The following is a 139,116-nucleotide window of genomic DNA, read 5'->3' as shown; positions in this document are numbered from 1 at the left end:
AGGTCTTATTTGGTGGCCGAGCCATACCAAACAGTTATTGAAGTGCACAGATTAGAACTGGAACAGTAGCTCCTGTGGTAGGTTGAACTTCCTTAATTGATGGAGGAAGTATAACTTCTGCTGGACCTTCATGACAATGGAGTCTATGTGGGACTCCCACTACAGACCCTGAGATATGGTGGAGCCCAGGAACCTGAATGACCCCACAGTATCCACAGTGCTGTCCAGGAAGGTGAGGGAAAGAAGTGATGGAGGGTTCCTTCTGAAATCCACCATCATCTTCACTGTCTTGAATGCATTCAGCTCTAGGTTATTTTGACTGCACCAGGCAGCTAGCTAAGCAACATCCTTTCTGTAAGCAGATTCATCACCGTCTTTAATTAAGCCAATGACTGTGGTGTCATCTGCAAACTTCAGGAGTTTGACAAAAGGGTCTGGAGAGGTGCATTCGTTTGTGTAGAATGACAATAGCAGTGGGGAAAGAACACATCCTTGAGGAGCTTCGGTGCTGATGGTACAGGTGCTGGATGTAAATTTTCCCAACCTCACAACATGCTGCCTGTTCGACAGTAAGTTAATAAACCATTGACAGGTAGAGGTTGGCACAGAGAGCTGGGTAAACTTGGGTAGAAGTAGGTCCGGGATTATGGTGTTGATGGCCGAGCTGAAGTCTACAAACATGATCCTGACATAAGTCCCTGGTCTGTCTAGGTGTTGTAGGATGTAATGTAGTCCCGTGTTAACTGCATCATCCGCAGACCTGTTTGCTCGGTAAGCAAATTTGAGAGGATCAAGAAGGGGTCTGGTGAAGTCCTTCAGGTGGACCAGTACGAGTCTCTCAAATGACTTCATGACCACAGATGTTAAAGCAACAGGACTATAGTCATTAAATCCAGAGATTTGGGGTTCTTCTGTACAGGAATGGAACGGTGGAGTGCTTGAAGCATGAAGGGACTTCACACTGCTCCAAAGATCTGTTAAGTATATGTGTAAAGCTAGGCGACAGCTGCTCTGCACAGTTTTTCAGGCACGAGGATGAGACATTGTCTGGGCCTGGTGCTTTTCTAATCTTTTTTTTCGCAGGAAAAGCTGGCACACATCTTCTTCGACGATTCTAAGTGCAGGTAGAGTTTCAAGGGGAGGTGTTAATGGTATAGCAGAGGTAGGGTCAGGGTGGGTGTGGAGGATGAGAATCTGCTTTCAAAATGACAACAGAAGTCGTTCAGATCGTCAGCCAGTCATGATTACCTACAGACTGAGGGAATGATGGCTTGTAGTTGGTAATGTCTCTTTGCTTTCTTTGCTACAGGCTTGGCAGATTTCAGCTTCTGTCTGTAAGTCGTAAGAAGATGACTACACGCATGTGGAGGAATGTAAACATTCAAGAGAATAAACGAAGAAAAGTTGCGTGGCGAATACATAGGTTTGCAGTTGATAAAGAACGCTTCTAAGTTACAAAAGCACATCCTCTTCAGTGTTGTTAGCCTTCATCTCTGCACCAACCTTTTTTTTCTATAAAAACATAATCAACCACCATGCATCTTCCATGTTTACTCGACAATACCATCCGCTCTGAAGAGCTGGAAACTTGACAGATGTAAAACCCTGTCTGATATGGTGTCATTGAGCCATGTTTCCGTGAAACACAGCACAGCGGAGTTGGAAAAATCTTTGTCTGTCCGGGTGAGTAAGAGTGTTTCTTCCGATTTGTTGGCAAGGGTGTGGACATTCACAAGGTGTATACTCGGCAGCGGAGTCCTATATCCGCATGGTCGTTGTGTGACGCTTTCCCGCTAGATTTCCCTGCTTGCCTCTTTTAGAACGTTTTTTTATAGAGCTGCTGCTCCGCCGAGTAAAATGTCCAGTAAAACATCTGAATTTTCAAAATTAGGAAAAAGATTGACAGAGTTGAATTGCTAAATATTATGCAATTCGTCCTACATAAAAGTGAATAACTCTTTCCCCGCCATTGACAAGGTATTTTGTCATTTAAAAAAAAAAGGTTCCCCGCCAAAGACCAGTTATTACAGCAATCGGTTTTTGTAATGTTGCACAGCAGGTGGTGCTGTTACACACATTTGGAAAAAGTACAGAATCTCTGAACCTAGAACATATATATTTTTTCATTTTTTAATATTTGTTCTGAGTGTAATCTGGGCGGAGTCTTTGACCAAACATTTTTAATCATTTCAGCTGTTAAATCAAAGTGATGCATTTTTGAAGAAACCTATTCACATCTAAGGGGTGATAGAAAAAGTACAAACGAAGATAGAAGAATACAGTTTATTTAGTTTGAAAGCAGAGACTCTGTTCTTTCATTTGATATATTGTTTTCCATAAATTAATTACAGAAAATGTACTGTGAGGCATCAAAATGTATTTTTTTTAAATGCTGTCAGGGAATGAGTTAAAGAAGAGTAGCTCAAGAAACAAACCATCCATGGCGCCAACTTCGATGAAGATATAACCAATGGCTTTACTAATAGTTTTCAATTATCATTTAAGATTTTGTCCAGGGTGAGCTTCTGTTACTTATTCAAATAACTTGCAGTTATTTAGAAGAATTTTTTTTAAACATTTAATATTCAAGTAGTAAGTTTAAATGATTTGTAAAGCCAATTTAATTCAAATCAGAGGCAGAACTGAAATTACAATTTAAAGCAGAGCTATCATGCTGTTTCATGCATTCTAACTTCTTTACACTGATAGACGTGCTGGTTGCCCGAGCTTTACATGGTTAACTTTGATGTAGTATTTCTGTGCTCAATTCACTCCGCCAGGGTTCGTGCAGGTTTCGGACTTTCAGTTATTTCGAACATGGATTCCCGTTTCGTAAGAAGGGTTCAGTGCCACCATCCCCGCATGCCTTTAGAGTTGATCTTTTTCAGAAAATAATCGTACAGCTGTATCTGTATTTTATTAATTTTATCAAACTAAATACTCTGGAATGTGAAGTATACAATACTACTATATAGGTACTCAAACTAATATGAGATTGGTAAAAACTGCATGTGTTACCTTTAAGTTTAGCCATGTTTTCTTATACTACACTTTTAGTGAATAGATATTTTTCAACATAATAAACCATGATTTTTTTTCATGAGGACCAATGAATATTGGCACTCAAATAAATAATTAAAAGTGTATTTTACAATGAAAAATATCATGAATGCAGTTTTTACAAACCCACATTTCTCAATTACGTGTTGTCTGTCATTGTCAACACTTCTTTTCAAAGCATAGTTATATCTTACCCTTACGTGTTATGACTGTGATGGCCATGACACGGAAAGGTGAAAAGAAAGACTTTATGATAATAAGGTGAATTTTGATAGTTGCTTTAATTTTTTCTCAGAAATTGTCCTGACTAGAGCTTGACTAGCCTAACCTCAGTAACTACTAAATTTAACAACTTGAAACAAGCATAGAAGAATTCAGACTAGAAAGTGCTAGAATCTTTAACTTTTGCTTTACACTATTATATAAATACGTAACTGTTTTTTAATATAAAATATTTGCAGACCCCCCCCAAGTAGGTGTTGACGTTCTATCTGAGTGGTGACACCTGAATCCTATAATTGTCTTTTGATGGTTTCTATGACAACAAAGTGCTCAGAACAATTAGTGATTGGTAATTGCAGGTATTTTAAAAACATCAGTTTAGTCACTCTGAAACAAGTTGGGGCACATGTATCTTGTGGGATAGTAGAAGGAGTGCTGAGTGGGTGTTGTTGCACTATTGGTTCAGTATGAGTGAATTAACTACGAGAATATTAAGGTGATTCTTATTTTTTGTTCTTTTTAGCATTTGTTAGATTTTCCACCAGCTAGTTCAACTCAATATGTTTGTTTTGCAGGTTCACTTTGGTGATTTTCCTTTCTGTTGTTCATGATTTTATGTGGAGTGGTAAGTGTAGCCATCCAAATTATGCTGTTAAGAATACAGACCCTTTAACATACTTTTTTTTTTTTTAGTTTCGTGTGACAACTCTGCTAGCAATGTAGGTTCTTCTGAAAAGGCTTTGAATGATGGTCCTCTAATGCAGGATGATGACACACTACAGAGTTTATACAGCTGGTATGGTGCTAAGACTGGTCATGGCATTGGAAGCAGCAGACACATTCAAACTGGTTCTTCTGGAACACCGATGACAAGTGTATCAAATCCAAGCAGTGAGTATGTTCTTGAACCAGTGCAGCTTGTTATGGGGAGTCCTGTTGTGCAGCCAATAGCGCTGGCAAGTGGCCAGTTCATGACCCAGTCTAGCAGCCAAATAGTTCAGCCCGTTGTGCAACAGTTCTCACAGGTTGCCTCAAACCCCAACAGCAAACAACACGCGCAGGCTAGCTTTGAAGCCATGACCCAGACCAACAGCCAGCAGCTAACACATGCTACTGACCTTTCCTTGATCCAGTCTGAAAGCCAGCAGTCTCACTCCCAGCCAAGTAACCAACAACCTGTACATGTGGTCTCTGGAACTTTTGTTCAGCCCAGTAGTCAAAAGTCAGTGCTGGCTAGTTCTCAGCCCAACAGCCCATTTCTTGCACGGGTGAGTTCTCAGTCTGTGGCCCAACCCTTCGACCAGCAACCTGCACAAACCAGGTATCAGTCTGTCCAGGCAAGTGCCCAGCAACTGCCACAGGCTGGATACCAATCTGTTGCTCAAGCTGGTGGTTTGTCACTCATTAAACCCCATATGTTTGAAGGTTCCCAAATTGTTTCAAGGCTTTTCCCTTGTACCAGACCTGTCCAGAATAGAAGTGTAGGGTTTTTCAAACCGGGAATGCCTGGCAGTGAGTCTGTAGTTAAACCTGTAACACTCAATCTCCAAGCCTTTGCTCAAGCTCCTACAGAACAACATGGCCAGTCCAGTTACCAGTATGTTGCTGAAGATGGCAGCCAACAATTGTCACAAGCTAGTGGTGCACCAGCAGTACAAGCCAGCTACCAGTCTGTCCGTGAGTTCAGCGGCCAGCAACCGTCGCAGGCTAGTTACCAGTCAGTTTTCGAAACCAGTGGCCTGTCTGAAGGCCACCACTTTGGCCACCACTCTGCTGCCCAATCCAGTAGCCAGCAGTTACCATTTGAAAGCTACAAATCCGTTTCTCAGGTTAGCGGGCAGCAACCACTACAGGGCCTTTTCCAGTTAGTGGCTCCGTCTAGTAGTCATCTAACGGCACAAGGCACTGATGTGTCTGCTGAACAATCCACTAGCCAGAAGCTACCACAAACAAGCTACCAGTCAGTGAACCATTCCAGGAGCCAGCAGTTAACACAAGCTAGCTCTTTATCAGTGGCCCAGTCCAGCAGCCAACAACCAGCCCTTGCCAGTTATTCTTCAGTTGTCCATTCCAGCAGCCCGCAACCTGCACAAGCTGCTTTCGAGTCTGTATCCCAAACAACTGGTCAGAAACCAGCACTAGGCAGGTATCCATCAGTAGCCAAGCCTGTTGCCCAGCAACCTGCCGAAGAAAATTTGCAGCTTCAGGGTCAAGAACTTTTTCAGATTGGCACCAAACTGTATTCATGCTACGAGGTTGTTTCACAGCCTATATTGGACCAGCATGGATCCCATTCAGGACAATCAAGATATCATCATCAATCCACGCCAAGCTCTCCACCTAGTTCACAACCTGCAGTCATGTCCAGCTACCAGACTCTAGTCAAACCTGTGCCATCCAGTTATGGCTCTGCATTGTCACCCAGCCACCAGGTCTCTGCAAGGCCTTTGCAATCTAGTTTCATGCCCAAGCCGGCACAATCTGGCTATGAGCCTCCAGCCCAGCAAGAACAACCAAGCTCTCTGCCATTTGTTGGGCCTGGACCGCCAAGTTATGCTTCTACATTACTGGGCACGGACAAGGCCGCAACAGAGACCTCTAACCACCAAGCTCTAGTAAAACCAGACCAAGATGCAGACCAGCTTTGGTGGGTTAAACCAGGGCAACCAAACTACAGGCCCCAAATTCGAATTGAGCCTCCTAGCTACCCGCCTCAAACGTTCCCCAGCCACCAACCTGAAGCAAAACCGGGTTTCTTTTACGCAGTGAAGCCAGTGCAGTCGAGGCACCAGACACAGTCAAGTTCGGAGTCTGCATCTCTGTCGGGGCTGACTGGATACAGTGTCGCTTCAATGCCAGATCAGTCAAGTTCCCATTCTCAATCTGGTTTTGGTTTGCAATCTATGGCAAAACCCAGTGATCTTGCTTCTGCATCCACTTTATTGCAGTCTGGGTATGCATATCCAGCACAGGTGCATCAGACTGATTCTCCCAACACTGAAAACTTCCCTATCCCTGCTGAAAGACAACATTCATCTCTGAACAAATTCAGGGTTGTGCAAGAAGTGAAGTCATGATTGTTTACTTGACGTTTTAATATTTTTGGAACTGTAAATAAAAACTTTTTGGCAAATGGAAATGTTGACTTGTGTGGCTTTAAATTTTTCTGTAGATTTTTAACCTGTTAAAGTGCTTTTTTTCTGGTTTAACTTTGGCATGTTATTCATACAAATTGGCTTTGATTGGTCATGGCATTTTATATTAGTGGTGGTTCAAGAATTGAGACTCCCAGTGGCGTTATTGAGCTTACTTTCTAGTTGAGCAGTATGTTTGTATAGTTTTATCGGAGTAAAACAAGTTTCTTTTCAAGGGTGAAACATTTTTGTTAAGCATTGTTTGTTTCTTGGGGCTGCATAATTCCAGATGCTTTTGTAAACCGCTAAATGTTAAGCTTAAACTTTGCTGAACTCAAATAGGGTATCCATATCTAGTGCATTTTTAGCGAAACTCTGTTTGAAGGCAATGTGATATGACTGCAAAGAATAAAGAAAGATTTAAGATGTGAAGACATCACAGATGAAAAGTGGGTATAAAATGTGAATACAAGATGTATAAAAAATATTGTCTTATGCCATAGCTCTGTTTATACCTATAAACTTTGGTGGCTTTCACACTTCAAGTTTAGTTTGGAACGGGGCAATGTTTCCATGAAAAATTGCTAATATGAAACCTGTTAAGCGAAATTTTGCATGCAATGAGGTACCGAATCCAAGGCTTCCTGAGGGAGGTTGTCTAAGTGCGGCTGCACTCGAATGGTGGCACTTTTTGCTTGAATATGAATGGAACACGGACCCAGGTGTGCACTTGTTCAGGAAGTAAAGTAACCTGCGCATGCATTCTAGCAGAGTATGAGGTTTTTCTTCAATAATGCACATGTAAGAGATGATATTGTTAATGGATTCAAGTGAGCGTGAGCCTGCATTACATTCGTGTGATGCGATTGCAGTCAGAGTGGAAAAATGAATGGTATGGAAATACCTGTTTCCTTTAAATAGTCTCTCTGCATCAGCAGAAAGCCGTCTGCACCCAACGTACATACATTCAACCCAAGTGCTGTTTACTGTGTAGTGCATAATAGCACCAAATTATAACAAAAACCTGTTCTGTTTTCTATCATGCGCCATGCACGTTTGTGATGACGTAATATAAATGAAAATGTACCAGGGTTCGATAGAATGAAGTTGAGTGTGAAAACAAACCAATGTTGCAGGAGGCGCCTGGAACAATCGCACTAGGGTTCGGAACCTTAACCTGAAAACGCCCTAAATAAGGGCTGTAATTGGCTAACAGTTTAACGCCCTGTTCAGATTGGCAGCGACAGCCAGCAACAATGCGACATGATTCCAATCTTTTCAATGAAGAGCTGCCAACTATTGCCGACACAACCGACAGTGACCGCATGTCTAGCGATGCAAGAAAGTTGAGAATTGTTCAACTTCATGCAAATGATGTGCTCCTTTCAGAAGTGACAACCAGTAAGAGTAAAGCAGCGGAGCTCACGTCATCCATCGACCGTCAGTTACTGCAGGGTTTGTTTATAAATGTTACTAGAGCAACCAAAGCTAGGAATGCCTTCTAAGGACCTCGTAGCAAGAGACTAGTGACACACAGCGACAGAGTCGCTGGCGGTCTGAACAAGCCGTAAGACTTTTTTTTAACATTGCTGAAAAGAACATTTCACAAAAAAATAAAAATTCAGAGTAAACTTCATTAATCCCACTCAAGATGTTCCAAATCTTTAGAAATGTATTTGTTCTGATGAACACAGAGAAAGATATTTGGAAGAATGCTCGCAACTAAACAGTCCTTGCCCACCATTGACTACCAAAGTGAAAAAAATTGCGTTGTAAAATGTTTTTCTGTTTTTTCTGTTTTCTGAAGATATTTTGAAAAAAGTAGGAAAGCAAACAATTCTGGGTCACTTGTACCATTGTATTTTTCCTACGGTGCTACAATGTCCAGTAAAACGTCTAATTTTTCAAAATTAGGAAAAAGATTGACAGAGGTGCATTGCTTGATGTTAAGCAATTTGTCATTTGTAAAAGTGAATAAAGAAGAGTGGCTCACGACAGGAAAAAAAAAATGACATAAGTAACAGAGAGCTCCAAACAGAGGCAGCCATCCACAGCGCCATCTTGGATGAAGATCTTTCCTAATGGCCTTACTAATAGTTTAAAAATATAATTTAAAATTTTGTCCAGGAAGAGCTGATATAACTTATTCAAATAAGTTGCTGTTATTTTGAAGAGTTTTTAACACATTTCAAATATTCAAGTAGTTAGATTAAATGGTTTGTAAAGCCAATTTAATTTAAATCTGAGGCAGAAATATACCTCTAGCGCAAGTTTTGCCGAGAATTCTCAATCTTGCATCATTCACTACCAATCAACTCCTAACCAATCACCTTCCAACACGGAACATAAAAGATAGCCACTCACCCCTTATTTGCGTTCGCAGTGGAAGTATGACTAAATGGGTACACAAGACTAATATGGGATGGGCAGAAACTGTATGTTACCTCGCCTTTATTTTCTTTCTTTAATTTTTTATTTATGCATTTGGCAGACGCTTTAATCTAAAGCAACTTGCATTGCAATGTCCTATACATTCAAACATAGATATGTGCAATCCTCTGGGATTGAACCCACAACCTTGCGTTGTTGACGCAATGCTCTTACCATTGAGCTACAGGAAAGCTTAGCTATGATTTAGCTATGCCTTTAATTTTAGCTATGTTTTCTTATACTACACTTTTAGTGAATTGATTAATATAATAAACCATGGTTATTTTTCATGAGGACCAATGAATATTGGTACTTGTAGAATATATATAAAAGTGTATTTTACAATGAAAAATATATTGAATGCAGTTTTAAAAATCGCAAATTACTGTTGTGACGTGTTGTCAGTGTCAACACTGCTTATCAAAGCATAGTTATTTTTCACCCAGACGTTTTTTATGACTCTGATGGCTGTGATGTAGAAAGTCATAAAGAAAGACATTATTGATAATAAGAATTTTGATAGTTGTTTTAATTTTTTCCCCAAAATTCTCCTGACTAGAGCTTGACTAGTCTAACCTCACTAACTACTAAATTCAACAACATGAATCAAGCATAGAAATATTCAGACTAGAAAGTGCTAGAAACTTTCCCATTACACTATTAAATAAATTCGTAACTGTTTTTATATAAAACATTTGAAGACCCACCCAAATAGGGGTTGACGTTCTATCTGAGTGGTGACACCTGAATCCTATTATTGTCTTTGTTGGTTTCTATAACATCTGATTGTTCAGAACAATTGGTGATTGGTGATTGCAGGTATTTTAAAAACATTAGTTTAGTCATTCTGATACAAGTTGGGGCACACGTGTCTTATGGGTTTGTAGAAGGAGTGCTGAGTGGGTGTTGTTGTACTATTGGTTCAGTATGGGTGAATTAACTATGAGAATATTAAGGTGATTCTTATTTTGTCCTTTTTAGCACTTTTTAGATCTTTCCACCAGCTAGTGCAACTGAATGTGTTTGTTTTGCAGGTTCTCTTTGGTCATCCTCCTTTCTGGTGTTAATGATTTTATGTGGAGTGGTAAGTGTAGTCCGCCAAATTATGCAGTTAAGTTTATAGACTATTTAGCTGACACACTTTAAATTTGTTTTTAGTATCGTGTTACAACTCTGATAATGTAGATTCTTCTGGAATGGCTTTGCATGATGGTCCTCTAATACAGGATGATGACAAACTACAGAGTTTATACAGCTGGTATGGTGCTAAGAATGGCAATGGCATTGGAAGCAGCAGACTCATTCAAACTGGTTCTTCAGGAACACCGATGACAAGTGGATCAAATCCCAGCACTGAGTCTGTTCTTAAACCAGTGCAGCTTTTTATGGAGAGTCCTGTTGTGCAGCAAGTAGCACTGGTAAGTGGCCAGTCCATGACCCAGTCCACCAGTAAAATAGTTCTGCCCATTGTGCAGCAGCTCTCACTGGTTGACACCCAACCCAACAGCAGACAGATTGCTCCAGCTAGCTCTGAATCCATGACCCATGCCAGCCATCTGCAGCTAACACAGGGTAGTTACCAGCCCTTGACCAAGACTGACAACCAGCAGACCCTCTCCCAGCCCAGTAGCCAACAACCTGTCCATGTGGTCTCTGGAACCATTGCTCAGCTCAGTAATCAGCAGTCAGTGTTGACGAGTTCTCAGCCTAACAGCCCAGGTCTTGCAAAGGCCAGTTTTCAATCTGTGGCCCAACCCATCGGCCAGCAACCTGCACAAGCCAGCTTCCAGTCTGTCCAGGCAAGTGCTCAGCAACTGCCACAGGCTGGATTCCAATCTGCTGCTCAAACTGGTGGTCAGTCACTTGTTAAACCCCATGAGGTTAGACTATCCCAAATTGGTTCAAGGGTTTTTTCAAGTACCAGGACTGTCGAGAATATAAGTGAAGGGTTTTTCAAACTGGGACTGCCTAGCAGTGAATACGTAGTTAAACCTGTACCACTGACTCTCCAACCTGTTGCTCAAGCTCCTAGTGAACATCTTGGCCAGTTTGTTGCTCGGGTTACCAGCAAACCATCCTCACAAGCTAGTGGTGCACAACCAGTACAAGCCAGCTACCAGTCTGTGAGTGAGGTCAGCAGCCAGCAACTGTTGCAGGCTAGTTACCAGCCAGTTGTCCAAACCAGCGGCTTGTCTGAAGCCCAGCACAGTGGCAACCACACTGCTGCCCAATCCAGTAGCCAGCAACTACCACATATAAGATACCAATCTGTTTCTCAGGGTAGTGGGCGTCAACCAGTGCAGTGCCTTCAACAGAGAGTGTCTCAGTCTAGCAGCCATCATTCAACACAAGGCACTGATGTTCAGCCAGTACAGGCCAGCCTTGTGTCTGTTGCCCAATCCAGTAGCCAACAGCGACCACAGACAAGTTACCAGTCAGTGGACCATTCAAGCAGCCAACAACCGGCCCAAACCAGCTATCAATCAAGGCATCAGTCCAGCAGACAGCAGTTGGAAGAAGCAAGCGCGATGTCAGAAGCTCATTCCAGCAATCAACAACCAGCCCAAGTCGGCTATCTTTCAGTTCCCCAGTCGAGCAGCAAGCAACCAGGTCAAGACCACTTTCTTTTAGTTGCCCAGTCTAACAGCCAGCAACCACCCCAAACCAACTATCCCTCAGTGGATCAGTCCACAAGCCCAAAGTTGGTAGATGCTAGTTTGTTGTCAGTGGCCCAGTCCAGCATCCAACAACCAGTCCAAGCTGGGTATCTTTCAGTTGCTCAGTCCAGCAGCCAGCAGCCAGCCCAAGCCAATATGTCAGTGGTTCTTTCCAGCAGCCAGCAACCAGACCAAGCTGGCTATCTTTCTGTGGCACAGTCCAGCAGCCAACGACCAGCACAAGCTGTCTATCTTTCAGTTGCCCAGTCCAGCAGCCAGCAACCAGCCCATGCCAACTATCCATCAGTGGATCAGTTTACAAGCCCACCGTTGGCAGAAGTTAGTTCGCTGTCAATGGCCCAGTCCAGCAGCCAACAATCAGCCAAAGCTGGCTATCTTTCAGTTACCCAGTCCGGTAGCCAGCAACCTGCCCAAACCAGCAATATGTCAGTGGTTCATTCCAGCAGCCAAGAACCAGCCCAAGCTGGCTCTCTTTTTGTGGCACAGTCCATTAGACAAAGACCAGCACAAGCCAGCTATCCAGCAGTAGTTCCATCCAGCAGCTTTCAAGTGTCACAAGCAAGCTCCCTGGCAATCGACCAGCCAGGCAGGCAACAATCAGCCCCTTCCAGCTATTCTTCAGTTGCCCAGTCCAGCAGCCACGAATCTGCACAAGCTGCTTTTGAATCATTGGCCTGGTCCAGTGGCCAGAAAGCAGCAATAGGCAGGTATCCATCAGGAGCCAAGCCTGTTGCCCAGCAACCTGCCCACGCAAACGTGCAGCTTCGGGGTAAAGAACTCTTTCAGATTGGCACAAAGCTGTATTCATGCTATGAGGTTGTTTCACAGCCTGGTTTTGACCAGCATCTATCCCACTTGGGTCAGTCCAGATATTCACATCCATCCTGGCTTGGCTCTCTGCAAAGTTCACAGCCTGCAATGCAATCCAGCTACCAGGATCTTGTCAAACCTAGGCCATCCAGTTATAGGTCTACATTGTCACCCAGCCACCAGGTCTCTGCCAGGCCATTGCAATCTGGTTTCATGCCCAAGCCTGCACAATCTAATTATGAGCCTTTAGCCCAGCAGGAACAACCAAGCTATATGCCATTTGTTAGGCCTGGACAGCAAAGTTACGCTTATAGATTACTGGGCACTGACCAAGCCGCAATGGTGGCATTGAACCACCAAGCTTTCGCAAAACCAGACCAAGATTTGTACAAGCCTTCACCTATGTTGGTTAAGCCAGTGCAACCAAACTACAGGCCCCCAATTAGAATTGTGCCTCCTAGTTACCAGCATCAAAAGCTCCCCAGCCGCCAGTATGAGGCACAGTCTGGTTTCTTTTTGGCATTGAAGCCAGTACAGTCAAGGTACCAAGCACCGTCAAGTTCTGAGTCTGCATCTCTGTCAGTGCTTGCAGGACACCGTGTTGCCTCAATGCTAGAGCAGTCACATTCCCGTTCTCAATCAGGATTTGGATCTATGGCAAAACCCAGTGATCTGCCTGTGTCTGCATCTACTTTATTGCAGTCTGGGTATGCATATCCAGCACAGGTGCATCATCCGACTGATTCTCTTGACACTGAAAACTTCCCTATGCCTGCTGAAAGACAACATTCATCTAGAAGCAAATTCAGGCATGTGCAAGAAGTGAAGTCATGATCGTTAACTTGATGTTTTAAAGTTTTGTAACCATAATTAAAATCGTTTTGACAAACGGAAATGTTGACTTTGTGCCTTTCTATTTTAGATTAGATGATTAGATTAGATTCAACTTTATTGTCATTACACATATACAGGTACAGTGTAACGAAATGTAGTTTAGGTCTAACCAGAAGTGCAATTTATGGCTTCTTGATGTGATCTCTTGACTGTTTGTTGCAAAGAATGATAAAATGGGAAACATGAGTAAATTGGATATCTGGAAGACATTAAATCAATATGTAAAGTGGGTTTAAAATGAGTAAATATGTATAATACATTATATGCTGTTTCTTAGATTTTCCCCTTTACACTTATGTGGCATTCACACTTGACGTTTAGTTTGGAAAGGGGCACAGTTTGCATGAGAAATTGCTAATCTAGAAGCTGTTCAGCAAACTCCGTGCACACCAATGCGCCGATCCCACCTGAAGGAGGTGGTCTGCGTGCATTTGCACTTGAACTCTGGCATGGTTCGCGTGAATATAAAAACAAGGACCCTGGTGGGCACCTTTTCAGGGAGTAAGGTAACCTACGCATGCCTTCTGGCCAATTAATTACATTTACAATTATGCATTTTTCAGACGCTTTTATCCAAAGCGACATGCATTGCAATGTCCTATACGTTTATACCTAGGTTTGTGCAATCCCCTGGGATCAAACCCACGACCTTGCATTGTTGACGCAATGCTCCTACCACTGAGCTACAGGAAGGCATTATTGTGTATTTACTGCAATAAACCACATGTAAGGGTTGATATACCTTTGATTCGAGTGAGTGAGCCTGCATTACATTTGTGCGAAGGGTGCAGTCAGTGGCAAATTAACGTTAATAAGCTGTTTCTTTAAAGATTGTGTATCAGGTTGTGTCTGCCAATATCATATTAATCTTGAGTGCCTGTACATTAGTATTGCACATGTTGTATCTTGGAAGAGTATAAATTTTAATCAATTTAATCAAATTTATAAATGAGAGATGCAGCTGTATGATTATTCCTGGAAGAACACGAGCTGCCAGAGGTGGGACTATTGTGGAGATTGGGATCGGACTACAGCACAAGCAAGCAACACATGATACCTTGGTGTTTTGTGCACCTACACACTGAATGCCTACAAAACATAGACGTTTGCTGTACTGCGTGCAGTTCATGTCCGGCATCTTTTAGTGACAAAGTGCCTAGATTCCATTAGCTTCTATGAAGAGATGGCGACTACGGGCAACAATGACCGCTTGCGACAGGAAGTTTCTAGCGACGTGACAAAGTTGAGAATTGCACAACTTTATGGAAATGATGAGTGCTTTCGGAAGTGACAACCAATACGAGTAAAGCAGCAGAGCTCATGTCATCCTTCTCTGGTCAGTTACTCCAGGGTTTGTTTATAAATGTTACTAGAGCAACCAAAGCTAGGAACACCTTCTAACAACTTCATAGCAAGAGACTTGGGCAACTCACAGCGACACAGTCTCTGGCAGTCTGAACAAGCCATTAGACTTGTTTCAACTTTGTTTAAAAGAACATTTTACTCAAAAATTAACATTACTCCCTCTCAAGTTGTTCCAAATCTCTAGAATGGTCTTTGTTCTGAAGAACAAAGAGAAAGATATTTGGAAGAATGCTTGCAACTAAACAGTACTTGTTCAACATTGACTACCATACTAGGAAAAATTGCTTTGTAAATTTTTGGTCTGTTGAAAACTAAAGAAGATATTTTGAAGAAAGTAGGAAAGCAAACAGTTTTGGGGCACTTTTGACTTTCATTGTATTTTTCCAGCTGTGGTAGTCATTGGTTGCAAGCATTCTTCCAACTATCTTTCTCTGTGTTCATCAGAACAAAGAAATTTACACAGATTTGGAAAAACTCAAGGTTGAGTCAATGAAAGAATTTACATTTTTGGGTGAGCGGTCCCTTAACTGGCGCCGTCTAGTACACGCGCACCTACTTTTACTTCAATAATATGCATGTAAATTCTTATCTTATCATGACAGACTTTATATCGTTGGAAAGGTCTAGGACACTAGAATTCACATTTGATCAGTGTTTATGAGAATAATTTATCTAGGAAGAGAAATTGATACATAAAATAATTTATTCATAAATGAGTGTGTATCAAAAGTATAGTTTCATACAAATGTATTGTTTTTATATTGTTTCTGTGCTTTTGTATTTTTTCATTGTGTCTGTTGATTGGAAAAGTAAAAAAAGAAAGAAAACCAATCTCAATGTCTGTTGTGGTCAAATTTCAGATCAGTTGTTTAAACCACCTCGGGTCACAGGGAGCCTGCGCCTATCTCAGGAGTCATCGGGCATCAAGGCAGGATACACCCTGGATGGAGTGCCAACCCATCGCAGGGCACACACACTCACTCATTCACACACACACGCACACCCTACGGACAATTTTTCCAGAGATGCCAATCAACCTACCATGCATGTCTTTGGACCACGGGAGGAAACCGGAGTACCCGGAGGAAACCCCCGAGGCACGGGGAGAACATGCAAACTCCACACACACAAGTCGGAAGCGGGAATCGAACCCCCAACCCTGGAGGTGTGAGGCAAACATGCTAACCACTAAGCCACCGTGCCCCGGTGTTTAAACTAATGGAGGCAAATGTGCCCCCTAGTGGAATTTTGTAATAATGTAGCTATTAAAACTCACTTTTCAAAATCACTTTTTTGCAAAAATCTGCTAATTTTCTTCATTCAAACGAGACCAAAAGGTCTGTATTCCAAATAATTCATGAGTTGCAGCCAGTTTAGTGGCAAGACAAATTTTTATGTGTAGGCTCAAAATGGGCTGCGCCAGGTAGGTGGGGAATTAAATGTTAGAATCGAAACTCCAATGAACAAATAACAGTGCTATTTATTGATAAACTTTTTATAAAGCAGGACAAGAGCCGCTCTATTCTTACATACAGTAATCAAATTTTTTTTGATTTTTCATGCACTAAACATGTCTCCATTAAACGTTATGCAAACTGATAATTGTTATGTCTGTAATGAATAAATCAAAATAAAAAATGTATCACTGCCGTCATCTGGACTGCATAGAAATTTTAAAAGAATAATTTAAAAAATAAAAAATATTCTCAATAGTAATTAACATTAGCAGTGAAGAAAATTAGTTCTTGGCCGTATAGGAACGAAAATACTATATTAAAATACATAACAAAGGTTTCACAGCCAGGAAACTCGTTGCACTTTCATGCTAAAGGTCCCATGACTGATTATGACCTAGCACACTTTAATCGAGACACTAGTTGCCTCAATGATTGTACTCTATGGTTTGTTCCAGTGAAAAACTGTTCTATTTGTTGTATAGGCTTACTTGTTTATTTTCTGGTGCGTTGAGTAGTTGCATATAGCTCACTAAAAATATTTTAGCATGCAAAACAATTCTAATAACTCCGATGTAAGAAAGCTCGTACTGTATAAGATGCGGATTTGTTGATACAGTTAGACGGTCGTTGTGTGTCATGATGATGATGGTCTAGTAACTGATCATTGCTATACAAATAATTTCAATTATTTTGTCAACATATATCTTTGCAAATGTTATGTTAAAACTGTTCACCATAGGATATTGCTGTACACTGTATAATGTTTTGCTGCCCTATATTATATTGCCCCTTAAAAATAGTTTTCACTTATCATTGAGCAGTGGTGAGCTGCTGTAACTCATTCTAATAAGTTGAATTAATGGCCAACAAACACAATGAATATTTGTAGAAATATATAAAAGTGTATTTTACAATGAAAACATTAACTGCTATCATGGATGCAGTTTTAACAAACCCCAATAACTCAATGACGTGTGGTCTGTCAGTATCAACACTCTTTCCCAAAGCATATTTAATTTTCACCCTTACGTTTTTTTATGACCGCGATGGCAATGTGGAAAGGCACAAAGAAAGACATTATTGATAAGGTGAATATTGATAGTTGTTTTAAGCTTTTCTCAAAAAGACTATAGCTCGACTGACCTACACTACACTAAATTAAAAAACTTGAATCAAGCATAGAAAAATTCAGACTAGAAATTGCTAGAAACTTGAACTTCTGCATTACAGTTTTTTTACAAAAGTATTTGCAAGCCACCCAAATAAGGGTTGAAGCTCTACCTGAGTAGTGACACCTGAATCCTGTAAATGTAATTTGTTTGTTTCTATGACAACTGATTGTTCAGAACCATTAGTGAGTGGTAATCACAGGTGTTTAAAAACAAGTTTAGTCTTCCCGAAACATGTTCGGGCACACGTATCTTATGGGATTGTAGTAGGATTGCTGAGTGGGGGTTGTTGCGCTTTTGGTTTAGTATGGATCAATTTACTTCAAGAATATTAAGGTGATTTTTCTTTGTCCTTTTTAGCATTTGTTAGATATTTCCACTTGCGAGTTCAATTGAATGTGTTTGTTTTGCAGGTTCTCTTTGGTGATCCTCCTTTTTGATGTTCATGATTTTATGTTTAGCGGTAAGTGTAGCCAGCCAAATTATGCAGTTAAGTTTACAGACCCTTTAACTGACACTTTTTGTTTTTATAGTATCATGTTACAACTCTGATGGCAATGAAGGTTCTACTGGAACGGCTTTGGATGCTGGTCCTCTAATGCAGGATGATGTCAAAGGACAGAGTTTCAACAGCTGGTATGGTGCTAAGAATGTTTATGGCATTGAAAGCAACAGACACACTCAAACTGGCAGTGAGTCCGTTCTTAAACCAGTGCAGCTTGTTATGGGGAGTCCTGTTGTGCAGCAAGTAGCACCGGTACGAGGCCAGTCCATAAACCAGTCCAGAAGCGAAATAGTTCTGCCCATTGTGCAGCAGCTCTCACTGGTTGACCCCCAACCCAACAGCCAACAAATAGCTCTGGCTATCTCTGAAGCCATGACCCATGGCAGCAGCCAGCAGCTTACACAGCCTAGTTACCAGTCCTTGGCCCTGTCCGATAACCAGCAGTCTCACTCCCAGCCCAGTAGCCAACAACCTGTTCATGTGGACTCTCGAACCATTGTACAGCCCAGTAATCAGAAGTCTGTGCTGAATACTTCTCAGCCCAACAGCCTAGTACTTGCACAGGTCAGTTTTCAATCTGTGGTCCAACCCATTGCCCAGCAACCTGCACAAGACAGCTACCAGACTGTCCAGGCAAGTGCCCAGCAACTGCGACAGGCTGGATTCCAATCTGCTGCTCAAACTGGTGGTCAGTCACTTGTTAAACCCCATGAGGTTAGACTATCCCAAATTAGTTCAAGGCATTTATCAGGTACTAGGACTGTCGAGAATATAAGTGAAGGGTTTTTCAAACCGGGAATGCCTGGCAGTATATCTGTAGTTAAACCTGTATCACTGACTCTCCAATCCCTTGCTCAAGCTCCTAGTGAACAACTTGGACAGTCTGTTGCTCAGGTTAGCAACCAACAATCCTCAAAAGCTAGTGGTGCACAACCAGTAAAAGATGGCTACCAGTCTGCGAGTGGGGTCAGCAGCCAGCAACCGTTGCAGGGTAGTTACCAGTCAGTTGTCCAAACCAGTGGCCTGTCTGAAGCCCAACACCATGGCAACCACTCTGCTGCCCAATCCAGTAGCCAACAGATACCACATATAAGCTACCAATCTGTTTCTCAGGGTAGTGGGCAACAACCAGTGCCGTGCCTTCATCAGAGAGTGGCTCAGTCTAGTAGCCATCATTCAACACAAGCCACTGATGTTCATCCAGTACAGGCTAGCCTTGTGTCTGCTGCCCAATCCAGTGGCCAACAGCGACCACAAACAAGCTACCAGGCAGTGGACCATTCCAGCAGCCAGCAACCAGCCCAAGCCAGCTATCTGTCAGGGGATCAGTCCAGCAGACAGCAGTTGGAAGAAGCAAGCGTGACATCAGAAGCTCATTCCACCAATCAACATGCCCAAGTCGGCTATCTTTCAGTTGCCCAGTCAAGCAGACAGCAACCAGCTCAGGCTAGCTATCTGACAGCATCTCAGTCAAGCAGCCAACAACCAGCCCAAACCAACAATGTTTCAGTGGTCCATTCCAGCAGCCAACAACCAGCCCAAGCGGGCTATCTTTCAGTTCCTCAGTCCAGCAGTCAACAACCAGCCCAAGCTGCATATTTTTCTGTGGCACAGACCAGCAGACAACGACCAGCTCAAGCTGGCTATCTTTCAGTTGCCCAGTCCAGCAGCCAGCAACCAGCCCAAACCAGCTATCCATCAGTGGATCAGTCCAGCAGCCTAGAGTTTGCAGAAGCTAGCTCGTTGTCAGTGGTTCATTCCAGCAGCCAACAACTAGCCCAAGCAGGCTATCTTTCAGTTCCCCAGTCCAGCAGCCAGCAACCAGCCCAAACCAACAACGTTTCAGTGGTCCATTCCAGCAGCCAACAACCAGCCCAAGCGGGCTATCTTTCAGTTCCCCAGTCCAGCAGTCAACAACCAGCCCAAGCTGGCTATTTTTCTGTGGCACAGACCAGCAGACAACGACCAGCTCAAGCTGGCTATCTTTCAGTTGCCCAGACCAGCAGCCAACAACCAGTCCAAGTGGGCTATCTTTCAGTTGCCCAATTCAGCAGCCAGCAACCAGCCCAAACCAGCTATCCATCAGTGGATCAGTCCAGCAGCCTAGAGTTTGCAGAAGCTAGCTCATTGTCAGTGGTTCATTCCAGCAGCCAACAACCAGCCCAAACCAGCTATCCATCGGTGGATCAGTCTACCAGTCCACAGTTTGCAGAAATTAGCTCGTTGGCAGTGGCCCAAAAACCAGCCCAACTGGATTATCTTTCAGTTGCCCAAACCAGCAGCCAACAACCAGCCCAAGTCGGCTATCTTTCAGTTGCCCATCCAAGCAGCCAGCAACCAGCTCAAGCCATCAATGTGTCATTGGTTCAATCCAGCAGCCAAAAACCAGCCCAAGTGGATTATCTTTCAGTTGCCCAGTCCAGCAGCCAGCAACCAGCTCAAGACATCAGTATGTCATTGGTTCAATCCAGCAGCCAAAAACCAGTTCAAGCCAGCTATACTTCAGTTGCGCAGTCCAGCAGCCAACAACCAGCTCAAGCCATCAATATGTCATTGGTTCAATCCAGCAGCCAAAAACCAGCTCAAGCCAGCTATCTGACAGTGGCCCAGTCCAGCAGCCCGCAACCAGCCCAAACCAGCTATCCATCAGTGGATCAGCTCACCAGCCCAGAGTTTGCAGAAGCTAGCTCATTGTCAGTGGCCCAGTCCATTAGCAAACAACCAGCCCAACCTGGCTATCTTTCAATGGTTCATTTCAGCAGCCAGCAACCTGCCCAAGCCAGCAATGTGTCAGTGGTTCATTCCAGCAGCCAAGAACCAGCCCAAGCTGGCTCTCTTTCTATGATACAGTCCAGTAGGCAAAGACCCGCACAAGCCAGATATCCATCAGTAGTTCCATCCAGCAGTTATCAAGTGTCACAAGCAAGCTCCATGGCAATGGTCCAGCCAGGCAGTCAACAATCAGCCCCTTCCAGCTATTCTTCATTGGGCAGATATCCATCAGTTGCCAAGCCTGTTGCCCAGCAACCTGGCCAAGCAAACGCGCAGCTTCATGGTGAAGAACTCTTTCAGATTGGCACCAAGCTATATTCATGCTTTGAGGTTGTTTCACAGCCTGGTTTTGACCAGCATCTATCCCATTCTGGACAGTCGAGATATTTGCATCCATCCGTGCTCAGCTTTCCACATAGTTCACAACCTGCAGTGCAATCCAGCTACCAGGCTCTAGTCAAACCCGGGCCGTCTAGTTATGGGTCTGCATTGTCACCCAGCCACCAGGTCTCTGCCAGGCCATTGCAATCTGGTTTCATGCCCAAGCCTGCACAATCTAATTATGAGCCTTCAGCCCAGCAGGAACAACCAAGCTATATGCCATTTGTTAGGCCTGGACAGCAAAGTTACGCTTATAGATTACTGCGCACTGACCAGGCCGCAACGGTGGCATCGAACCACCAAGCTCTAGCAAAGCCAAACCAAGATTTGTACAAGCCTTCACCTATGTTGGTTAAGCCAGTGCAACCAAACTACAGGCCCCCAATTAGAATTGAGCCTCCTAGCTACCTGGCTCAAAAGCTCCCCAGCCGCCAGTCTGAAGCACAGCCTGGTTTCATTTCGGTATTGAAGCCAGTCCAGTCAAGGTACCAAGCACCGTCACGTTATGAGTCTGCATCTCTGACTGGACACAGTGTTGCCTCAATGCTAGAGCAGTCACGTTCCCGTTCTCAATCAGGATTTGGATCTATGGCAAAACCCAGTGATCTGCTTGTGTCTGCATCTACTTTATTGCAGTCTGGGTATGCATATCCAGCACAGGTGCATCATCGGACTGATTCTCTTGACACTGAAAACTTCCCTATGCCTGCTGAAAGAAGACAACACTCATCTAGGAGCAAATTCAGGCATGTGCAAGAAGTGAAGTCGTGATTGTTTACTTGATGTTTTAAACTTCAGATTTTTCTAACTGTAAATTAAAACCATTTTGGCAAATGGAAATGTTGACTTTGTGCCTTTATCAAACTATTTCTCTGCAGATTTTTAAACTGGTTTTAAGTCTCTCTCCTATTGATTAAGCTTTGAACTTAAATGTGGTATCTCTATCCATTGAATTTTTAGCCAACTATTTTATGGCTTCTTGCTGTGATCTCTTGACAGTTTGTTGCAAAGAATGATGAAATGGAAAACATGAGTAAATTGGATATGTGAAAGACATCTAACCAACATGTAAAGTGTGTTTATGAGTACAATGTATAATACATTGTATGCTGATTCCTACATTTTCCCCTTTAAACTAAGGTGGCTTTCACACTTGAGGTTTAATTTGGAACAGTTTGCATGAAAAATTACATTTCTAAAAGCTGTCTAGCAAACTCTGGGCACACCAAGGTGCCGATTTTACCTGAAGGAGGTGGTGTGCGTGCATTTGCACTCAATGCGCACCTGTTCAGGGAGTAATGTAACCTGCGCATGCCTTCTGGCCGATTATGGTGTATTTACTTCAATAAACCAAATGTAAGAGAAGTTGGTGTGATGATTTACCTTGGATTTGAGCGAGAGTGAGCCTGCATTACATTTGCGCGATGAGTGCAGTCGCACTGACGAATGAGTGGTCACACGCGGTTTCCTCAAATCTCATGTATCACAGAGTTTCTGCCCATATCATATTAGTCTTGAGTGCCTATACATTAATATTATATGCGTCATATCTTCGAATAGTATTAAGTTTAATCAAATTTACAAAAGAGACAAAGCTGTACTATAATTTCCAGAAAAACACGAGCTGCTAGTGGGACCATTGGGGAGAGTGGGATGGGACTACAGCACAAGCAAGCAATGCTTTGTGTTTTGTACATTATGCAGGTACACGCCGATTGCCTACAAAACACAGACGTATGAATTAGTTTGATGATTCCATTCATTACAATGAAAAGCTGCCGATTACCATGTCAATTGGTGACAGGAAATGTCTAGCAACGCGACAAAGTTGAGGATTGCTCAACTTTATACAAATGATGAGCACCTTTTGGAAGCGACTACCAATAAGTAAAGCAGTGGAGCTCACGTCATCCTCCTCTCATCAGTTACAGCAGGATTTGTTTATAAATGTTACCAGAGCAACCAAAGGTGGAACGCCTTCTAACAACTTCATAGCAAGAGACTTGGGCAACACACAAGACTTGTTTCAACTTTGTTTAAAAAAACATTTAACTCAAAAATGAACATTACTCCCTCTCAAGTTATTCCACATCTGTAGATTTTTTTTGTTCTGATGAACAAAGAGAAAGATATTTTGAAGAAAGTAGGAAAGCAATCATTTATGGGGTACTTTTGACTTCCATTGTATTTTTCCTGCTGGTAGTCATTGGTTACAAGCATTCTTCCAAATATCTTTCTCTGTGTTCATCAGAAAGAGGAAATTTACACAGATTTGGAACAACTCGAGGTTGAGTCAATAAAATTATTTAAATATTTGGGTGAAAGGTCCCTTAACTGGGTTCAGTCCAATATACAGGACACCTGATTTACTTCGAGATTTTGCATGTGATTTCTTATCTTATTGTGACAAACCTTATATTGTTGGAAAGGTCTCAGTCTCAAGAAAACATATTTCATCACCGTTTTATAGAATAATGTATGTAGGGAGAGTAATTGTTTCTTTTTTTAAAAGAGCATTCTTAAAAAATGTTTTTGTCATTTCACTTCTCACAGTCTTGTTTACGGTACACCTACATTTGCTTCCATATTTTTGGGGAATTCTGGTCTAATCATGACAAACTATGTATCGTTAGAAAGGTCTGAGACTCAAGAATGCATATTTTATCCGTTTTGTATACAATAAAGTATGTAGGAAGTATAATTGATTTATAAATGAAAAGAGTGTGTATCAAAAATAAATACCTCCCGCGGAACACCTACAATGACTTCAATACTTTGCATATAAATTCTTATCTTATCACGACAACCATTAAATCGTTGGAAAGATCTAAGAATCCAGAAAACATATTTGATCGGTGTTTATGATAATAATTTATTAAGGGAAAGAAATTGATACATAAATGATTTTTTATTTATAAATTAGTGTGTATAAAAAGCATAGTTTCATACAAATGTATTGTTTTATATTTTTTCATTTCATACGTAACAGTTTCTTTACAAAAACAATTGCACAGACACCAAATAGGGGTTAATGCTCTACCTGAGTGGTGACACCTGAATCCTGGAATAGTCATTTGTTGGTTTCTATGACAACTGATTGTTCAGAACCATTATTGAGTGGTAATCACAGGTGCTTTAAAAACTTCAGTTTGGTCATTCTGAAACAAGTTGGGGTACACGTATCTCATGGGATTGTAGTAGGATTGCTCAGTGGGGTTGTTGCACTTTTGGTTCAGTATGGGTCAATTTACTTTAGGAATATTAAGGTGATTTTTTTTTTTCTTTATTTGGTCCATTTTAGCATTTGTTAGATTTTGCAAGGTTAACTGAATATGTTTGTTTTGCAGGTTCTCTTTGGTGATCCTCCTTTCTGGTGTTCATGATTTTATGTGGAGGGGTAAGTGTAGTCAGCCAAATTAGGCAGTTAATCTTACTGATCCTTTAACTGACACCCTTTGTTTTATAGTTTTGTGTTACAACTCCGATAGCAATGGAGGTTCTTCTGGAATGGTTTTGGATGTTGGTCCGCTAAAACAGGATGATGTGAAACGAAAGAGTATCAACAGGTGGTATGGTGCGAAGACTGTTTATGGCATTGGAAGCAGCAGACACACTCCAACTGGTTCTTCAGGAACACTGATGACAAGTGGATCTAATCGGAGCAGTGAATCTGTTCTTAAACCAGTGCAGCTTGTTATGGGCAGTCCTGTTGTGCAGCAAGTAGCACCGGTTAGTGGCCAGTCCATGACCCAGTCCAGCAACCAAATAGTTCTGCCCATTATGCAGCAGTTCTCACTGGTTGCCCCCCTGCCCACCAGCCAACAAATTGCTCCGGCTAGCTCTGAACCCATGACCCATGCCAGCAGCCATCAGCTAACACAGGCCTTGACCTTGTCTGAAAACCAGCAGTCTCAATCCCAGCCCAGTAGCCAACAACCTGTCCATGTGGTCTCTGGAACCATTGTACAGCCCAGTAATCCCCAGTCAGTGCTGACTAGTTCTCAGCCCAACAGCCCAGTTCTTGCACAGGTCAGTTTTCAATCAGTGGCCCAACCCATCGGCCAGCAACCTGCACAGGCAAGCTACCAATCTGTTCAGGTAAGTGCTCCGCAAATGCCACAGTCTGGATTCCAATCTGCTGCTCAAGCTGGTGGTCTGTCACTTGTTAAACCCCACGAGGTTAGACTATCCCAAATTGGTTCAAGGCTTTTTTCAGGTACTAGGAATATCGAGAATATAAGTGAAGGGTTTTTCAAACAGGGACTGCCTAGCAGTGAATCCAATCCTGTTGCTCAGATTATCAGCCAACCATCCTCACAAGTTAGTGTTGCACAACCAGAACACGCCAGCTACCAGTCTGTGAATGAGCTCCGCAGCCAGCAACCGTTGCAGGCTAGTTACCAATCTGTTGTCCAAATCAGTGGCCTGTCTGAAGCCCAAAACAGTGGCCCCCATTCTGCTTTCCACTCCAGTAGCCAGCAGATACCACATATAAACTACCAATCTGTTTCTCAGGTTAGCGGGCAAGAACAAGTGCCGTGCCATGCTCAGTCTAGTAGCCATCATAAAACACAAGACTCAATTTATCCAGTACAGGCCAGCCTTGAGGCTGTTGGCCAATCCAGTAGCCAACAGCGACCACTGACAAGCTACCATTCGGACAACCAGCAGTTGGCTCTGTCTAGCAGCCAGCAATCAACCCAAGCCAGCCATCCATCAGTTGCCCAGTCCAGCAGCCAGCAACCAGCCCAAGCCAGCTATCCATCAGTGGTCCAGTCCAGCAGCCAACAACCAGCTCGAGCCAGCTATCTGACAGTGGCTCAGTCAGGCAGCCAGCAACCAGCCCAAGCCAGCTATCTGACAGTGGCTCAGTCCAGCAGCCAAGAACCAGCCCAAGCCAGCTATCTTTCATTTGCCCAGTCCAGCAGCCAACAAGTAGCCAAAGCTGGCTATCTTACAGTTGCCCAGTCCAGCAGCCAGCAACCAGCCCAGGCCAGCTATCCATCAGTGGACCAGTCCAGCAGCCAACAACAAGCCCAAGCCAGCTATCCATCAATGGCTCAGGCCAGCAACCAGCAATCAGCCCAAGCCGGCTATCCATCAGTGGCCCAGTCCAGCAGCCAGCAACCAGCTCGAGCCAGCTATCTGACAGTGGCTCAGTCAGGCAGCCAGCAACCAGCCCAAGCCAGCTATCTGACAGTGGCTCAGTCCAGCAGCCAAGAACCAGCCCAAGCCGGCTATCTTTCATTTGCCCAGTCCAACAGACAGCAACCAGCTCAGGCCAGCTATCTGACAGTGGCTAAGTCAGGCAGCCAGCAACCAGGCCAAACCAACTATCCATCAGTGGATCAGTCCACCAGCCCACACTTGGCAGAAGTTGGCTCGTTGTCAGTGGCCCAGTCCAGCAGCCAACAAGCCCAAGCCGGCTATCCATCAGTGGCCCAGTCCAGCAGCCAACAAGTAGCCAAAGCTGGCTATCTTTCAGTTGCCGAGTCCAGCAGCCAGCAACCAGCCCAAGCCAGCTATCCATCAGTGGTCCAGTCCAGCAGCCAACAACAAGCCCAAGCCAGCTATCCATCAATGGCTCAGGCCAGCAACCAGCAATCAGCCCAAGCCGGATATCCATCAGTGGCCCAGTCCAGCAGCCAACAAGTAGCTGAAGCTGGCTATCTTTCAGTTCCCCAGTCCAGCAGCCAGCAACCAGCTCGAGCCAGCTATCTGACAGTGGCTCAGTCAGGCAGCCAAGAACCAGCCCAAGCCGGCTATCTTTCATTTGCCCAGTCCAACAGACAGCAACCAGCTCAGGCCAGCTATCTGTCAGTGGCTCAGTCAGGCAGCCAGCAACCAGGCCAAACCAACTATCCATCAGTGGATCAGTCCACCAGCCCACACTTGGCAGAAGTTGGCTCGTTGTCAGTGGCCCAGTCCATAAACCAACAACAAGCCCAAGCCAGCTATCCATCAATGGCTCAGGCCAGCAGCCAGCAATCAGCCCAAGCCGGCTATCCATCAGTGGCCCAGTCCAGCAGCCAACAAGTAGCCGAAGCTGGCTATCTTTCAGTTCCCCAGTCCAGCAGCCAGCAACCAGCTCGAGCCAGCTATCTAACAGTGGCTCAGTCAGGCAGCCAGCAACCAGCCCAAGCCAGCTATCCATCAGTGGATCAGTCCACCAACCCACAATTGGCAGAAGTTAGCTCGTTATCAGTGGCCCAGTCCAGGAGCCAACAACAAGCCCAAGCCAGCTATCCATCAGGGGCACTGTCCAGCAGCCAGCAGCCAGCTCAAGCCAGCTATCTGACAGTGGCTCAGTCCAGCAGCCAGCAATCAGCCCAAGCCAGCTATCCATCAGTAGCCCAGTCCAGCAGCCTGCAACCAGCTCAAGCCAGCTATCTGACAGTGGCCCAGTCAGCCAGCCAGCAACCGTACCAAGCTAGTTATCCTTCAGTTGCCCAGTCCAGCAGCCAACAACCAGCCAAAGCCGGCTATTTTTCATTTGCCCAGTCCAGCAACCAACAACCAGCCCAAGCTGGCTATTTTTCAGTCGCTCAGTCCAGCAGCCAACAACCAGCCCAAGCTGTCAATCTTTCAGTCGCTCAGTCCAGCAGCCAGCAATCACCCCATGCAAGGTATCCATCAGTAGTACAGTCCAGCAGCCAGCAACCAGCTCGAGCCAGCTATCTGACTGTGGCTCAGTCCAGCAGCCAACAACCAGCCACTGCTGAATATATTTCAGTTGCTCAGTCCAGCAGCCAGCAACCAGATCAACCCAGCTATCTGACAGTGGCTCAGTCCAGCAGCCAACAACCAGCCAAAGCTGGATATCTTTCAGTCGCTCCGTCCAGCAGCCAGCAATCACCCCACGCAAGCTATCCATCAGTGGCCCAGTCCAGCAGCCAACAACCAGCTCGAGCCAGCTATCTGACTGTGGCTCAGTCCAGCAGCCAACAACCAGCCACTTCTGGAGATCTTTCAGTTGCTCAGTCCAGCAGCCAGCAACCAGATCAACCCAGCTATCTTTCAGTTGCCCAGTCCAGCAGCCAGCAACCAGCCCGAGGCAGCTATCTGACAGTGGATCAGTCCACCAGCCCACAATTGGCAGAAGTTGGCTCATTATTAGTGGCCCAGTCCAGCAGCCAACAACTAGCCCAAGCCAGCTATCCATCAGTGGCCCAGTCAGTCAGCCAGCAAACAGTCCAAGCCAGCTATTCATCAGTGGATCAGTCCACCAGCCCACAATTGACAAATGGTAGCTCGTTGTCAGTGGCCCAGTCCAGCAGCCAACAACCATCCCAAGCCGGCTATCTTTCAGTTGCGCAGTCAGGCAGCCAGCAACCAGCCCAAGCCAGCTATCCATCAGTGGCCCAGTCCAGCATCCAGCAGCCAGCACAAAGTAGCTATCCACCAGTGGTCTCATCCAGCAGCTATCAAGTTGCACAAGCAAGCTACCTTTCAATGGCCCAGCCTGGCAGCCAACAATCAGCCCCTTCCAGCTCTTCTGTAGTGGCCCATTCCAGCAGCCAGCAATCTGCCCAAACAAACCAATTGTCAGTATCCCAACCAACTGGTCAAATACCAGCACTAGCCAGGTATCCATCAGAAGCTGTGCCTGTTGCTCAGCAACCTGCCCAAGCAAATGTGCAGACTCTGGGTGGAGAGATTGTTCAGATTGGCAACAAGCTGTGCTCATGCTATGAAGTTGTTTCACAGCCTGGTTTTGACCAGCATGTATCCCATTCAGGACAGCCCAGATATCAGCATCCATCCAGGCTCAGCTCTCCTCCTAGTTCACAACCTGCAGGGAAATCCAGCTACCAGGATCTAGTCAAACCTAGGCCATCCAGTTATGGGTCTACCTTGTCACCCAGCCACCAGGCCTCTGCCAGGCCATTGCAATCTGGTTTAATACCCAAGCCAGTACAATCTAACTATGAGACTTCAGCCCAGCAACAACCAAGCACTCTGTCATTTGTTAGGCCTGGACAGCCAAATTATGCTTCTAGATTACTGCACACGGACCATGCAGCATCGAACCGCCAAGCTCTAGCAAAACCAGACCAAAAAGCGTACCAGCCTTCACCTATGTTGGTTAAGCCAGTGCAACCAAACTACAGGACCCCAATAGGAATTGTGCCTCAAAAGCTCCCCAGCCGCCAGTCTAAAGCACAGCCCAGTTTTTTTTCTGCAGGGAAACCAGTGCAGTCGAGTTACCAAGCACAGTCAAGTTATGAGTCTGCATCCCTGTCAGCACTGACTGGACACAGTGTTGCCTCAATGCCAGAGCGATCAAGTTCCCATTCTCAATCTGGATTTAGTTCCCAATCTATGGCAAAACCCAGTGATTTGTTTGCTTCTGCATCCACTTTATTGCAGTCTGGGTATGCATATCCAGCACAGGTGCAACATCAGACTGATTCTCACAACACTGAAAACTTCCCTATGCCTGCTGAAAGACGACCATTATCTCGCAGCAACGTTAGGGTTGTGCAAGAAGTGAAGTCAAGATTGTTTAGTTGATGTTTTAAACTTCTGATTTTTGAAACCGTAAATAAAAAATGTGTGCCAAATGGAAATGTTGACTTGTGGCTTTAGTAAACCCTTTCTCTGCAGCTATTAAAACTGGATTTAAGTAGAATTCTTCATAAATTAAAGACCATCAGAAGTATCTGGTTTAACTTGTTATTCATACACATTGACTTGGTTTGGTCACAGCTAGAGGTGGTTTTAAAGAATTGAGACTCCCAGTGGCCTTATTTAGCTGACTTCCTAGTGGAACCGTATGTTGGTTTAGTATTATCTTGAGTTAAATAAACTTCAAGGGCGATTTTTATTTATAGCAGTGTTACTTGCTTACAGCTGCACAATGCCAGATGCTTTGTAAACTCTGCAAAATGTTTGCCAATGAATTGCTGCCTTTGAACAAGCTTTGCTGAATTTCAATATTCAACCAGGTTTTATTTGATATTTCACAATGTTTCAATGAAGCAAAGCAGCTTTGCAGGAAGACAAACAAAAACAAGTTAGTATCACAATAACAAGGGTCCAACTTTGCCCTTGATTGTTCGATTTTGCAGGAAGATGGCACACATGAAGTCCACAGGTTTTTGCCCGAGGGCATACGAAGTCCAAACATTTTGGCATGAGGATGGCATGTGATGATCACCTGGTGCTGGTGTAATGTGTGATTTCCTCTGGATGGTTATCCCGATGGTCAGTCAGTCTGCAACCTCGCCTCTAACATGAGGATGATATCAGGTGGTCCTACAATACTTGAACTGGCATAATCTGCGGTTACCTCAGGATGGGTGTCCTGAGGTAGGGGAGCAGGGCAGAGAGATAATAATTAGCGTAGGTGCTATTCATCTACTGTTACTAGAAATATGAGAAAGCTCTACCCCCTTTGGTGGATTTAGAAGTCCGGTGTTTTTGTGATCGCAGAGAGCATGATGGGTTTTAGCGTGATAGAAGCTCTGTTAGATTAGCGGGAGATAAAGTGTTTAATGCTTTATAAGTGATTAGAAGTACTGTATAGTCTATTCGGTAATTAATGGGTAGCAAGTGTAGGGATGAGAAAATTCCACAGTTTGAAAATGTTTCAAAGATGGAGGAAGGTTGTTTTTGTGACGTTGATGTCGTTTTCAAAAGACAGATTGCTGTCCAATGTAACGGCAATGTCTTTAACTATATTTGCAAAGGTAACAGTGCATCCTTCTATTTGCAAGTTGTAATTGTAATATTCTGCTAACAAGTATTTGGTCTGATAAGTAATATCGGTGTCTTATCTGAATTTAGCAGAAGGAAAATGACTAGTCATCCAATGTTTTATGTCCTGAACGCACTCTTCCAGTTTTGTTATTTTTGAGGTTTTGTCCGGTCTAGATGATATGTATAACTGAGTATCATCTGCATAGCTATGAAAACAAATTCCATGTTTTCTAATAATGTTTCCTAGGGGCAGCATGTATACAGAGCATAGCAATTGTCCTAAAACCGAACCTTGAGGTAATCCATAGTTTACTGGCATTTGATTTGATGATTCCCATTTAAATGAACAAACTGATATCAGTCGGTGTAACGAGGAGGGCGGGGCGAGAGCCGTGGGCCAACGAGGTGGGGCATGTGGCGTGAGTGATAGTGGGAATCAGCTGTGCGCACACCAGTCCCGCATGTCTCACGAAGGATATCGGGAGCATAAGAGGATCAGCGACAGGATAACGGACGAGAGAGGACTGGGCCCGGACATGTTTAAGTTTGAATTTATTTTCTTATGCCTGGCAGTCGACCGTGAGGTGGCTGGTGGCCTTTTACTTCCGTGTTACTGTAAGTTTATTTTCATTGAAGTTTGCTTAAATGTTCGCCGGTTCCAGCCTCCTTCCTTCCCTACTTTGAACTGTATTATAGTCAGATAAAATAGATCTGAACCATTGTAAGGCTTGTCACTAAATACCAATATAATTCTGCAAGCGATCTAGCAGTATGCTATGATCTATGGTATGGTCAAGCAAAACTAGGAGTGAAAAAGAGCCTTGGCCTGATTCTAGGAGTAGGTCATTTGTAATTTCAACTGTATTTAAGAATATGTTGTTCCTAGTACTAATGATTGCAAGAAAAAGGTAGGATATCTGTCGCTAAGATCGATTCCATATGATACAACTAGGTCTAGGGTATGATTTGTTATGGGTGGGTTTGTTAATATTTTATGTGACCCCAAATTAGTTAAATAAATCTATGTATGCAACTCCAAAAGCATAATTTGCGTTACCTACATTAATGTTGAAATCTCCATCTCCATATTTCTATAGATTGTTGCAACACCGCCTCCATGACAAACCAAATGTGGTTCATCCTTATAACATTAGCTTGCGGGGTGAGACTCGTTTAGACCAGTGTAATCATTATGTTTAAAGAGGCCATTCCCTGTGATGCCAATTTTCAAACTTTATTTAGTGTGTAATGTTGTAGTGTGTAAAATTATACAGTTCAAAATTGAATCCAAGCAAGATATTGTCTTTAACAGAATTTGCTTTTCAAGAACTATAGAGAACGGGTGGAATCGGACTACAGCCCTTTACTTCCCGGGTACATGACACTCTTCCGAGTTTTTAAAAAACCTCCGCCCACAGGAATATGCAGAATAAAGGGTTGAGGGAATCATATTCCTACAGCTGGTAATAACAATTCAACTACACACATAATAAGATAACCAACGTTCAAAAAATGCTTGCGTACGTGCGTATACCTATAAAACACTTATATGAAACGTCCTTTGAAGTTCTGCTTGCAAATGTCTCATGGTCAACCTACTTGTTTTATTATCCAACTCGGGTCGGATATAAAAAGACAAAACTAACGCTTCTATTGTTAGTGCTTATATAACCGATCTGACGGCATTCGGTCCAGTGTCATTTCCCTCGCCATTGTAGTAAAAAATCCTGATCTCTATAAAGATTGACGGCTTTGTCTAAAGAAGCTTTATTCGGAAATCGGACACCCGCCTTTAAGTAAAAGTACAGATACCTTGCAGCGAAAATTATTCCATTACAAGTTGGAAATCACCAATTCCAAAAGGACTTCAGTAAAAATCTTAGGCCCGGTTTCAAAGACAAGGCTTAAGACTAGTTCCAGACTAAAATTTATTTTGAGCTAACTGAAAATAACTTATTTTATAATATTTTATATTAAATATATTAGTGCCATTGTTTTGTTTTAAAGGAGAGGTTTTTCGAATGGTTTCACTTGATGTTAAATAAGTCTCTGATGTCCCCAGAGTGTGTTTGTGAAGTTTTAGCTGAAAAAACACCACAGATCTTTTAATATACCATGCGCTACATGCCCACTTTTGCATGTGATTAGAAACGTGCTGTTTTGGTGTGTGTGTCTCTTTAAATGCAAGCGAGCTGCTAGTCTCCGCCCCCTTTTCAGCAGAAAACGTGCTGTGTGAGCCTCTGCTTCCATCGACAAAACAATAAAGTATGGTCACATAAAGCGAACGAGAAACAAGTTCTCGTCTTTGAAAACCAAACACATTGTTTTCGATAAGCACACCTGTTTCCCCCAGGGCCATTCTCGAAGCCCCTCCGATCCCTGTTGGGAGAGAGAACCGCATCGCATATTTACAAACAAATCACACAGTTTTCTGAAGTCAAGATACTTAAGAGAAACGCATCGTTATTTCTCAAAATCAAATTTATGTTACACAGAACAATCCTGTCGCATGTTTACAAGCCACAAACATCGCTTTCTAATAGTGAACGGACAAACGTGTCACAGTGACATTTAATCTACTTTTAATTTACCTCAGGTCCCTGGGGTTTTACTTAAAAATTACCTGTACTTACAATGTCTTTATTTGTAGCTTTGCCTCGCTCAGTGTGGATGATTTACATTGAAAACGAAATAAATCCATCGCTCTCTGTCTCCCGTGAGTCTGGGAACATTGTTCTGTTCAGCCAACAACACAACAGTTTGTAAGCTTTGCTACTTTTGCCATCGTGTTGGAACTTCACACATGAGAAAACAACAATGGCGTCGGCGCAATGGGTGGACAAGTTCAGAACAAGGGGCGGAAATATTATAATAAGAACGGCTACTTACGTCAGTAAGAGCGCGGTTTTTGAAGCGCTCATTTTCTCAAAGGCTTGCAGAGATAGGCTCACATAAAAAAAGTTAATGATTTGTCTTTTTTCACGTTTTCCGAGTTGGCAGGTGCACTAGAGACTCGATTTTAGCATTTAAACATGGAAAAAGTCAGTTTTTCATGAAATGTCCCCTTTAAGATTTATATCAGGAATGTTTTTTTCTATTGCATTTTAACAAAAAGCTAATTAAATAGCTAAGAGTTTGATATACACCAAGATATCTGAAAAAAATAGACATCAAACAGACTTTTTAAACGTTTGCATAGAAAACAATACATGATAAAATCTGCAGACTGGCGCAGACTTTCTGCAACAACTCCTCACTGAAAATCTGGCAAAAATCTGTAGTGTTGTACAATCAGTGTGTAGTGTATTCCATCCATAAAGCATAATCCTGGTTTAGGCTAAGCCTTGACTTTGAAAACATGCCTTAGAGTATCTGATTTTAACAGTACTTGAGGATTTTACTCATACTGAATGTTGGCTCGAAGAAGCACTAGACCTCAACACATAAAAGACATGTCAGTGAAAAACAAGAAATAGATGATACGTGAGGAGAGCAATCGCATTTATTTTCTTAAATAATAATACGACTGAACACATCAAAATGGAAACAAATCATGGCTGACACGAAAAACCTATGTCTATCAAAAACACTCAAGTCTCATTTGAGCTCAAGTGCTCGTAAGCAAACCAAACTCCTTCAAAAATCTTTCTTCAATATAAAAGATAAATAAAATAATGTTTAGTCAAATTAAAAAACCTTTTTGGCACCGGACATGGTGGTTTTTAGCCTCAACGCCACCTGCAGTCACGTCCTCATTTCACATATAAACCGCCATTGACAACTACCTGATCTGTACTAGCATTCACATAAAGAAGCCATGTTGGCCAGTTTTAGTAAATTAGGCCAAAATCCACAAGAATATAATACCTTCAATGCCTGTAAATGGCTATATTACTTATATTGCTGCACAAATAAACTGCTGCTCAAAACATAGGAAAAATGTAATGTGTAATTGCATTTGTCATTACAAATGTAGTGGAGTGAAGAGTACATATACTTGTTCAAAAATGTAGTCAAGTAGAGAGTAAAAGTTGCTGATATCTTTAATACTCAGAACAACTACAAAGTAGCCAAAAAGATACTTAAGTAGAGTAACTAATTACATTTGCTCCAATACTTTAGTTACTGCAGGGTTTGTTTATAAATGTTACTAGAGCAACCAAAGCTGGAACGCCTTCTTACAACCTCATAGTAAGAGACTAGAAACACACGACACAGTCGCTGGCAGTCTTAACAAGCCGTAAGACTTGTTTCAACTTTAAAAATTTTGGGTGAACTGTTCTTTAAACAGAGTAAGCATCATTACTCCCACAAAAGTTGTTCCAAATCTGACGAAATGTCTTTGTTCTGATGATAACAGAAAGATATTTGGAAGAATGGTTGTAATCCAAATATCTTTCTCTGTGTTCATCAGAACAAAGACATTTACACAGATTCGGTGGGAGTGAGTCAATGACAGAATTCACAGTTTTGAATGAACTGTCCCTTTAAATGTTTGGCAAGCTAAGACTTATAAAAAGCAAGAAATGAAACATCATTCATTTTATTGGACAGAATTTATTAAAACACATTAAACAAATACACTAAGTACAAAGTGAAATGATGACAGTTCACTTAGATCTTTTCCATATCTTATCTCATATAGCAATACTGTTAACTGTTTCGCTGCTAGCTGTTTATAAACCAGGACAAAGATCTCTCAGGTCCATAGTAATCTGAAGTAATCTTACAAGCATACATGTTGACTGCAATAACAAAAGATGCCTTGACCAGGGTTTTCTGGTAGCTTTTGAAGCCTGCTATGTACTTGAATGAAAAGACTTTTAGTATTAGACTGAAGCGGCTTTAAATACTAAATACATTCATTTTGGCTTCAGTTTGATTGCATTTAAATGGAGCTTGATTTATCAATACTGTGAGAAAATGTACAACTGAAACGGTGTAAACTCATCACACAAGATCAAAACAAAACTGCATTTCACAACATATGCTGCTGGCACTCTCTTCATACCCTTGGGTTTAACGTCCCTTAATTCTTGAGGCTGTCTTTGTCTTTGAAGTCTTCTGAGGTTTTTCTAGCATGTGTGTGAACATTTAACTGCATTATTTTCCACATTCGTTGTCCACCCAAAAATGAAATTGATCTCGAACCCTTAAGTTAAAACTACTATGCAGAAAACAAACAGAAATACTTTATCTACATTTGAGGAATTAACATGACTAATATCACAGACTTAAATAAACTGAGTCTAAGAGTTATTATTGAAAGAGGTTATACTGCGTTTGAAATTGCCCATAAGAGATTCCGTCTCTACAGACGTGTCCAGCCTCCATGTAAAGTGCGCTGCTTAAAAACACAGTTACACAAGGCATATCATTTCAGAGTGAAACAAAAACAACGCAAACCAACACGACTGATGGCTTCAGAACAATTGTGGCATTATAATCCATTTGCTTGCCTCGGAATTTGAGCGTTTCACAAAACGTTTTGCAAAAAAGGATAAGACAACAACGACAATATGGATTATTCAGTTAACAGAGTATATTTTAAATGTATAATACCCCCACATAGCATTGTTCCATTACTGAAAAACTGAGGAACATTTGATAGTCATCGGTCACTGGCATCACCAAATTTGTGAAGATCCAGATCCATATTGACCAAATTGGTTAAGCAAATGCTGCCAGAATGTTCACAGTTATCTGCATATTAAGATGGAACAGAAGAAAGTATATTAACAATAAAAATGTACATCACTTTTATCCTTTCTTTTCTATGGTCCACAAACGCTTCTCATTAAAGAGTCCCAAAAAAACAATCCAGTATAATTAATAAAGTAAACAGAAATTGTCCAGAGCCAATAACAATCAGTCTCTGTTTTTGGATGCAATACATAGCAACAACCTGCAGGGGCAGCAACAACACAGAATCCGTGAAGGAGCAAAGCAGAGGCTGTAACTGTACCCAGAGGTGGGTGGTCTAGTCCTTGACTGATCAAGAACTAGTAAAACCTCCAGATGGCTCCACAATAGCAAAGATGAAAATGTTCTTTAACGCAAGAAAACAAGGACGTAACACAAAATATCCCACATCTCAGAGGACAGTCAAAATATTGGTGGCCTCCTTGATTCCAGTCTCTCCTTAATCGATCAAGACTGCAGAAGTTAAAAAAGACAAAGGAAAAACAAAATTGAACTCTACGAAATGAAGCTTACAGGCGCGTACAGGTGCAGATTCTTAAAGACAAAAGTGCAATTGATAAGATCTGCTGTTTAATATTGATTATCAGTTCTTCACGGTTCTGCCTGCAGGTATTTTACAGAGAGAGGGCAATATGTGTGTGTGGTTTAGTCCTCAATGCATATGACATCACTGGGTTTCACTGATTTTAGGTCAGGGGTGGGCACATCTCTCAGAACATCACTAGACCTCTTCTCCAGGTGGCTTGTTGGGACCGAGGGTCCATTGGAGGAGACTAAGAACCAGGGAGACACAAAAGCATTTTCATTATCTCAAGAAGGTCATAAAGTTAAAGTAAAAAATCTTAACTCAAAATCTGTACATTTCATTTAATTTCTGTGTTTTCTCTACTGTATATTCAGATACACTAACGGCACAAACTCTGTTATTATTTCCATGCGACTCTTATTGTGTATAAAAAGGACTAGTTCACCCAAAAATAAAGATTCTGTCAGTAGTTGCTTACCTTCATCTCATTCCAAACCCACTGAATTCCAATCTTTCTTCTGTGGAACACAAAAGGAGAAATTTTGAAGCATATTGAGGCTCTTTTTTAATACAATCAAAGGGAATTGGGACTGTGGCTAACATTCTGCCACCTTTTGTGTTCCACACAGGAAAAGCAACAGAATTTTCATTTTTATGTGAACAATCCCTTTAACTTGACCAATGAGTGTTTAATAAACCTATTCCCTTGACATTAAGGTTAATGTATGGCACTAACCACTGACGTATGGCCCCAGGGGCATCTGGCTGTAGTTCACCATCGCGGTGCCTCCAGGTCCTCGGAACCCTCCGGCAAAACTGCTATTATACATCTGAGAACATCCAAACGAGCCCTGAGGGAACGGCTGAGGGAAGATGAAGCAGAGCATTCTTAAAAGAAGGTTAATCCGCATTAGATCTATCAATTATTCATCTTTCATTGAGTTGTACAAGGTATGGAGGTGATGTAATGTGAGACGGTCCTGCTCTGACCTGCTGAGGTGGCGGCTCGTTTCCCCGGCTGGTGAGCCTGCTGAGTATACCGCGCTCGGACATCTGCAGCCGGGCGGACACAGGCGGCACCCGAGAGAGCATGGAGGGCAACCGCGTCACGTCGGCCTTCATATCGCTTAACAGCTCCTCCAGCTGGTTCAGAACTGAAACAGCAACAGTCTCAATAGCAGGTTTTGGAAAAATCTTTTTTATTTCTCATGCCAATGAAGCCAATGTGACCAACAACAAGCTAAGTATCAGTGCTGCTAATTCTATTCTTGCAATATTACCTTTGTGCAGCACGGCGTTGGCTGGCTTGTTTCCAGCTAGTGACTCTTTTGAGAGGTGTTGATGGGACTCAGCCAGACATTCTACCTCAGCGAAGCGTGTGTTGAGGGCCATGGCGGGGTGACTGGGGTCCTGAGTCATGTTCAGGTAGGCTGCACGTCGTAGCTGTTCCTCAATTACCAAAGCTTGTTCCAAGAGCTGAAATCGAGACGATTTAAGAATGTGTGAACGTAAGGTTCTTTCTCGCATTTCTTCAAATCAAACGGGTGACATGTACCTTAAATCGCCTTGCCAGAAATTTGTTCTTCATCTCCAAGTAGTTTCCTTTGTTTATTTCAGTCTTAAAAGGCTCGTTGAGGATGGCATACCGTGGGTCATTCTGAATGTCCTGCCATCGGGCATAGCCGTGTCTGATAAAACAGCTGTTAAGGATTCGCTGCTATAATAAAACAGGATTTTTGGGGGGTATATTTAATTGTTAAAGCTGAAGATGTCAACAAAAGAATAAGAATACACAATTATAGTGCAAGGGGAAATTAAGACAGTTCTTTGAAAAGAACTGGGAGGATACGTTACGATGCCAGCCAGCAGCCAGTAGTCATGGCGACGGTGCCAGATGTCATAAATTTTGCCAGACGACACAGCTGCGCGTTCCTCGTTCTGCCACAGTGTGTGTAACTCTAAACACACAAAATGTGCACATAAACACACAGGCGCACATATCCGTGCGTTCACTGCTATCTTTTGAGCAAAATCTTCTGTCTGTGGTACAAAGACTGTACAGGAACGGCTGCCAGATGAAGACAGCAAATCAAGACTACATCAATAAGAATGTAGCCCACCTGTGAATCCTCCATCTGCGATGTTGAACATGAAGCGTGTCTTGACGCTGTTTTTGTCATCTTTGTGGCTCTCGTCTGTGTCGTCCCTCACGTCTTTCTCTCCGTTCAGCTGGTTCTCAGAAGGTTCTTCGGATTTCACGTCATCTGGATTAGCTATGGAAACAGCACAATTTAACAGGAACCACAACAGAAGCGCTTTTAAATACCAATTTGACAAAAGAATCTGGAATTAAATAAATACAAAATACTGCTGACCTCTTTTTGGCTCCTTTTCTTCGGATTTTGCTGGACTGTGTTTATTTTCACCTCTCTCATGAGAAGTTTCTTTCCCTTTACCAGAGTCTAAAACACACAAAAAAATTTCTATGTTTTATTAGTTTAGAGAAAATTTCAGAATTATTGCATGCATGGTACAAAGTTCTCACCTAAAGCTGTCTGATTGGCTGACTGCTCACTAGATTTAGTGGACAGCTGTGTTTGATTGGACGATGGCTCTGAATTGACAGGTGGGGTGTCACTTTTCACACTCTCTTCCTGTCGTTTCTCCCCTACGTTGCTGCTTTTCGTCTCTTCACTCTCATTGATCTTCTCTGGCGCAGGGGAGGGTTCTGGCATAGTTGGCTGCTTGGTGAAAAAAACATATTTTAATAAAGACTGGAGAAAGGGGGGAGGAGAGGGATTTATGTATCTCATAATATATTACAGTCTGACCTCAGGGTCTGATGATTTGGCGCTCTCTGGTTCTGTAATCTCCTTGTCTTCTTGAGAACCGGATACTAACTCAGTCTTGTCTGTAATTATGGGTAATGTTAGGGAGACCAGTTAACCTATAACATGAACATCCAGAATACAGTATTTTCATGTAGTAGACACACACACCTGAGGAGACAGGAGTGCTGGGTTGAGTTGGAACCGGACTTGCCGGGACGGGTGTGTTGGGGTCCGATGAGATGCTTTCGTTGAGTTTTTTAAACTCTAATCCAACAGGAATTAAATCTGGTGTGCTGAACTTCCCATTCACATGCTCAAACTCCTGAACCTATTTCAATAGACATTATTTAGAAGAGATGGCATATCTATTAAAAAATAATCATTTTAACATTTATTTTAATATCTAAGTGGATGATAATTAAGGTGTGATAGATGAAAGTCTGTTCAAACGGTTGTACTGCTACGTACCAGAAAACCAATAAAACATTCCACAAATTTGTATTTTTTTTCTGTTCTTTTTTTGTGCCTCATTACCTTCTTGCGGACTAAAGACATGACACCGATCCGGGTGAGAACATGTTGGCGGGACAGCCCCTCTCTTGGGACCCCATCAGCGAACGTCTCAGCTCCATCTGCCCCAGGCTCACACAGGTGCCTCATGAACAGAGACACATAAGCCCTGTAAAATACATGAGAATGACCAGCCAATGAACATTTCATCACTGCTGCGTTCTATTAGTGCTCTAAAATGTGACATGTATAACACACAGTACCTGAATTCCTTCTCACTTTTCCCTCTCAGGTCACGGACGAGCCAGTGAGAGTTGAAGGCATCTTGTGGGGGCATCCCCCAGCGCATGATGGCGTTTAGGAAGGCTTTCCTTTGCCGGGCGTTAAATCCCAGCACCTGAAAAACCAAAGATAAACATTATGTGTGAGAAAGAAGAGAAGAAAATCTCTTTCAATCTCTTCTTGTAAAGGAGCTTTACTTCTATATTTCCTCCAACTCTCGCCAGCAGCGGTGGCAACGGTTTGTCTCGATCGCTCTTTAACTGTCTGCGAGAATGTCTGCGTCCTCCTGGAGAAAGACGAAAAAAAATGAAAAGATGGTGAATGTAAATGGGGGGATGAGTATTTAGACAACAAAAACTGAAATAAACTGAATCTAATTGCAGAAATGCAACATTTTCTACTTTCAGGTATGTAGTCTATCGAAAATTAGCTATTAAAAACTTATCGTATGCATAAAGTCACACGATTCCACTTAATGTGTTCAGAAGGGGTTTTGTTTACCTTCAGGACGCTCCTCAAAATCTTCATCCTCATCCTCAGACCCAACTGAATATTCAGACTGGTTGTCTGAGAGATCATCCTGCCACTCTGAGAACAGTAACACGTGCACACTCATGTCAACTTTCTTGCTGTTTTAGCTGTGTTATTGTACTGTCAGCATCCATATGTAGGTACCTTGGTCCTCCTGGGAGGCGTCATTGTAGTTGACCTGTTTGCGGATGCGTTTTCCTTTGCCCAGGTTTCTAGCCAAATCTTCCTGCTGCTGCTCGTAATGGTGCCTCAAGAGCTTCTCCCAGTAGTCTGGATCAACATTCTCTTCTTGCTTAATAATCTCTCTCTGGACCTCCTCCTGTTTGTCCACACACACAGATTAACATTTATCATTTTGAGGACTTTCCACTGAGTCTAATTACTATGGGCTGACATTTAATCCTGAACCTGGATTTAAAATAAGATCTATGTCGTATGATCTGTTATTTTAAAATCCTTTTTATTGCATACGCTTCACATCCAAAATAACAATGAAAAATATGACTGGGTGGATGTTGTTCCAAATCACATTTGTGTTAAATAACTTTTAAATGTCCTTTGCTAAACCAAAGAACAAAATAATAAATGAGCTAACAATAAAGAAACCTTTGTATAAAAGTTACAATGAACTTTTAAACACAGAGGAGTGAAATAAATGTAGTGTTTCTCACTTCAAAAGAACTTGCTTGTTCTCATCTCCGATCTCTTATTTAATAGAAACATGTATAAAGAACAAATCTATCGCCATCTCACCTCTTCGTCTTCCTCTCTTACTACATACTGAGCCACTTTAAAGGAGCTGAGGTACTCATTCATGTTCTGGATCTCTGTGTCTTCTGTGGCATCCTGACTGCGGTCCAGCAGTTTAGAGATGGCATCATTATCATAGTGGATCACACTGCCCTCCTCTCCGTCTTTATTATCTCCTTCAGGAGAGACACATCATGTGAGGACAGACGTATTAGTAGAAACACTATATGTATAACAGGATGCTTAAGACATGAATTACTTTCTCACCCATAGTCCTTGCAGCCTCAACATCATCTTTAAAAAGCTCCTCTGTTCCAAACTTCAGGATATCATCCAGTTCCTGTTTGGACATAGAGCCCGTTTTGGAGCCCAGGCCTGGTCGCACCACAAGGTGTGTCAGCATCATTTTTCGCTTGGCCACCTGGGTGATACGCTCCTCTACGGATGCCCGTGTTACGAAACGATAGATCATTACTTTCTTATTTTGCCCGATACGGTGTGCCCTGCTGAATGCCTGCAGGAAAACAGAATAACAGATATACAGTTAGAAATATATGACCTGAATAATTGAGCAATAATTGGATTTTTCTTAAAACTGTGAATGCATATTTATATTAAAAAAATCTTCAGTGACAATGATGTGTCCTTGGTATCCAGATACACTAACCTTTTACTATTAGGGGTAACATGATTTAATGATTAAAATACCTGTGGAATATAATTTGTTTAGAGCACAAATTTTTTCTCTTTGTTTTATATTATGACTGTTTTTTATAAAAAAGAAAAATGAACAAAAACATCCCTTGGAACATAAAAAGCCATGATTTTCCCTGTTTCCATGTGCACATTTGTATTACCTGAATATCATTGTGTGGGTTCCAGTCAGAATCATATATGACCACTGTGTCTGCGGTTGCCAGATTGATACCCAATCCACCAGCACGTGTAGAAAGTAAAAAACAGAACTGCTGCGCCCCGGGTGCTACACGCAGAGTGACAGTTAGTTAGCTTGATTGTCTCAGTGTTGCTCAACACACGCAAACATCCCTGCTGGCGTTCTTACCATTAAAACGATCAATGGCCTCTTGACGCAATCCCCCAGTGATGCCCCCGTCAATACGCTCGTATTTATACCCCTCAAACTCCAGGAAGTCCTCAAGCAGGTCCAACATCTTTGTCATCTGAAAGATCAACAATGCTGGATGAGACACAAATAAATGACAGTGTGATGCAAATATAGCAATGGTGGCCAGCTCATTCTAAATCCCTTTTGTAGCAAGGTCAAAAATGAGCCCTCTCCTTTAATAGACAGAAAAGAGCATGTCATATACTCAGACATGGAAATGTATGTTTATTGTCAAGCATTTGAGAAAAGAAACGTTTGGCACAATGAAAAGTATCATCAAGACTAAGCTCTCTTTACCTGCGGCATTCATCAAACTAATGGATGCGGTGATTCCACAGGCAATTTAAAAGGGACGGGAAGAGCGTCTAAGGACTAAACAATGAAGCGGGGATAAATATAGGCCACGCCTTTTCATTTGTCAACTCCATTTAAAAGATGAATGAGCTCTGCTCTTATTTTCTATTCACAGTTTACCATCTAATTAATCTTTCGCTGAAATAGAGGCGAGACTCGTGCATATTTATGGTTGTATTGTTATTCACAGAGCGTTCGGAGTGTTAAGTGAGGTAATAAAAAATACACAACACCTGAGAGAAGATAAGAACTCGGTGGCCTTCATCCTTGAGATTTTTGAGCATCTTTTGAAGCAGAGTGAGTTTGCCTGAGGATTTCACCAGGTGGTTACCATCATACGAACCGTTTGGTAAGACAGGAGCTTCCTGCATACACAAGAAATAGATTACTGTATAAGACTTTTGGCTAAGCCTTAAACATTATCACTTAAAGGTCCAGTGTATAAAATGTAGCGGCACATAGCGGTGTGGTTGCGGATTACAACCAATGGTTCAGTCCGCCGCTCCTCCCTCCCTTAAAAAGCACTACAGTGGCTAACATCACGTTCACGTTTTCGCTTCTTTGCCAAAGGAGATAACATATTTACGAAATGCGCTCTGTAGAGCTGTTTGTCTGTGTAGTGCTACTGTAGAAACAACATGGCGAATTCCATGCAAGGGGACCCACAATGTTTGTAGGTAGAAATAGCACATTCTAAGGTAATAAAACATTAAGCTTCATTGTGTATGGTCTTATATATGTAAGAAAACATTTTTATGTGTATTAAACTGCATTTCTGTCAATAGATCCTCCAAAAAATAACACATTGGACCTTTAATAGAGTATTAGTATCAGAATTATAGTCCTCTTGTATCCTTGAACATGAGAATGTAAGATAAGGAGAGTATTATGCACTACGTTAGTTGCAGACACTAAGAAACAATACACTCTTGAACAAAAGATTGTGTCTTTAAATAGCTCTTATACAGCAGAAAATGTATTGCCATTACGCATGCTAAAAATAAATCACAGACTCTCTACAGAAGGTACAATATGCCTCCATTTGTTGTTCTCCCCCTTCTCACCACTGCAGCCACTGGAAACAGGTAGGGGTGGTTGCAACATTTCTTCAAGTCCATCATGATGTTCAAAAGCGACACTTGATTGCCACCTCCCTTGGAATTTAACGCTTCAAAGTTCCGTGTTAAAATGAACTTGTAGTATTTCCTGGAAAAAAAGAGCACCAGAACGTGATGTGAAATTATAACAAACATATTTAGAAATTCTAAACTGATGTTTTTCATTTGAGGATCATAGAGAAAATAAACTAGACTGACTTCTGCATCGGGCTTAGCTCTACTCGCACTATGAGCTCGGTTTTCGATGGCATGTTCTTGAACACGTCTGCCTTCAGCCTCCTGAGCATGTGTGGTCCCAGTAAGTCATGTAGTTTTTTAATCTGGTCCTCTTTTGAGATATCCGCAAACTCTTCCAGAAAACCTTCCAGGTTACTGCACAAAAAATCATTTGGATTTTGGAATGAGGAAATCACTTTCATCCAATCCTATGGAAAACGTGTTCAAATATAAGCCCTGCAATGGCTCTGCGGGAGATCATTATTTTACTAGGGGATCTTTGAATCACCAGGTGAATCATGCCGAATGCAATCTTACTTGAAGCGCTCAGGTGTGAGAAAGTTGAGCAGGTGAAAAAGCTCTTCTAGATTGTTCTGCAAAGGGGTTCCAGTCAGGAGCAGCTTATAGTAGATTTTGTAGCCATTCAGAATCCTGAAAAACTAAGTGTTGAGGTTTCGTTTATTAGGATTAGAATTTCTAAAAAATTCAAATATTGCAGTATAAAATTGTAACAAAATTGTACCTTTGATTGGTTATTCTTCAGCCTGTGGGCCTCGTCTACAACCAGACAGGCCCAGGTAATAGAGCCAAGAACAGCCTGATCAATGGTGATCAATTCATATGATGTCAGCAGCACATGAAACTTTATTGGAGTGTCCTTCTGTGACAAAAAAACAAAAACAGAAGATGTTAGTTTTATTTATTGTATTTTGATTAACATTTTGCAGAAAAATAAAATGTGGTGTTGCTTTTATTTTAAACCATGGTTTATAGAGCATTTACCGTTTAAAATTAAACGCAACATCAGTTTGACAGAATTCTCTAACCTTCATGCGGAAAACCTTGCGTCCTGTTTTGACTGCACTGTCCTCGAAGGTAAATTCATTCTCACGTATGACGGCCCTGCTCTCTTTGTCCCCAGTGTAAGTCACCACATAGAATTCCGGAGCCCACATCTCAAACTCTCTTTCCCAGTTAATGATGGTGGACAGTGGTGCGCTGACCAGAAAGGGCCCTTTGGAGTGACCCTAAAACAAATCAACCGACTCTTGTTACACACTGCTCTCTTACTCTATTAAACACATTAGAGAAAAAGTTCAACTAGTGTTCAAACCTCTTTGTAGAGGGAGTACAGGAACACTATAGTCTGCACAGTCTTGCCAAGCCCCATTTCATCGGCCAAGATCGTATCAGTTCCTTGAGCCCATGAGAAGCGCAACCAGTTCAGGCCTTCTAGCTGGTACGGGTGCAAAGTGCCCCCTGTGTCATCGATATACCAGGTTTGCTGTTCCAATTTGATGGTGGGCTGTGACCAATAATGAGAAAATTAAATGTTTTCGTTCAATCTATTAAAACATTAAACTGAAATATGGCATAAATTCTAGTGATGAAGTTTTAAAGAACTAAAACAAAAAGATCACACCCACATCCACAACCGGAGTGTCTGGAGGGGGTTCTCTCCTCTTTCCTTCATCTTTTAGACGCTTTCCTTTTCTGAACAGCAGTGGGTGTTGGCTCTCACCAAGCACCTGCTCCCTGGTAAAGTCACAGTCGATTTGGAGGGAGAGCGCACGTGAGTCACAACCCACCAACTAAAATAACATCAAATTTAGTAACGCAGCTCACCTGTGGTCCCAGTAGGCCTGCTTAAAACTGTCGTATTCTGGTACATCGAAGTCATCAGTCTCCCAGGTGCACTGATCATATGGCATGTCTCTCCACTTTATCAGGTAGTGTACATCTCCGTCCTTATCAAAACTTTAACATGCACAAGACAACCTTAAACCTATTCATACTCCGTACATATTTTGGCATGAAACATTGTGTAAATTTGCATGGCAGCTGTTATTAAATTTAAAATATACAACTGAGATGACCATCACCCGTCTGCTTAAAACACAGCTGCTCACCTGTGGTTAACAATTCTGTGAATAATCATCCACTCTGGCTTGATGCCGTAACGGTAGAATCGTTCCTCCATGGCTGCATAATGAGGATCTTTGCTCCTCCTCTTTTCATTGTTAAGCTCCTCCTCCCCAGAGCCATAGTCGTATGGAGGTGGTTCGTCCATGTCGTTCTTGCGCTGATAGTTACGGTACATTACTGTGTGATATAGTTCCAACTGCATCAAAAAAAGAGGACGACTTTCTTGAAAAAGTCGCTGAAAACATTCATCCTCAAGAGCATTCAATGATTGCGGTAATGTTGGTTCTGGTGTGGTAATGTGGAAACCCCACCTGTAGTTCGTTGACCCACGAGCAGTGCCAGTAAGACAGCCCAGCCCATTTCACAAACAGCTGCCTCTCTGGACGGCCCTTCAGTGGGGGTTTGGCTAAACTATCCACCTTCTCTCCATCTTGCCCAAGAGTAACTTCGGGAGGTAGAGGAGGATCCCCCCATGCCCAGTGTAGGATCTTTTGGACTTTCCCTTTTAGTGGTGGACACTAGGGTAGAATACGAGAAAAAGTTCATTACAGGTGGCAATTACTCCCAATGACATGCACACAAGATTATCTCCATAAAAAAGGAGGTTTAAAGGGATAGTTCACCCCAAAATGAAAATACTGTCATCATTTACTCGTCCTCTTGTCATATTAAAACCTGTAAAACTGTCTTTCTTCAGCAGAACACAGAAAGAAAATATTTTGACAGGCACCCATTCACTTCTATATGGACACAAAACCAATGAAAGTCAATGGGTGCCGTCGCTGTTCGGTGACCAACTTCCTTTGTGTTGTGTGGAGGAAAGAAAGTCATAAAGGTTTGAAATGACAAGAGGGTGAGTAAATGATGACAGATTTTTTTCTTTTCGGCTGAACAATCACTTTAACAAAAATAGTAGGAATAAAAAAAAACTCAAAACGTTTGAATTACAAATAGCTTGTATATTATTGTGAATAACGACAGACCTATACAGTAGTATTTCAAGCAACTTTTAGATGATATAATAGAAATTGTGCATTTAATATTTTCACTCCTGCCTTGCTGGTTTGTTTTCGTGCCTGTATGGCCTCGAACATTTTACATTGGCAAAAGATTCAGAAATGTTGACGTAAGATATTGGAGAACAGTGTTTATTTCACTTTGATTTGTTTATTTTGTCTTACTATCAAAATACTGGCAAACAACGCAAATATGTAATCAACAGCAGTTCACATCTGGATAAGATTCACATAAACGATGAAATGTAGTGCGGTTCATATGAACCCCTACTAAAAGTGTAATTCTCTGTGACACCCAATTAAATTAACCAAACCTTATTGTCAATTAAACCCAGTGTGGATTAAGTTGTGCTGGAGTCTCTTACCATGCACCGTGGACAAAGCCACTCTCCATTGGGGATCTCCGGCAGTGGTGGGTTGAGGCAGTGGATGTGATACGAGGAAGGGCAGGTGTCACAGCACAACAGCTCTCCCCCGTCCTTACAAACTCTGCAGAACTCCATATGGTCATCTTCCTCCTCACCTGCAGCCTCATCTTCCTCCTCCTCATCATCTTTGGCTTCCCACTGGATGCCTTCTTTTTCCTAAGAGATGAGGTACTTGGTATTATAATAGTCCTAGAAAAACTGTGGTTTGTCGTCAAATTGAACTGCCATTGTGAAGAGCTGAGATTTTGGAGAAAAACATCAGAGATACTACAATCCGTATGTCTGTTGCTTTGCAAGTGTGTGTGATGCAGGATGGGATTTCCTCACACAATGGGGGCAGCTCCATTTTCCCTCAGGGGCTTTTTCCAGTTCTGGATCCAGACACACCAGGTGATATGCTCTGGGACAGGTGTCACATAGAATGATCTCTCCTCCTTGTTGACAAACTTCACAGTAGTCTTGATGGTCTGTCTCGTAACCGTCTCCATCCTCTCCTGCATTACCAATACATATAGAAAAAAAGTACATTGTGCGTCAGTGGAAATTCCAATAAACAGCACACATATGCATATGCATACAACAATGCTGGTCATGTGATTTTGGTCATTGATTGATTTTATTAAGACAAAAACAAAAATGAAATGCAAATGTAAAAAGATGGTAGTTCTCAAACTGGGGGCTGCTGAGATGGATCTAACGATGGCCACAGATTTTGTGGCATTTTATAAAATATAGAAATTGATCACATACTTTATGCAATCAAAAGTTTGAGAACCACTAGTAAAGGCAACTCATTATTTTCACATCTTAAATTTTTCATAACCTATACCTTTCCTTTCATAAGAATGTGATGAGTTCCTTTTAGAATGTTCTGTGGTAAGTTTGGATGAAAAATCTAACCACAAAAAACTGGAAGATATACAGATATATTATTTTTGGAAGTTGAAGGCATAATAAAATTAGCGAATTTGCCATCAGACTTGATTGTAGTTTCTCTAAGTAAACCAAATAAACAATATGATGAAAAAATACTTAGATATGAACATACTTTTTCTTTTTTTCCGTCCACGCCGGTTTGTTTTCTTTTTCGGTGGTGCTGACGTGTCTGAGCGTACAGAGGCACTGTGAATGCTGATGTCATCGAAGTCAGAAAAGTCATCCAGGAAGTCCTCCTCACTCTGAAAACAATCAAAGCAATACATTCACATGGTTATAACATGGGAACATAAAAACCTAATAAAACTAAGTGAAACCGAAATGAAACACTAGAAGAGTATTTGTAAATAACAATCCATAAATTGTTCTGGTTAGTAGACCCAATTGGTAAAGTAAAACATTTTTCAACATCAAAAGCTAATAGCAATCTTTTCCATGTGACGCCGGTTAGGCTCTAGAAAGATTTCAGTGAAAACGCATTCTCACCGAAGAGCCTTTTTTCCTTTTTCCACCCTGGCCTGCTTTCGATTTGGACTTCTTCGGTTTCCCTTTCTTTTTTGTTTCTTTCCCTGGCTTGCTTTTTTTCTTAGCACCAGGCCCTGCAATGCAGTCCAGATGAGATAAACAAACACATATTTGTGAGCCATGAGAACAGTACCCTAAACTTAGACGTACATACTGCAATATAAAACATTTTTCTTTCTACATTTTTTATAAAGATGAGTATATGAACATTTAAGACCAAATTTGCAACTGGGAGTTGCAAAATCTCAGACACACAAGCAAAATCTGAACAAAGGCTTGGCCATGAGCCAACTGATTATCATGTTGCATGTGTAACCAATGTAAATCTCCTATAAAACATCCTAAACAAAGGAAATAAGTACCCTTTCCCTCTTTGGTTTTGGCTTTTTTGATTGGTCCAGATGGTGAGATCTGTTGGATACTTCTAATACAGATGGGCGGGGCCACATTGACCGTTTCCACAGCAGCCGCCACAGCCGCGGCCACAGCAGTTGCAGAGGTGCCTTTGAAAGGGTTGTTTGCGCTGAACTCTCTCCATTTTGCTCCAAGCACCGTCATCATTTTCGACATGGGGATCTTGGGGTTCTTCTTGGCAATAAGGGGCCTGACCACCAACGGCAAAGAGAAAATTGCTCTTGAGAAACACTAAAGGGTTGAAATTTTGGATGTGTGAATAAAGCACAAAGCTACAATAATCTTTGCGTTTCAATGATTTTGCCATGCCAGAGGATGTTCTTGGGCACAACACAAAGAATTGCAAGAGCAACAGCACTTTGATGAAAGCGAAAAAAATTCAATTTCTCAGCCGAATATTATAGTTCATTAGCTGTAGGATGTGAACGGTTGCCAAGCAACATGGCGCATTATTCTAGAATGAGCAGTCTATATTTTACAATGGGTTTGAACACGCCCTATCCAATTTGAAATTAGAGTCTGAATTATGCATTTTAGAACAAATCCTATGAAGATTGTCTATCAAACATGATGTGATACTAGACCCCACATTGGCTGCATGGACCTGCATAGCGTGTATAAGAAAACAATCATCTTCATGTCATTAGCATTTGCAAAATGGAGTGTTTTAAAATAAAACAAGACAACCTGACAGCAGGGCATTAGAATGTCTGTCAAAAAGGAAATCCTACCTAAGAAACTGGCTAAAGGCTTTGTAGTTAGTGATCGTTTTATAGTCGTCCTCTGAAAAAGCATACTGCACGTCTTCAAGTCCCCATTCTTGCATCAGCTGACTGGATGACTTTGGTTCCTGTAGAAAAAGCATTTCTGTAATTCTCATTTTTTAAGCAGTATCAATATTACAGCTCTGACCCCACCTTCATGCTTCCATCATCGTCATCATCGTCATCATCGTCTTCATCTTTCTTCCGCTGTTTGGTTTTCTTCTCTTTCTTCTCTTTGGGTTTCTTTTTCTTCTTCTTCAGGGTACCGTAGGTGCTGCTCTCGCTCCCGGATCTGTGACCGCGGTCTTCTCTGTCAGACATGTCGTCCAGCTCGCAAGGAAGGCCCTGTGTGAACAGTTATTTTGAAAACTTTATCATAGACAACACTGATACTGTACATTGATTAAATAGTAGTATGTTCAGATCTGCATTATTTCATCCATCTGGCTCAATATTGGTTGACTAATGAACAACTCTCTTGATCTAGAGCACAGATGTTTAAATGCCAGAAAAACATGATGAAGTACTCATAGCAGTATTAACACTGACATCCTACAATTTGGTAAAGTCCATGCATCTACAGATTTAAATAAAAAACAGATACTGGCGTGACAACTGATAAATATAAAATTGACTGCACGTTTTCAATAAAGTAAAGCCTGGAAAAAAGAAAACCAATTGAAATGATCACGCTTCTGCGGAGCACATGTATGAGTGGGTGAATATATTGTGTGTGTGTGTATGTTCAATTGGAGAACGCCTGTTGCTGTGCTGCAGCTGTACACTGGCTGGCAGACGTCTCCTCGGCACAGGCCGGCATTGCCGCAGAGCACACGGGCTCCACCAGCAGCCGTTCTGTGTTGCCATGGTAACGAAACTGTGCAGGGTTCGGGGGGGGGGTGCAGGGGAAGCTCTCTCTCTGCTGCAGCAGCCAATGGAATGGCGCCATCCAATCAGATGCGTTTGCATAACGAGCTTGTTATGCAGAGTCCCCATGGTTGCAGTGCCTGTGTTCTAGGGCCCGTCTAGACAAATCTCAATCACGTATATGGGGGAGGGAGAAAGAGAGACAGCTGAGAGAGAGAGAGAGAGAGAGAGAGGGTGAGAGAGAGAGAGAGAGAGATAGAGAGAGAGAGAGAGAGAGAGAGAGAGAAAGGGTGAGAGAGAGAGTTGGAGAGAGAGTTGGAGAGAGAGAAGCAAAGAGGGGGGGCTCATACAAGAAGAAAAAGAAGAACCACTAAAGAGCTTCACAGCTGGAACTGAAAGGTCTCCCAAAATTCAAACCACATCTATCTGTCAACGTACCTCACAAATGAAAGGTCTAAAATAAATAAATGCTACAAATATGTTTGTTAGTTGACACCATTCTGCAGCTTTCTCCAATCCAAAATGCAAGTTCACCCAAAATTCTCATGATTTACCTTGTAATTCTTATCTGTATGACTGCATTATCTTCATTGAGAACAACAGGAAATGTTAGACAGGCTGTATATTTTTCATGTGTCGAACCTCACTGATTATGCCTTTAATTTGATTGCCGCTATTAATTGAAAGCACAAGTGTGATTTGAGATTTTGGGGATCACTTTTGTGAATACATTAAGCGAGGCTACTCCCGAAAGAAAGAAAAAACACAAATGATTTAATGAATTAATATCAAAAAATTATCCAAGACATCAGTGAAATTGATTGATCAATTTTCTCTTACATCTCAGATATTTATCCTGAGAAATAAAAAGAGCAATATCACAAATGTAAGATATTTAAACAATGTCACAGACTGAGCTCAGATTAACCAACTCTGCAATCAAAAGTCAATACTTTTGAAAAATTTTATTTGAACTCAAAACATTTCTGATAAAATGCCCCCAAATCAAGATGATCAAAACCTTACAATATTAACTGCACACCTTCATTTTAATTTCTCCTCTGCAATTTTAGAAGGGACAACGGGACATCCAAGACATCTGAAGTTAATACTTAAATGAAACACTATTGAGAAATCTCCTGAGCTATGAAAGAGCAATCTCTGAGCAATAGCATTTTCTTTCGGGATTGGATTGCTTCAATCATATTCATAGTTATATTCACAGCCAAACATTTATTGTATAGCTTCTTATCAAGAACAATACACACTACTATTAGTGAAATAATATTGACAGCCATCTACATTTGACATGAGGGTGAATGGGATATGTTTTTACTATTCCTTAGAGATTCCAACCATTCCCACAACACCAGACCAGAAAAAGAACCAGAAAAAACTGTAAAGTCAACTACTGAAATGTCACTTGTTTACATGTGAAAAAGAATCAATTCTCACTCTCCTGTTCCTATCTGAAGACTTTCCACAAACAATCAGGTTTTGGTACAGGTGGTGGGCCAGCTTTGGCGAGCTGAGCCGTTAGACTTTCAGAAAGCATAAGGGCAGGCGGTGGTTTTGACCCATATTGATTTGAGCCCGTGTCTGACACGGCACTATGGGGAGAGCATGACTGACGCCAGGCAGGGTGCTTAGCTGCTGAGGGGAGACCCCTGTGCCCTCTCCACGGCACATTTACCACCGCTGAGAGGGAGAGACGGAGCCCTGATAGAGAGGCTGAATCTCAATGAGGAGGCTGGGAAAGCAACAGACAAAAAGAGAGAGAAAGAAGAAAAAAGGAAATCCTTCTCATTATCTCAATGGTGACTACAGTCAGCTGGGGGGCCTGTGACCGACTGACCTGTCAAACATTTTATCTCACTCCACAGAGCAGACGACATAGCAGGCGCAGAGGGACGCTGGACAAGAAAGCGAGGGCTGATGGGTAAACAATGTGATACAATACACTTGGGTCAGGAAGGTTGTTTTATATGGATCATTCTGTTCTTTGGAAAAGTGCTTAAGCCGTGGCATAGCCGACAACGGCGCACCTGCTCTTTCTTAGGATGTAATGTGGGCTAAGGATGGATTAGGATGCCATTTGCTGTGTGTATGATTTATTGTCAGCTTGATCCAGGTGAGAGAATGCCAGGAGCCTTGGTCCTGTGCTAATAAATATAATCGATCACAATACCCAAAGCCACAAAACAAAGGCTATAAATAACTGATTGCAGATTTAGGCTGATAAATCACAGAAATCAAATACAAGTTGACAAGTTGCACGCTTGAAACAGTCATAAGGCTGCCGCTTACCTCCTTTTTCTTCTTTTTCTTCAGTTTGGGCTTTTCTTCTTTGCCCTCTGTTATCTTGCTTGGTTTCTTTTTCTTATGCTGATTAACAGAGTCCTCGTGGAAGAACCTCTCTAGCGGTGACAGGGGGACGCTCCTTACGCTCGACCTCTCACGCTCACCTTCTTCATCCTCATCTACAGAAAAACAAATTAATTCACAGCTATTAGATTTAGTCACACACCATACTCCTATAAACATGGACGGCTGTTTGCAATGCATACGTTTCTTATTATACTTCTTGATATGTGCTTGAATTATATAGATTTAGAATTTATGCAAATCATTTAAAGGTCCAGTTTGTGAAATTTAGTGGCTCTAGCTGTGCAATTGCAACCACCGACTAACCCCTTCCTTTCCAGGCACTAGGGTGGCTGACACAAGAAAAAATGCTGTCACGTTTTTGCTTCTTTGCCGAAATAAATAGCTCTGTAGAGCAGTTTGTCCATTTAGGGCCACTGTAGAAACAACACTGTAAAAATCTGTCAATCTCTTCATCTATCTAGTTCTTCAGGGGGCTTTCATGTGTGGGTGTGGAGACTCTTATGGTCCGTGTGAGGAAAAGCAAAGACTCTTGTTGACACACTGATAAGGCGGCGAAAGGAAGTAAGGTGAGTCCTCTCCTACCTGCTGAACTGTGAATATCACACTGTAAACAAAAACCACTGTCTGAAGAAGCATATGCACTCTAACACTGCGCTGACATCAGGGAGGCATCCGGTGCATTGGAAGCTTCACGGTAAGACTCCCGCGGTCTGTCTATCTTCAGCTCAAACCGTGGCCCGTGAGACATGCAGCGTGTGCGGTGGAGTCAATCAGCTAAAGCCCTGCCCCACAGCCACCACGCCCCGTGGGAGCTGCTGGAGATGGGGTTTTCCCAGCCTCTTGGACGCTATCCTGCAAATCCACTTAACCTTCACTTAGCTCCACTGTTTGAGGACTTTAGCTCTGGTGAGAGCAGTTGCGGCACGGCTAAAAACCCCCGGCTTGCAGCCCTGATGGTCGTTTTGAGTATTTACTCTTGTAAATACGGAGCTCCCCTCTCTTTCTGTCAACCACAAGATTTTTTTTATTTTAATCTTCTGCTGCACATAAACACATCCGTCGCTTGAGAGATGATGGATATTTAGGCCAGCGCGTCTGCGGTACATCTCACGGGGAGGCTCTTTCATGTCTGCAGAATATGTCTGCTGCCTGCCAGGCGCATCAAGCTCACATTTCCTCTTCATTCATGTCTCACTTACAGTCACAGTGATGCAATACAGCACACTTAAAGCAAGAAGACCTGGCATACATTGTCAAATAGTGTTTTAGTGGGTTGGATCGCGCTCGCTTGTGTGAATACCGTCTAAAATGTGTTTAAACAAAGACATATTAAAATAAAGAAATATTAGTTAATTTATCAACATCGCGATTATTTGATTCAATTCTTCACATAGAATACAGGTACAGTCCCATAAAATACATTGAGCAAACAGTAATATGCACTTCATAGTACAGTACAGAATATGAGTATCATTTGGAAAAAAGAAAGAGAGATGGAAAGAAAAGATGTGCTCATCCATCCATTTCTGAACCCTTTCATCCTCTGCAGCATTGAATGGGTAAAGATTATCCACATAAACAGCATTTAATAACTGATATACGTGTACTGCACTGTCATTTGCATAGTCGCAATAATTCACAGAGATGCAAAACCTAATAAAATCGGCACAGATTGCTGTTCCTCATGAGGGCGGAGTCACCAAAACAGTCGCATTCTGTATCATGCTCCTGAGTAAACAGAGGCTCTGCCAGGTGTTTTAAAGCTATGCCATAGCCATTGGCTCCTGGTAGCGGGCCTTAAAATGTCACACCTGCAGCCACACGTTTCTGTGTCAGCTAAGCAAAGACATTGGGGTAGCTGTGACCTTCCAGCAAGGGCTGGGTCATTGCCGCACTCCATTAGAGGAGGGATTCATGGCCGTGCTCGCTGTTACGAATAGAGGAACGTTTACAGGAAAGCGCATTAGCTGTCTGACAGACTGCGTATGTTAATAGTGCCCCCACCATTAAAGTGATGAGGCAGCATGTTTAGAATACCCCTCTCATTGAGACCTTCAACTTTTACAGAATGTGTCTCTGCTTTTCGTATTCTGTACAGAAATATCCTTTCTTTCTTAAGTCTTAGGATGTTGTTCTGCTTGCAAACATATACCGTGGCAAAAATTGCAAGTACACAACCAGTGCAGCAAAGCAGTCTAAAATTAATGTCCTGATAACCCACAAAACAGGAACGAAGCCTCTGTTATTGAGTTTAGTCCTAATAATTCTCTCGTTCGTATATATGTAAATTCTACGCTCGAGAATAAGCAATTTTTTCGGGAGAATTCTTGGCTTGTTTTAAAATTTGACACTCGGAGTGTGATGCTGAAATTGACGACACACAAATGAGTGTGTGATGCAACAGTGATTTACACACAATTAGACACAAACTCTGGAGAAGAGGAAGGGGTGTCAGCTTTCACAGTGAGGCTTCCAAAAATAGCCCCCACCAATCGGAGTTGACTTCTCTGAGCAAGAAACGCATGATAATCTTTCGATTTCAGAGAGATGAGAGTATGTAAAACAAAACCAGGCTGAGGTGGCTAATAAAGATGTTAACACTGGTCCGTAATAAGTACCAAGGATATGTCACAGGCAATCCCTTAATTACTAAAAACAAAAACCCCTAACAGCAGGAACACAGTCTTAGGAATAGGGAGAGAAATTTAATAAAAATACATTTTCTACTACGTTGTAATTCTTTACACCATTTGTTCTAAATCTTGCTGAGATCCCAACCTTTTTTAGGAAGTGTGGGAAAATCACTTTCTTTGGAGCCTCTCTATTCTTTGTTCCTGATGCGGCACAGAAGGAATGTGGACTCAAGTTGCAACAATTTAAAACCATCTGATTTAAATGTACATATCTAAAAAGAGCCGACTGGCGTCTATTAAGTAAATCTAATGAAGGTGAATTAACATGAAAAACATGCAAATTCTAAACTTTCATGTAAATAACATTCCAAAGGTTTTCTTCTCCTTACATTTTATTAATCATCTGTTTGGCTCTTATTCCCCCTTTAAGTGCACGCACCAGTAATCTCTTCATTTTCCCTGGCTGGGGGCAGCAGTCATGTGTTCTGCAGTGTTTGGAGCACTCTGCAATAGCTCTGTTTGCAAATCTCACGTTTCTGACTTTCTGTGCCATTCTGTATTTTAATTACAACAATAATGCATTCCTTATGCATCCTATTTTAATAGTAATTAAACTTAGAATATGCTTGTGCATTATGAAATAAATTGTCAATTTGATTTCTAAAAAGAATATACTGTAGGTTATTTCCCTGGAAGCTGGAGGTAAATTGTGGAATTGCTGAATGATTTTATGAAAATTATTCAGAGGTGGTTTACAAAGAAATAATTGAATTAGTGTCTCGAAAATAACCTAAAATCCAAGAACATTTACCTATCCAGCACCAGAAAAAAAAAAACGTCAGTAACGTGGCAGACCCAAAGAAGCTTTTCCGGCCTACACAACCGATGCAGTGAAAACCAATCACAAAAACACTGATCGGCACTAAACAGCATACCCCAAAATCCACGTCATTCCACAGCTGCCTATGTTTCGCTCATTTTTTTCCATTCGCAGCACATGCGGGGGCTAACCGTGTACATGGAGTGAGCCCACTGGCTCATAAATTATTTCTCAATTATTAATTCCTGCGCATATCAGACATTTCTTCCGTCTGCAGTCTTCATCGCAGGCATGCTTCTGCCTCTTCAAAAAAGAAGGTAAATACGAGATTGGGTTTTAAATGAGATACTCTCACTCACGGCTGGTCTTGTGACTAATTCAGAACTAATTCACAGGCAGCCCAGACCCGGCTGTGGGCGAAAACTATTTGATTTTATTGAACTGCGTTCCATGCATGTATAAAAGGCAGACAGCCACAGCCGAATCATAACTACATCACACAACTGGCACTGCATTCTGCTTTCCCAACCCTATTTATTTAATGCCAAACTATACAAACACAAAATGTATGAGGTTTAGTAAGACACAAACTGATGTCTTTAATAAGCATGAAGACATTTACATATAGAGATAAAGACAGAGGTAAAACAAACAAAGGTTGGTGTTGGGCTTGACCTTGGATTCCATATGCAGAATAAAGTCCTTACGGAGTATTACATTTTCACAATAAACATAGTATCACTTTTCAAAAAAGTCTCTGCCACTGTTGCATAAAATATCACTTTTTCTACATGAATTTTTAATCTTGCATAGGCCCCCTCATTCAATCCAAAAGGAGGTCTATCAAACAAGAACTCCATGGAGACTGATAGGGCTTGGGCCCATCAAATAGACCATAGAGGCAGAGAAACATTGTAGGTGATGTTTTCCTGTCACACGTGGCTCTATCAGGCACATGCACTACTTCTTCACCAAGACACTGTGACCATAGAGACACATTGTAACCAATTGCTCTTTACTATTACCCCTAAAATCAGACGGAAATGATAAGTGAAAACAATGGTATAGAAGCACCAAATCCTGGTTGGAAGAAAAAAAGAGGAATGCATTATTTTATTGAAAATGTCATATTTTCTGATAATGATACGTGTTTGTTTCGATCACGTCTGAACAATCCATGAACCTCATACGTAGCCTATATTATATTGATACAGAATATGAGTGCTGCATATGCACGCAACAGACTTTTTTATAAAAGAGCTTTTATAAATTGGCGTGCCCACACAATGCACTATCAAAGCAGCACAGCTGAAAAGATAAAAACACGTTGCATGCAATGTCTCATTTAAATGCAAAGGAAAATGCGCACAAGAACAAACTGGGTGAGGAAAACACGATCACCTACACAGATGATTAAAGAATGGGTTTGTCGCAGACAGACTGGTCTGCTTGGCAGACAGTCGCGCTTTAGTGACTCAAATACAGTTGGACAGTGCGCCGTTATTTTTGGAAGACCAGTGTCCGGTGTGAGAACAGAACCCACGGAGATTACCGGTTACGGGCTTTAATAAATTGGACGCGCGTTTACGAACGCTAAGCGCAAGCCCCGTTTCCCGCATTCAACTAGGCGTAGCAGCGCAGTTGTGAAGGGCAGAACTCTCCCTCCCCTGTGACTCTTTACCCCCTCACCTGGCACGTCGTCTTCAAAATCCATATCGTCTTGCCCCTCTTCTTCATTGCTCAGCGATCCGGGCATCACTAGTGCATAACAAGGAAATCACATACAAGATACGGGAATAAAGTCTTGAAACTTAACCCTCTGAATCCCCGGCCGCTAGATAGAAGAGGAGACCGTCAAACTGAAGGTGAGGCGTTTTATTATTTCAATATGCTCAAAATAAAACAAAAGATGGCTGCCCTAATTTTTCCAGCAGTCCCCCAAAAATCTCTTCCCCGTTCACTCTCCAAATCCTCGAGTCTGAAAATAAGAAAGACAAAAATGGAACACACATGCCCAGATTGTGACGTGTGGTCGGTTGCCATAGCAATCCATCCCATAGTTTCCCGACACAACTAGTTAGTGGTGTTCTGCTAGTCACCGGCTTTACTAGTAGTATGCAGTGCTTGCGAGTGCTGGCGGTCACGCGCGCGCTCGTTTCTCTGTCATTGCCCTTATCCCGCTCAAGTTCGCAGAATGTCAAGTTACGTAGAGACACGCGAGAAAGTTCACTCACCATTTCTTTGTCACGACTGTCTTTTTTTTTTTCTAGCCGAGAAAAATTATTTATACAAGCCAAAAACATGTTTTTTTTTTCTAGAAATTTGGGTCATATACATTATTTCCAAGGTCACCGGTGAGTGTTTATCTTTCAGACGACTTTACGGGTTTTTCTTTGAAACACTGGACTCTTTAAACGAGTCTAGGATTAAAACTAAATGTTTTTTGTTCTAAAATATACTCCGTATCTAGCAATCATATATTATTTAAAACGGTTCTTAAATCTGTTAAAATACATCATCTCATTCTCTTGAACTTCTTCAGGACAACCTGAGAGCCGTTGTCAAGGATACTGCAGCGAGATGCTTTAAGATGTCACTTGAGAGAAGACAATTTTCTTTTAGAGTTACCACCATCAGGAGCACAAATGGACATTAAAAACCATGGGGATTACATTAAGATTTTTTCTCTCCTATAAGCAAACTATGTGAACCCTGGAACTAAACTAAAGTTGTTATGGCAATTACTGCTCATATCTGACTGATAAGAGAGTAGGACCTTACAGCACTTCTGCAGTAAAACGAATAAACGCATGCTATTGGTCTTTTATATGACAAGTACAAAATTATTCTATTTTTCTCCTAAGCAAGTCTGAATGTCAAAATCATTTAAATAAACCAGAAATAAGTGCAAATTGAGTTCTTTTGGGAATTTATTGGATCTACAAAACAGTGGATTTAATCTTCATCTTCCTCCTCCTCATCCTGGTTGATCTGGAAGTAGCGCAGTTCATAACTTTCCTTGGTGTTCGCTACAACACGCAGCCAGTCACGCAGGTTGTTCTTCTTGAGGTACTTCTTAGTAAGATACTTTAGATACCTGAGGATGACAAACACGTTTGTTTACTATTCCATTTTATTGCAATAGGTCACAAAATTTGGTGTTGCCTTTTATATTGTCTAAAACAAGGACTTGCACTACTTAAATATAACTTGAAAGGGTACCAGAAATTCAATTACAGGTTCCTACAGTCACAACAAAGTAAAATGTTATTTTAAATGTTGAAACTTCGTTACTAACATAAATTACCAGTTGGCTTCAACTTAAATATTTTAACCTAAACATTTTTTTTTCTTTAAATTGCAATTTGTTTAATGGTAATTTATATTAGTGCTATCCTATGTACTTCCATGATACAGACATAGGCCCGGTTTCACAGACACGGCTTAGGCCAGGACTATGTTAAATTAAGATATTTATATAGTTTTTTATAAAAATGCCTAAGAAGAATATATTACTGGTGAGCATCTTGAGACAGAACAATGGCACAGATATGTTTTAAGTTATTTCTGGGCAAGTTACATTCAGTTAAGACAGATCACACATGTATTTAGTCTGGGACTAGCTTTAATCCTTATCTGTGAAACCGGGCCAAAATTTAATCAAATTAAATAGTTACCATAAAAATTTTAATTGGAGCTCTAAGGCTTACAGACTGTGTAACTTCCAATATGCAAACTGGATTTAAACTGCATGCTACAGTAGGGTGGCCATACGTGACATCTTTCCAGGACATTTCCTGCACAGGATTTCATCTGCATTCTCCAGAGGTCAGTTTATTATTTTAGGTTTTATTTTGGAAAACAACAGTTACATTTCAAGGTAAGAATGACACAACAATGTTACATCTTAACCAAAATACAGGTTAATGTTTTTACTGAAATTAGACATCAATGCGACTTATGGAGGATGCAACCAAAATCCTGGGCAGGACCAGAGGTTGCGCTTGACTTTTATGGACAGACTCGTAAAAACGATCATCATCTATTATTACCCGTGACTATGTTGCAAAGTGGGGTTACGTGGCAATTAGCGTGTTCGTGACATCATCACATCAAACTTGCGTTTACTCCGTCTCGGACCTTGATACAACTGAATGCCCAATAAAGCCGTTTTAAATAATCCTGTTTTTGCCAAGTGGTTGATATCCTTAGGACAACTTGTTGACCTTGGGACAACATTTAAATCAACTAATCAAATTTCAGAAATAAGTTTACAGTTTATTTGAAATTTTATCTTCCAACCAGGATTTGGTGCTTCTATACCATTGTTTTCACTTATCATTTTAGTCTGATTTTAGGGGTAAGTTAATGTTAGGGTTGGGGTTTGGTGTAGGTTTTATTTATGAAAATGTTGTCCTTAGGTCAACAAAATATGTTGTCCTGAGGACATCAACCACTTGCAAAATCATGTTGAGCGTTTATATTTATTTATATAGCCTATTTTATGTTTCTGTTGTCAGACATAAAATAATAATTACAGACAAATGTTTGTTCATATGCCTAGTCATCAACATGAAAGGTGCTTGTAAACGGAGTTTTGAACTCACTCACACGTAAGCTGTGGTTTGGTAATGAATGTGCTGCATCTGCCACTAACTAAACAATAGGGATGGGTGATATTAAATCGTTTGCGATATACGGGTAGAAATTCCCAACACAATAAGAATTTGTCTTCCCACGGTATAAACGATAAATTCTAGTTGGTGACGTATTTCTTTGTGAGACCCATTCACAGCTCATATGTCAAGCGAAAACAGGTATAGCGGAGGGCGAACGTAAAGCTGAGAAAGAGTTTGCACTAGAAGACGAGCTCTCAATCTCGTTTAGGTTGGCACTGTATGTGCATCTGAGTTGATGTTTAGTTTCACTTTCGTTATATTTAATTTGTTTGTAAAGTATTTGTTGATAGTCAATTTGTACACCACAACATTTAGTTTGGCTAAAAATATTTAAACATTCTTTAGATGTTATGTGCGTGTGCAAAAATTGTTTAATATGACTTCTTGCCTGTTACATACAGAATGAAATGAGCGTCCCCTGCTCAGCTGCACCCAGGTGTGCTTTCATAGCACACAGCACTGCTGCCGCTTTACATACAGTACAAAATACGAGTTTGTATTACGTTATTTGAAATACGTTTATGAGCATTTTAAAGCATGGATTATTGAATTCGATTTCTTTAACCGCATTTTTCTGTTCTCTTTATGTAGCGCGAGTAATAGACCGATGCAGTATATGTTGCTGTGAAAAGAAGGTTCACTAAGTTAAAGAGAGGGTGATAGACAGATTTCCACCCAACAATAGGCTTTATACAGTTTAGGTATGACATGTTTATTGAGCTTTAGTTAAATAAATGTCTCTTTAATACAAACTTTTAAAGTCGAATGTCACTGTTATATATAATATTTACAAAAATACTGTTGGTATATTTTAAGAGCTGTTTGATTGGGGTAAGTTTTACTTTTAGATTAATATTTTTTTTCTGAGGGTCTAGACTACATGCAGCTACTATCACTTGTAGCTAAAAACTGCGATGGCGTATATCATTATCACAATATATACCAGAAATTATCGTAATTGAGTCTTCGGGCCATATCACCCATTCCTACTGAACAAAGACGCGGAGTGAGACATTTTTCCACTCACTGAAAGTTAAGGTTTATCCAAAATGACGCTAGTCGCGTTTCTGTGCGCCTTTGTGCGTATGCGTGTTCGCGACGCAAGGGTCTGTTACAGATTCATCAGCACCGTTAGCCTCCGCTGACCGTGCGCCTTTTCCCAAATGGACCAGGAATTTGTAGGTAAGCTAATGAGTGCTAAAAATTACCAACAGCCTTGAGATTTTTCCGTCAATGGCAAAAAAAATCTGTCAGATGACAGAGAATTTCGATTTCCTCTGGGCAGGACGTGTACCTTAAAAATGGAACGAATCTCCATCCTAATTTAGAATGCAATTTCAATCTAGTTTGCATATTGGAAGTTAAATGCAGTACTATGCTACAGCGCAAACTAAGTATATAATGTGTCTGCATACTTGTGATTCTATTTGTGAAAATGACAGGATATATGAGCAACTTCTTATCTACAAAACTTTTGTTATAACCTGCTACTATTAGTTTTATAATGAAACTCCTAATTTTCCAACATCTCTGCATCAGATTCAAATAAAGCTTTATTCCCAAATACGTTTACACACACAAGGAATTAGTTGTGGCTTCAGGAGCTTGCAACACAGTGTTACAGACAACAAAAGCATAGACCTAGAAAGTACCAATTATACCACTAGACTAATGTAAAACTTAGGAGTTTTAGGGTGTAAATAAGATCTTCATCTGAAAGTTAAAGCACACAAGAAACTAAATCATGTGTATTCAAAACGTACAGGTAGTATGTGCTAAAATATCACTTTATTCAACACAAATGATTCAATACCTAGCCGCATGGCAGCAAATAAACAAGATTTATCTGAATTTCTAAATAAATAAAAACCCTAAACTAAGTGTAAGAAAAACTTGATCTCAAATGGAGTTCTTCAGACCTCAAACAGAATGGCATTTAAAAAAACAACGGCAACAGCAGTAGGCCAGATGAGATGGACTACAGTTTTAGCACTGAAGAACCCTGAAATTCTCAGTGTTCCACTAGTCCAGTATTATAATTACATCTTTTATATTAAGTAATCTGTTATTTTTCAATGGTCCAAGTCTAATATGCTTGTAACCCAAGAGAAAAGCGCAGTTTCTGTCTGGACCTTCAACCTCAAACCTACCTCTTGGAGAAGGGGACCTCTGATGACACTGTGATTTTGCTCTTGTTCCTTTCAATGGAGACCACGCCACCACCCAAGTTACCAGCTTTCCCATTTACTTTGATTCGCTCCTGAAGGAACTGCTCCTGTTAAGATACAAGCATATTTCTCCATCAGATCATACTAAAACAACAGTAACAAGTTGTGAAATGTCATGCCACCTGTGCGGCAGCAGGACTGACTACACCAGAATATTATTTCATTTGAATAAATGATAAAAGCAAACAATTACATGCCTGCATGCACTTTTGAATATAACTTACAAAGTTAGCAGCATCCATGATGCCATCCTCCACAGGATGGGTGCAGTCCAGGGTAAATTTCAGGACCTGCTTTTTCTTTTTCCCACCCTTGGTCACCTGCTTTTTCTGTAAATCAATACATTTACGTTCAGATACATTGTATAGTCCATGTTCTGGGAAGAGGTACAGTATAGGAATAGACACAAATCTACGATACATTTTATTAAATGTATTGATGTCCTATGAATTAAACAAATACATATATATATATATATATCTTTTAAAAGAGAACACAGCATTGAAGGCATCTATAAATTCATTTTGAAAACTGTAACAAATGTTAAACCTTTAACGTAAGCCAAGCTAACGCTAGCTTACGTTCTTTTTGGATGAACAACCAACAAACAATGAAAAAAAATAAAGCGAGCACAATACAATCAAACTTATCCACATACATCTACATTGTTTAAGAACAAACGCGTGTGTGTGTGTGTGTATATATATATATATATATACGTGTATTTTATCGCAAAAGATGTTCGGCTAACATCACTGATTGCTACAACGTGGTTGCGAGATGAAGGCCTAGCTCGACACCTCTCATAAACAAACGCTTTTAAAAACTAGAATAATCGGAACAATCCTTCAGTAACCATTACACTCGAACTCTCACTGGTTCGAGTTTAAAACTCATGAGTTTCGACGAACCATAGAGGCCGTCAAACGATGTTTTTGTCGTTTTATTAAAGACTTCTCGTACTCACAATCGGAGCCATGGCCGACAGTTCGTCAGAAAGGAAGGGGAAGGGGGACGCATGCGCACTGAAAACTTCCCGTCTTAATCTATTCCAGATGTAATCGATGCGATCCGTTATTCTGAGGTCGATTCTTAAAATGTAATGTCTATTTTCGCAAATTATAATATATACATATATATGTATGTATTGTGCGAATTTAACAAAACATACACTTGTTTGTGGCTGAATTTATCTGGGATAATATGTAGATGACAATATTTATGGAAAGTTAGAAACAAACCATAAATCGGAGTGCCGTCCCTCGCATCAGCTCTACCTTTGGCAATGGCAAACCCTTTAGTACCAGTTTATACTCAACCCTCCCTTTATTCTCCTTTTTTGTCAAAAAGCCCAAGCATTACTGTCAGTCCGTCTGTATATTGTATTTGAGACCACAATGGTAAGGTAAACCACAAGCCCCTCCGAAAATGACAGCCATTACAATGTGTTAACTAATACTGGGGATGGACTCGACCGAAGTGGATCAGGTAAGATTCTTTACATGCATAGGAAATTTGCATAGTGTGTCAAAGTTTGAAATACAATAAATACAATACAATATAATCTTACATGCATTTTTATTAAAAGTTTACTGAAAAATAAAACATTCTGTCATTATTTTCCACCCCCACGTTGTTCAAAACCTGTATTCTGTGGACCACAAAATACGATTTTTTAAATGTTTACAGTGTCATAAAGGTTTTGAGTATCATGGGGGTCAGTAAATAATGAAATACATTTTTTATTTTTGCTAAACTATTCCTGTAAATGGAGGATCATCTTTATTTCAAAATAACTTGTTAAAATAACGGGTTCACATAAAATGGTCTGTTTTTACATAGTTTTTTACAAAAAGTGATTTCTTACTAACAGGAAAAAATGAGAAATAAATAATAATGGAATCAATTATGCTGAACTACTTTTGTCATGATGTTTTACAGATGGCCTTGTTCTCTTAAAACAACCTGTGAGATGCAGACTATGCCAGTCTCCATCCTCTAATCTGCCTCCTGTTTCATGAGCAATACCATCAGTCTTTTTAGACCGACTGCTACCACGTCTTCTGTGCCAGTTGCCTGGATGTCGGTGCCAATAATTATCGCCTCTATTGCCCCCTCTATGGGTAAGTAAAAAAATCACATATTTGTATGTAAAACATTTTCAACATTTAAACATACATAGTTTTGTGGGGTAAAAACAGGGAAGTGAGGTCCCTGATATCGCATTTAAAAGCAACATAGGATAGTTGCAATCGGGACAGCTGCAAAACAACCCCGATGTTCTGATTTTAGCTCCACAAAAAGCTCCTCACATGGTGGTCTCTGATCACTTCCCTGCATTGTGATGTGCATTTTGGCATGGGTTTCTAGGTTGCATTGATCCCACAGTTTACAGTAATTACAAGCAATCTGGTGCTGACCTAGTTTGTCTTGTGAAGAGGTGACTCAGAGATATGCTACTTTTTTATTTATTTACATTGTGTAAAGCATGCCAACCTGAAATGACCTTTTTTAATACATGGAGCCTGATGTTTTCCAAAACCACAGACTGTGGATTTCATAGCCATAGATGGTTTAGATTAACAATGGATATGACAAGTAGTAGGTCCATAATAAGTAGCTGGTGGTTGATTATTGTCAGTCACTTGCTGTATCCATGTGTCATTTCTACTATTGTCAGTCTATTACTGTAGATGAGCACTTTTATTGAAACATTTTTTTCATCGAAATAATAAATCATGTGCATTTTGTGATTTGTTTTGCATTTCGAAAACTGTATTTATATGTTATGATTTTAAGTAAGCCACATCAAATTTCTGACAATGAAGCTTGTATGATCCACCCCTTCAAGCAGTATAATCTAGGAACTGAATACTTTGGTGCTAACACTGGCACATAAAAGCTGTTTTATAATGAAAACCAGATCAATGTGAGCATTGCGTGAGGGGTGGCATATTTGAGTCATTGTGTCACACACAGTGCGGTCCAGAGTTTTGGACTACATTCAGAAATCTGTGATTTTTCATTTGGACCATTAAAGGTGCAGTCGCTCTTGCTGTCACTCGGGGGCTGATAAGACACAGCGTCAGTCGATGTAGGAACCAGGACCCAGAGTGCTGGGAGCACGTGGCTTTTGTGCCCGGCAGCTAATCGATGTCGGCTGATGTCAACAGCGTTATCTGCCAGGCCATTTCCCAGGTGACGTTGATCCTGGATCGGTACCTCGTCACAATGTTCATTGAAAAAAGAAAATTGGGTCCAGTCTAATTACAGCAGTTTTTTCCTCTTTGATCAGCTAATACAAATAATTAAAAAAAGATAACAAAGACAAAATAAATTAAACCTCAAAAGTTCAAAATTTGTAAAGAGAGAACCACATTTAGATTATAGAATATAATTAAAATTGAAAATATATATATATATATATATATATATATATATATATATATATATATATATGTATATATGTATACTGTACAATGTGATATATTGCCATCATAATGGAAGGTTATTAAATAATTATGCAAACCAGCATTAAAGAAGCATGAATGGAAATGTTTCCTGCATGCCCTTTGGTGGTAAAGAGGACTAATGTACTTCCTCCGGAAGAACACTTGCTTAATTCGAGTGTGCAGGATGCTGGGACAATGCACTATAGTGTAATACCTGCAGCCAGCCACTGTATGGAATGTACAGAGAGCTCAAACAAATCCAACATGTTTGCCTGGATTATATTGTGTCTCTTGCTAAATGCACCAAACAGAGTCACTGCAAATACTGTAAGTTTTGCTTATATATCTCTCCAAATATAATTAAACACATGCCATGAAAAGCTATCCATCAAATTTTCAACAGAAAAAAATCCATGCTGTGCATCAAGTGTTTTCAAACCATGCAACTGTATGACTTCTTAAACATTTACGTATACTGAGAAACGAATCTTGGCAATGACATGCATGTTTACTGAAACAGCGAGAGCCGCACCCATTTGATTGAAATGGATGTTAAATATTGGAACAAGATGTTCTGGCAAGCAACAGAACCTGATCTGTAAAGCGTGAACTTAATTGATTTACAGTCTGCTTTATATCGGCTTATATTTCTCATTTTACAAAATGTGAGCTTAAAATACATTTATTAATAATATTTATTATTGTTATTGTTTATAATGAAAGCTTCCGTTGAAGAAAGTGTGTACTATTTAAAACAGAACTGGATGTAAAGTTCTTATTAAAGCTAATAGACTGTCTGGTCTATACTTGGCACAATGCTTGAAAATAAGCAAACCTTAACCTGTGCTAACTTATGTTGTCCTGTAGGTAGTAAAAGAGTCACAGACATCCGCTTGCCTTCTGCTAAAGGCCATGATGGGTGAAGTGATTAATAACATTAATAACAAGTGCTACTTGTGATCTCTTCAAGCCACCAGTTGGGGGCACACTGAGACCACATTAGAGATTAATGGACCTCATAAACTCCAAGGCTGAACTCTTTACAATCATGCACTGTCCTGAAGACACAATTTGTGTTCTTCACTCAAAAACAGGCTTAATATGTGCTCGAGACGTGTCCTTCGAGACTCACATTTAGAAATCACTGTCGTCTTTGCTGTAATATTTGAATGTTCAAGTTATTATATTGAAAATTTTATGCAATGTCCTATTTGTTTTTGCTCCAAGACTTGCATAGAATAAATAGGATGACTTTTCTGAAGATGTGAGATTAGCTACGTGAATATGATTTTTTTTGACAGTTTCTATGCATGACCTTTAGCAGAGCCTAGATCTGTGACGAGTCCTGTAAGCGGTCCAGTTATTTGTTTAGCATTGTTCTGCTGTTCTCTTTCCCATTATTGCCTGGAAGCTAGCTATGTCTTCAAGGAATTAAGCTATTTATGTCAGGCTGCAATCTAGGACTCGTACTGTATGCGTGTGTTGTCAGGGACACCCAAGCAGACAAAGGACGAAATATACAAATCTGAATGCGATTTCAAAACACTGCAAGAAACAATCCATATGCACTGTGTATATGTTCACATTGCAATTTAGCAATATCTTGCTGGGATCTTATCTGCATACTCAGCATGAAGAGACTTAGGCTCTTAGGGCACAGCTGGCACATTTGTCTATATGCCCATGCCACAGGTATAGAATAGTTTACAATAAAAATGATTATTGACTCAATTTCTTCAATTTCTCCAAACAGTATGACTTTCTTTCCTCTATGGAATACAAAAGATGGTTTGCTGACAGTTTTGGGTTCTATTTTTTTCATAAAGTGACGGGTACAATTAAGCTTCAAAGGTGAACAAAAGAGATCTGTTATCTTTTCGGAATGGCTACTTGAAATTGCAATGTTGGAAAGCAGCTTTGCAAAAAATACTCTTCAGAACAGACAGCAGAGACATAATAAAAACAGATGTATACAAATAAGGATAAACATATCTTATAAAAATTATGAAATTATTATATAATGCTGAAATATAATGCATCACAATGTTGTGATATTTCTACATACACAACTACATAGATTATATCTGGGTCCTCTGTAAAAAATTGACAAAACATTCTCCCAACTAATGTAAACAAAGTATTAATGTAATAATTTATTTAAATTCAACATGTTTAGTTTTGTTGACCTCACTCAGATTTCCTTCCAACAAATCATTCTTTGTAAATGAGAATAATTTACGTGCAATATATAGCACAATAGTTCACGCTACAAGAGTATACAGTACATTTGTATAGACTAATATAAAGGTGATATTCCAATGATATTCAACCAAATGTCCCAAACAGAGACACTGTTGTTGTTTTGTGAGTTTCTGTATTGCAGCACAGCATGTATTGAACTTTGCAACTGTAGGGTTATTAAGGGGCTCTATGACCAGGTCTCGACACCAGACAGCAGGAAGGAGACTGTGGTTTTACTCAGCCACTTGTTAAGCTCCTAACCAGAGAAACATTTATGTAACCCATCCAAACCATTCACCAGGTGGCAACTGTCCGATTATAGTCGGAGTAAGTCCTGTGCCAGGTGCCGAGGTGACATCAGCATGCAGAGGGAGATGGGACGCAGACTTCCTGGAAAACTCTTATTTCAGGAGATGGGCTCATAGAGTTATGCCACTGACTGCACAGCTTTAGAGCCTTATTCATGATATAGCGTCATGCGTTCATGTCAGTCTTGTCTTTTAGCCTGTAGTGAGACGGAATAGTGCAGCTTGATGGGAACCTGATCCCAGATCAACACCCAGTACCTTTTAGGGCTTTGGGGAGATATTCACAAAGCACTCTGGTGGTCTACTGTCAGTTTGTATGATCTAAATGTATATGGAGAGTGCATGTGAAAGGAATCTGATGCTAGACAGGCTTTATATAATCCACACATTTTTCAGTGTCGTGGAAAGCTAGCTTGTGTTAGAGCTCCTGTTACTGGGTTTTAGAATGAACGAATATAAGGCTTTTAAAAGCACTTTTCCAAGAAACTGAAGGAGCAATTGAAGTGAAGGAATATTGGTGCAGTGTGGATCAAGAACAGCTGTACAGTTCAGTTGTGAACATGTCATGTGCATTAGCATTGGTACACCATTGTAGTCTATAGTGGCCAATAACTATTTGGTTGCAAGCATTCTTTCAAATATCTTTCTCTGTGTTTATCAGAGCAAATACATGTATTAAAATTTACCCACCCTCAAATGTAACAATTTGAGGGTGAGTAAATGAATATTGAATTTTCTTTTTTGATGAACTGTTCCTTTAAGTGACCATATATTGCAGAACATCAGTATGTTGCGTCCTAATCCTTCTGGCCTGTTACCACGATTAAAAGTTTCCACACAGGCACCGCAGAACCCGTCCTCACCTCTTCTGTAAAGTTACCATGATGCCATCGAATTATTGCATTAATTTTACTTGTCATGGAACGACAAACCACCTGCTCTTCACATTTTCATATGAGACTCCTCAGTATGGCCTCTACGCAGCATGTTCAAGGCGATAAGAGATCAAGATGGATTTAACCATTTCCCCATGGCGACCTCTATATGGGCTTCACAAACCTACCGAAAGGTAGGTTTGACAACTTTCAACATCAATTATCCTTTCGGTAGGTTTGTGAAGCCCTCCACCAAACGCACTGGACCCCCGTGGGCCACCTGCACAACCCCGTCCCCGTGCAAACAGACTTGGAGGATTGGAGGTCCAGACATCTCTCACAATTTTTCACAGAACTTCAGGGAAGCTCCTGGAATTCAGCTCACAACAACAAGGTCACACAAATGCAGGAGAGCAGGATGTTCCATGAAACTGATGTCAGCCCTGGTGCCAGTATCTTAAATTGGTCAAAAGTTAGGGGGCGGGGTCACTTGTCGCTTGGCTCTTAGAACATGCAGTGTTTGAGGAGCACAGTGTCCCGACTCACTTGAGAGACAGTCCATGTGTTTGAGCCCTGGAAGAGATATCAAAGGATCTTCGAAACTAAGGTAACTCTTTGTTATCTTGACGTTTAGTAACAAGATAGGAATAAAAGCTTTTGGTTAAGATCAAATGATCCAAATGTTGCATTTCAGTGCCCTTTTAATTCTAGTATATTATGACGGTCAAGGTTATGGAGCTAGAAAATGTATCAGTGTATTATGTATCAATGTCAGGGTTCATTTTTGTTTAGAATAGGACTTTTTAAATGTCAGTGCACCTCAGATATGTGTTTTCAGATTTTCAGATTTAAACGTTTTTTTGCATTCTTCTCTATCCCCTTCAAAGGTTGCAGTCTCTGTTCTCTATTGTGCCCGTTCCCTCCTCTCAGTGACATGCCATTAGGCCGCAGGTCCACATCTCTCAGACACATTTGCACCAAGGTGCTGCTGGCTGAGGGTAGAGAGTCACCGTTCACCGAACACTGTCGAGACTTTGAGAAAATTTACGGGGTGTGAATCGATCCTCATTTAATAATAACTGCAGCAACTAAGACTTTTAAATGTGTGTGTGTGTTTTAAGAAAACCCATGAAAAATAGAGGGCTGCTGTGAAAGCTGATCATTGTTGTGCTCTATAAGAGAAGTCAATCTTTCAAATAATCCTGTTTGTACTTCATTACTCATCCACTGTTTCCAGATACTGCTGTATATTTTGTGACCTTTGCAAGCAAGATAATCAATTGTTTTCTCATTCCACACACACACGTGCACCTAACAAATCTTGTATTTGGAATCTCATCATGAAATAACAACGCATAATGCATTCATTTATTAATTCCATGCTTTTTTCATGAGCCAGGTTCTGCAGACAGAGGTCCAAAAGCTGAAGGATGAGGTTCAGGAGATGCACAGAGACCTCACGATGCATCATTCGCTCATTACCACAGACACCATGGATAGCATCCTCCAAATGTCTCTGCTCATTGACCAACAGATTGCATCTCTGTATTCTACCGCGCAGACCCAGAGGGCTGTATTTGAGGAGGTAAGGATCTGATCATTTACAATTCCACGAATTAACTTACCCCATTATTCTTCAAAACAGAGCAGCACCTTAAAATGTTCTGGTTGTGTTTTTAGCTATGGGATATGACATTTCAAAGAGTCAACAGTGAGCAGGAGATCTATGAAGGTGAGAAAAATCCCAAGTCTGTTCTGCCTCGGGGCTTATTTTTGCTCATACATTTATGCAATGTCTGTTAAGCTTTCTCCTTCCACTCATTAGTGCACTAATTAGGTTAATGATTACAGCACAGCTTCATGACCTTCTGCAGTTAAGGCAGGAAAACGCATACTTGACAGCCATCGCACGACAGATTGGACCCTACATCTTATCAATAACAAAAGTTAAAGAGCGCCTGGAACACAGGTTGTTTTAAAATTGTGAAATTGTATAAATTTGAACAGGCATGCAATCTGAGATTTTTTTGTTGCTGTATGCACACAGATTACAAAAGCCCCACAGTCCTGATGATGATTGCATGGACACTATAAAGATAAAAAATGTGGTACAGTATATATCAAACATTGTGACTCTGAACAAAGCTTTTGCTTTATGTTTACATAAAGGTTATGAAATGTCCTGTGTTTTTCTACCAGTATCAATAAGAAGAGGTGCTCAGCAGTCAGGTACAGATGGATCTGTTATTCTACAGCCTGGAGAGACGTTAAAAAAAGAGCATTGACTACTGCTGGCATAGAGAGACGCAAAATAATTTAGAGACCTCCTGCTGCAAAGAGCTGCATGTTTGGACAATTATGAACATTGACAGCAAACACGGCATGCGCCAGCACATGAACTTGGAGCAACAAGTTGCTAAAAGATAATAAGGACGTGGATCGTGTTAAAGGGATAGTGCACCCCTATGTCATTTCAAACCTGTATGACTTTCTTTTTCTGCGTAACACAAATAATATCTTGAAGAATGTTGTAAACCAAACACCATTGACTTCCATTTTATGGACACAAAACCACTGAGACATTTCTCAAAATATCTTTTCTGTTTCAAAGTAAGACGAGTTATAAACAGGTTTTGTACAAGATGATGGTGGATAAAGGTGAATGATCCCTTTAAAAGCATTTTAAGTGTGTGATACCAAATGGACCTTAGCACAGACAGATCAAGTGGATCAAATGGCTCATAAACTTGGTTATTTTAGATAGAACTGCTATTGTTTTGATTTGGATTATGAACTGTAATGAGAGTAAATTGTAAATATAATATAAAAAGTCATGATAAAATAAAAACCTATGAAAAAATTATTTTATATTGCGTGTGTTTAACTAAAACACTGGTTTACTGGCTATGGGTGTTCAATATGAACATCCTCAGTGAGAACAAATAATCATAACTAAATAAGAGCTGAAACCATTTCATTTCAAAGGTAACAGATTTTTTAACCCTCATTTTAGCACATTTTGTTGATGCTTACTTTAGAACGTTACTCCAAATAAACTTATATTCTTCTGTCAGCTAACCGATTAAATTGTACATATCCCAAGTGGGATGGGCTTGTCATGATACTACTCCATGCACTGATTATGCTATTAACAACTACCTTATGTGTAAAAAAATGAAAACAGGGACGTGAGTTTACAGTACTAGAATTTGTAAAGATTTTTTAAAAGTTGGCCCATTTGTACGAGTTTGAGTATGAGTACGATGTGAGCCATACAAAAGTAACAATTAATAAATAAAAAACAGTAACAAAGCCCACCTCTTAACTTAATGATCACGGTGAGAAAGCAGATCATTCTGCAACGTACGACTGACATCGTACAAATTCATACGAATTAGAAATCTTGCAAAATTAGATTTCCTGTGCTTGAATATCTGTGGTACAGATGATGAGAAATGGTGTCACTTTGACCCTCATGAATCAGAAATGCATTAACAATAATACATTTGATGAAAGTATACATGGGATTGGGGGATTCAGGCCTATGTCTCAACAGTCATATATCATCTCGCCTCACTGTTTTTAAAAGGACTTTGTAAATACACACAAAGTGCTTAGTTATTGTAACTTATTGCCACTACCATACTGAGGTGAAAGAGGTTAAAGTTCTCCACGTCTCTCTCCATGTCAGAAATATTGTCACCATTAGAGTGTTACTTATTATTTACTTTTATTTTCATTATTGTGTCTCTTTGTGCTTTGATCTGTAATCACACTGACATTTTGTTTATCGAAATACATGTTATTATGATGCAAAAAATACATAACTGTCTATAACGTCGTGGAAAATCATTAAGGAGTGTCCCCACTGTTCCATAATATCATTGCATAAGGTGACAAAAATGTACAATGATTTGTAATATAGGCCTAGGTAACACTTTATAGTAACTTTCAGTAACTACCCTAACATCCATTATGACATGGTTAACAGATAAGTTCATATCCATTGTGTTAGAAATGTAAAGAAACGTGATAATATATTACGATTTTATATTTACATTAAATATACATTGCATTGTAAACATTATACTCAACACATTCATTTCGGTTACAGACTGTTATTGTAAAGTGTCACCCATGAAAACATTCATCGAGGGCTGCACGATGTCACAAAGAAAAGCAAATAAACAAGCAAGCCACAAGTAAACAAACAAACTTAAGTAAACAAAGTTCTTTCCCCAAAATGGAAAAACGTCATCATCAACTTTGGATTCAGCGATGAGTTCAACTCAGAGGCAAAGAGAGAGAGAGAGATCTTATAGAACGTACAAAAATAGCATGTGTAAAATATCAGTCATTTTCAAAGTCTGTCCACTGTGACCGTTTTATTTTCCATAAAACATCTCAAGAAGAAGTTCCTCCATGTTTACTGCTCCGATGACCGGTTTGAAGAACAGACCGGCCACCACGTTGGCGTTGATGGATCTGAGCATGGAGAGCGCGAGGAAGAGTTTAGCGAATCTTGCGCTGTCTCCGCGGTGAATCATCTTCACGTATTCATTGAGCGCCTGGTTCGCCTCGCTCTGCAGAGCCTGGATGTAATGTTGACACTGTAGCCCTGCAACATCTGGAAGAGAAAGAGAGACAGAAAAAACTTAGCCTTCAGTATAGTAGATGATCTGCTCATATCTTAAAGAAAGATAGGAAAACACCATTAAAGAAACACACTTTTATCATGTCATCATACAGTTTTAAATATTTCAAAACACTTTTTGTCACATGTGTTATACAGAGATCTCAGCATAAATAAAATGATGTCTTTGTTGTTCAAATATCCTATTAGGCTATACATTTGTTTACAAATGGACATTATTTATATACTTGTTCGACGAAGAAGCTAGCCTATTTTAAAGTTACGACTTGATCTGTTTATTATGAAAATCACAATGCTTCCCGTTAACATTAACAAAACACCATTATTATGTATAAATACTAATATGATTATAGGCTATTAATGTTTTAAAGAAACTACTTGTTTACCGACGAGCATATGTTAACCTTTAATATTAACAAATACATAATATGGGTATTATTAAAAAGTTCGATATTGTAACTATTTTCAAGTTAATATAATATAAAAAGTTAATATTAAATGTGTTAAATGTGCTTTGGATAAAAGTGTCTGCCAAATGACTAAATTAATATAATATCGTGTCGTCATTCATTTATGACTAAAAGCATGACTTACCTGGGTTGAACAGTATCGCTCCTTTCAGATACGCGTACTCCTTCGTACTTATATCAAGTCCCCAGCATTTCCTCAGAAACATTTTAATACCCTGCACATCTGTCAACGCCACCCCGCCATTACTCTGGTTCTCCAGCTTGTCCTGTCCGCTTGTTAAAATCCGCTGTAACATACTCGGTTCTGGCGTCTCCGAAGTCTCAAAGTCTACCCTGTCCTGCGCCATCCCGAGCACCAGCAGTGGCGCCCAGCCGCTGCGCACCAGCGTGTGCTGGTCATCCACGGGCAGCTCCCGAAAACACGGTACGTTCTTCACGAACTTCAGGGTCTTCACCAAAACAGCGGAGGCTGCTTTGCATGTGGTTTGAGGGGAGCGCAAGGAGACCTTCCTCTTGGATCCGCACGCGCAAGCGCGCATGGAGACGGCGAGCCTCGGGGTCCTCGGCTGGTTCCCAAGTTGCGCAGACTGACTGTCGTTCTTTAAAATGCTGTACAAAATACTGTTTTGTCTTCTTTCGCTGCTGCAGTGACAGCTGCTGTCAAAGTAAGCCATGCTGTTGGTGCTGTGGAGAGTTATGTTTCGTTGATGAAACCGGGATGAGCTTTACGCGTAGAGATGTCCATGCAAGGCTGAGATCCGCGTGTTGTCATCCACCCAAATGGCCAATAGTTTAGAGTTTTTTAAGAGCACTGGACGCCTCCCACTGTTAGTTTTTTGCTGATGCGCACATAGGGGGCGCTACAGCCCATTTACGTACAGTTTATTTATTTAGCAAATGCTTTTATCCGAATCGACTTGAAATGAAGGAGCAATTAACATTGATATATTTATTGTCAAACAGTACATTCTAATACCAGTAAGTATTTTATAGTCATACATTACATAATACTATTGAAATATATATTGAGTGTTATTCCAGTGATGAATGTTTTGAATGTTGCTTTGGATAAATGTGTCTTTTCTTTAGACATTTAAATGTGTTTAGATCATTGAGTAACATTTATATATTTATACATGGTAGTAATCTTGGTCGTAATGAAATAAGATTAGATTCTGAGAACTGTAACTGATGACACACTGAGCTACTATGTTGTGTCTAGACTTGTATAATTTGACAGTTTTACAGTGACGTGATGTGCGTGTGTGTGTGTGTGTGCCACTTTCCTCTAAAGACCCTGTGATAATTTATTCTTTTAGTTTTGTTATTAAAGTCCAGGGTCATCCGTATTGTGCACTGTGTACTGAGTTTGTCTGAGGCATACGGGGGTGTACTGATGTCATTGCTTTCCTGAAGAAGAATATAAAAGCATATTGATTTGCTGCCTGTATGGAAAGTCATATCCAGGCACCACTCCTGAAGCTGAATAGCCGAAGGACAAGTCCATGGTGGAAGTGATGAAAGCATTAGAATATTGTGCCGCAAAAGACAACTCCCACAATTGATCTTTTTGAAAAAGAAATGTTTTTACCATTTACATCAAGGCCAATGTCAAATAAACAGCCTTCACAGCCTCTAACACCTGTCCCCTCCCCCCAAATGAAGCAATACACACATGCACATGTACACGCACACACACGCATTTGTAATTATGTACCCAATTGAGCTTCTGTGCAAAGTCAGCAGGTCTAACCGCCAGTTTCTGCACAAATTATTTTCATACTTGTAATCTACTATCAGACTGTGACTAAATTAAGGCCGTGGTCATGTTTTGTTGAGTAACTTTAAGGGCCAAAGCTCACGTCAACATTTCAGATCCAAATACACACAGCACAGTTTCTTATATGCAACAAATGCAAAATGTCATATACAACCGAACTAACCAATCCAAAGACTTCAGATGGTAAAAAGCATGTTGTCTCAAGGCATTCGTATAGGCTTATCTTTCATTTACTGTACAAACAAAATCTTTTGAGTTAGACAATCAAATAATCACAAGGCTAGTGTTTACATGTCACCGTTTAATTTTGTTCTCTTCGAGGATAAGAATCAGGACCTTGATGTAATAATGTAGAAATGATGACATAGACCTTATAAAACATTATGGTCCTGTTTCACAGACTGGGCTTAACTTAAGTCAAGACTTATTCTCAGTGAGGCTATTTAAGTTACTTATATACAAATGTCTTTGTTAAAACCCTTTTGAGACGAAACAATGGCACCGACATATTTTGAGATGTTTTAGTGCACGTTTTTTTCAGTTAAGACAGCTCAAACATTCCTTTTAACCTTAAACTATATAGCTTTAAGCCTTTTCTGTGAAACCGGGCCTAAGTGTGCCATCTTAACATACGTGATTTATAAAATATCAAGAATATGTGTAGTATATAGTGCAGTGCAAAGGATTTTACAATCCAGGCTGTATGAAGTAAAACGTAGAGTTTACCGATTTTCTAGTTCAAATCCCAAAAATTCACATAGACAGCATGTGTGTTGTAGGGGTGTCACATTATACAGTGTTTGCCAATAACCGTGATAAAAAACGCAAGTATCATTATTGTGTTAATTCTAAACATAATATAAAAATATCGTAAATAATTTAGAACTTGTTCAAAGTTGTACCTTAAGAGCCACAATGGTTGCAAACTTTCTCTAACATCCCTTCATTCGAATCTGAGATTTGTTGGCCGATAAAGGAGAAAACACAGAACAAACAAAACTAAAGGTGAATTTGACCTTCAGGCAAATGCTGATCAAACCAGCCTAATGTGTTATAACCATATACATTATATAATTCATGAATCAGCAATACCATACTAACAAATTGTCCTTTAGTAAGACATAATGCCTTACCCTAACCCCAACTTTTATTAGAATATGTAGAAATAATGCAACTCTAGATACTGTACTAATGTCTAAAATGAGCGTTTAAATTAAAGAAGGACCATCAGCGGAGGCCTGCGTATGTTTGAATTCTAGAGTTTATCAAAAACTAGTTACTGCATTTTCAATCATGGCTCCCTTCATTGCAAGGTCATGGCCATACTGGATGATTTGTGGTGTGAGCGAGCACATATGTTTGTTCATATCTCCTCGTGCCAACATCTGCACTTGTGATTAGGCAGCTGTTTCTGGTTTCGAGAGTCCAGACTAACTTCTTGGACTGATATGTGTGGATTATGATGTCAATAAACGCGATAGAAAGTTAGTGAAGTGATTGAGATGAAAAGTTTCTAACGATATTATAATAATAATGACATTGATTTGTTTAGCAATTTTATATAGCTCAAAGTGCTTCACACGCATAAAAACTGCTGTTTCAAAATATCATAAATAGAATATAATAAAAACAGTCCAACAGTATCATATGTATTTTTCTGCAGAAGTAACTTAAAAAGCATGTCTTTACTTTCATTTTTTATAATTGCAATATATGTATAAAAATATACTGTGCATACTTGTTTTATTTTTTTATTCATCTTGTGTAAACGTAGAAGCAAATGTTTGTTTGTAGAGATGTTCTCGTGGTCAATGGTTTGTACAGTCAGCATAGAGTGATGGTGTTTGCTTAAACTTCTGTGTGGAAACTCAATCCACTCCTAGCGTAGCTTTGCCTCCCTTTACTGACACATAAACAGAACACAGAAACAGCCCAGCAGGTTGTCATGACCCACTGAGAATAAGAATTTGGCTACATTTTCAGCAACAGCCTTGAAGAGTTTGAAAAAAACAAAAGAAATCCTCAACGTTTGCATTTTCGTTTCTTTTCTGCACAGATTTGCATCGTGCTTTGTTTAATTTTGATGTCACAACACATTCAGCTGATAAAATAAACGATGCAGTGTGAGAAACATGTAGCCTTGTGTCCTGGACACTGAAAAACAAAGAATAACAGATCAGGCTAGTCATTGAAAAATAATTTTCATTAACTCTTTTTCGGTTTCTAGCTGGATTGTGTTATGAGAAGTTCTGTCTGTTACTATAGTAACTAACTCGAATTTCTTCCTGTCTACCTCTATGACTTTACCCATAAAGTGATGTGGCCTTGTGTCTAAGAGAGTTACAAATTGAATACTCTTTTTTTCAAGGGCTTCTGTCATTCTGTCTGTGGCTTTAAGAGGTATGGGAGAGGAAATTCATTTGACATACTGTGCTCAGATAGGAGTGTTTAGTGTGTGTGTGTGCGTGTGTGTGTGTAACAATAGTTTATCTATACATCTACACAGCTTAACGTCTACAGTAATAAAAATGTTTAATGCATTAATGTTTTACAAAGAAGCACTAAAGAGAATGCATCAGGAATTTATTAAGGAGTCTATGTAAATTTCTATTTGCCATGTCAATTTCTATTGCTTAAATTAATTAAAACCTCTTTTAGGCTGCTCGCGTATGAAAAAATCATATTGTCGATTATTCACCTCAATATTGTTATTGGTAATACTTATTAATAGTTCTTCGATTAATTATATTATTAAAAGAAAGCATAACTACAGCAATCAGAGCCATTGAGAGAGAGATGCCTCAACTCTGTCCAATGGAACAGTTTTTTCACAGCAATGGCGGCTCATGGAGCCTCTAAATAGTTCTTGGAAGATACACACGGAGCTGCGGCTAAACAGATCGATTGAGGTAAACTTTTAACACATTTAAACACGTATATCGTTTAATGTATCAAAGTAAATAATTAAAATAACAAAAGACGACTATCTAAAGGCTCCATGAATAATGTGACGCACAAAAAACTCTGTCTCAATGGCTCTGGGGAAAATAGAGAATTTAAGACAATTTAATTGGCTTACACAATATAATTATTCAATGCTTAACAAATAATTATCAAAAGTTGTGATTTTACTCAAATATACAGTATGTCATCTTTTTCTAGAGTGGTGCGTGCCAAAAAGTTATCAGCAAGAAACTGAACTGAGTTTGAAAAGTTGCTTTGAACGAGTCATAAGATTTAAGGATGTCAAATAACTTTTTCAATGCAACACACAAGCACAGTAGTAAAGAGGAGACGATTTGAGCATGTTTTGCAGCAACACACAACCTTTCAGTCATCAATTCGACCATGACCTCATACCAAAGTAGACTAAAGTGAAATGTGAGGCAACCAACACCAACGGTTTGGCCAAAATAAAGTGATGAAACAGGCCTATGACCCCGAGTGCAACAGCAAATCAACAACTGAATTGCTGGAACAGAAAGAAATTAATGCGTTCGAATGTCCATGTCAAAGTGTAGACCTCTAGTTCATTGAGATGTGGCATGAACATCTGCCCTCAGTCAAACATCAATGAACTGGAGTTAAAAAGAAGAGCGGGCGTAAAAACATTCAAGATGCCCAATGCTTTACATTGCACATTCTGACAAAAGATCATAGCAAATAGATGTCTGAAAACTGAAAATATACAATATAATATAATATAATATCAATTATCATAACTACATTTTTGTCAACATATTTATGACATGTTTTTAATTAAGTATTATGTTAATGATGGCGCTCGGCTGTCGTAAAAATGCTCACTCACATTTACTCAAAACGCACCAGCGAAAAAAAAATGTATGATAAAGAGCATCAAAAATCATTATTTATTCACCCTCACAGTATGTTGTTTAAAACCTGTATGACTCTTGATACACAAAAGAAGATATTTTGAGAAATGTTCTGTGTACATACTATAGAAATTCAATGGGGGCCAATGTTGTTTGGTTACCAACATTCTTCAAAAGAATCTTCTTTTGTGTTCTTCAGAAGAAATAAATGTATATAGTTTTGGAATGACAAGAGGTTTGTAAATGATGAAATCATTTGTATTTGTGGTTGAACTATACCTTTAAGGGGTCAGATATGTACTTCTTCAATAAGTTAAAAACTGTAATTTTGTATCTTAACCACTTCTTGAGATATTTAAAGCTGTATGCATAGAAATTCATATGTTTCTGTTTCATTTATTAAAATGTTGTGCTTGTGTGTCTTTAAATTCTCCACAGATGAGCTATGTTGAGTGTTGACCTCCTTCCGTTAGCTGGTCAACCTCAACAAACAAATAAACTGTGATGCTTTCCTATGTTTGCTTTGGCTGGCCGATCTGTGAGGTCTGATGGCTGTGTTGGAAGAGCGTTCCTCTGGAGGGCAATGACCATGAAAAAGACCAGTAGCATCTCGGTCGCCCCCTTTGCTCTCGACAGAGATAAGAGGTCAGTGCAGTTGCAGTGCTTCCGAATATGACATGAGTAATGCAAGAGGTGAGATAAGCCAGTCACAAAAAGGGTCAGAATGAGATTTGAAATAGATGATGGCATTTGTGAATAACATGAAGCTGGAATCCGGCGCATTTAGCTCCAGAACACTCTTCATGTGTTTTAAACTTGTTCTCAAATATTACTCACCCTCATGTCATTGCAAACCTGCATGACTTTCTTTCTTCTGCAGAGCACAAAAGAAGGTATTTTGAAGAATGTTGGTAACCAAAAAACATTGGCCACCAATGAAGTCTGTTCCATGACAAAACCATTCCATGACAAAACCACAGAGACACATTTCTCAAAATATCTTCTTGTGTGTTCCACATTCAGGAATCAGAATCAGGTTTTGAACAACATGAACCCGGTTTACTTGAGCAATTGTGGGAAGTTCACCACGACCCTGAATCACTAAAAATGTTTCTCTGAAACTTGGAAGCTTGAAAGCTGCTATGATGTTTCTCTTAATACTTTCTCTCACTCATTCTCACATACGCACGCACTTACACACACACAAGCTGGTTTTCAGGGACGTTCAGAAGCAGCAGTGTCTGCTGTTTCAGCCCAACTCAAGGTCAGCACACAGGCATACAAACACAAGGTCGGTCTGTTCACAGTACATAAAGGAACAGATGCCAAGCACATGGGTCCCTCCCTCCACGACTAACGCCACTCAGCCTGCACCCACACGTCCACCGGTTGAACGACCTGGCCTGATGGCTTCTGTCTTTTAATGGACCACCGGGGTTAACGCACAGGCTGAGTGATGTGTCGTGTTTGTATGTGTGTGTGTACATGGGATTTGGTCATTGAAAGTAAAGCAAATGGACCATTTCTACCTCGAAACAACCCCACGGACTCATTGAGTGCACAAGGCCTGCCCTTTCTCCGGCTTTTTTGTCGCTCTTCAAGTAAATGATATATCAGGGACATATTCTGCTGCTCTTGGTCTCGGAATAAGAAACTGAATGCTTGGCCTTGGCATTGTCTTTCGTACTAAAGAGCAACACTGGGAAGTATCTAAAGTAGGACAACTTGTTTTACATCACAAACTGAAATTCTTAAAAAAACTGATGTATTAAATCTATGATGACGGAAAATGAATGAATTAAAAACTACTGCTCGGTTTCGCAGACAAGGCTTTAGACTAGTCCCAGACTAAAATGTAAGTTTGTGTTGTCTTAACTGAAAATAAATTGCACTGACATGTCTTAAAATATGTCATTGCCATTGCGTTGTTAAGTTTTATTCAATTAAGTATTGATTAAATAAATAAAGGGTGAAAGAATTCATAAAAAAAGTCAAACAAAACAACACAAACATAACAGCTATAATAATATATTAATAATTATATTAATAATTTGTACTATTATTTATATTTGATTTAAATTCATGTTTGCCTGACATTATAAACTTTATATATATATATATATATATATATATATATATATATATATATATATATATATTATATAAACCTTAATAATATTCCCCACATGCATTAGGTTGAACTAGAGGTGTCTGGTTTTTAAACCTTGGTTCAGAGCAGTGCACCTGAAATACTTAGATGACCTAGCAGTGAATGTAGTCATTTAATTTAGCAATGCCAAGTAAAAAATCATAAAAACAAATTAAAAACAACATAAACAAACATGACACATTGCCAAGGCCATGTAAATAATTTACCATTCCCATTTCCTCTGTGTAAAAATCTCTTTCAGTTGCATATGAATAACCGAAGCTATTTTTACAGGAACATTCACCGCTGTTTAGATTATTTCGCCAGACAGAAAACGCTTAGATGATTTACTTTTGCCTTTCCAAACCTGTATGACTTATGAACACGCAGAACACGAAATAAGATATTTGGAAGAATGTCAGTGACCAAACCACATTAATCTTGAATTCCTTTGTATGGACACAAAACCCCTGAGACACTTATCAGAAAATTTACATTTTTCACATTTGACATTTTATGCATTTGGCAGATGCATTTATCAAAAGTTACTTACATTGCAGTAACCTATACATTTATACTTAGGTATATGCAATCCCCTGGGATCGAACCCACTGCAATGCTCTCCCCTCTGAGCTACAGGAAAGCTTCGTTTAGTTTTACTGATTTTGAACGACGTGATATATAAATGATGACTGGATATTTATTTTGGGTATCCATTTAGGAAAATTCTTATAAAGTCTAAATTTCATCCTGAATAAAGGACAAAATATTATCACTGCCTACACAGCTACTGTATATGTAACAATGAATATCGGAGATAGCTTTTACCCTTAAATGTCTCAGTTTCTGTGATCATACCATCACTGTTAACCATGTTTTTTCATTTAAAAGCTGTTAAACTTCTCTCTCCACACCGTCTTTAAGATTTTCTCTTGATCTCAGGTTACCCACAGTTCATCTGGCTCTGTGCCTCTCAATCACCTATCTGTCTCTGCGGGTGGAAAATCTGTCAGCGGGTGCTGCATGAGATTGATAGCCGTGGCCTTAGCTGCTGCAACTCTGCCACCACGGTCCAACAATTTTACATATTAATTTATGTTCTGCAGAGTTGTAATTGAGAGAGGAGGAGGAGGCAGACTATTTGCGCAGAGATGAGAGCCCCTCTCTATATGATTCATGACCCCTTCATCACCTTTTGTAAGGCCCATTTAAACAGAACATGTATACGTTCCCTTCCCAGGTGAAAGGAACAGGGTCATGTTTGCATAAAAGCCTAAATTATAGGCGGAGTTATATGCAGAGGGTATAGCCGAAAGGATTGTGGGAGGAGAAAGAATTAAATAAAAATTGTTTTATTGAAACACTAAAATTGAGTTATTTACATGTTGTTTATTTTTTTAAGATGTGTCAGGATAAATTAAATATGTGTCCAAAACTGCCAAAAGGAATAGTTGACATGTCATAGATATAATGGTCATTCTCAGCTAAATTTTGTGTTAGATTATTACTTCTATAATTAATTTGAAAAGGCTATTGCAGAACAAAAAAATAACAATTTTAGTAACAAAATTCAAGGAAAATAACTACTATATTCATTACCGTAATCCGTTTTCATAACAACGTTCCCAACAAAGTACCATTAGCAATACTAATAATAAAAAAAATAGTATATTCTATTTTTAATAATACTATTTATTAATATTATAAACAAATTAATAAATTCATGCTTGCCTGACTACATTATGTTGAAAGATTGGTATTTCATAAACCTTAGTAACATCTTACTTACAGGTACAGTATATACTTATAAATTTAATAGAACACGGAGTCATTTTTGTAGTACCCCTCAGGTCTGGTGGGCTTTGTAATAAGTGACACATTTCAATAGGGACATCTGACAATCTCATCAAATAAACTTTTTTTCAGATATTAACCAAGACATCTTGGACAACAAAAATGGATTACAAGAAAAGGTTAGAAGTGCTTTCAGAACATAGGTACCTTTTATACTTTGACATTTAGAGTTTGTTGCTTTAGATCTAGATGTATTTACCAGTGAGATTTTGATAATCCATTGTCTCAAGGTCTCACTGCGTAGTGAAGGTTGAATGCTAGGTAGCAGCGAGAGCCTTGAAGTTTTCATTGACTAAGAAAGTGTTCGCTTTGTTCTTGCACTTCTCAATGTCAGCAGGCAGTATAATGTTTGCCACATTTTTTTTCCCATATTGTCTCTGCTGTGTCTTCTGCTGATGTAATTACAAACAAAAGCATAGGCCAAGGTTGCCGGATCAAAACCAATGTAAAGTGTTTTATTATATAGGCTCTCTGAATACATCTCTGTGCTTTTCTTATGGAATAAGTTCAAAGATGTCTAAAGAGCAAAGCAGCATACGATTTTGTGATTTTGCTTTAAAAAATATTATTAATATAATGTTAGGATAAAAAAACAATTTTCCAAAAGGATTGAAAAATAAGAGGCTTTGATCACATGAACCGTACAAGGAACAGTCATTTGATCTGATTCAGTAACAACAAGTAATAGTATTCAGATGACCATACTGTATATAGACAACTTTTAAACAGTTTTTTTATCACCCATCACATCAAAAGGTCCAACATGAAGTTGTTAATGACAGAATCTTCTCTGGTCCTTTTAAAACTTGTTTGATCTGACTGACATAGCACAAGACCAAACATTAGATTCAGAGAGGGAAACAAACTCTCTTTTTGTCTCTGCTTGTACTTTCAAAGCATAAATCCGGTCTGTCACCTGTAATGAAACTCATTTGCTGAACTGAGGATGTGAATGAGGACAGACAAGGTCAAGGCCAAACGCTGGTGGAGACTCCACTGTGACATGATTAACTGATATTACATTCTGTGCGCTTGGCCTGTATTCAAAATGTTTTTCCTCTTTCTTTCACTCTCTCTCACACAAAACCAAGGCATGAAAATAAACACATGGAGAATTTTGATTAAATTCTCCTTGAAGAAAGCATTTCTATACACGCAACCTTGAACATACCCTTAAGACAGCACACAGTAGACGAACTCTTACGGGGAAAAAACCTTTTAATGAGTCTGTCTTTCAGGCGTGTCCAAGGCTCAATCTGATGGAGGGAAGACAGAGCAGGGAAGAAAACTGTTGTAATGAGAAGAATCAAAAAAGCACCTTCTAGGTTTAGATCCTGAGTCCTTGCTCTCTTAACCTGCATCGATATCATCTTATGGCTAGGAAATTACTTTATGAACCAATAAAACACAGTTGTTTTTCCTCTGTCGGATCGTGTGTCGAAACTCATTTATGTCTCGTACATTTTCCCTTTGAATTTGTTTTTTTCTAGAGCCTTGGTTTTTGTGTTCGCAATGTATTGTCACTAAAAGCACAAAAGTCCAAAGATAGCTATAAGTGTCACTTTGGAGTCAGGGTTGGACCCTTGTACCTAAATTAAACTTCAATATCAACTTTGTATGTAAAATACAGATATTCCATTTGACTGGCTTGGTAGCAAAACCTTAGCAACCACTCACAATATCTGTGTGATATTGCACATCATCCAGAGCAGGGTTTTAGATTAAACCCAGAGATTTTACAGAATAAATTACATTTAAATATCACTGCTGACCTTCTTAAACCTTGTATCTCCATATTTCATGATTTGTATTTTTTAACATAAATCATTATTATTAGTCACCCTTTATGTTTGACACTTGGTTTTAAAAATATCTAAACAATACGTAAAAAGGGCATGTCAGCTTTGACAACACAGTATTTAATAATTTTAAAAGTACAGTTTTTTTTTCACTTTTAATTAAAAACAAAGATATGTTACAGTGGAAATACTATGGATTCCATTCCATTCTAAACTTTTTTTCCTTTTTTTTCCCTTTTTTTTCTTTTCCAAAATTGACCTATTGCCGTTTCGTTCTTCACCAATTAGTCTACTGAGGCAGGTCAGCCTTCAAAAACATGTAAAAAGAGTTTCCATCATGAACATTTCTCCATATGTGATTGCACATTCAATTATTTCCTGCCGTAATTTGATTTAACTACGGCCACGTGGAAAGTTAAAGGCACGAATACGTGTTTTTCTGTGTCTTTGGTGTGTTATAAGTTGGCCATGCATGTATAAAACACGTAAAATTGCAAAAATTAAAGTGTTGGAACAAAAGATGCAATCTAAAAGCGAATACTCACCCAGACCTCTGCCTGAAACGCCTCGTGTAACACACACCCACAAATCTATGTCTGTTCGTGATATTATTTGACTTAGACCCCCCCCAAATGTATTCGCAAGTAGGGTGGGGATACCTGTCAGTACAATAGAGCTTATTTATCGACCTCATGCCGCATTAAATGTTGCTCCATCTTGGTAGGATGGCTGCTGGTGTGTTCAATGCAGTGTTTTGTTTTTCTAGTTTAATAAGGAAATATTACAATAGGTCGGTCTTTTACTCTGTTAAAAAAACTGCAATAGCATAAGTCCGAGTCATTCAAGAAAAGCCCATGGTTCTTTCGCTTTCAATTTCTCCATATATCAAACAAAACAAGTAACGGCACATATCAAAACAATAATAGCAGTGGAGTATTTTCCTCCCAAGATGGTGGCGCAACATGTAACATAGGGCATGACATCAGCTTCACATTCTCCTTTGCTTTGGAACCTGATGTTCCAAATATGGTAAGTATTATATTTCCGTCACACGCTCGCAGTATTCAACCAATCACTACTCACTGGTTAACTGGCCAATCATAGGTTTTCAGAGCAATAAGCTCAAATCGTGTATACACATTGCATTACATCTAAAACAAACGTGTTCGTTTCACCCGTGTCATATTCACCTTTAAAAGTGACAAACAGGTTTTGTACGTGGACTAATTACATCACGGCATGGCGTGCGTTTGTGAGAGAGTCTGAGCTCAAGGTCTCAATGCAAATGATTGGGGGGGGGGGGGCGTTTTGTTTCCAGGGTCCTTGGACTGAACAAACAAACCCCTTATGGATTGAATCTGGTGTCCTCAATCCTTTTTTAATGATCTGCAATGTTCTTCTGTCTTGTTAGATATGCAAATTGCAATCAATTCATATTTTTATTTATATTTATGAAACTTGCCACCTGAAATGCTCTTTGCTGCACAGGTGTTGCATTTCAGGGACTGGTTTACTTTTTCTTTGAATTAAGAATTTAAACCATTTATGCCGGCTTTAATTTGAACTGGTCTAATTTATTAACAGAGCTTATCGTAATATGAATGATTTACAGTTCTAACTTTCTATAAAAAACATAAAAATCTGTGTGCTTGGCAAAAAGGTTAACTGCATCTTAAAAGAAAGTCATAAATTATCTCGCAATATTTCTTAATTGAAAATGACCCGTGGCATTATTTACATCTGAATTTTACACAACTGCACACACACACAAAAAACAGCACAAAATACATAAATTACCAATTTCATACGTAGATGATTGTTGGCTGATCTGAGACCAGCTGATCACAAACCAACACAAGCAACGTAACACTGCTCATTATTGCCCTCTAATGGAAACTGAAAGCAACAGCGCACAACAAACTATAAAATGTTTTGGTCTAAACATCATGAACAAGAGCCTACCCTTAATAAATAACATTGTCATTTACATAATTATATTTATATATTTAAATTATATTTAGGCATTTGGCAGACGCTCCAAAGCACTTACATTGCTCTATCGTATACATTTTACATAGGTATTTGCAATCCCCTGGGATCGAACCCACAACCTTGCTCTTACCACTGAGCTACAGGAAAACTGTATTAGATTACATATTTAATATAATCTAAAAAATAAGGCACACATTTTGGTAAATTCATTTGTTAAAAGGTGCTAGTAAACGAATGTTGTTGTTGTTTTTTGCAGCACTTTTCTCATGTTTCTGTGGATGTCCTGAAATGGAGGAAAGTCCAGAATTTTGCAGACCTTACAGAAGGAATTCGCTGGCTTCTGGCGGACCTTTGTGTTTTACGCCATTCCCGATGATCCTGTTTAGATGGTGTCTTGTGTTCAGAAATCCATCTTGCTTCACGCATCTCGGACGTTGATCTGTCCGACGACATTTCCACCAGACATATCGTTGCTGGATCTCTGGAGTGCTCTTGTGTTTTCTCAGTTTGCACGTTACAAGACATGCTCCAGAGAGTAGGTTCACAAAACATCTGAGGAGAGAAAACAATGACCTTGTGATTTTAATGATCTTTGTGTACAATAGATAATATATTACGTTGTCATTCAATCCTGTTCATCATATAAATGTTTAAAGCTGTAATAGTAGCGCTGCGCAGACTGATCGGCGTATGACATCATCAAACTATCGCGAGAGTAATTAATTGAAAGAGTAATTTCAAGCGTGTAGTCGTTTAAAATGGGTTAATTATAGGCTAGTAGCCGAAATACTTTCTCAAAATATGACAGTAGCCTATACAAATATTTGGTCTAAAAACTCAAACGCTTGTGTTGTCTTCCTGGCAAGTGCTGAGAAATCAAGTAGCTAGTAACATCTCCTCTCTCTCTCTCTCTCTCTCTCTCTCTCTCTCTCTCTCTCTCTCTCTCTCTAGTGTGTAGATCAATTCTTTATTGTGTAAAATAAAATAAGTTTTTTCGATTTTTTTTTAACTCTGAATACATAGCTTATTAATATTTCAGACTGCTTTAGGCCAATAACTCTGAAAAAGTTTTAATTGCAAACCTAGGTTTTTGATTTTAAACGAAATACAAATTAAATATCGACAGATTTGAGACGATTGAGATCGAGATCATGACTAAAGCTCACTATAGGCAGCTGGTGGTTCTGAAACATTGTTAAGCGAATAGAAATTCCAGCTGCCATAATATCTTTATACTTTATAAAGGAGGTTAAAAGAGCAGAAGTTGAAAAATAATTATACTTAGCCTACCTTGATTTAGTCTTCTTGTCGTCTCTGTCTGTCTGTTTGTCTGTCAAAGTCAATATCGAGGCTCTCTTTGCCACACGCAGCTTTTTATTAAACGAGTTTTATTGCACCATAGGTGGATTTACTCCGCCACTGACAATAACTTGTGAAATAAAAAATCGCTCTTTATAGTGTAGTAAATGTCTTAAGATGCGCTCTCAAGCATGTGCATGCACGCTTTTATTGGTGTTACCTGCGGAGTTTTTAGTCATGGAGTTTCCACCGAAATTTCCCAGATCTTCCAAAAGTTTACGATTCCAATACTGTCTCTTAAAGATGTGGAATATAAGATTATAGACATAAGAAAAGTAGGGGAGACGGTTGTAACATGTTTTACATTTCTGTCTGCATCTTGGTGTTTTTTTAAGCCAGTGCATGTAAAAAGCAAATCCAACTACTTACATTTGTCTGCTATTAAATGACATAAATGTTATCTTTGCAACACAAACAGAAAAGGCATGGTTTAGTTTCAAACACAAGGAGTGAAATGTTACAATTCACCAGTCTTGGTTAGTGGTAACATAGCCTTGGGTGAGATGTAACATTATAATATCCATCAGAGTGATATGTAACAATGTAAAAAGGATTATGACTGATGATTATGGGTGTGTCTGTAAGTTTGTTACTCTGTCATAGTAATTACCATATTAAAATGAAACATGAACACTTGAACATTGTTTGTGTGCTGAGTCTTGTTGTTACAACTGACCCAGAGTCTTGTAGCCATGAATTTGCTCACCTTACAGCTAAAAGCTAACACATTAGCATTAACAACTTTTATGAAATAAATCTACACAGACACACAGAACACATAATTTAACTTTGATTAGTTTAAGAACAAATCAGGCATTGCCGTCAAAAGTTACTAAAAAACGTACTTTCTTACCTCAAATTAAGTTGTTCCCCTCTAACATCTGTTGTGTCTGCCACAGGGCTACTTTATCATGTGTGGAATAAGGACTAAACTAAGCAGGTATGAAGTGAACCAGGTGATTTATAACTAATTCCTGATTGCAGAGATTTGAAGGTACAACTGACCCATGTTACAACCATCCCTGGTCTCCCCTATTTCTACATTCTTACATATATGAATGTTGAAATAAAATAGGACGTTCAATTGTTAACACAAATACTCTTAGCCTACTGTTTGTTGTATCTGGTACCCCACTTTACTTTCCAAATTGTACGAATTCAAAAACTTTTCTTGACTATTTTTAATTAGCTACTTAAAGAATTTGTCCAATAAATTAAGAAAAATTCTGTTTCACTCTTGCTTCCTAGTCCTGTTTTGCACGGTACTTTCCAATACAAACAGCTTCTGGAGGTGAAAGTGAAAGCAGTTTTACACCTGCAGTGCAACAACAATTAACAAGTTTATACAAAAGTGCATGATTTCGTTCAGTACAATCAAACAGTTACCCGATGGGGTATTTTAGAATACAGTATGTTATTATAGTATCTCTGATAATTATGTGAAAAGGTTCTAACAAACACAATGTAGTTAAACATGTAAGGAAATACAACTAAAGCTCATAAGTATGCTAAATTTAGTGTTGCCTTGAATCTGAATATTGACAGGTTTGTGTGAGGGTAGGTTTAGAAAATACATTTGAATTGAAAATCATTGCTCCAATGAGGTCCTAGTAGTAATTTCAAAACTGTGTGTATGTGTGTGTGGTTCACTGTGTGTATTGTAGGCGGGTATTGTGTTGTATGTGTTGTGTGGGAGTGTCTGTGTATGTAGATTGATCTTTGTGGAGCTGCATAATCTATAGACCTCAAGTTAAAGGGTGTCTCCAGTTGCTCCAAATCACAAATAAATGCTTCACATGTGAGTGTAGAAGAGTCAAGAAAGTTTTGAGATAACAACTGCATTGAAGAAATGGTAAGTGCACTACTTTAGTAAATATTGTAGTTTTATTACAGTGCAAGACAAGAAACATACGTTTTTACGTTTATGACATTCACATTTTCCATGCTGGTCAATCGTGTACAGCAGCAACTGTATGTTGTGTGTTCCATCTGTTGCAAATGAAAAGTTTACTTTTCTCATAGTACGGCTTTATTAATACTTGTTTGAAGTCACTGGTCATTGAAAAGTTTGGAGACCAAGCATGGGAGAAACTGAGGTCAGTAAAACACAATCCAGTGTGTGAAATAAAAACATTTCTTTGGTGTTTCAATAACAAGAAAAAATCTTTCCTAGCTTAATGGCTGGAGTCCAGGACACGTTTATGACCTATGAAGTTTATGACGATGCCATCACTCTTCGCTTAGTACAAGAGGCTTGTAAAATGCTAGGTGAGCATCATCGCCTATATATTTTACATCTAATGATAACAATATATATTGTAACAAGTATCTGTTAGATCTGTATATATTCGGGTTTATTTGAAGCATTTGTCATCATTTGAATCTTTTCCTTACAAAGTTTTTTACTCTCCTTCAGATCCGTGTATAGGGGCATTGTCTGACAAGAATGTGTTACTTTTCAAAAAGTCCCTTTGAATGGATCCACTGTCATTGAATAAAGAGATGATAAGACCAGATAGAAATAAAGAGTAGGTAGCCCTGAAAGCATCACGGCTGAGTGTACCAACCTCGTATTCACAACGTCCTTGGAGACTTGTAGACATTGATCAAAGTGGCAGAGAGTGCTAACAATGTCCCTGCTGAAGATATTCCACTGAGACCTGGGCAGCGTGGTGGCTGCTGTCCTAACCTGTCCTCCAGTCTGCCCCTGAGAGCGACTGTACAAGGACAGGTGTGAATCTATGAGTGGGTCACACCTTAACATAGCTTGTCCCAAAGCAAGTTCTGAATGCAGCATGGGAAACAGTTAAGGGTCGACTAATAAGACAGCTGACCAAAATTTGAATTAAATGAGCAAAATCAATTGCACAAATATAATTCTTCTGATTTGAAATTGATTTTTTTATTCGTCCTTAGATGTGTCGTCTGAGGTGGTTTTAAAGCTGTTTGGAGAATACTTCTTCAGCTTTTGTAAGATGTCGGGATATGACACCATGTTGCGTACGCTTGGTGGAAACCTGGTGGAATTCATTGAAAATCTTGATGCTCTCCACAGTTATCTGGCATTATCTTACGAGGTCAGATTCTTCTCAATACCATAAATAATGTTAAAAAAAATTGTTTATAATTTTTTTATTCAGGACCAGTTGAAGTTCTGATGCAAAACATCATCTATATTATCTAAACAAGAGTCCTAAACTCTTTTTGTGGCTCATTGGATTCAGCAAACTTTTACCAAACAACAATGAAGCATTTTTCATTTGTATATATATATATATATATATATATATATATATATATTTTTTTTTTTTTTGAATAATATATCTTTTTAACCTATAATAAAAATATACTAAATAAAACATACAGTTACTTATTAAATTATAAATATAATGTAAAGTGTATAGGAGTTATATTTTTTCAATGATTTTACATAGATTTTGTTTTTATGTTGACACAATGCTTTGTTTTCCGAATATAAATGTATATAAAAAATGAACAGTGCTGTATCTTTATTGTACTTTTAATGTGGTCCATCTTTCTGTTTAGGCCATGAACGCACCATCCTTTCGTGTGGAACGGATGAATGATGGCCGAATTCTCCTTCACTATTATTCAGACAGAAAGGGCCTCTACCATATTGTGCCAGGTAAATCTATATTTTAGATGAGGTTTATTATGTTCAATACACCTCAGATTACCATAAAGCCATTCATTGATCCACATTTAGCACCTCTAACCACTTTTTTGTTATCTCTGTGACTTACATTCAGGCATTATAGAGGCTGTGGCAAAGGATTTTTTTGACAGCGAGGTGACCATGACAATTCTGAACCAGTCAGAAGAAGAGGAGCGTACCGGAAAGAAGGAACATGTGGTTTTCCACATGCTGCAGAAAGAAAAGGTGTCCAGAAGAAAAGCCCAAACGATTCAGAAAGATGAGGAAACAGGGGTTGACAGGAAAGTATGTATGTGATATTTTATACATTACCAGTTTTCATACATACAGAAAAAGATGCATTAAAGTAATGAGAATTTGGAGGTTAAAAAGGCTCCTTTTGTACTACAGAGAGTGTTTAACCGTAACAACTGATATATTAACAGGAAAATGAGGAGGCAATGAAGAAAATGAAGGACAGGTATGCCAACCTGGAGTTGTGTCCAAGGAAAAGATCTCCATGGGACATAGTGAGGAGCATTGTCATGCTAGGCCAAGGTTCGAAGGATTTTCTAAAACTGTTAATTCTTATTTTCACAAATTCAAGCCTCTTCTTTGCTTTAGTCATTTATCAAAGGTTTAATCTAAAGAAAACATATTAATTATATTTTACATATATTAACGTGGCTTAGTGGTTAGCACGTTCGCCTCACACCTCCAGGGTTGGGGGTTCGATTCCCGCTTCCGACTTGTGTGTGTGGAGTTTGCATGTTCTCCCCGTGCCTCGGGGGTTTCCTCCGGGTACTCCGGTTTCCTCCCCTGGTCCAAAGACATGCATGGTAGGTTGATTGGCATCTCTGGAAAAAATTGTCCGTAGGGTGTGAGTGCGTGAGTAAATGAGTGAGTGTGTGTGCCCTGCGATGGGTTGGCACTCCATCCAGGGTGTATCCTGCCTTGATGCCCGATGACTCCTGAGATAGGCGCAGGCTCCCCGTGACCCGAGGTAGTTCGGATAAGCGGTAGAAAATGGATGGATGGATGGATATATTAACGTTACTCGAGTGTCCTCGCAGTAAATGGGATTATCTTTGTGTCTCTTCCTATCAAGGCAATCTGAGAACTTCATTCACCCCCAGCTACCCTAACAAACTTTGGATTGAAGAGAGAGCCTTCTGTAATGCCTTTCCATTTCACATTGTTTTCGACCAAGATGTAAGGGACCCATGTATTTTTATAGTAATGATTTAAACATTGTTCAGCTTTGAGATAACATGAAATCCCTTTGAGGCTATAGAAATAATTTTGAACTTTCTGTTCAGCTGGTGGTGAAGCAAACAGGTGTGAACATTCAGAAGTTTGTTCCCGGACTGCAGACAGCAGGTATTCGCCTGGATGAATACTTCACCATCGTCCACCCAGAAGTCACCTTTAACATCCAGAGCATCAAGAAGTTTATCAACAGTCAATTTGTTCTAAAGACCAGGAGGGAAATGTTACCAGAGGTCCAAAAAAAACAGTCGACGCTCAAGCTGCGTGGTACAGTTTCTTAGAAAGTCAGCTGCAATAAATATTGTCACAATAGACAGATGTTTGAAGATGTGCTAAATATTCTTCTTGAATGTTAGTAAACATAAAATAAAGGTTTGATGTAAACGCTTATTGCTTTTTATGACTTGTCAGCAATTATGCAAACTGTATGTTTTATTTGGCATCATTAAAGCTTATTTAATGGCATTGTTTTGTCTATTGGACAAGTTGCTTCCTAGTGTATTTGTATTTTCTAAGGACTTAAGAAATCCATTATATGTAATTATGTGCATGCATATGTGTACGGTGTTGCAGGACAGATGATGTGGATGGAGTCGCTGAACTGCATGATCTATCTGTGCTCCCCTAAACTACGAAGCCTCCAAGAACTGGAGGAGAGGGGTCTCCACTTGGCCGACATCGCCCAGCACGACACCACACGTGACCTGATACTGCTCAACCAGCAGAGGCTGGCCGAGATCGAGCTCTCAAATAAGCTGGAAAGGAAGAAGGAGGAGCTGAGAATCCTCTCACGCAACTTAGAGATCGAAAAGAAGAAGTCAGAAAAACTGCTTTATGCTATGCTGCCAACGCATGTCGCCAACCAGCTTAAAGAGGGGAAAAGGGTTGAGGCAGGTAATGAATCCAAAGCCAGCTTTGAACAGACATTTATGCATTTGCTTTTTTTCTAAAGCAACTTGCAGCTTCATGCTGTTTCGTGCCTTTGAGTGATCAAACATTTTTGTTACAGGTGAGTTTAAAGTGTGCACCATCCTCTTCAGCGATGTGGTCACATTCACAAACATCTGCGCAGGCTGTGAACCCATTCAGATAGTCAACATGCTGAACGCCATGTACTCCAGATTTGACCGCCTTACAAGCGTTCATGGCGTTTATAAGGTATGTATGTGTGAGATCAGATGCTATTCCAACTTGTGCATATTAAGTGAACAATGTTGATTAAAATGAATTACACAAAATAACAAATAACTGTGGTGGTACTATAGGAGTACTATATAGTACATTCGTGGCATTAGATGAATATTGTGTCATGGTAATGAATCATATTATCATATTCATATTTCATGGTGTTTAAAGGGATAGTTCACCTTCAAACTGAAACTGAAACGGATTATTTACACACCCCCTTGTCATTTTAAACCTGCAGAACACAAAAGAATATATTTTTAGAAATGTTGGTAACAAAAAACGTTTTTGTTTTGTTTCCATACAATAGAGGTCAATGGGGACCAACGGTTTTTGGTTAGCAACATTTTACGAAATCTTTCTTTTGCAGAAGAAAGAAAAACACACAGGTGTAAAATGACAAGAGGGTGTTTAAATAATCACAGAAGTTTTGTTTAGAAGGTGAACTATACCTTTAAGTGGAACGCCAAGGTATCTCAGAGAATACCGTGAATGACATGTCATTAATGCATACAAAATGTTTGATATCTGTGTAGAATAAAGTAAATCCTTTATTAAACTCATATCATAATCTGAGAATTTAAGATTAAATAAATAAATAAAGGAAACACTTGAAAAACTTCTGAAGCGACCACTAAAGCTCTAAATCACATGACCCCAGGTTGAGACGATAGGTGACGCTTACATGGTGGTTGGTGGCGTGCCCGTTCCTACAGCCACGCATGCAGAACAGGTGTCAAACTTTGCCCTCGGCATGAGAATCGCTGCGAGGGAAGTGAACAGCCCCATCACAGGACAACCGATACAGGTGCCAATCCTGATTGTGTGTGTGTCTTGACAGCTGAATGAGTGTCTGTGTCAAAATTAACATGTTTATTGTCACACTGTAGATCAGAGTAGGACTTCACACTGGTCCAGTGTTGGCTGGTGTGGTGGGTGAGAAGATGCCACGCTACTGCTTGTTCGGAGACACGGTGAACACAGCATCCCGAATGGAGAGCCATGGAGTCCCAGACCATATACACCTGAGTCCTTTTACTTACAGGTGAACACCAGTCACTTACAGCTGAACATCTTTTGAAATCAATAGATATTTATAAGTAGAGATATTTTAATTTCTTAAAATGAGGTAACATCTTGAAAAAAGGATTGTGCCATAGATTTATTTAATACAGTTGTGGCATCAATATAAATTTGTAACAAATTAACATTGAGAATGTTCAAAAGGCAAAGTATCCGAATGTATATACAAACAACATTCAACAAGAGCTTTGCACATTCTTTCCCATCCACAGTGTGTTAAAGAACAAGCGCTATGAGATCAGTGAGAGGGGTGATATTGAGGTGAAAGGCAAAGGCCTGATGAAAACATATTTCCTGCTTAAGAATCTGCAAATGACTGATGAGCAGATCATGGGTCTGGTCGATGGAGAGACATGCGTATACCAGGATGACCCAGAGGACGTGACGGATGACACGAAGGGTATAGAAACTTTATAATAAAAGGCTAATTCATGATCAGAAAAATGGATGAAGCAGCATTACAATGCCTCGTTTTCTCAAACCATCTGCCTATTGTGTAATTCTTTTTGTTAATACACTGTAGTTTGATTTTCTTTTCACAGAGGAGATCCCTGAGGAGACACGTGATGGGCAGAACGCTGAAGAGGGAGAAGTGGTTGTAAATGGGGAAAATAACACCTCGGCCCCATCCCTCCGTCCAGACAACCTCACTCCAAATCAGTTAATCCAGTTTGACGTCACACCTGCATTCTACCTGGAACACCTACCCAATGGGCTTCATTCAGAGAATCTCAACACTAAATTTTGCGCTATTCTTTAGAAAGACATTTGTACTATGTTTTAAAAACATGACTTTATATCCAGTCTACTGTTTTTGAGGGCCAGTACAACATCCACCAAAATAAAAACTTGCGACACGTACTGTCGTGTTTTCCATCTAGGGTATTGTGTAGTGTTTAATGGCTGTTTTTCAAGGGCCGGCTGGGGATTTCTGCTTAGTGGACATCTGGGAAAGACAACCCTCCACGCTGAGTCCCAGCTCTCCCTGTGCACCTAGCTTCATTTGCACCTGCTGGTTGCCTGCCGGCGACGGGCAGCGGTTGAATAATCCTGCTGGGAAGGCTAATTTCCCCTTGGAAAACTTAATGGCATGGTATGGACTGTTTTCATGTGGAAATCAGATGACAAACATAGATGTCCAGAGGAATTGTGGATTGGTCAAACATGCATATTTCCTTAAGTTCATATGTGAACAGTTGTTTTTGATTATATCCATAAGGGTCCATAAGGTTATTTGTAATGAATAAGAAACATTTAAGATTCTATTTCAAGGTCAATAAGCAAAATAAAGTTTGAAATATTGACCATGTTAACTGTACAAAAGTTTAAATTTAAATAGAGTCCAACTAAGTTTTCTTTTCTTGAATCATGCAAATAATTTGCAGAAATCTAAAGAACATGCTGTCACTTAAAGCAAAAGGGTCAAATTTTCAATTTAACTGTACACTTTAAATTGTCATGATAAATGCCTCGGGTTCTAACTGTGTATGACGCAGGAATACCGCTACTGTCCCACTGAAACCTTCATCTCCGTATTTCGTGATTTGTTTTTATAAATCATCATTATTTGTCACCCTTTATGTGTGTCACTGGGTTTTGCAAATATCTTACCAATAACAAGTAGTAAAAAAGTGCTTTGTCAACTTTGTATTAAATAATTTAAAAAGTACAGTTTTTTTTCCATTTTCTGAAAAACAGCAAATTTTGACATACAAGGTTTTGGAAGGACAGCAACAACATGTATTTAATAAAAACAAAAAAAAATGGCAACTATATGAACATATTTCATTTGTAGTAGTCACTTCTAATGAAGCAAACTCAAACATGCTAACATCAAATAAAATAAATAAAATCTTGCTATATCTTTTTAATCTTTTTCCTTAAAATTACAATAATTAATAAATCAAATTCCACTGTGCGAGAATTAAGGCAAAAACAATTCTGGGGGAAACTCTAGTAACATAAAAATAAATAAATGTATTTTGCATCAAAAGCAAGTGAACAACATCGCATGCTGAGTGAATAAAAAAACCAAATCGTCAAAGTTAATGTCAGCATGACCTCTTGGCACAGTAACAAAAACCTTTTCTTCAAGGTTCCATTTCACAAAGGCAACTGCACAACACGTCAGAAATCCAGTACAAACATCTTTAACTCTTCACTGAAGGGATACAGCAATTATTATTTATCACAAAATAAGACAAAACCTTAGTAGCGACAAGGCAAACAAACATTTTAAAAAACCTGCAAGAGTATAAACATCCAAATCAGACTATTGTTTTTCTCTCGTTGTTTGTTTTTATAAAGTACAACCGAATTCTTCATGGAAATACAACAATACTGTGTAAAATCCCACTAAATAACGCTGCAATCTTTGACTGCATAGCAGTACGTGCTTTACTTTTTCCCCCGTCTATCAATCCGCTGCCTTGCTTGGTTCAGAGGGAAAGGTCAGATTCCGGGGTGTCAGTTTCCGAAAGGGACTTTGTGTTCTTTCCAACCTCTTCAGGGATACTAGGAGTGGAGTCGCCATTGACATTGGATTTGTGAAACATCAAGCCTTTAAGAGACAAACACAACACGCAGTGAAAATCTGTCCAAACGCTCCAGACATCCCTTTACAACAAACACACTTTTAAATATCTTTAATTATATATTGTACAGAAAATACGGCCGTTATTCATTCAACAGCATTCAGTGAATAAACGAGAAGAAAGTTTGGTAAGATGCTGAATGTTTTGGTGATTCAGGGTTTGATCTGTTTGTGTGGGCAATTAGGTACAAGAATGTGTGTGTGACTCACGTTCTGTCTCTTCAGACCCTCTGCCGCTATGAGCCTCTGTATCCGAGCATGTCCGTGTGCGTCTCTGGGTGGACTTCTGCAACGCCACACAGTCTTTAGGTAAACCCGTCCTTGAACAAAAACAGCATCTGTTGTTATATGCACTCAAAACAAAAGCAGCATAAGCTGTTTGTACTGAAAACAAGACGTGAGTCTTATGTAAACATTTCGTACCTTTCAAAGTTATAAGTGCCAGGATGGCTGATGGAGCGCTTCATCTGCTTGATACAGTAAATATACAAATGAAAACTACTTAAAATATAGAATCACCTGCTAGGTATCTTATCTTCGCATTTAAAATAATGTCTGGGTGATATCACAAAATAAAAGCCATTTGCTTATGAGATTTACCCACATTTTTGGGTATTTTCTAAATAATTTCACATGTCATATTACAGATGAATATCGATATAAAGAATGGAAATAAATACAATTTAATAATATTTTTTAGAAATATTTTTTATCCTAAAAATATAAATGATATCAAGAAAGTATGTATCTTTACACGGGACATCTGGACGGGAGAGGGGGAGACGGGTGACATATTGGAATCACAGGGGCTGGATTGCAACATGTCAGTCGTGAACTTTGAGTTGGCAATTTTCATACATTCTTCCAGAGTTTTGATGAAGGTTTCACAGGTGGCACTCAGTAATGAGGATGCTTCGTTGCTTGTCTGGAAAATGAAAGACAAAACGATTTTAAAAAGAAGATCCCTCTGATGACAACCAAATTTAGAAAGCCTTTCTGTCAAACCCACCCATCTGCAATATATACCAACCTCAGTGTTGGTCCCCGTACACACCCCTTCCTGGTCCACTGACTCCTGAATAGTGTGCACCTGCTGCATTAGTAAGTCACAGTAGAGACGCAGCTCGGACATCTTGGTTTTCAGTGATTCTGTGGTTTCTGTTAATTCTGCAGATACATCATTAGAAAAGGAAACAAGGTTGGTAATGGGTCTCAATACAATTTAGAAGTCAACCAGAAAACAAGCTCTCAGTATATAAAAAGACTTTCATGTCTTGTTCTATGAATTTCCCATTGGGGATTAACATCATATATGGCTCATAAAAAGTGCTACACATTTTACTGTGTGTTTTGTCTGTTGCTATGAGGAGAGCCAATGAATGATCATATAAAACAATAAAAATACAAGGATAAAAAGACACACCCCTTTCTTTTTTGATTCTATTGTCAATAAGTCCAGCTTTGGAACTCCCCAGAGCCACCAGCCACTTCTGCCTCTCCGCTGCATTTACAGCCTTAACATAAAAATGCTGCTCTCCCGGTATGATCAGCTCCAGCCGCGTCTTGTCAGTCGGATGAACTGGTGCAAACACAAGGAAGTCAAAAAATGTAAGCAATATCCAGCTTTTACAGGAATTCATTGTTTGAAGGGAAATGCATCACCAAATACACAACAATGAACTCCAAGTGTGCTTGAAAAAGATGATCTCACCTTTAATCTCACATACTGACATCTTAATACTGCCTTTGCTGCCTTTGCATACATCATCTTGAGAATCGTAGTATGAAATAATGCCATCATCCAACACAAACCATCTCGGCTGCCATCCTGTCACAGAACAAATTGTCATGACATTTTATCATTATCATATCATAAAAATGACAACTTTAAATTGATTTTCATTATTAACTGAATGCCAAGCTTCGTGCTTGCGACAGTCAGGTACCATGTCACATGACAGACAAGGAAGTTTAACAGATGACAGATTTGGTTAAAACTGTTACTATCAAAGCATACACAAAGCGTGAAAACAAAAGAGGGAATGCATGAAGCAATACAGCAAAATGAAATGAAGCTATGCTTGTGCATGCTTGCAGTGTCCTGCCTGAGCTCATTCAACAGTCTATACATTTCACTCTTTCATTGACAAATGCCAGTACATTTGTTCTACCTGTCATATAGTTTGTCCATTTGTAGAGTACTCCTTCCATTATTTCCCGAGCAAAAACACAGATGACAACTCTTTAAAGCAGCTCCAACAAAGCTTGCACCAGGCAGCTGCTTGTTTGCCCCCTTTACAGGATAATTAGCATGCTAGCCTCCAGGCTAACTCAAAGATCTCCAGGTAATGATCTTCATGGCAAAAGGTCGAGAGATTCGTAAAGAAATTACAGAGAAATGTTCTTTCACAGACATTCCTATCATTGTAACGGGCAACGCATGGTGACAATTTGTACTTAAGGGAGACGGAGAAAGATTAGAGATGAGATCACTCTGTTTACAGACCGAAGCGGAAGAGGCGTTTTGTTTAGCGATGATTCTTTCCTGTATAGCCCATCCACTCTACTATTATTTTCCATCCTGCCCGCTAGATGTCGCCAAACAACTGTTCAAATTACGTTGTAAAACGAATCTGGAGGTTTTTTAAGCAGAAAAGTACATAAGTGAACGAAGAAAGCGTTCATTTTACCAAAAAATATACAAAACAACAAGTAACGAAGATTAACATAAATAAGAAACCACACTATATTTTTCATGCATTTTTTAAAGTTTATATATGTAGTTTTGCATAATAAATACTGAACCAATTTATGTAGTCAAAATATTTTAAGCTTTCATTAGGCAGTAGAATTATTGTTATTAAGAGTGTCACGTGACGCGGCGCAACCGTAACGCGGATGTAAATGTAGAGTGGAGGGTTTCTTCTTTACTAAAGACTCTTGCCCACACTTCCTAGAGCCCAGCGTAAATAAGCTGATTAGTCGGTGGAGATGGCAGGAGAGACTGAAGATGAGATCCCCGGTGAGATATTATGCAGTACATTATTGATCAATGTATATAGTTTGATTATTTGTAATTGCTGCGTTTTTCCAATTAAAGCTATGTTTGCTGTTCACGGTTAGCCTCCAGGCTACATAACGGTACTTCAGTGGGATAGGTTCAAGTGTTTTTTTGATGTGTTGTAATTGCTCTTCTGTCAGATATAATTTAATTAATTATGATGCATAAGTGTAAATATGTGTTGTGTTTTATATTTTGTTCATTGAAGACTATGCCTCTCTTTCATTGACGGCTGTGGCTAACGTTACCTGTCTCCAAGGCAACCACGCCATGTGGTCACGCCTCCGCTCACAAACTGTACATTTGTATGTAACTAAAAAGTATAGCTAAACCCATTTAAGCGTATGAAACGTTTCAAGAAATTGAAACATAATCAAAAATTGTATTTGTTATAGTTCAATTTATCATTGTTGTTAGTCTAAAACAGGAAGTAATCATTAAGATAAAGAGTTATGTCTGTTTCTGAGAGTTTAGCAATAAGCTTTAACATTAAAGAAAACAACTCCGTTAATGAACTCATCTAAGTGAATCATGCAAAACAAAATACAATAAATAAAATAATACAATTTGTTAGTCTAAAATATATAACAAATAAAAAGATTTTTCGAGAATACTGTTTAGAGACTTTGATATTAAACATTAATGCACATTACTATGATAATTTATATAAATATAGCATTGACCAAACATAATCCACCATTAACCAAACAGGACACAGTACATGAACTGACACAATAACTAATAAATTACTACTGTTTCAGAAACTGGTGCCGTTTTTACTTTTGGAAAGAGTAAATTTGCAGATAATGCACCCAGCAAATTCTGGTTAAAAAATGACGTACCTTTGAAAATATCCTGTGGGGATGAACATACAGCGCTGGTAACAGGTATGATGTATCATGCTTTTTGTAGTGTATTTAGGGGAACATGGTTAGTTATTAAACACATTTTATTCTGTGATCAATAATCACTGTTTGTTTCTATCCTGTTTAGAAAATGGAAAGCTGTTTATGTTTGGCAGCAATAACTGGGGACAGCTGGGCCTTGGAACAAAGACCACTGTCAATAAACCCACTTGTGTGAAAGGTAACAGATTTTCATCCCAAAAATGCTTTCTGTCATCCACAGCTGTGGAATCAGATAGACACACTATCACAAATAAACAGTCAGAAGACCATTTCATGTGCTGTCAGTTTTTGTTCTTATAGTGTATGTTTATGAAAAGACACATAAATGGTTGACAGGAGTTTAAACACAAAAATCCAAGTTTGTGAAAAGAGAATACAAAGCCATACGTCTTTTTCTTAATCCCATTCTGCAGTGGTCCATAATCTGTCTTAATCTGGACATGTGAAGGCGAGGGTTTTGTGTGGATGAGAATTATATTTTTCCATCCTGCTGTTTACATGAGCAACAGGAAAATAATAATGAAATCCTTTTTTGTTTGATTGTGATTTTATGTTTTACACACACTCACAATATTGTCCTTTTTAAGATCTAAAGTCAGAGAGGGTGAAGATTGTGGCCTGTGGAAGAACTCACACGCTTGTCTACACCTGTAAGTTTATGAAAACATGACCGTACTTGTGTTTTTGTATGTTTTTGATTTTTTCTATTACTCAGAAAAACAGGTTGCCCCAACCCCAAACTCATGCCATTGGTTGACCCATTGGTTGACATGTCAGTCCACCTAATATAAATGACCAACCTAATGAATGACCTAATAAAAAATATAAAGTGTAACAGAGTCACCGTTTTATACTCTTCAGGGGGTCAACCTATAAATAATTTACTTACAGTCTCTGCATACTGCCCTGGGATGGAAGAAGAAAAATACTTTTATAAAAAAATTTTTTATAACATTTATTTACTTATCTGTGGATGCAGTAAAGTCAATATAAAGTTGCTATTACATCTGTTATAACTTTCAATGTTAAACTTGCTCTGTATAATCTTTATTTTTCTCCACATTGTTTACATTTTACAGCCCGTGGTAACCTGTACGCCTCTGGGGGGAATAATGAAGGACAGCTCGGCCTCGGTGACTGTGAAGACAGAACCTCCTTCCACCTGGTGGACTTCTTTAGCAAACATGAACCAATCAAAATGCTCGCTGCTGGTTCCAATATATCTGCTGCTCTCACACGTAAGAATTCTGTTCCACTAGCTTTATACTCTAGCAAAAGTGTCGATTTAATGATACGCCTTCCTGTAGCTCAGTGGTAAGAGCATTGCCTTAACAACGCAAGGTTGTGGGTTTGATCCCAGGGGATTGCAAATTCTATGTAAAATGTATAGGATAAAGCAATGTAAGTCGCTTTGGATAAAAGCGTCTGCCAAATGTCTAAATGTAATATGTTAATGATGATATGTAAATCATTAACTTGTAAAGTGTTCTGTTAGATTTATACTCTGTTTCTATATGTTATTTTAGATGACAGCAGGCTCTATATGTGGGGTGATAACTCTGAGGGTCAGATTGGAATGGGAAAGGAGAGCAATGCGTTGACCCCTCGCGAAGTAGTGGGGAAACAAGTGTCCTGGGTTTCTTGTGGATATTATCATTCTGCTTTTGTCACCGGTATGTTTACCAATGACACCTCATGTCCCACTACAGTCAATCGCAAGGCATAATTATACCCCTTAAAGAAAATGAATGTTCTAAAGCTTATTCCATGTCTCTAATATATTTTTTAAAGCATATGTTTCTTATTAAAGTACAGCCACGGATTAAATAATCTGTTTTTCCGAAATTACTATTTACATTATAGATATGTATTTAAGTAAAATTATCGTTTTTATTTAATTCTGTGAACACCTAACAATATTTCTCCCATTTTATTTTAAAATCAAATTTTGGTTCTTTTTGAATATATTTGCAGGAAAAAAATACTAGACAAAAAGGTCAAAACAGAAAATACAGTTGTGTTCAAAATTATTCAACCCCCAATGCTGTAAATGGTTTTAGGGAATTTAGTGTTCATTTGTAATTGTATTCAGAATGAAATCCTACAAGGACTTCTTAAAGAACCATATGCAACTAAAATGACATCAATTAGTTTTGTAATACAGTAGTAAATGTTTATTTTGTGAATTCTTCATTGACATAATTATTCAACCCCTTAAAGACTACCACTCTGAAGAACAGAGGTTCAATGAAGTGTTTTCAATCAGGAATTGAAAACACCTGTGGATATCAGGGAGCAGCAATAAAGCCTAATAAACACCAATTAGGCAGCTTTAAAATGACTGTGATACTCAGCTCCTTCTAGACATTTACTGGTGTGGTTACAAACATGGTGAGGTCAAGAGAATGGTCCAGGAAGACAAGAGAACAGGTGATTACTCTTCACAGGAAGGGCAATGGCTATAAGAAGATTGCAAAGATGTTAAACATACCAAGAGACACCATAGGAAGCATCATTCGCAAATTCAAGGCAAAGGGCACTGTTGAAATGCTACCTGGTCGTGGCAGAAAGAAGATGCTGACTTCGACTGCTGTGCGCTACCTGAAGCGTAGAGTGGAGAAAAGTCCCCTGTGTGACTGCTGAGGAACTGAGCAAAGATTTGTCAGATGTGGGTACTGAAGTTTCTGCTCAGACAATACGGCGCACCCTGCGTAATGAAGGCCTCCATGCCAGAACTCCCAGGCGCACCCCCTTGCTGTGCCCAAAGAATAAGAAGAGTCGACTGCAGTATGCCAAAAGTCATGTGGACAAACCACAGAAGTTTTGGGATAGTGTTCTGTGGACTGATGAAACAAAATTAGAACTGTTTGGGCCCATGGATCAACGCTATGTTTGGAGGAGGAAGAACAAGGAAAGAACACCTTGCCTACTGTAAAGCATGGCGGGGGGTCAATCATGCTTTGGGGCTGTTTTGCTTCTGCAGGTACTGGGAAGCTTCAGCGTGTGCAAGGTACCATGAATTCTCTTCAGTACCAGGAGATATTGGATGACAATGTGATGCAGTCCGTCACAAACCTGAGGCTTGGAAGACGTTGGACCTTTCAACAGGACAATGATCCCAAGCATACCTCCAAGTCCACTAGAGCATGGTTGCAGATTAAAGGCTGGAACATTTTGAAGTGGCCATCACAGTCACCAGACTTAAATCCGATTGAGAACCTCTGGTGGGACTTAAAGAAAGCATTTGCACTGCACAAGCCTAAGAATGTGACTGAACTGGAGGCTTTTGCCCATGATGACTGGGGGAAGATACCCGTAGATCGCTGCAAGACACTTGTGTCAAGCTATGCTTCACGTTTAAAAGCTGTTATAACTGTAAAAGGATGTTGTACTAAGTACTAAGATTGAATGTCACTTGGGGGTTGAATAAAACTGATAATGATGTGAGCTCAGAAAAGACTTTTTTGGTTATTTTATTATAAATGTTATGTTATATTTGTCTGACCTACACGTGCCTCTTTGATTTAATTGTAAGCAGGATGACTGAATGATCATAATCAATGTCAAACCGACCAAAACAATCAATTTCAGTGGGGGTTGAATAATTTTGAACACAACTGTAGCTCATCGTTTTTTCAGACATCAAATACTGCAAAGAAAAGTTCATATTCACTCTTAAGCAATACAATAAAATCTCTCTTAATTTCTTCCGTGATTGTATATCAATTGTTAATGAAATTTATTACACATTTAAGTCATAAAACTAGCAATTGAAATATTTATTCATCATAGCAAAAATCTTTTTGTCATGTGTAAGAGCTGTCTTTTTTAACTTTATCTTATTAATATATTTCAATACAACCTGAAGCTGTTTGTCATCAATGCATGACCTTCCCACTTCCTCTCTGTGGTCTATAAAGTACTGTATGGTTCGATTACATTCATGAAATGTTCCCCATTTGACCTTCCTTGAAGGCTCGCTTGTTGCTAGGTGATTCATGTTTCATTTGTTGCAGTGGATGGGGCCTTGTTTACATTCGGAGAAAGGGACAGTGGGAAGCTGGGCTTGACTACGGAGAAGCTAGCCAATCACAGGGTGCCTCAACAGGTGACGGGCATCTCTGATAGGGTGGTTCAGGTGGCGTGTGGAGGAGGTCACACGGTGGCACTTACAGGTAAGACTACATGTTTTGCTTCCATGTGTAATCTTTTGATTCTTTCTTATTGGAGAAGACGTAATGCTGGTGTGTTTTGTTCATGTGTGGTTATGCAGAGCACGAGTTGTATTCATTCGGACTGGGTCAGTTTGGCCAACTAGGTCACGGCACATTCATATTTGAGTCGAGGTTACCAAGAGTGGTTGAGCATTTTAGGAGGGGCAGAGTTAAACATGTGGAGTGTGGAGAGAATCACACAGCAGTTATAACTGGTAATTCTCAGTTATAAACACGACAATGCATTGCTTTTAATTGTATGTACTTTTGCATCTAAAATGGATAACTGGATCTGTTTTGCATATATAAACTTTTCTTTTAGACAGTAACCTTCTTTACACATTCGGTGATGGACGACATGGAAAACTTGGCCTTGGTGAAGAGAACTTTACCAACCAGTTTATACCAACCCTGTGTCCAAGATTCCTCAACTACTTTATAAAGGCTGTATGTATTATTTACGGTTCTTGACAAAGTTTTATTTCTTTATCAAATACTTTCTGCTTAATATTGACAACATTTATGATGTTTTCTGTGTTGATGTATTTGTTATTGAATTTTGAAATTGAAACATGTGGTAATAATTGGGAACAATTTATATATTCCACCTGAACAAGAAATTATGTTGTCAATCTATTTGGTAAATTTGACCAGAAGGAAAAGTTTTAAAACATTCAAAATATGTAAATCTTCTTAAAGGGATAGTTCACCCAAAAATGATAATTAAGTCATCATAAATTTCTTAGTTTTGTTGAACACAAAAGAAGATAATTTGAAGAATGCGGGAACCCAACAAGTTCTTGGTAACTATTGACTACCATGGTAGTTTTTTCCTAATATGTTAGTCAGAACTGTTTGGTCACAAACATTCTTCCAAATGTCTTTCTTTGTGTTCAGTATAACAAAGAAATGAATACAGGAACAACTTGAGGGTGAGTAAATGATGACAGATGACAACTTTGGATTGGATATGATGAGATTTGGGTGTGGGGGTTATTTCCAGGTTGCATGTGGTGGATGTCACATGCTTGTATTGGCCAGGCCCAGGGATGAAGGCTCAGAAAATGTGATCCTGGAAGAGGACGATGTCACCGAAGACTACTTTGAGAAGTCATACACAGAGCTAATTGGTGACACGCACAGTCAGACCACCCTAAATAGGAGTCTCTCGGCTCGGGTTAGGCGCAGAGAACGGGTGAGTTCTTTTAAAACCTAGTCAAAACATATAAATACTACGTGCAATTTCCTTCTTTTATGGTGAATTAAATTTAACAGTTTATATCAATATTAGTTTAGCAAATAGTTTAAATATAGTTTAGCATGTAAAGTACCTCTAAGCATTGTTCAAATCCCAGGCAACAAAAATACTGATAAGAAAGTCTCTTTGGATAAAGTGTCTGCCAAATGCATAAATGTAGTTTTCCTCTTATTGCAGGAACGTTCACCAGATCAGTTTGGACAGATGTTCCGAACTCTTCCAAACCTAAATGGTAATCAGCTGAACACATCTATACCAGCTACCAGCAAAACCTGGCTCTCCCACAGGGGACGACCCGGAAAGATCTCTCACAACGGCCTGCAGAGTAAGATTAGCAAAATAGTTTTTTACAAATGCTTTTGTCATTTCTGAAAGGGAATAGTTCTTCCAGGGAACTGCATGTTAAAAGTCCTTGAAGTGTAATCAGGTTTTTATGTCTTTTCTCATTATCAGTTCCTGGTAAGAGAGAGAGGTTACTCGATGACAGTGCAGATGATAATGAAAGTGTGAAAGATCTTGGAGAAACCACTGACTTGTTAAACCTGGTACGAGAAGAATGCCATCATTTATTAAGAGACATGCATGCTTTAATACCCTTTGCAAATGTGTAATGTTCAATATTTAATAACTGGGCCTATTATGAAAAAGAGATTAACACAAAGTTTGTTTTGTTTCAGACTCATGTAATGAAGATGGACCCCTGTGATAACAGCCTCACGTTATCTCCAGTGCAGAAGGTAAGAGCTGGTTTGGATATGAAGTTTGCTGGTTGGAAGGCCATGGCCAGGAAGAACTCCTTATTCTTACTGAAACTTTTTTTAAGGAACGCTTTTTTCCTCTGTTTGCATAATTTTCTATCACTTTTTTCTTAAATTGTGATTTTGTTTACACTCATTTGTTTTGCAGCATTAAAGCGCAATCTGCTCTCATTCATCCTGCTCTGCATGTGCATTCATTTCTTTTCTAACACTTTCCCTCTTTTTATCCTCTGCTTCCCGGAATAGAAGAAGGTTAAGGTTGTGAAAGTGCATGGTAAGGAGATGGGAAAGACAAGAGAAGACCCTACCCCTTATGACAAGAGGGCAGATCTTACACATCACAAAGCGCTTCCTACAGAGTTGCTTAGAAGCTCAAGTGGTAGCTCAGTTATCGTGAACAGTCCTCACAGAAGCCGTAAAGGTTTGAGGCACGACAAGGAGAATGTACTTAATGCTTTGGAGGACAAAAAAACAACTGGTCGAAGTAAGACAAGAATAGGGACTCCAAGTTTGAATGACATCCACACTGAATCCAAACCCCAACTCATCAAGCACACTACAGATCAAAGGCAAATGGAGTCGAGGGAAGATAAATCGGATGCTAAACGGTTAAAGGGGAAAGCTCAGAATAAACCACAACTGCTTGAGGAGAAACGTTCAATGGTAGTTGGTGAAAAAGAAAGAACGGATGCGACTCAAAAGTCAAAAGAAAGCATTAAGTCAAACCAGGATTATTCTGGTAAAACAAGTTCCAAAGGACGTCTGCTGGAGGTCAGAAGTCATTCTCAAAAGGTTAAAAGGAAAGAAAAAGATGTGGAAATGAAACCAATGGTTGCTGAACATCATCTCGAACAGTCTAGAAGTGAGAACCAACTCCCCACAGGTAAGACGGTCTCAAAACAATTCCCACACAAAGCTCAGAGGGTAAAAAGCAACGCTGCTGATGGTAAAACAAATATAGCTAAGACAGAAACCAAAAATGTCCCACACAGCAAATATTTAGATTCAGAAAAACACTCCTCCTACCAAGAACTCGCTCCCTCAAAAACCACGTCATCCAGACCTGAAGAATCACACACAAAAGACAAATTAAACAAAGAAAAAAATCGCAAAACTTTCAATGGGTCCACCACGGTTCCTGAAGCTTCCTCCACATCTGAATCAGAGTCTAAATCTGACCAAATGCTACAGAAACATCTCACCAAGGTGACGTCGCTAATCCAAGATGTTGGAATAGGAAGTTTTATCAGAGAAGCAGCAGTCGGTCAGTTTCTTACCCCTCCAACACCCCAGAAGATGCCAAAACCTCCTTCTAAACAGAGAACTTTGTCTGATGTCTCTTCTCTTAGTGAATCCTATGAGAGTACAAGACAAGATGACACAAGAGAGGCCAAAAGAACAACTGTCACCATCAACGTTAAACCTGAACAAGAGTCTTCAGAGGGGCAGATGGACAGAAGTAGCCCTGAGGCCCAATCTGAGCAGGGAACATCATCACAGAGCAAAGAGAAGGAGGAATGGGGTGAGGAAAGCAATACAGTTTCAGACAAGGGGGAAATTGTAAATTCTGAAATTACAGAAAGTGAGAAAGATGTGAGAAGGAGTGAAAATGATGAAGTGGATAAAAGTGAGTGTAAGATCCTCGATGAAGTGTCAAACTATAGTAACGCTGAAGAGAATGACAATGATGCAACACTCAAAGGCTCTACTGAGGGTGAAGAAGACGAGGAAGATGAAGCTGAGGAGAAAAGTGAGGCAACTCAGAACATTGAAAATCTGGTTAAATCTGAGGAAGAGGAGAGCGGTAGAATAGAAAGTCAGGAACAAGAAACAAATGACACGAATAGAGAAGCTGAAGACAGCGGTAATGATTATGAAGATGATAAAAGCAGAATGAGTGAAGAAGAGGAGGAGAGTGAGGAAGAATCAAATGGAACGACAAAAAACAAGAGTGAGACATCTGAGGTTGAGTCAAAGGAAGAAGAGGATGAGGAGAAAGAAAGTGGGGATGAAGACGAATGTGAGAGTGAAGTGGAGGAGAGTGAAGATGACGAGGTTGAAGAGAGCAGTGAAGGAGACAAGCAAGATTCAGAACAAAAGAGCGAGACTGAAGATGATGAAGCGGAGGAGAGTGAAGATGTTGAAGAGAGCAGTGAAGGAGACAAGCAAGATTCAGAACAAAAGAGCGAGACTGAAGATGATGAAGAGGAGGAGAGTGAAGATGAAGATGAAGAAGGTGAGGAAGAGGAGGAGGATGAAGCAGAAGATAACAAAAGTGATGAAGACATTAAAGAAGTTGAGACAACAAGTGAGAATGATGCGGATGAGGAAGAAGAGAATGAAGCAGAGGAGGACAAAAGTGATGAAGACACTGAAGATGAGGAAGCAACAAGTGAGGATGATGTGGATGATGATGAAGACACCGAAGATGAAGCAACAAGTGAGGAAGAAGAGGAAGAAGATGAAGAGAGTAAAGCAGATGACAAAAGTGATAATGACACAGAAGATAAAACAACAACTGATGAGGAAGAGGAAGAAGAAAAGGAGAATGAAAGTGAAGAGGAAGAAGAGGATGAGAGCAAAGATGATGAGGAGGAGGAGGAGGAGGAAGAAGAAGAAGAAAGTAATAGTGATGATGGAGAAAGTGAAGAACATGAAGAAGAGGAAGCAGAGGAGGAAGAGGAAGAAGAACATGAAAGCGAGGAGGAGGAAGAAGCAGAGGATCAGGAGGGAGAAGAGGAGGATGAACAGGAAGAAGAAAAAGAAGAGAGTGATGAAGAAAACAAAGATGAAAGTGAAGAAGAGGAGGAGAAGAGAAGAAAACAGAAGACAAAAAAGCACAGACAGAAAAAGGCCCTGCAAAAACAAAATCAGGTGTGAAAAAGATGAATCAGCCAATGAAATCTAAACGGGCCACATCAAAAAGCAATTTAGTGTCTGACGACGATTCCCAAGAGTCTCAGTTTTGGGATAATGTCCTACCTCAGTATCTCAATTTAAAATAATCCCACAACCTTAACCACTGCGAACTTCTTCCTGAGCTTTATGTGCATCATAAACTGTATACACAGTAGCTACAGTAAATCAGATTTTTCTTTGTTTTTTCTTTAGTTTTATTCTAAATGTTTTTTCATGTTTTTCTTTTATGTGCTTTTGAGATTGTTATTTCTGGCTTTTCAAAAAAAAAAAAATCTCCAAAAAAATATTTATTACTTTTTAAACACAAAATTGCATAATTTGTCATTTTAATTATCTCATTTTAAATATGTATGAAGAACAGATGATGTGCCTTGGCATTTATATATCCAGCCATGTTATTTAACTACCAAATGTGCTCGATTTAACTGTGACCTTGATTCAACACCCTAATTAATTTCTTCCTAAAGAATTGGGATGTTTATTTTGAATAATAACTCTTAGCGAATTACAAGATCCAATGGCATCTTTACGGATCTTCATGAGTGAATATAGTTAAAAAGGTTTTTTTTATGGGGACAAACGGAGCCTAAAAATTTGCCCACGTAAAGTTGCTATTAATTGGCTATGTATGTTATGTAGGCTCAGAAGTTTTTTATTTTTTACTACAAATTACTATTTCATTTTTGTATTCCTACCTAAGCCATCTGTTTTCAAATTAATATTTAGGTTTTGTGCTTTTAGGGGTGCTGTATTCTCTGTACACATTCTTATTACATATTTTACTTTCGTAGAAAGAATTTGTGTTATTTTTTAATTGACAAAACTCAGATTATCTAGAAATTCAAAACACAAACACACAGTTTCAAATCATAGGACAGTATTATACCTACACCACAGGATTTATTTCTTGAAACATGCAAATCTGCAAGTGAATTCTCTGGACAGGTGAGACAGTCCTTATATGATATTCTGTAGAAATCCTTTCACTTGTTGTAGATCGCCAGATCCATAGTTCACATACCCACCCAAGTGATTGTGTTTATGTATGTAGTTAAAGTAGAATGTGAGTTCAGTATATGATTGAGTCTAAAGTGACCTCTCCAGCTAACCTGAACCCTCTTACCATTTAGTGCCCAGATATTCCCTTTTCTGTTTTTCATGGTCACCGTTTGAGAAATATGCATTCCTATTTTATTATGTATTACTGATTACCTCTTTTCTCACTCTCTGCAGGATAACAATCACGAAACTCTTGAGAACCGGAAAGACGAGACAAATGAGACGATAGAGGTGGAAGATGAAGACGATGAATATTCTGATGAGGAACAAGATGATGAGGAGGAAGAGCACGAGGAAGATCCAGAGCCTGAAGAAGTGGAAAATTGGGAAGAGAAGGAAAAGAAAGAACAGATTTCAGATGAGAAGAGAACCGAGATGGGAAAGCAGGAGCAAACCATTACAGAAACAGATCTACAGGTGCCCTATAGTACCATTTATTAATAATAAGTGAATGACATTTTTGCACACTTGAAGTAACTGAAGGGTGCAGTTTAATTTGCTGAAACAATCTTGACAGCTATAAACATGGAGTTTGTTGTTTGTTTTAATCAGTAATTAAATTTGTGTAAAGAAATGCAAGGCACTTTTGCTCAATGGTTTAATTTGTTTTTGGTGACTTAATTATTTTACTCTGCAGAAAAAGGAGATTATAACAGAGGCATCAGTCCCTGATGGACCAATAAAAGGTTTGTATATTTTTACACCTCTTATTTTTTTAATCAAATTCATTCAGTGTAATGCAGAATTAATATATCTGGGTAGAAATTGAAAACATAAATGTAATTTACCTTTGTGCATTCTTTTCTTGTAACCGTGGCTTCTTTAGATCAAACTGATCCTGCTACAAACTCAAAAGAGAAGACACGGACGGAGAAGAATGGTGTTCAAGAAGACAAACCAAAAGCTCTTTTTGGATCTAGAAACAGGGTATGACAAATTCTTGAATCTTGCCATCTCAGAACACCTAAACAAACGCATAGCAATGCTCTAGCAACTGTGGCATTATGGCAGCAAGATTTTCAAAATAACATTTTATGCAAAAGTGTGATTCATATATTTCTTCATCCATGTGTTTAATGGCTGTCTTCATTTCTACATTCAGCTTTCTCTTTTCAAGAGGAGATCTTCCACCAAAGGCAATCAGGCATCAGAAAAAGCTGAACGCCCAGCAGAGAGCACCTCAACAGGAAAACTGGCAGCTCTTGACTCTCTTGAAAGCTCAAAGATACGACAGACAGTTAGTATTGAACCTCAGACAGGAGCCCAGAACGCAGCGACTGACCGGTCACGATCAGCTGCCTGCATTTTACTTTGAGACCTTTTATCTGCCCCAATGTCCAGGATTGCGGGTTGTTAATGCTGTTAATGTGGTGACATTTTCTGCGAAACTAGAAGAAAAACTGGAGTAAGGGCAATTTCACAAAGCAACTTCATATCCTGATGATATTGTTGGTTTTAATGACACTGGCCTTGTGCTGCAAAGCAGACACCAGGAAATAACTAGGGAGCCATGTTGCTTTTTCTTGGTACCACATTGAATAATATTATTTTCTTTATATATGTACAGTTTGCAAAACTTTTCTATGAAAACAAATATCAAAGTCTTTGGAAGTAAAGTGAAAAGTGATGTTTCTTCAAAATAATCATCTAAAAATCTGATGTGTGTGTTAGCGTGTGTGTTTTTATACCTATTTATTTGAATATGATTAAACACTTTTAAAGCACCTTTGCACTTTACATATTAAAACGATTTTGTTTTCAGGATTATGCCTACGTGTCATTTGAATTTTTTTCCTTCTGGCTATTTTTTTTAAGAATTCACTGTAAGTTCACCCCCTCCGAGAAAAAAAAAAAAAAGAGTAGTATCTGCTTGCAAACCCGGAGACTGCACTTTCAGGACCGCATTTCTAGAACCCTAGGTTTTTAGCGACAACGGAGCTTTTCTGAAGTAATGTACAACAATGAGAGTGTGAGTATCAAATGTGAATCTTTTTTTTCTCGTTTAGCATTAAAAATTATTTTGAAAAATGTAATTGGAAAGTTAATGTAGTCGAATTTGTTATTTTATAAAATATTAAATCTACCCCGAGTCATCGCTGTGTCTTCACAACCAAACTTGGCCCCATTGACTCCTGCAGTATAGACAAAAACATTTCTTAAAATATCTTCTTTTGGATTCACATAAAAAAGAGTCATATACAGGATTTTAACGACATGGGTGAATAAATAATGACAAGTTTTATTCATTTTTTGGTCACTAGTGTGGCCTCTAAATGTGTAGCGGTTATTTGGAGGAGCGCCGTTAGGTGGCAGCACTTCCTCTTGCTCAGCAGCATCAGTATGTTGTTTCCTTTGCTTTAGCTGTCAGCGACAAAACAGCTACACTTGTCTACATTGAAGGGTTTATTGTACTCACATATTTGGCGTTTAAGTATTAAACATGGAGGAATATCATCCTGGAGACGAGGTAAGTGTTCTAGGAACTGAGTCGCCTGCTATTATCTGTCTTTTTTCACATTTACTGCTGTTTAATGCTAGCAAGGCTAACCGCTTTATCTCGATTGAAAAAACAGCCTTACTAACGTTACGTCATTCTTTATCTGTAGATATTTTTGCGAGTTTAACATTTTACATAATCACCTAAAACGGCATCATGATATCTATTATACATTTTTTTTATGAAAAATATATCTCTGGGTGTGGTCAGTTGATATCATCTACTACCCAAAGCTAACTATTAAATATTAACATGTATTTTAATGTCTTTCTTATAAGCCTTTTGATGTTTGTCGTAGCATATATTTACAAAATGTAGATTTCTGTCTTAATATAATGTGGGTAGTTGACAAATAAACCGTACCATGTGTCCTATTGGGTGACAACATTTTTCTTTAAAACAAAAAATTTACTCACTTAATAGTATATCATTATATATTATTTATGATATAAAGTAGCAGTTAAGAGATTTATCTTCATTGTTAGTTTTGTTCTAAATTAACCTATGTATGTCACACACTAGGACATGTGTGGTTCATTTGTCAACTACCCATTGTTTATCGTTATGGTAGTCTTATCTTTCAAATGCCCTTTTCTCATTTTAGGTGTCTTTCAATCCAGATGATGCAAGTAATGTTATTAAAGAGGTAATGTTGACTACAAAACTTATCATGCTAATCACATATAACCATTTGTTTATTGATCACACTGAATGAGGTGCTTTGTTGTTACAGAGTCTTGTGTCTAACTCGTGCCTATAGAATGATTCAAGCCTATTTCTTGTGTGTAACCCTGTGTGTTTTTGTGTTTATTGAACAGTGCATTGAGGGTATCATTGGGGGTGTGGACTACAGCCAGAACAAAGTGAACCAGTGGACGGCCAGCATAGTCGAACACTCTCTCACTCAGTTAGTTAAACAGGGGAAACCTTTCAAGTTCATAGGTACGGGCTTTACAATTTAAGTTAAATAGATATTCAACTTAATTTTGTTTGATACACATTCAGGTATATTGGGACATTGGCATTGAGATTACAGTAAAAAACTGTGCCAATATAACTGGATTTGTTTCATCAGATGCGCCCGCCTTGACTGCCGGTAACTTCAGGTCTGTGTTTGTTTAGTTGTCCTGCTAGTATCTATTAATGTCACTTATTTATATTTAGTTTTATTTATGTTTATATTAATCTATATTGTTATATTATTGTATAATATTTTTTTTAAATAAACAATTTGTTGAATTTTGTTGTATGATAATTTTAATAAATAAACTATTTGTTGAATGAGTCCTGTAGTTTAGTTGCATTTAAAGACACTGAATGGTACATTCACATCTAGCAGTTGAGCTTGGTATCGAAGTCTAAATTCAAGAGATTGGAGAGGCAAGTTTAACCAAGTAACGGTTTCTTTTGCTTGTTAGCAGAAATAATATACCACAGGCACTCTATTATTCACGAATGTGTACCGGAAGTTATGGGCAGTCCACGAACGTGCGCAGTAATGTTTGTTTAAGTTGTTGCTTCTGAACTGTTTATATATAATTTATTGATTATTTGCAAACTACCGAAAGATTTCAGCTAAACTTTTTTAATTCATATATTTTAGTCAACTGTGCTGTGATGCAGAAAAGCGGCGCAGGTCTTCACACAGCCAACTCTTGTTACTGGGACACTACTACTGACGGTAAAGCTTTGTGTTGTTTATAACCCTGCTCTGAGCTTTAAAAGTGTTAACACTGGCAGACAAAAGGCTAGACATGCCAAACCATGCAAAGAAACTGTATTTATTTATTACACTTAAATATATATGATTACTGTATGAGCTATTTGTTTTGTTAGAGTTCTTTCTGGCACTCCAAATGTATTAGTTCATGTTTGTTTTTCATTATAACATTAAAATGAACAGATGTGCTTCTAGTTACATTGTGTTTTCATTTTCACAGGAAGCTGCACGGTTAGGTGGGAGAACCGTACCATGTACTGTGTTGTCAGTGTGTTTGCTGTGGCTATTGTCCTATAAGCAGGAACCAGGTCTAAGACATGAACACATACACAGATGGGCCAAATCATTTTCACTAAGATCTCATCCTGAAGTCTGTTTTGAAGCCACCTGCTGCAAGGGACCTAAACCAACTTCTGTTTTTGCTTTAATTCAAAGTTGAAATTGTATTACTTGCGCTTACTTGCTATCATGCAAACATTTTACCTGTAGTTGCTGTTTTACTTTTACTTACTTGTAACATGCACCTTTGCTCTGTCTAAAATGAATTGAAAATATGTTGTTGCTTAATTATTAAAATTGACTTGGATTTAATAATTCAGTGTAGAGAATATATGAGGATGGTTTAGTCCTGGTTAAAACAAATAAGCACATCAGAAATTATATTTAAACTCCACAACATCCAGGGGAAATTCACAAACAATGCGAACGTGCCACATCGCATCAAACTACACGATTTATAGGAACTGAAAGTATTTTCCTATTTTAAAAAAATTAAAATGATTACTTAAATTGGTATGAGTACAGATATGAAATAGAAGGCATCAATGCATGTAGTTTTTTGAGGCACATACACAAAAAATATTTATAAATACCATGCAGAATTTTGGTTGAAAAATTTTAGCAGCAACTTTATAATTGTTTCTCCTTTTAATAAACCTATTGTTTTGCATTGTTTCAAGGACATTTTTTTCCGTAAAAAATAAATGTCTTAAAAAGTTTCTGTAGTATTTTAGGTTTATTAAACTTCAAATTGAGAAAGAGGAAGAAGATTTGGAAAGCAGGGAACTTTCACATCTTGTAAAACTACGCAAAATTGCACAGGCTCTTTTGTGTAGTAAATATACATCCTATTTCCTCATCATGCCCACAATAATGCTGTTGTTAGACCAACATATTGAAAACTCGACTTCCAATAACCAGAGGAAAATATTACAAAATTACAATAACTGTAAAATGTGTTAATAGGTATCCATGGGTTTTAGACTGTATTCATAAAAACAGCTAATGAAGCAAATCAGAAGTTTTCTTTGTTGAATATAAACTCAGTTCCAGATTCAGTGTGTGTAAAGCATTGCTTCCCCAAAGCTTCGGCCAAAGCAGCAGGACCACATAAAAACACTCCTACTTTTGAACTAAAAAAAAAGAATATACAGTATCAATGCACAAAAATGCTTTGAAAGTCTACTATATTGCCAAACTTCAGTACATACCCTGGATGTTGAGTAGCGATGGTGCTGAATTCATTGTCCCAGTTGGGTTTACCATATCGAGTCTTCTGCTTAAGACCAGTAATGGGGTCATCTTCCGCCTGATACTGAACTCTAAAATGGGCAGCCTTCATTTCAAAGACATGAAAAGGATTTTAATCAACATTAGAGTGTCTCTCGTGTCATGGCTCAAGGCCGTACGGTCTTGTGTTTTCTCACCTCAGTGTCTCTCCAGCGCGTTAGATAAATATTGTAACTTAGGAAATCACTCATGTCTTTTTCCGTCATCTGTTTTTCTAGACTTTGCAGCAAGTCCGTAAACCACTCAAACGCTTGGGTCTCTCTACACAACCAGTAGAAATATATCTGCGGAGATCAAAACATTACATTGGAAAGCCTTATAAATCATGGCTTCAGAAATGGGATTCTTTTATCAGCTTCAATCACCTTTTTGGTGAAGACATTTTGGTTCTTTTGGACGTGCTTGTACCACACAGACTTCAAAACGGAAGCGAAAGGTGTCACTCCAATCCCAGCGCCGACCAACATCACAACCTCATATTGAAAAACATCTTCACTGGCCGTCCCGAACGGTCCGTCCACACCCACCCTGCACATAGACAAAAACAATCCACTGTTATGTCTGCTTTCCTTTTATAGCATTACAGTACCATTTACATTCTTTGTATGCATTTGGGAGACATTTTTATTCAAAGTAACTTTGATGTGAAGACAAAAGGAAACCTATTTTTCATTACTGAAGGAACTAGATTTTAAAGTTGGAAATCATTTTGGAGAACACCCGACAAAATTTCGCAAATGTTGAAAGAGATTAATTTCCTCCTCTCAAACTGAAAGCTGTGTTCACCTTTATTTGTCTCTGCACAGTTCTCGTTTTTATGAAAGCGACTGTATTTCCACATCCACTTTTCTGTAATGTAGTTTCACATTTTGCAAGTTTGCAAATAACACACAAGGCATACTATATCTTTTAAAACCAATCTACTATCTATTTACCTTGGTAATGTCCAGGCATCCAGAACTGTAGTTTTGTCACCTCCACAGGCTGTGTAAAGGGCTTGCGTCCAGTCCCCTACGATTCGGACGTGCACGCTGAAGTGGTCCTCCTCAGGGGCAGAGGTCAGGGTGAAGGGATGCCACTCCAGATGGGAGATAGATGGGCACTTGAGGAATACATACTGACCGACCTCCATTTTAAAGCCCTTCTTTTTCATCTGCAGCTCAAGGGTTTTGGATGGGTGCATCACTACCTGCAAAGAAGGAAATTGGTTGCAAACATAAATGGTCAGAGATCAATAGTTCTTTCAATAGAGTGAAACGTTATTGATTCACTAACCTTAGTAATAACCACTTTCTGCTGTGAGCGGTAAAACCGCACCAGTCTCTCACAGACGTACAGAAACATGGGGCCGACCACCCACTTCCATGTCTGAAAGTAAATGTACATGTTTATGTGTTGCTATCACAAAGTTAATGATGGGTATGAAATGTATTTAACATGACATTAGGGTTTACCATTGGAGGGTTTCCAGCAAAGTCTGGTTCAGGGCAATGGGTGCCATTTTTACCCCAGGTCTCAAAGTAACTCTCACATTGTTTTGGATCGTGCGCCTCTAAGCTCTCTGGAGTCTGACCTCGCACAATGCGCCTACACACACATGCACAAACAACATTACCACATACAGAACATTTTGCACAATGGTTCCCTTCCGGATTTTGTATTAGTCTTTAAAAGGATAGTTTACCAACAATGAAATGTTTTTCTTCATTTATTTACCCTCATTTCATTCCAAACATGTTTGACTTTCTTTCTTTCGCAGAACACAAAAGAAGATATTTTGAAGAACGTTGTTAGTCAAGCAACACTGGTCCCCATTGACTTCCATTGTATGGACACAAAACCACATTTCTCAAAATATATTTTGTGTTCCACAAAAGAAAGAGTCATATACAATATAAATGCTATTAATGCTATTTGAATTTTCCCATCATAAAGGGATAACAGGATAATCTGAAAGATACAGATTTAGTTTTCTTTGTGTCATTGTTATTTAGACTTTAGAATAGATCCTCACCCAACTCCATGTAGCACCAGACCAATGAAAAAGACAATAAACAGGTGGTGGGTGAACCAGAACACCTCGAAGTATGACCGTCTGATGACCTCCATGGAGGAAGTGATGATGAGAATGAGTGCCAACGTGATGACCACCCCTGTCAGTCCTGCTATTGTTGTGAACATCACTATTGTTGGGTTCTGGAAAAGATAGATAAAAATTCCAATGGTACATCACTCACATTTTGGCAAAAGTAACCTTTAATAAAATCTAATGACAATGTTTAAATGATTTGGGTAGATGGAGTGTAGTGGTCAATCAGAGGTGGTTTTGAGTCCAACTTCTCTTTTATTACTGTAACTTAAAAGTCCAAGATTGCTGGACTAAGTTCTTCTAAATCTGTTGATTTCCAAATAGCTGTCATAAATACAGAGGCATGTTGACTGTGTTTCAGCATGACACATTATTTTTGTTATGATCGATTTGGCTTCTCTTCCTCAATATGCTATTTCTGGCCGCTGTCCAGAGGGTTTATCATAGCAATGCCATGGCTACAGAATTTTCAAAATGATGTGATCACCACATTAGCAGTATCATGACGCTTAGGCTATGTGTATCTGTGGGTGGAGGTGGGAGGTAGCCAACGGCCTAAACTGAGAGGCTGCAATGAGAATGTGTTTTGTGTAATGCCTGGCTTCCCCTGCTTTGCATAACAGTAACTTTAGCTAACACCAAATCTGTCACTGAGCATGAGATTTGTTTTAGAAAATCTTGCAAAAACATTTTCTTGTGAATGTAGATCATTTTTAATCATACAGTAGCATAGTCATTGTAGATTGGAAGGTTTAATGTAAAAAAGCAGCACAAACTCACCGTCTCATTGGATCTGATGGGGTTCAGAAAAGATTTGTTGTCGTTGTTGCCAATTTGAGATAAAACGTAAGGCAGAAAGCTGCTATTGACCATAAGCTGGGAATCCATGAATCGCTCAAAGTTAAACAAGTGAGCTATGATGTGGACCGCTGAGAATATTAAAGAAATGAACAGTAAAATATATTATGTTAATCATACACAAATTAATATACTGTATGTATAATTTGATATTATATAGAATAAACTTTATTTTTATGAGAAACATTATTAATGAGAAATGTTAAGATACTAAAGTGTGTTTCCTACCTGTGTGGAAAGCAATCATGTAGGCCACGAGTTTGTGAAAAGTGAGGTTTCTGTCTAGCTGACGGGCAGCAGTGCGGCTACAACACTGTAAACAGACACAGTTAATAAAAATATTTACTATACTTTATTGAATTTACGTTATAGTCCAGATCATTGCTCTGATGATTTTGTCCGACCTGTATTGATCCTCGTAGGAATGACAGCAGGTTTCTGCAGACAGGTAGCAGGATAAGCATGCAGTTAAAGTTCAAACATGCAGCTGGAGCTCTGGCCCACGACAGGGCATGCTGGGATTGAAAAAGGCAGAAAGAGATAGACAAGGAGAAAGACTGAGTATCATTTCCTATTTTAGGTTCTAACACTTGAACGACAAATGCACTGATGCGTAAACATCAGAAGTGCTACGACATTAAATGTAACAATTGATCTGTGCACCTGAACATAAGAGTTAAAATGCAACATACACAAATAAAATAATATTTAAAATTAGATATAGGGTGTATTTTATTGATTTAATTTGATTTACATTGTTAGTAATGTTATTATTATATTTACAAATGTTTTAAATATATACTGATTTAGACACAACAGGTGACAATTATATTTAAAAAGTCAATGACATTATAATTTGACACTTACCCCAAGGATAACCCTTGTGTAGTAGAATCTGTCAATCAAAAATGCCATGTAAAAATGCACAAAGAGAAACACATTGATGCCGAGCCATACCAGCTGAAACAGAAAAGATGGTAAAGTTTTTCAAACCCTTTCAAAAGCCTTTTGAAACTCAGTCATAAAATGTGAAAATCTATAAACTAAAAGAAAATATGTATATTCATTAATCTTTACAAATAAACAGATTAGCAAATTTTAACAGCTTACAATGACAAAAATAGATAGTCCTTCATTTGCAGCAAAATTTCCCATGTTTTTTGGTAGCGAGTGAGAGAGGGAGTGGTGGAGACAGAGTTCAAAGAAGCCACTGGACAAAAGTGTTCTGGTATATTAAGCAATGAAGGATGCCAGGAAATGTCACTCACAAATGTGAGCCCATCACAAAGTATCCAGTCAAGTTCCTCACCCGAAAGGGGCGTGTCATGTGACCTCAACTCTCACTTCTCTTTCTGTCTCTTTCTACACATATATTTGTTCTGTAGTTTGCTGTGTTTGAAAAAGTCCATTTTTTATAGTCATTCCCTATTAAATCTATAACTGCAAGTGATGATATATGATCAATGAAATAAAACTGACCACCCACACAGAAGACGGGAAATATAGGCTACATAAGTAGTCTCTAATGCAAAAATAAAAGGAAGCAACTTTCCGTTCTTTCCATAAATAAAATATCATTCTCATTTATTTCGTTAGGTGTTTTGCTGACAGATGCAAATACAGTATTAAAAGCAGTGATGTTCTGAATACAGTGCTTGCAAATTGAATAAACTCAAGCCATTTAAATCCCCACAAGGGGGCAGTAATAATACAAACCACTTTTTTCCTCTGTGGCAAAAATGTTTATGATTAATGTGCCAAAAAAATGCCTTCAGATGAGAGAAAAAAGTAAACGAGTACAAAATAGTAAACAAACAAAAAACACATGTACAGTGTTATGAAGACAATCCTCCCATCACATTTTCAAAGCGTTCTCACGCTAATGTTAGTTTGTGGTATACAACACTCTTGTACAACAATTAGCTGTTACAAAAACTACAAGATAGCATTAAAAATAAACCTTACACATCACACAATGCCCTGATGATGGAAAAAACAAGTACAAAAGCTCGCAATGTACACAAATACAAACTTTGAATGTGCTTTTACATAGAAACCAGAAATTGCAACGATAATAACGCATATGCTGAACAAAGGAGCGAACCCCCGTGTCACATGACAAAATCAGCTATTTAATTTAGTAAAGATTTTCACATGCACTTTTATAGATCATGCTGGCTTGATTGCCTTGTGAACCAAACAGGAGAGAATTCCTTTCACCCCCTAATATGTACAAAAGTTGCCTTTCACATTCCACTATCAAGACATAAGGCATGAAAGCAATTTCATTGGCTTTTGATCCCTTTTGAACCTTATGGGTGCACTTCATGACAATGTGCTTAAGCTTCAAACTCAGACGCACAAACTCTGGTTGAAGTCCCCTTTGGTAACACAGGGTTGCTCGTCTCCATCTTTCGTTTGTGGCTCTGACAAGGGCTTGGTCCTCATGGAGCCCGATTGGAAGCCCTGTGCCGGGCTAGATGAGAACAACTGCCTGCAAGGGTGACAGAACTGGTAAAAAAGCAACATGAAGAAGACGGCCATGGCGTATCCCAACATCAGCAGGACTTCCAATACCGGAGCATCCACCCATTGATAAAACTCAGTTCGGTGGGTGTACCACATCAAGGTCAACCCGGCGTTCTCCACAAACCGTAGGGAGTAATAGACCGCCACCCGCCTCCACGCCTGGCCCTTATCGATAAGATCAGTGTCGTCTAGTCTGAGCTGCACAGCGGACCAGCAGAACACATTAATTCCCGCATACATGAAGGTGAGCATGCAGAGTACAATGGTGGTCCCGACACGGGTCAACGTCTTCTCTATGTTCTCTGGAAACGGAGAGCGGCTGCTCCAGAAGAGAACCCAGGGGTGCAGAAAGAACAAGATGAAGTTGGACAACACCACCGGAAGAATCCACACTTTCAGCACGGAGCTGAAGAGGACCAGCACAGCCACGCGTGTTGCGATCTCAAACCCTCGCCACAGGAACACGCACAGGTACGCCAACGGGCTGACGGAAACTTCATAATCGTCGTAGCGTATTTTGATAGCTAGAATGTTGCAGCGAAGGGCTCCGTACACGATGGACAGAAGTGAAATTACCATCAATGTACCTGGCAGAGAAAAAAAAGAGATTTATTTTTGCTTCTTATAATTAGGAAAAAGATGACAAAAAATTATTATTTTGTATATTTAGCTGTGAAAAAAGAGAGACAATTTCAAACCTATTTTTTTTACTATTTTATAGTTATTTGTAAAGGTCAAATTATAATTTTTCTTTCATTCTACGAACTACTAACAATATTTCTGCCAAATTTCAAATAAAAAATAATGTTTCTATTTGCGTTTATTGGCAGAAAATGAAAACATGGAGAAACTGGTCAAAATAACAGAAAAGATGCTCTGTACTATTTCAAATACAAATAAAACAAGTTAATAATTAACCTTAAGCAGTACACCAGTATTAGTATTAGTGTATTTTTTGAGAAACATCTCCAACCAAATTGATACTGAACAGACCCGTATGAAACATAAAATGTGAAGATTTCCATATATTAATGCCATGTGCTTATATTTTTATATTTGAAAAGCAACAATTTCTTGTTGTAATTCAATATTTTGCAATACTGCAATATATTGACAATATATTTGTATATTTAAAATATAACAATAAATTATTCTATCTATTAAAAACTAATACATTAGAAAATATATTTTTTGGACATACTGGGAAGCATAATAATAACCTAAAAAAGTCATTTTGGCTCAAAGCAACTAAACAAAACATTTATATAATTTCCTATATTGTTTATTGTCGTTGTTAAGCAATATTACAATAAAAATACAGACACCTAAGGCCTAAACCTGCCGGCACTTAATAAGGGCTCTGTCAGAGCTTCATATGATACAGAGTCATGCTTTCACTGCTCTATGCCTCATGGGTAATGGGGGTCACAGTGATTCACTGTCCATTATGATCTTCCATCTCCAATACTGCTTTCAAGGACAGACCAGAAGGCTGTGGACGACTACAAATCTGTTAGGCAGTATTGGGTCTGTCATTCATGTCGGGTTAGTATTCAATCTAGTGTGACAGTTGCTAAGGTATGAGTGGGATATTTCATACCATATGGCTAATAGATTTTAAAAAATTATTAAACCAAATAACAGCTTGCAAAACCACATGGCTCCTCATGATTACATTGTACAGTGGGGTCCAAATGTCTGAGGCCACTTGTAATTTTTTTTTTTCTAATTCATTCAAAAACAATATTGCACGTTATGTCATCTAACTAAAAAACTAAAAAAGATTTGTCTTTAATAAAAGTATTTTTCCTCAATGACAACTGACATGGACTGCGCAGGTCTGAGTAAACATGATCTATTTTATCCATCATTGTTATCCCAGCATGACCGGATAATGATCAGAAAGCATTTGCCTGCTTCAATGGCAGGAAGGAAATCTGTCCTTTATGAAGTTCACAATTTTGCTTATGTTTAATAAGTGAGCTAAAACTGGTGCTGGATCTAACATATTTATACTATTTTTAGTGTATTTTTACAATATTTTTCTGGCTTTCCATGTGTTCACTCTTATACAAGAGGGGGGGGGCGCGTTTGATATATTGTATGTTCATATACAAGAAAGTACTCTCATGGGAACCATCTACATTTTGTGAAAATAATCAAAAATAGCAGCGGGGAAGGAGTTGAAAAAGATCTTTGCAAGTTTAAAATTGTGTCTGTCAGTTGTTGGAGTCTACACCGTCTTTAACTTCTCGTAACGACTCTATTTATTTCAGCTGATATTCTCTGAAACAAAGTGTGCATCCTCGAGATAAGAAGAGGAAATAGATAGTACACAAGAAGCAGGCATAGGCGCTAGCATGTAATTAATCATATGTGTAGAATCTATCTGTGACGAGGGGTTGTTAAATTTAGAGAGGTGACTCTGGATGGCTGCTTCTTGTTTACAGAGAAGGTTGATATCATTCTATACAGGAAACGGACAGTTTCTAAATTTAACAATTACATATAAGTAGTTCTAATGTGGAACATATGCCAAATACTGTGTACAAACCATATTTTACAGAGCAAATACAAGATATACAGTGTGTAATTTTTTGGAGGATCTGACAGAAATGCCATATTTAACTATGTCTTCTGAGATGTATAAAGACCTTACATAATGAAGCGTTGTGTTTTTATTACCTTAGAACAAGCTATTTCTATCTACATACACTGCGGGTTCCCTTTGTCTTGTGTCAGTTGCCGTAGTGGTTCGAGAGGGAGGGGGAGAGGTGGAGTGAGCCATTAGTTGCAATTCGTTATCTCACCACTAGATGCAACTAAATTCTCCACATTGCACCTTCAAAACTACTGCATAAAAATCAATCGTTTTCAACATTCTCACATTTACTGTTTCAAAGATATGATGGAGAATTGTCTAAAATTACATCAAGATTTACAACAAGAACATTCATTAACTCATAAATTCATTAACAGTAATCCTCAAAAGCACATAGACTCACCATTACTCCACTTTAAAAAATGTACAGATTGACTCCAGATTAAGAAAAACAAAAAAACAAACCGGAATAAGAAAAGTCTTTTTTGTGTGTTCTACAAACTCTATTGTTCATTTGAACAGCATTTTTTGCTTAATCTGAAACTTGTAACAGTCCAACGTGATGACTTTAAAAGGTGTCGTGTAATTCAAATACAGTATGGCAGTAAACTTAAACTCTCTCTTAAAGCCTTTATTACACCCACCCTGTCTCCTGCAGCACTCTATTTTAAGTGTTTTAGTATGTTCTTGATATACTGTTCAGTGTCTGAGTGTGTTATTCTCCCTTTCACTCACCTCTACCAATAGACACTCCTTTCTGCAGCACACAGATATATAGCTGCAGAGTTAGCTGGGGTGCAGAGCCCAGGAAGGCCTGTATGACAGAGGTTCTGGCAAAGGCCGCTCTATGGGTGACTAGCTTCCCCTCTGCCTGGCCAACTTCTTGTTCCACCTCCTCAGCCTGTCCATCTCTGGGCATCTGCTTCTTTCGGGTAATGGTGACATACGGCTCCTCCACCTTTCCAGCACTGCCATAGATACAGAAAGCGTCCAGACACCTAGAGGAACAACATATTTGGTTTTAAGAAATTAATGGTCTGGAAATATAAAAAACAGAAAATTGTAGATTAAGGTGCTGATTGGTCAATATGATGTTGCAAGTGTGCTATAATAAAGAACATATTTCTGCCTTTCCAAAGCCATAAAAATAGGTTTATGGTCTCCTGGTTCTTCCTTCCATCTTCCACATTACACTTTCACTACATTATTTCGAATTAACACATGCCAAAAAATTGCATTTGGTTTCAGAGCTCACCAGCAAAGTTCTAGATTATACAGAGGACGGGTCTGTAAAGCCTCAGGGGGCAATCTGTCTCATTCATTTAAAATGCAGATGCTAGAACTCAATAGGCAGGTGATTGATGCCAAGCGTTGAGTAAGATTTTTCTTTGTCAAACCTTGACATTGAACATTAAGGGTGCATGAGTCTAACAGCCCTTCACCATAATATAATGGAGTTCATTAAGAGGGGCCAAGGGATCTTTCACAGATGATTCCTGGTGAAATTAATACATGACTCACACTGGAGTATAACAGCTTTATGTGACTGACATGCACCAGGTCACGTTGCCAAATTGTCCAAACAGAGAACGCAATATCGATACATCAATTGTTCACACGGTCAATGCAAAACCATTCGATTTTAAATGGCTCACTGGGAGGCCTTGACCGAAATAAAAGCTGTCAATAACACCAGCAACTATTGCAAATTATTTGAGCACACAGTCTGTGCATAACGGATTACGGCAAAGTGTGATCAAAACAAACGCACTCTGCTTGTGCGTTTGGAGTGAAACGCCCATCTCAACCACTCGATGCGTAATTACGCAGATCCTAAATGAAACCCCGCCGATTCCAGAGCAGTCCGTGGCACACAAACCGATGGTCAACCATATCATTTACAGGAAAACGAAACGAGGAGACCCCCAGACTGCGGACAGTGGGCTAGATTTAATTGTTTCATATAAAAAACATACTATCGGTGTACGTACAAATAATACGATCAGTTATTAATGGACATGCTTCGTGGTTTTGACCAGGTGAGTGTAAATAATTCCGATCCTTATTATGCACATCGTAGTATGTACAGTCGTATACGATTTGGGGTAATGGACCCTAACGCAGTTAATAAACTGCAGTAATAAACCGGCTACTTACCGGATTATTGGCCCCAGTTGTAAAATGTGAAGAAGAAGCACTAGAGGTCTGTCTCTGCTCAGGTCTCTGTGAATAAAGATCAGAGTGAGCTGCACCAGCACGGATGGCACAAGCGTGAATAGAAGCGTGAAACACTGCCAAATCTTATCACCAGCTGAGCGATAAGTGGTGCTAAGATAGAGAGCAGCCGTTATCTCGGCTGTAAACAAAGAGACCGACACAAGGACAGAGCTGGGCAATCTCATCCTCACTCATCCATGTTGCTTTTCTGATCCTCAATATCGTGTGAATGCATTTTGAAGTACAGGGATCGCATCGAGCACCAGTCGCAGTCTGACAGCTGTATTACGTGTCTGACCACGAGGGGGCGCCGTCAGATCAATTATTCACACACATTAGTGCCATAAATAACATTCTTTAGTGGCATCATATCAAAAGCATGCTTGGAGAATAATCAAAAATGATGTTTATATTATTAACAAGAAATTATTAAAATAAAATTGGAATAGACTCCCCAGCCAGGTTCGGGATTCAGACACATTCGAGCAGTTGACTAAAAAACTACACTAAAAACTCATCTCTATAATATATCTTAAATTTCACCTAACTTCACTCATAACACTGTTAACTCACCGTAAGGATTATATGGCGCAATAGCTTGTCGGAACCGAACACACACACATCCATTATAATGTGTCACTTTCTTACACTTTCTGTGATCGGCCGCTAAGATAATATCAATTTTCTTCAAAATATCTTTCTACATACATGTATTTCTACATTTATTCAGATTTGTAACAAATCGTAGGTGAGTAAATGATGACAGAATTTTCATTTTGGGTGAACTATCCCTTTAAAGGGACTCGGGAATGCTAATTCTCTTCCGGGTTTGTAGGTGTACAATCAGGCCTGCTACGTCACTTTCTTTTTTATTTCAAACTCTCTCGTTAGATGTTTTTATTTTGTGATTTTAATGATTTTACCTGAGCTGTGCTGTATATTATGGGATTAGCTAGTATGATCAATTTTTTTTTTACTTTTTTATTTAATAATTTGAAGATTACAATAATCAATAAACACAGAGAAAGAAAAAAAGAAATACATTCTGCAAACATGATCAATAATGAGAGTGCTGCTCGTCAATGACGTAGATGATGTCAATTAATATTGCTAATTTTTAAAGTTGTCTAATTTATGTTGTTTGTTTATTACAAGGTAAATACAACGGTAGGTTATTATATTGATAATTTGGCCCAGTTTCACAGACAAGTCTTAGTTTATGCCTTAGTAAAATTAGGATATTGAAGTCGCTTTTATTAAAACGCAGATACAAATGTTACAAGTGCTCTTGAGACAAAACAATGGCAATGACGTATTTTAACCTATGTCAGGACAAACTTTCATTTCAGTCTGGGACTCTTAACCCTTGTCTGTGAAACCGGGCAATAGAGTACTATAACGATAATGTAATTTGTGTTTATGTTTCACTAACATTGACAAACATTTCGTTTTTTTATATTTTTTGATGATTTAATCACCGATCATGTAAAACCCAACCGAGTTATACCATTAGGGTGTGCCATAATCACAGATTAAAGCATTGCAATGCAAAATAGTGATTGACACTCATATGTAGCCTACTGTAGTCTGTTTGTATAGTGACCTGGATAATATTTCATCCAAACAAGTGAACATTTCATACCGGTCAAATTGTTAACACGGTGTTCTCCTTTACCAGTGTTACAGAATTGTGTAATTCTTAAAAAAGTCCTGATGAACCAGAGGACACACTATAATTAAACATGCTAAAACCATTCAGTGATAAGAAATTAAGATGCATTTACAGCCAACAGCACATGGCCACTTAATGTCTGAGACACAGTATTGATTCCTTCAGTCTTATCGATTTGTAAGTGTTGCCATGTGTGTTTCTGTGTTTTTGGAGTACTGTAGGATCCCGTTTCTATGCAATATCAGTTCTCTAATCACTGATTTCTTTAACGATTGCAGACCCCGATTCCACTCTGCTCTGCTACATTCCACCTGGCTCTGAGAACGTGATAAGTACTGGCACTTGCACAAGAGTGAGAGGATGAAAACAAAAGGACCATCGCACACACAGACACATACATATTTAGATTTACAGGACAGAGAGAGTATGTGTTAAGCAAAATAGAAAACTATAGGTACATCATTTTTTGTTTTTCTAAGTATTAAAGTTTTTTTACATCTTAAATCTGCCTCTGGGCCTGTGGAATTGTGCGGATGGCTCTGACATATTTGCTGAGTTCAGACGACCCAAATTGGAGTCCCAGCTCGTGGTCCTTTCCTGATATGATTACAGGTAAAATGCACCAAAATAAATATTAAAACGCATACATTTGAGGGTGTTGACAGAATCTTTTTTGGGGAAATTGGGTATTGATTAGCTGTCTCAAATGAATCCATGCAGACTGTGTCAGCCTAAAATGACTGTGACAAAATCACTTCCTCATAGAATTCCAAATGGTGAATTCAGACAGTGCATTAACTTGAGCAGCATGTAATAAAACTCAGCGGTAATCCAGTTGAAGCTGAGTTCTCGACACAAGTACTGAGATAAATTAAAAGCTGTCAGACCAAATCAGTGAGTGATTCTTCTTGTGAGATTGAGTCTGTGTCATTACATTAACCCCACAGTGTTCAGGTGTTTGACTTAAAGTGAGAGGCTGTAAACTGTAATTAATTTTTCAGTTAAAACCTTATAATTTTCTCTCATTTTTTAAATTAATTTGCTAATGGCCTGACACGCAATACATATATGTCATCTGTCAATCCTGCACGCTTGTGGTATAAAATTATTTTCTCTATTAAACCACATTTTCCCTTTTTTTTTTTTACAAGTGTTCAGCGAACATGCAGGAACTTAAACTGTGAGTGGGTGTATTTTCTCATCCACCTTTGATCTATAAACCAACCTTTTAAGAAAACTTTTTTAAGTTTTGACCTTTCATCACAATGGCAACTCTTAACCATGGCTTTAAAAAATCTTTCATCTAGCATCATTTATTGTATGATACCACTTTTGCAGAAAGATTTCCATGAAAAGCAAATGATGCTGAATCAACTTTAAATTGCATTGGTTAAAGCACAGATGAAAAAAATAAGGAAACAACGGAATGTATGCTTTTAACATTTTCTCCTATCTAGAATAAAGCTTCTTGGTCTAACATTTCCCATGTAATTTGTAACTCAACTTGCAGTTTCTGAATTTGTGCATCCAATTTAACATATTACTGTGAACCTATCAACGGTAACAGTAATGTAGGGATCTAAAATGCTTAATTTTGTTTTCGCATATGACGTCCATTTAGCAAGCAGTTGAAGTAAGTTTTACTGTACTTTGAAGTTGAATTATCATTTTGTGCATTTTTGTCGTTTTAACATGCCCACGATTCTATTATACCATAGTCTGTTTGAATACTTGATTCTGATTGGCTGGAAGGTGTGCATTACGTGAATAAGGGATAATCCATGGCTAGCAGTGCATTAAAGGACCAAGAACCAGTGTGGTTGCCCCCACGAAGTACAGTAAAATCCTTTACAGTAATGCTCAGCCATGCATTATTCCGCTTATACCATAGTCATTTGCCAAGTAAAAGCAGTCATTGATGTTAACGTTGTCATTTTTGATCAGACAGGTGATCAAAACTGACTGTTCAGTGAAAGACTGACTGTAATCACCCACCTCTGTGTTTATGTGTTTATGAGCAATCTATTTGTGACCAGTATATTGAACCATTTGTTTATATTTTACTAAACCCCTGTTGGTAGAGTTTAAACATCTGAAAAATATCAGTCTTAGCAAAAGTTTTCTATTTAAAAAAAGGGAAATAATCAGATGTTATGGATGTGACAAAAGATGGTTTTGATAGATCAAAAACTTTCTGTGAATTGAAATGCACAAACCTGACGCAATTAAAATCATGCGCTGAAAATAAAACAACTGCTTTTAAAAACTTGAAGAGAGTCCTAACATGGGTATTTAATCCACCACCAAATGTTAATATCTGTCCTGTTAGTAGTAAAAATTTTGGTAAAAACTTCTTTGTGGTAAATTTACTGAATTGCCCAAATGCGTTTATATATCAGAGCCTTCCAGTGGTTAGAGTATGGCGCTTGCAAAGGCAAGGTCATGGGTTCGATCCCATGGATTGCACATACACTGTACTCTCTATGTAAGTCTTATAACACAGCATTGGGATTCTGGTCTTATCAATTCAGGTGATAAGACACAAAGGTCTCACCTTTACATTTACTCTGAAAAGGTTGCAGTAGTTTGCTACAAGCTTGATAACCTTTGATGTAATTTTTTTGCTACATCATGTCAGTGAATTTGTTCAACAAACATGAAAAAGATAGAATTTTATTTTAATTCTTTTTATGCCAGACATTATAATAAAATCACAGGCAGAAAATGAGAGACTTATCTGGTTGTGAAACACAATAAAGAATGACATTTAATTAACATATTGAATGTGACTCGGAGTGTATGTTTTTCAATCCTGCCAGTCTGTCTCTGAGGTACAAAAAAAGAGGTACATCCCATGTTTTGAAGATAAGCCATTGTGCTTTGGTGACATTTAGGTCTTTGCATGCTAGGATTGTAATAAAAAGCCTGATAGTATATTGTTGCCTTGTGAAATGCAAATATCTGAACTTTTTTATGTTGATTATGTAAAATGTATAAGCCAGTCAGAAAAATTCTAATTAACTTTAATAATAAATGACTTTAATTTTTCAGCTTTTAATACATGTCCTTGAATGTCATCGCACTTAGTAGGTCATTATATTGTAATACTTTTATGCACAGTCCTCTATTCCGTATTACTTTATTTTATTTTATTCTCCTGTTCCTTAAATATTATCCTAAATAAAAGTTTAATATTTAACATTATATGCCTTTTTCTGATTATATTTCATTATATTTTATTTTCTGATAAATATTTTTGGTAACACTTTATAATAACTGCACGCTATGAATCATTAGTTAAGCATCAGTACATAGTTAATTAATCATTTATGAAGCATTGGCCCCACATTAATAGACATTAGTAAGCAGTTTATAAATACAGCTATAAATGCTTTGTTCTTGATTGATAAGCATGTATATAATATGCTTAATAATCAAATTTTCATACTTTATTAAGGATGAATTCATCATTTCTAAATTAAGGATTACATTACTTACAAACCAGTTAGTTAGGTGTTGTCACTGGTTCATGAGATCATTTAGAAAGTGTAAGTAAATGATTAATAAACTCTCTGAATGCACATTTATACATCTTATTATTCTGACCTATAGTAACAGTTACTTAATTTGTTAATAAATGCTTTTATAATAAACATTCCTGCTGTAATTCATGATTAATTAAGGTAGTTATAAAACATTTACTAGTTGTTAGAGAACTATTTTTTGTGAGCTCATCTAAAGTGAGGACTATGTATGCCTTGTAAAGCATTTACAAATGAGAGTTGCATATCACTTCACAATTATATTTTTTCTGGAGGTGTGCAGGAATTACATTTTTTTCAGAAGTTTATTTTTCATTTTATATCAATTCATTTAATTCGGTTTTACAATTTTAATTTTGCAGAGGTTTATTATTTATTTTAAATTAAATCATTTTATATTCATTAATATGTACAGTTGTACAGTTTAATTTCTTTTGCATCTTGAAATAAATATTTCTATGTTCTGTTCTGTCCTGTGTTGTGTTTTTCCTATTTCTGTTTAGAAGATAACTGAGCCTTTAACTCTCATTTGTAAATGCTTTACAAGGCATACATAGTCCTCACTTTAGATGAGCTCACAAAAAATAGTTATCTAACAACTAGTAAATGTTTTATAACTACCTTAATTAATCATGAATTACAGCAGGAATGTGTGTTAAAAAAGCATTTATTAACAAATTAAGTAACTGTTACTATATGTCAGAATAATAAGATGTATAAATGTGCATTCAAAGAGTTTATTAATCATTTACTTACACTTTCTAAATGATCTCATGAACCACTGACAACTCCTAACTAACTGGTTTGTAAGTAATGTAATCCTTAATTTAGAAATGATGAATTCATCCTTAATAAAGTATGAAAATTTGATTATTAAGCATATTATATACATGCTTATAAATCAAGAAGAAAGCATTTATAGCTGTATTTATAAACTGCTTACTAATGTCTATTAATGTGGGGACAATGCTTCATAAATGATTAATTAACTATGTACTGATGCTTAACTAATGATTCATAGCGTGCAGTTATTATAAAGTGTTACCATATTTTTATAAAAGCAATAACTTAGGTTTCACTTGGTTTCACAGCAGGTGACACAGGACTAAGGTGTCTTCATGTTTTCACTTCTTTGCAGAAGGAGATAACATATTTAAGAAACACGCTCTAAAAACAGTTTGTCCATTTAGGGCTACTGTAAACAACATAATTCTATGTAAAGGGACTGGCGGTTATGTAGATGAAAATAGGTTTTTCTAATGTAATAAAAACATAACGCTTCATTATGTTAGGCCTTTATCTGAAGACAGTTATGTATACTATATTGTATTTCTGTCAATAGATCCTCAAATAAAATTAAACACAGCACCTTTAAAGATAAATTGCTATTACAACTTCCTTAAAGAATTTTAAAGAACTGTTGTAATCCTTTAGCAGCTTGATGAATTATGACTTTTGGTTTAGTAGAAGAAACATGAGTGTCTTCAAGTCATGTTCACTCCAACCTTGTAGTCGTAAATCTATTTAAAAACACTGTTAGAAATTCCTCATGGAACCTATGATGAGGTGGCCACAGTGAGCCTAGTTGGCCTTCAAACTGACATGTAGACTAAACATATGCAATAAAAGATGCGATAAAATGAAAACATCATGGATATAATGGTTAGGACTGTGTGTAACACATCATTAGCGATCTCAAAAGTGTTGCAATCAATACCACGAATGATTTCACTTACAATGATAAAAACAATCAATCTCACCATTTAAAGAGCAGTCCCCAGTTATCATCACATCATTATCAACCATTCGGAAAATCCTTACAGAGTCCGAATAGACATGATAGATTCTCTCTTTTGATTAAAAAGCTTGTTCTGTGTCATCAAAAAAGACGGCTTTCTAATAAAAAGACACAAGTCAAAATGAGTCTGAGATGAAGGGTCAGGGAAGGTGCAAAAAATGAAACCGAAGCGTGTTGGATTTATTTTTATTACTCTTTTTTTGTAATAGAAGATTATCTTGACAACCCAAGGGGAGCTCAATCTTGACCCTGATTCATACCTGGTGAAGATAAGCTTGATCGTCGCTGTTGTCACTATACACACGCTTATTCATTGTGGAATCCACACTCTCCTATGTTGCTATCCTTCTGTAATGCTCACATGTACTTCATAATGCTTGGGTTTGACGCATGCATTAGAATCTGGAACTGAGCTGTTGAGTGTTTTTTTGTGCCAAGCAACACCCGACCACTACATGTAGATCTTGCACACAGCTGTTACACTTGAAACCTCATTACATAGACATCTGTAGTGCTCACATATGGACTATGTGCTTTATGGAGTGGTATACCTAAAAAATGCGCACTGGCATTCATTATGGAGTCACAGTGTAATAGCACCACTTTAGTAGACATCACTAACAATTCAGTTCGGCTGTAATAAAAAAAGCCATTGGTTAATTTTTTCATCTTATATTTTCATCTAATGAACTAAACCTTTCCATGTAACCCTCTTTACAAAGCATCATCTTCATATTTCTCTTATTTTAATGTGCAGCACACGTTTTGTCTGAACTCCAATAATACTTTGTCTAGCTTTCTTATTTGCCACAAACAGTGTCTCTGGAGACAGGAAATTTCTGTTCACTCTGTTGTAGATGTTCTGTACTTCCAGAGCATTTGCACTCCTTTAGTTCTTCTGTATAAAATAACTTCCTTTACATCAGATTTCAGTGTTCATGTCTGACTTTTTGACATACATTAAGAATCAATAACAAATGTGATGTTGTTTTATACATTTTTATCCTGCGGTCAATCCTAATCAAATCATATAGGCAAAATGTACAATAACCATAATAATCCACAGTTGCCAGGGGATCTTACTGAACTTTCATGTTCGGATACACAGCTGGAAAATATTACATTAATCTAAATAAAATTAC

The 139,116-nt window shown here is 39.0% G+C and overlaps 10 protein-coding genes across 18 annotated transcripts; 4 read left to right on the top strand and 6 right to left on the bottom strand.

The window, feature by feature from the left end:
* Positions 1-35,116: 35,116 nt before the first annotated feature.
* Positions 35,117-60,010, bottom strand: chd5 (chromodomain helicase DNA binding protein 5). Its single transcript, XM_056734272.1, has 41 exons — positions 59,254-60,010; positions 58,933-59,001; positions 53,710-53,882; positions 50,689-50,880; positions 50,503-50,621; positions 49,720-49,961; positions 49,319-49,431; positions 48,945-49,074; positions 48,224-48,390; positions 47,834-48,052; positions 46,764-46,970; positions 46,437-46,648; positions 46,153-46,284; positions 45,954-46,062; positions 45,641-45,832; positions 45,354-45,554; positions 45,050-45,187; positions 44,845-44,966; positions 44,509-44,682; positions 44,257-44,398; positions 43,426-43,557; positions 42,776-42,893; positions 42,570-42,694; positions 41,980-42,226; positions 41,716-41,888; positions 41,107-41,281; positions 40,933-41,019; positions 40,629-40,717; positions 40,413-40,546; positions 40,174-40,318; positions 39,808-39,967; positions 39,640-39,719; positions 39,354-39,549; positions 39,184-39,270; positions 38,929-39,081; positions 38,658-38,766; positions 38,364-38,496; positions 38,089-38,284; positions 37,799-37,962; positions 37,545-37,671; positions 35,117-37,055 (listed from the first exon to the last, which is right to left on the bottom strand). The coding sequence occupies exons 1-41, from the start codon at positions 59,294-59,296 to the stop codon at positions 36,928-36,930; spliced, it is 6,054 nt and encodes a 2,017-aa protein (XP_056590250.1). The 5' UTR covers positions 59,297-60,010; the 3' UTR covers positions 35,117-36,927.
* Positions 60,011-60,155: 145 nt separating this feature from the next.
* On the bottom strand, positions 60,156-65,180 carry rpl22 (ribosomal protein L22). Its single transcript, XM_056734278.1, has 4 exons — positions 65,118-65,180; positions 64,375-64,479; positions 64,073-64,197; positions 60,156-60,340 (listed from the first exon to the last, which is right to left on the bottom strand). The coding sequence occupies exons 1-4, from the start codon at positions 65,127-65,129 to the stop codon at positions 60,199-60,201; spliced, it is 384 nt and encodes a 127-aa protein (XP_056590256.1). The 5' UTR covers positions 65,130-65,180; the 3' UTR covers positions 60,156-60,198.
* A 68-nt stretch (positions 65,181-65,248) lies between these two features.
* Positions 65,249-73,880, top strand: rnf207a (ring finger protein 207a). 5 transcript variants are annotated; one of them, XM_056734277.1, is made up of 9 exons: positions 65,249-65,638; positions 66,092-66,273; positions 67,191-67,348; positions 71,262-71,633; positions 71,914-72,077; positions 72,426-72,611; positions 72,707-72,758; positions 72,878-72,995; positions 73,074-73,880. In XM_056734277.1, exons 5-9 carry the CDS (start codon positions 71,961-71,963, stop codon positions 73,309-73,311), a joined length of 711 nt encoding a protein of 236 aa, XP_056590255.1. In that variant the 5' UTR covers positions 65,249-65,638; positions 66,092-66,273; positions 67,191-67,348; positions 71,262-71,633; positions 71,914-71,960; the 3' UTR covers positions 73,312-73,880. The 5 variants fall into 5 exon arrangements, 4 of the variants coding, with proteins under 4 accessions (XP_056590255.1, XP_056590254.1, XP_056590252.1 ...); XM_056734276.1 differs by having other exon boundaries at positions 71,262-72,077; positions 73,074-73,134; positions 73,226-73,880; XM_056734274.1 differs by having other exon boundaries at positions 71,262-72,077.
* An 859-nt stretch (positions 73,881-74,739) lies between these two features.
* On the bottom strand, positions 74,740-76,915 carry nr0b1 (nuclear receptor subfamily 0, group B, member 1). Its single transcript, XM_056734900.1, has 2 exons — positions 76,275-76,915; positions 74,740-75,653 (listed from the first exon to the last, which is right to left on the bottom strand). The coding sequence occupies exons 1-2, from the start codon at positions 76,822-76,824 to the stop codon at positions 75,412-75,414; spliced, it is 792 nt and encodes a 263-aa protein (XP_056590878.1). The 5' UTR covers positions 76,825-76,915; the 3' UTR covers positions 74,740-75,411.
* A 14,572-nt stretch (positions 76,916-91,487) lies between these two features.
* On the top strand, positions 91,488-99,599 carry gucy1b2 (guanylate cyclase 1, soluble, beta 2). The gene is made up of 16 exons (XM_056735495.1): positions 91,488-91,499; positions 91,819-91,875; positions 92,942-93,015; positions 93,093-93,187; positions 93,836-93,996; positions 94,466-94,565; positions 94,690-94,880; positions 95,021-95,132; positions 95,683-95,786; positions 95,894-96,110; positions 96,417-96,737; positions 96,853-97,001; positions 97,690-97,836; positions 97,919-98,073; positions 98,324-98,511; positions 98,654-99,599. Exons 1-16 carry the CDS (start codon positions 91,488-91,490, stop codon positions 98,869-98,871), a joined length of 2,301 nt encoding a protein of 766 aa, XP_056591473.1. The 3' UTR covers positions 98,872-99,599.
* A 144-nt stretch (positions 99,600-99,743) lies between these two features.
* Positions 99,744-103,251, bottom strand: plekha3 (pleckstrin homology domain containing, family A (phosphoinositide binding specific) member 3). 2 transcript variants are annotated; one of them, XM_056734123.1, is made up of 8 exons: positions 102,876-103,251; positions 102,416-102,532; positions 102,128-102,283; positions 101,735-101,871; positions 101,459-101,629; positions 101,128-101,174; positions 100,915-101,024; positions 99,744-100,671 (listed from the first exon to the last, which is right to left on the bottom strand). In XM_056734123.1, the coding sequence occupies exons 1-8, from the start codon at positions 102,913-102,915 to the stop codon at positions 100,550-100,552; spliced, it is 900 nt and encodes a 299-aa protein (XP_056590101.1). In that variant the 5' UTR covers positions 102,916-103,251; the 3' UTR covers positions 99,744-100,549. The 2 variants fall into 2 exon arrangements, with proteins under 2 accessions (XP_056590101.1, XP_056590102.1); XM_056734124.1 differs by having other exon boundaries at positions 101,128-101,171; positions 102,876-103,250.
* A 340-nt stretch (positions 103,252-103,591) lies between these two features.
* Positions 103,592-116,645, top strand: rpgrb (retinitis pigmentosa GTPase regulator b). 4 transcript variants are annotated; one of them, XM_056735480.1, is made up of 18 exons: positions 103,608-103,726; positions 104,527-104,652; positions 104,759-104,851; positions 105,261-105,323; positions 105,753-105,911; positions 106,200-106,346; positions 108,690-108,848; positions 108,947-109,102; positions 109,210-109,334; positions 109,891-110,082; positions 110,323-110,470; positions 110,599-110,690; positions 110,823-110,882; positions 113,508-113,618; positions 115,176-115,298; positions 115,519-115,567; positions 115,708-115,808; positions 115,984-116,645. In XM_056735480.1, exons 1-18 carry the CDS (start codon positions 103,696-103,698, stop codon positions 116,194-116,196), a joined length of 2,148 nt encoding a protein of 715 aa, XP_056591458.1. In that variant the 5' UTR covers positions 103,608-103,695; the 3' UTR covers positions 116,197-116,645. The 4 variants fall into 4 exon arrangements, with proteins under 4 accessions (XP_056591457.1, XP_056591455.1, XP_056591458.1 ...); XM_056735478.1 differs by lacking the exon at positions 113,508-113,618 and having other exon boundaries at positions 103,613-103,726; positions 115,056-115,298; XM_056735477.1 differs by lacking the exons at positions 113,508-113,618; positions 115,519-115,567; positions 115,708-115,808; positions 115,984-116,645 and adding an exon at positions 111,150-111,786 and having other exon boundaries at positions 103,596-103,726; positions 115,056-115,187.
* A 549-nt stretch (positions 116,646-117,194) lies between these two features.
* Positions 117,195-120,052, top strand: dynlt3 (dynein light chain Tctex-type 3). The gene is made up of 5 exons (XM_056734977.1): positions 117,195-117,348; positions 117,983-118,024; positions 118,197-118,320; positions 118,982-119,059; positions 119,319-120,052. Exons 1-5 carry the CDS (start codon positions 117,322-117,324, stop codon positions 119,393-119,395), a joined length of 348 nt encoding a protein of 115 aa, XP_056590955.1. The 5' UTR covers positions 117,195-117,321; the 3' UTR covers positions 119,396-120,052.
* A 42-nt stretch (positions 120,053-120,094) lies between these two features.
* On the bottom strand, positions 120,095-125,054 carry LOC130410356 (cytochrome b-245 heavy chain). The gene is made up of 13 exons (XM_056734975.1): positions 124,725-125,054; positions 124,482-124,574; positions 124,019-124,129; positions 123,843-123,927; positions 123,537-123,685; positions 122,682-122,863; positions 122,122-122,254; positions 121,943-122,035; positions 121,603-121,856; positions 121,033-121,195; positions 120,805-120,951; positions 120,589-120,713; positions 120,095-120,510 (listed from the first exon to the last, which is right to left on the bottom strand). Exons 1-13 carry the CDS (start codon positions 124,767-124,769, stop codon positions 120,393-120,395), a joined length of 1,698 nt encoding a protein of 565 aa, XP_056590953.1. The 5' UTR covers positions 124,770-125,054; the 3' UTR covers positions 120,095-120,392.
* Positions 125,055-125,181: 127 nt separating this feature from the next.
* xk (X-linked Kx blood group (McLeod syndrome)) lies at positions 125,182-131,216 on the bottom strand. The gene is made up of 3 exons (XM_056734976.1): positions 130,903-131,216; positions 129,481-129,743; positions 125,182-126,730 (listed from the first exon to the last, which is right to left on the bottom strand). Exons 1-3 carry the CDS (start codon positions 131,145-131,147, stop codon positions 125,967-125,969), a joined length of 1,272 nt encoding a protein of 423 aa, XP_056590954.1. The 5' UTR covers positions 131,148-131,216; the 3' UTR covers positions 125,182-125,966.
* Positions 131,217-139,116: the final 7,900 nt, after the last annotated feature.

The sequence above is a fragment of the Triplophysa dalaica genome, chromosome 21 (assembly GCF_015846415.1).
Source record: "Triplophysa dalaica isolate WHDGS20190420 chromosome 21, ASM1584641v1, whole genome shotgun sequence".
Taxonomy (NCBI): domain Eukaryota; kingdom Metazoa; phylum Chordata; class Actinopteri; order Cypriniformes; family Nemacheilidae; genus Triplophysa; species Triplophysa dalaica.
This window is presented reverse-complemented; position numbering and strand designations above follow the sequence as displayed.

Coding starts and splice junctions, on each gene's coding strand:
- chd5 (XM_056734272.1), bottom strand. CDS start 59,296: ATGGATTGCTATGGCAACCGACCACACGTCACAATCTGGGCAT. Junction 45,188..45,353: donor GCAAGGTTTTCCGCATGAAG/GTTAGAGAATTC, acceptor TTTTTGTCACAG/AAGGACACTCCAATAAAGTT. Junction 42,227..42,569: donor ACCCACACAATGATATTCAG/GTAATACAAATG, acceptor GTTTTCCTGCAG/GCATTCAGCAGGGCACACCG.
- rpl22 (XM_056734278.1), bottom strand. Junction 64,198..64,374: donor TCATGGATGCTGCTAACTTT/GTAAGTTATATT, acceptor GTATCTTAACAG/GAGCAGTTCCTTCAGGAGCG. Junction 60,341..64,072: donor GAGGTCCCCTTCTCCAAGAG/GTAGGTTTGAGG, acceptor TGTCATCCTCAG/GTATCTAAAGTATCTTACTA.
- rnf207a (XM_056734275.1), top strand. CDS start 71,772: ATGTATCAGTGTATTATGTATCAATGTCAGGGTTCATTTTTGTTTAGA. Junction 72,078..72,425: donor ACTTTGAGAAAATTTACGGG/GTGTGAATCGAT, acceptor TTCATGAGCCAG/GTTCTGCAGACAGAGGTCCA. Junction 72,612..72,706: donor AGAGGGCTGTATTTGAGGAG/GTAAGGATCTGA, acceptor TTGTGTTTTTAG/CTATGGGATATGACATTTCA.
- nr0b1 (XM_056734900.1), bottom strand. CDS start 76,824: ATGGCTTACTTTGACAGCAGCTGTCACTGCAGCAGCGAAAGAAGACAA. Junction 75,654..76,274: donor AGCGATACTGTTCAACCCAG/GTAAGTCATGCT, acceptor TTTCTCTTCCAG/ATGTTGCAGGGCTACAGTGT.
- gucy1b2 (XM_056735495.1), top strand. Junction 93,997..94,465: donor ATCTGGCATTATCTTACGAG/GTCAGATTCTTC, acceptor CTTTCTGTTTAG/GCCATGAACGCACCATCCTT. Junction 97,837..97,918: donor TCACAGGACAACCGATACAG/GTGCCAATCCTG, acceptor GTCACACTGTAG/ATCAGAGTAGGACTTCACAC.
- plekha3 (XM_056734123.1), bottom strand. CDS start 102,915: ATGGAAGGAGTACTCTACAAATGGACAAACTATATGACAG. Junction 102,533..102,875: donor ATGGACAAACTATATGACAG/GTAGAACAAATG, acceptor GTTCTGTGACAG/GATGGCAGCCGAGATGGTTT. Junction 102,284..102,415: donor GTCAGTATGTGAGATTAAAG/GTGAGATCATCT, acceptor TGTTTGCACCAG/TTCATCCGACTGACAAGACG.
- rpgrb (XM_056735477.1), top strand. CDS start 103,696: ATGGCAGGAGAGACTGAAGATGAGATCCCCG. Junction 103,727..104,526: donor GACTGAAGATGAGATCCCCG/GTGAGATATTAT, acceptor CTACTGTTTCAG/AAACTGGTGCCGTTTTTACT. Junction 110,083..110,322: donor GGGTTAGGCGCAGAGAACGG/GTGAGTTCTTTT, acceptor CTCTTATTGCAG/GAACGTTCACCAGATCAGTT.
- dynlt3 (XM_056734977.1), top strand. CDS start 117,322: ATGGAGGAATATCATCCTGGAGACGAG. Junction 118,321..118,981: donor GAAACCTTTCAAGTTCATAG/GTACGGGCTTTA, acceptor CATATATTTTAG/TCAACTGTGCTGTGATGCAG. Junction 119,060..119,318: donor CTGGGACACTACTACTGACG/GTAAAGCTTTGT, acceptor TCATTTTCACAG/GAAGCTGCACGGTTAGGTGG.
- LOC130410356 (XM_056734975.1), bottom strand. CDS start 124,769: ATGGGAAATTTTGCTGCAAATGAAGGACTATCTATTTTTGTCATT. Junction 121,857..121,942: donor AGAAAGTGGTTATTACTAAG/GTTAGTGAATCA, acceptor CCTTCTTTGCAG/GTAGTGATGCACCCATCCAA. Junction 121,196..121,602: donor GATGCCTGGACATTACCAAG/GTAAATAGATAG, acceptor GTCTATGTGCAG/GGTGGGTGTGGACGGACCGT.
- xk (XM_056734976.1), bottom strand. CDS start 131,147: ATGAGATTGCCCAGCTCTGTCCTTGTGTCGGTCTCTTTGTTTACAGCC. Junction 129,744..130,902: donor CAACTGGGGCCAATAATCCG/GTAAGTAGCCGG, acceptor TTGTTCCTCTAG/GTGTCTGGACGCTTTCTGTA. Junction 126,731..129,480: donor AGGAGTGTCTATTGGTAGAG/GTGAGTGAAAGG, acceptor TTTCTCTGCCAG/GTACATTGATGGTAATTTCA.